Genomic DNA, 101,342 nt, shown 5'->3' on the forward strand with positions numbered 1-101,342 from the left:
CCCCCCCCGGCTGGGTCCCACCCTTGTCAAGCCCCGCCAGGCGGGGGGCACAGCCTCAGGTCCCCTGGCCCAGTGCCAGGGCAAGGGGCACGGCCTCAGGTCCCCCAGCCTGGTGCCAGGGTGGAGGGTGTGGCCTGAGGTCACCTATCAAGTCCCACCAGGCTGAGCGTATGGCCTGAGGTCCCCAGCCTGGCGCTGGGGCGGGGGGAGCAGCCTGAGGTCCCCCATCAAGTCCCACTGGGCGGGGGGCATGGCTTGAGGTCCCCCGTCAAGCCCTGCCGGGTGGGGGGCTCGGCCTGAGGTGCCCTGTCAAGCCCCACTGGTCGGGGGAGGCGCAGCCTCAGGTCCCTGCTGATTGCTCGTTAAGGCTCGTTACAGGAACTCGGCCTCCGCTGTGGTGCAGCCATCTTGTGTTACGGAAAACCCCGCCTCCACTGTGGGCGCCGCCATCTTTGTGCTGAAGTGATGGTCAATTTGCATATTCCCTCTTTATTATATAGGATAAGGTTTTTTTTAAATGTAAATGAAAGGACACATTAGAAGATACTCAGATTTGCTCGGTCTCGGCACCGGTGACATCTCGGCTTGGCCCAGGCCCTTTTGTGTGGGGGGCTGCCCTAGGCCTTGTAGGATGTTCAGCAACAACCCCGGTCCCTATCCACAAGCATCGGCCCCGTCTGTGACAACCAGAAATGCTTTCAGCCTTGGCCAGGTCATTGCACATTCGCCTGCGTCGGGCCCCACGTCCTGACGTGGGAATGTGGGTACTCTGGCATCCACCAAGGGAAGAAAGGAGAGGCGAACTCGGAGCCTGGCGGGGAGGGCATTCAGCTCCCGGTCCTGGCCCTGGAAAAGCCGTCCAAGGGGCCCACGCCATGCTGAGGATCACCACAGAGCCCAGCGCCGATGTGTGCAAAGCGCTCCCTCCATCCACAGCACCCCCCGCCCATGCCCCTGTGACACACTGACTCGGGCCCAGCATACTCTGTGCCTTTCGGGACAGCGGGTCCAGCCGTGGGAGGCGTTGCTACAGAGACCTCCCCGAGCCGCTGCCCCCACAAGCTCGACCTATTCAGTGCTCTGATTCCTTCTGAAACGCGCTTCCACCTGGAAGATGCAGGCAACCAGGGAGATGGCTTCTGGAACGGGAAGAGGCCCCGTGACAGCAAACGCTGCTGCTCTGGGGCCTCGCGTGGCCGCTGCTGCCTCATGCACCTGTGGCACTCGCTGCAGCAAGGAAGCCGTGGCCTCCCTGTCTCGGACCAGGCCAGGCCCTGGAGGTCACGGGACGGGGACTCTAACAGGCTTAAAAAAAAAAAAAACACGGGAACGTCTAGCCGCAGGGGCTGCAGGCACGGCTGCACCCAGGGCTTCCCGTGGCGTCCCGCCGGAGGACCGCCTCCACCCTCCAGCCCTGCGTTCCTCCCCGGCGGCTCTGGCGGCTCCAGGCCCGCACCTGCCGCTGCTCACGGTCTCCGTGGGAATAGGGTCTCCTCCACAGTCCTTCAGTAAGAAGAAACGACACCCCACAATGCTGTTTTCTTTGCAGGAAGGCACGTGGCTCCCGCCGTTTCCCACGGCGTGTCTGCGTCTTCTGAGGACAGCACCGGACCTTGGGAAGACCAGCTGGAGTGTGAGCCGCTTCGTGAACTTCCCCCCCGACTCACATCCCGAAGGTAAGAGAAGCAAAGGCCACCGTGGGGTGGCTTAGATCCCACTTCTTTCCCTGCAGCCTGCACCTTGGAGGAGTTTAAAAATACATATACTAGAGGCCCGGTGCATGAAATTTGTGCACTGCGGGGCCGGGGGGGTGGGAGGGATTCCTCAGCCCGGCCTGCGCCCTCTCGCAGTCCGGGAGCAGCCTAGTCCTCCCCACCTGTACGGCAGAGCATTCATCTGCCCTGTGGAAGGAAGGCATGCATTCTTTTTAAAAACTAACTTAGGGCGTGTGCGGAGGCATTGTGAGTTTTTTTTTTTTTTTTTAATATATTTTATTGATATTTCACAGAGAGGAAAGGAGAGGGACAGAGAGCCAGAAACATCGATGAGAGAGAAACATCGATCAGCTGCCTCCCGCACACTCCCCACTGGGGATGCGCCCGCAACCAAGGCACATGCCCCTGACCGGAATCGAACCCGGGACCCTTCAGTCCGCAGGCCGACGCTCTATCCACTGAGCCAAACCGGTTTCGGCAGCATTGTGAGTTTTTGGAAAGCCAGGCCTGGAACCCCTTTGAGCTTGAAGGGTATTGGCACGAAGTCTGCAATTCACGTGCGTGGCCACTAGATGGCGGCAGGAAGTGCAGCGGTGGGGTTCAGCCCACAGTGCCAGAGGTGTCCCCTGTGGCTACAGGTCAGAGGGTGTATTTTTTTTTCCTCTGGGGAAAGAGGTGACAGATCTCAGAGGGGCCTGTTACTCTCCAAAGCGTTAAGAACCAGGGTTAAGAGTGACCGTTCAACAATTTTGCCCGGGGATGGGTAGCACGTGTTTCAAATGACGGCGTACGAGCACGTGTCTGCTCACACCTCTTCCCTTGTGGTTTTACACCCGTGTTGGCGCATGGCACACATCGTCTCTTCGTTCTCTCACGAGCAGTGCGTCCTCGAGAACGTTCCACGTTAATCCGTCGCGTGGTCCCTCTGTGTATGCGGGAAGTTCACTGCTGCTGATGTGAGTTGCACATCTCTCCTTCCTCGTTTGTTGTTGACTTTGCTGTGGTGGAGGCTGCCATACAGGAGTTTTTTGGAAGTCACGTTTGGGAATCTTTTACGTTAACGGCTTTCTAGTTTTGTGGAATACCGAGAAACGCTTGTGCCACTCCAAGGGTCTTTAAAAAGTCACCGGACAGTGACGGTGTAAGCCCGCCCCGTTTAGGGGTCCCGAGGGTGCTGCCTGCGCCTGGTGGCCCGTGGGAGCAGCACAGTTGCTCCTGGGTGCGGGAGGCTAACCTCAGCGGGTGGCCCGGACCTGGCCCCGGGGAAGGGCTCTCGCCAGGCGCTTGGGGGAAGGAGCTCCCAGCTTGCCCACGCCCAGGACACGCAGGGCCGCGCGTCATCGCACACACAGGCGTCTGGTTCCCCTTCGCGATCTGACCACATTGGAAGGAGGCCAGAAGAGGAGGGCGCGGGGACCCCATCCTTAACGATTAAGGCCGTGGAGTCATTTCTTCCCAGTTTTTTTTTTTTTAAATATATTTTACAGAGAAGAAGGGAGAGGGATAGAGAGCTAGAAACATTGATGAGAGAGAAACATGGATCAGCTGCCTCCTGCACACCTCCCGACTGGGGATGTGCCCGCAACCAAGGTACATGCCCTTGACCGGAATCGAACCCGGGACCCCTCAGTCCGCAGGCCGACGCTCTATCCACTGATCCACACCTGTTTCGGCTCTTCCCAGTTTTTGCTGCCCAGTCACTGGCGTTTGGGGAAAAGCGTGGTCCAGAGCAGCCGATGAAGCTGAGCTTTTGGTGGGCGGGGCGACCAGATGTCTGGTAGGTGAGGCCTTTGGGTTAGTGGTCCTACTGGTGAGGTGAGGGGGTGGGGCGGTGCGGGGGCTTCTCTCCTCTGCCGGGCAGTCCCCCAGGCCGGGGACAAGGCCTGGTGTCCTCCTCCGGAGCTGCTAGGGCTCCCCGCCCTGTGCCCTCACTCCTGGGGCTGGCTCTGCAGCCCCCATCGGTAGCTGGGCCGGACAGGGTCTCCCGGGCGGAGAGCCACACAGACCCGTGTCCAGGGCATTTTGTTACAAAGCTGCCCCACCAGGACCAGCCCCCCAACTGGAGGGTCTGGCTCTCTGGGTCCACGTGTTTTGTTTGGAGGGGGGAGAGGGGTTGCAGAGCGAGCGAGCGGGAGGGAGCCAAGGGCTCGGGGCCACGGGAATCCACACCACGTCGGGCTTAGCCCAGAGCGGGACTCAGCTTCCTCAGCCCCTCTCCTCGGGGGTCGCCCCACTCAGACCTCCCCTTCCTCCTGCGGCCTTCGGTTCTGCTTCAGGGGTCCCCCACACCCCGCCCAACCCAGCAGACGAGGAAACAGAAGGCAAACGGCCAGGCCTCCGGGGAGGAGGCACCTGAGCGGGCACCCCGGGCAGGTCTCCAGGCAGAACCTCAGGTGACCACGTGGTCCTGGGACTGAATGAAAGGGCAAGGGGGGTCAAAGGTGACAGCAGCGTCTCCAGCACAACAGAAGGGCTTCCGGGAGTGGGGGTTGCTCGGGCTGTGGGGGTGGACCGCCCACTCCTTGGGGGGGGGGGTGTGAGTCTCTGGAAGTGGACGGGGTTAGGGTCCTCTCCCTTCAGGATGGAAGGAGAGGCCTGGGTGAGGCCGTGCGGTGGGGGGGCCGGCAGTCCAGGCACAGGCAGCGGGGGTGATGGGTGGTGACCAGAGACCTGGGATGCGGCTCGCGCCGAGCGGATCGGCAGGGGGACCAGCCCTCGCTGATGCGCTTTCCGGAGCTGCAATCCCCGAGGGCTTCTCGCTGGACGCCCACTGCCCTCCCAGCACCGAGCAGGGCGCGGTCGCCAGGGCCCCTGCGCGCCGCACAAAGACGCTCCCGAACCACCAGGGGGCAGCACGGCGGCGCGGGGCGGGTGCGGGCGCCGCGGAGCCTCCATCGCCCGCTCTGCTCCGGAGGACCAGACCCCAGGATCCCGATCTGGCAGGTCTGGGGCGCGCCCGGGGATCTGCGCGCTCCCCAGGCCCGGACGCTTGGGGCGTAGCTGCTGCCAGGGTCCCCGAGATCAGCCCCGCAGGACCCGGCCCCAGGTGCGCCCTCCCGTGCGCCCGCCCCGCCGACTGTCCCGGCGAGGGCTCGGGGGGAGGGGCTGGGCACGACCGCATCTTTGTCCTCCTTTCTTACCGCCGCGCGCGCGCGGGTGGCCCGCCGGCGTTTTCCGAGCCACGTCCCGGGCGGGGGCGGGGGCGGGGGCAGGGGTGGGGGGGAGGCCGGTGCGGGGCGCGCGGCAGAGGCGGCCCTGCGTGCTCACGCCGCGTCCGGGGCGCGTCCGCCGCCATCCAGCTTCCCGGGCGGCGTGCGGCGCGGCACGGCGCGGGCTCACAAAGACCTGCGGTGGCGGCGGGGGTGGCCTTGCGGCCGCGCAGCTCCGCGCCCGAGCCAGGTAAGTGGGGGCCCCGGCTGCAGCCTGGGGCGCGGGCCGGCGAGGGAGCTGGGTGAGGGGCGCGGTGGCTGGGGCCCGTGGTCGGGGCCCCAGCTCTGTCCCTCGGACCCGGCGGGGCGGTCGGGCGTCCTGGCGGGTGAGGGTGCGGATTGGCGCCCCCTGGACCCGCGGAGCCGAGCGGCTTTTCGCGCATCCTGGGCGGGGGGCTCCGTGGCCAGGGGCGACCGGCGCGGACGCGGGGCGCTGGCCGGCGGGGCCTGTCTGCACGGGCTCCGCAGGGCTGGGGTCTCTATGCGCCTGGCAGCCCCGCTGGGCGCTGGCACTAAGTCCCTGCTCCCGGCGGCAACTCCCGAGTTTGGGGGCGCCTCGGGGTTCCCTGGCTCCCGGGAAGCCGAGCCCGGGTCTTCGCCCCCTCCTCTTTTTCGCTGTCTAATGAGACCATGCGGGAGAAAGTCCTCAATTAAAATTCCGCACACCTGGGCCTCTGGGCCTCCAGCGCGGCGCTGGGGCTGGGGCAGAGCGAGCGGGTCCTGTCTGGTTGGCCCGGCTCCTTCCCGCTGCTGCCGGGAGGTGGGAGCACTGACTGGTGGTCACAGCCGACACTGAGCCTCCCCCCAACACTGAGCCCCCACGGGGCACGCTGGGCTTTGCGCCAGGGCCTGTGTGCGGAGACTGGGCTGGGGACGCGTTGCCCGGGACCCCGCGCCCAGGCGTTCCGGAGCAGCGGGAGGCCACCCTGCCCCGGTTTCACAGAGAATGGACCCTCCTTGTCTTAACTTAGGTGCCACCAGAAAGACGGCATTTTTCCCGTATCCGTTCACATTGGGCCCGTGGGGGCCAGACACAAATCTGTGGCTGAGCCGTCTCACCACTGGCTTTGCAGAGCGTGAGGTTCCATTCCAGGGCCTGGTCCCGTGGGCTGAGCCCGTCTCTGGCGTCTTCCACCTCTGCCCCCTTTCTGGAATTTTCCCCCCTTTTCTTTGGTAAAGAACAGTTGTTTCAGAAAGGTTCTTGGGTGCAAGGGAACAACTTTCCCGAGGGGCACGTTGCGGGTGCCCAGAGCCTGTGGGTGGCCAGCGGCTCAGGCCTCTGGGTTAGGGGTCCTACTGGTGAGGTGAGGGGGCGGGGCGGGGGCTTCTCCCCTCTGCCGGGCAGTCCCCCAGGCCGGGGACAAGGCCTGGTGTCCTCCTCCGGAGCTGCTAGGGCTCCCCGCCCTGTGCCCTCACTCCTGGGGGCTGGCTCTGCAGCCCCCATCGGTAGCTGGGCGGGAGAGGGTCTCCTGGGTGGAGAGCCACACAGACCTGTGTCCAGGGCATCAGAGACCGAGCTGGAGCTTGTGGGGGTCCGCTTGCTGAGCTGGCCGCCTCCTGGTGGGGGCCACCAGCACTGGACGGGAGACCCTGGGGGTGGCCTCCGGAGCTGGGCCGGATGGGGCACCCCGACAGTCCTCTGTGGGGTCTGTCTCTGCAGACCTCGGGCATTTGTTGGGGAGCACGGCCGTGCACCTCCCCCCGTTCCATCTCCTGGGTCCGGGCTTCGGTGCCTGGGAGGAGTGTGGGCTGCACCAGATGCACGCGTGTGCGTGTGCATGCATGCATGCGTGCATGTGTGTGTGTGTGTGTGTGAGGGGCGAGGTGGGTGCTGGCAGGAGGGCCCAGTAGGTGACAGTCAACTCCCTGCTCCCTTCTACCTCTGCCCACCTGTTCGCGTGTCTGCGTAGCTGTCCCTTGAGTACTTAACCCCTTTTCTTAAAAAAGGAAAATAGTTTCACAGGAATAACTGGTGGGGACGGGTTGTGAAGCGGAGGCACATAAATAAGCCACTTAGCCAAGGCCGCTAAGCAGTGCTAACGAGCAGCGAGCTGATTGTCAGACACCAGCCGTACCTGCGGGCCGAGAGAGCCGGCGCGCTCAGACACCGGGGTGGTTCCCGGACACCGTGGCGGCTCGGGAGAGGCACTCGGCGGGGAGCTGGCACGGAGGCCCTCTGGTCCCGCCCTGGGCTTTGCCTCTTCACCTGACGGCTGCACAGGTGAGGGCTCTGGTGGCACCGCGGTCTGAACAGGTGGAGAGGCCTTTCTCGTCTGGGCGAGTGCTCGAGGGCAGGTGGGCGCAGAGGCCCCGAACACGGACACGCCGCCAGCTGGCCCCAAGGGCCTTCCGGAACAAGGGCCAACCTGGCCGTAGAGCAGGGTGGGGAACCTTGGTCTCCGCCTGGGCCATCTGGGTGTTGATAACGTCATCCGTGCGCCGTACAAAATCACCGCGTTAAAATCGGCCTGCTCTTTTTGGCCAAATGGCTAATTAACTCACCCCTCGTGCCTGGGCGGGGCCAGACCGAATGATTTCTCGGGCCATGCACACCCACGGGCTGGACGTTCCCCACCCCTGCTTTAGAGAAACGACGAGAGAGCGCCCTTGCCCTTGCTGGGTGGCCGTGAGGCACGGGGACGTGTGGGGAGCGACGTGGCCACGCAGCTCGGTCCCAGTGTGGGTCACCTTTGAGGCAACGGCTCACCAAAAGGTGGCCCAGGTGGCCGGGCCGCGTGCCCGCGGGGAGGACTTCTGGCTCCGTCCCCCTCCCCGAGGCCCCGCCCTCCACCTGGGTTGGGTCCAGCTGGTGTCTCAGAGCCGCCTGCTGGCACAGGCTGAGTCAGCCGCCGTGGGCGAGTCTCCTCTCCTCTCCTCTCCTGCCGCCCGTCCCCAGCTCCGTCCCGTCCTCTCTCCAGGCACAGGGAGCGCGGGGAGGACAGGGACCTCAAGGTCACACAGCTTGTGAGGTTCCAGACTCCCCCAGGGGCTCGGGAGCCGCACGCGTCGGTGGGGAGCTATTGCCGCGTGATGTGGGGTTTCCGTACCGGCTGTGGGGTTGCCCCTTGGCGGGTTGGGCCCCGGCCGGGCCTGGTGTCCCTCGCTCGAGCCCTCAGTGGCTCTCCAGTGCCCACTCCACGCCCACATTCCATGCCTGATTTTCCCCAGCTCCCTCCCTTGCTCCCAGCTGTGGTCCCTCCAAGCCGTCCAGGTTCCCAGCAGACAGCCACACGTTGTCCCCACCCCATCCCGCCCTGCCACCTTGACCCGGGACCCTCACGTCCCTCCTCGATGGCCCAGCTGACTGTGGCTCTGTCCCGCATCTCCCCTGGTCCTCAGATGACCAAGCTCATGCTTACCTCAGGGCCTTTGCACCTGCTGTTCCTCACCCGCATGCGCCTGGTCCAGACGTCCACCTGGCTGCTCCCTCACGGACCTGGAGTCTCTGTTTCTGTGCCGGCTTCCCGACCAGCCTGCGTCAGTCAGCATCGCCCCCCCTTTCTCAGAACCCCACTTCACGTTTCTCCTGCACACCCAACGTGCAGGGTGAGCGACGTGCAGGACTTGTTGGTTTCTGTCTGTCTCTTCCCACGCCCACGTGACGGCTTGGTTCACCTCTGTGTCCCTGGCCGTGCGCCCGGCCCGACCCCTCCAGGCCCTTTGAGGCTGCTTGCTGGGTGAACGAGCGAATGGAGCCCCAGGCGTGCGGTTCTTCCGTTCAGCGCGAGCTTGGCTCCCGTGTCTCCTCTCCCATACCGGGCCCGGCCCCGAGTTGTGTTCCATCGGGAATCCTGGAGCCGAGCGCTCGGGGCACAGAGCCGGCAACTGTGGCCGCAGCCAGGAGACAGCCTGGCGGGGGCGGGAGGCGGGCCGCCCCAACGAGGAGCATTCGGATCCTTTAGAGAAATTCCCTCGGGGACATTTGGACGGCAGTCGGGCTGTCCCCGCCGTCAGAGCCGTCTCCACGTCACCCCTGCAGCCACCTGGGAGCCGAGTGCGCCGGGAACGAGGCCCCTTCTTGCCCAGGTTCCCTTCCTCCGCCATCTGGACGTTTCTAAACTCGTACCTTATGGCAGGCCCGGCGTCCTATGGCTCCCAGCCGCTCTGCCCGCCTGCGGGCCAGCCCTCCCCTCCGGAGCCTCCCCGCCTGCCTCTCCCTGCCTGGGCCCCGGCCTTGCCGGGAAGACGCGATGCTTTGATAAGGAGAAGGACGGCATTAGGGAAGGAGGGCAGCATTCAGGGTACCGAGCGCTCCATTCGAACCCGCTCTGCCCCTGTCCCCTGTCCCCTGTCCCGGGGGCCCTGGGCGAGTCCGGTCGCTGGCTTTGGAGAGTCTTTCTCAGCGTCTGCCATCCCACATTGTCCCTTCTGCCACGGTCATTGCGAGCCACAAACGGCGCAGGATCGAGCAGCTGGGAGGTGTTCTGGTGGCCGGGATGGGCGTCCCGCACGGCCTCTCCCATCTCGTGCGGAGTCTGACGGGTCACGTTTGCCGATTTCAACCACAGCCCAGTAAGAGACGGTGGCGTCGGTACTTTATAAGCTCAGCACGATCCTTGTGTTGGAGGAATCGAAATGGAGAAAGAAAGCGCGTGGTGGGGGTTCCTGGGTGTGGGCTGCGGAAACGCGGCATCCTGTGGTTTTCCTGAGCATTGAAGCGCCAGCATCCGAAGGAGGGTTTGCGTGGAGGCACCCCCCCCCCCATGAGGGCGCCCCTGTGTGTGGAGCTCTGTTCCTCTCGGCTTTCCCGCCCAGCCCGGAGGCTGCGCAGACCGGGGCCAGGCAGCTGGTGACCTGTCCCTGAGCACAGAGCACGCTGGGACTTCAAGAAGAGTTGGGGTTCCGGTCCGTGCTGGACACGTGCAAGGCCCTCATTCTCTAATTCCCTCCCAGTACCCCGTCTGCCCTGTGGGACACGGGGAGACGTGTCAGACCCGCACAGCTCCCTCACCTGACCATGCTGGCGCCTGATCGTGGGCTTCCGTCAGAACTAGGAGACGTAAGTGTCTGTTGTTTGCTCATCAGCCGCCAGACCGGGCGGTCTTGGGGCCGCAGCCCACGCAGACGCGGATGCTCGGTGAGGGATGCGTGTTGCTCTTGTTGGTTGGACGGTGCTGCTGACGTCGGTCGGATCCGGTTGATGGAGCGTGCTGTCCAGGTGACCCGGCTCCGATGGGGCTGCTGGTCTCCGATGATGACAGTCATTTGTCATCTCCCCTCTCGGCTGTATCGGGTTTTGCCCCATAGACTTGGAGACTTGTGGTCTCTGCTTGGAGAACGGGATGATCTCACTCCGTCAGCGGCCGGAAGAGGTGACTGACGAAGCCAAGCTCCCGTCCGGAGGCTGCTGCTGGGCGGTGTCCTGCGTGCGTCGTGGCGTTGGTGGCTCGGAAGCAAGGTGAGTGGCTGTGCATGTGGGCTCTCAGACGTCCTCCCGAGAGAGGAGACGGGCCACGGCTGACTCTTGACACGCAGGATGGCGGTGCCCGCTCGCCTCTCCCGGGGCCCGCGGAGGCGCTGGGGCCCCGGCCTCCGGGTCGGGGCTGGCAGCCTTTCCTGTGGCCACTTCTAAATCGCCCGCTGTTTTGCTCTCTCACTGTGGACGACCTTTCACCCCACCCCCGCCTACACTCCCAATACTTGGTGGCTGGGATCACGCTAGTGGGCCGTCCGCGCATCGGGACCGTCTTGTTGACGGTCCCCCGCCGGCAGCCTCGATGCTCATGATGCTCATGAACAGGTTTCTAAATCGCCGCCATCCGTCCTGCTCTTAGTGACAGTGTCACAGATGTTATTTGGCTGGGTCTATGTGTGTGGGGGTGGTTTCCTAAAGACGGTAGTTCTTGTATGAGGAAGTGTGGACCGGCCACTCACTCGCTACACTTAACGTCGCTCCTGCCCCCCATGGAAGCATTTGTAGCAGCTATTTTACTTACGGGGGGGCTGGCCCGCTTACATCTATATAAAGGGAAGTTGGGAGGCCCAGGCCGGTGTGGCTCAGGGGTTGAGCATTGACCTGTGAACCAGGAGGTCATGGTTCGATTCCCGGTCAGGGCACAGGCCCCGAGAGGTGGCCAGTTCCGGGGCCTCCAGGAGGGAGAGCCCAAGAACGGGTGGTTACGGGGTGGGGGGGGGGGCAGCCAGCAGAAGGCCACCGTGAATTCGTGAATGTCACGCCTCCACCGTGGAAAACAGGGCTGACTGGGGGGACCTTGCGCCCTGTCCCCTGGCCTGTGCTGGCGCCGCGGGCTCAGCCATGGCCGCACGCCCACGGGCAGCGCTGCTGCTTCAGGGTGCGCCGGAGGAACTCTGGTTTTGCAAAGCGGGAGAGACGGTGGTGTGTCTTGTGTGTGTTTCAGGAGCTGCGTCTGGGGTGCAGAGGGGTCGTTTGCAGGAGGCCTCTGAGGGTTAATTGGGATCTGTTGTTTGCATTCGGCTTGGCGTTGGGAATGCGTTCCGTTCACTCAAATGAGCAGTAATTTAAAATTACAGTTTTCGTCTTAATTGTACGTACCTGGGGGATCCCACTTCAGTCTCCGGAAGTAACTGCAGAGTGGTGTTTTGGGAAGTGATATGAAGATGCACAGACGCTGGAGTGGAGGAAGGTCCTGGGGTCAGCCTCAGCCCCGATGGGAGGGCGTCTAGGAGAGCAGGTGCCCGCCCCAGCCTGGCTCCGGGCAAGGCTGCAGGCGCAGCCCCTGTAAACACCGCCCCCCCCTCCCAGATCTGGGCCCCAGTAAACAAAGTGGCACCGTCCCCGCGGCACTGCCTGAGCCAGTGCGGCATCTGTGGGCAGGGCGGGGAATAGCGAGGGGCAGAGCAGACTCACAGAGCATCAGGAAATGCTACGAACAGCTAGGTATGTGCCTACCGGCCGGACGATGTGAGGAAAATGGATAAATTCCTAGAAAAACACAATCTCCCAAAACTGAATCAGAAAACCCGAATAGACTGATAACAGCTGATGAAATAGCAGTAATAGAAAGAAACTCCCAGCAAACAGAAATCCTGGTCCCGACAGCTTCACAGGGGAGTTTTACCAAACCTTCAAAGAACAGCTAACCCTCTCCTCCTCCAACTATTCCAGAACATCCCAGAGGAAGGCACACTCCAAGCTCTTTTTATGAGGCCAGCAGTATCCTAATTCCAAAACCAGGTAAAGACACTACAAAGGAAGAGAATGGTAGGCCAGTATCCCTGATGAACACAGAGGCTGAGACCCTCAACAAAATATTAGCGTGTGCCCCGATCGGGGGCGGGGAGCGAACCGGCAACCCAGGTACATGCCCTGGACCAGAATCGAACCTGGGACCCTTCAGTCCCCAGGTGTCACTCTACCCACAGAGCCACACCGGCCAGGGCTTCTCCGGGATTTTTTTTTAAATATATTTTATTGATTTTTTACAGAGAGGAAGGGAGAGGGAGAGTTAGAAACATCGATGAGAGAGAAACATCGATCAGCTGCCTCCTGTACACCCCTACTGGGGATGTGCCCGCAACCAAGGTACATGCCCTGGACCAGAATCGAACCTGGGACCCTTCAGTCTGCAGGCCGACGCTCAATCCACTGAGCCAAATCGGCCAGGGCTTCTCCGGGATTTTTGGTGAAGCACAACTCATGCAGTGGGCTCAGACCCCACCCCATCACACTGCTGCCTGCCAGCATCTGTGCACACATCCTTCCCGCTGTTACCGAGATGGGAAACCACGCCTCTTCTCAGAGCCACCCTCCTCCATTCAGCACCAGATGCCCCTGGCACGGCTCTCGGCCCCCAGCACCACGTCCTGCTCTCATTTCCCGCACAGTCACGGACACACTGTCCTCTCGTCTGAAAAAAGAGAAGCAAGTTCCTACTCCCATCTCCTTTGGTACTCTCCTATTTTCATTCACCACCATCATCATCATCACCATCACCACCATCATCATCATCATCATCACCATCATCATCATCATCATCATCACCATCATCATTTATCATCATCATCACCACCATCATCATCATCACCACCACCACCATCACCATCATCATCATCACCATCATCATTTATCATCATCACCATCATCATTTATCATCACCATCACCATCATCACCATCATCATCATCATCATCACCATCATCATTTATCATCATCACCATCATCATTTATCATCACCATCACCACCACCACCATCATCATCATCATCATCACCATCATCATTTATCATCATCATCACCATCATCATCATCACCACACCATCATTTATCATCATGATCATCACCATTATCACTATCATCATTTATCATCATCACCATCATCATCATCACCATCACCATCACCATCATCATCATCATTTATCATCACCATCATCATTATCATCACCATCATCATTATCATCACCATCATCATCATCACCATCATCATTTATCATCATCATCATCATTTATCATCACCATCATCATCACCATCATCATTTATCATCATCACCATCACCATCATCATCACCATCATCATCACCATCATTTATCACCATCACCATCACCATCATCATCATCACCATCACCATCATCACCATCACCACCACCACCATCACCATCATCACCATCATCATTTATCATCATCATCACCATCATCATCATCATCACCATCATCATTTATCATCATCATCATCACCATCATCATTTATCATCATCATCATCACCATCATCATCATCACCATCATCACCATCACCACCACCACCACCACCATCACCATCATCATCATCATCATCACCATCATCATTTATCATCATCATCATTTATCATCACCATCATCATCATCACCATCACCATCATCATTTATCATCATCATCATTTATCATCACCATCATCATTATCATCACCATCATCATTATCATCACCATCATCATCATCACCATCATCATTTATCATCATCATCATCATTTATCATCACCATCATCATCACCATCATCTGCATCATCACCATCATCATTTATCATCATCACCATCACCATCATCATCACCACCATCACATCACCATCATTTATCATCAACACCATCATCATCACCATCACCATCATCACCATCATCATTTATCATCATCATCACCATCATCATTTATCATCATTATCACCATCACCATCATCATTTATCATCATCATCATCATCATCATCACCATCATCATCATTACCATCATCATCACCACCATCATCATCACCATCATTACCATAATCACCATCATCATCATCATCACCATCATCATCATCATTTTTGTGCCTTGTTTGCTGTGCATCTCCTGTCTCTGCTGGCTTCCTCCAGTCCCTCCCCTCCTGTCCTCTCTTCCACCCGCTTCAGTCACACTTCCATCCCTTCTACTGACACTTCCACCCATCCAGGTCCCTAAGCACCGCCAAGACCTCCTATCCAGTGGTCACTTCTTCTTCTTTTTTTTAATGTTTTATTGATGTCATAGAGGAAGGGAGAGGGAGAGGGAGATAGAAACATCAGTGATGAGAGAGAATGACGGATCGGCTGCCTCCTACATGCCCCCACACTGGGGATCGAGCCTGCAACCCGGGCATGTGCCCTGCCCGGGAATCAAACCGTGACCTCCTGGTTCTCCGTAGGTTGACTGAAAATTCCAAGCTTCTGATCATGCCATGCACTTTCTGGTGACCCAGTCCCCATCCTGGAGCCTAGACAGAATCGCCTCAGTAGGGCACAGACCCTTGTGCCACCCGATAAATTACCAGGGTTTCAGGAGCTCTGTCAGGGACCAGGCCCAAGACCAAATATCGGAGCAAAGACGCTCCAAGTTCTTTCACCCCCAGGACATTGTACGGTTTCAGGCGCTCTGTGCCAGGGACTGGGGCAGAGACCAACACGTTATTTTCATCACTTCACAGTGGCCACTTGGGTTAAGATAAAAGCTTAATTGATATCATTGATCATCTCCCAGCCTAGATTTCAAAGGGGTCTTGATAGCTAGTAGCTATCACAAGTACAGGAGGAAATGCAGATGGGTTCTTTTATAGTCCGTAGTGGGAAATGACCCAAAACGCAAAGCATCGTAAGAAAAGACTGATGAATCCAGTTGCATTAGGAGAAATAACACCTTCCCATGAAGGGGGGGAGGGGACATCGTAAGAAGGGTGAAAGACCAAATGATAAACCAGGAACAATACCGGTAAGTGCAGCTAGAATCACAGACAAAGCTCATTTCCTTAAAACATAAGAGACATAAAAATTAAAAGGGCCTGGCCGGCGTGGCTCAGTAGTTGAGCAACAACCCATGAACCGGGAGGTCACTGGTTGGATTCCCGGTCAGGGCACAGGCCCAGGTTGCAGGCTTGATCCCCAGGAGGGGGCGTGCAGGAGGCAGCCGAACCATGCTTTTCCTTCATCCTTGATGTTTCTGTCTCTCCCTTTCTCCCTTCCTCTCTGAAATAAAAAAATATTTTTTTAAAAATTAAAAGGAAAAGACGAACACCCAGAAGGAGATGGCTAAAAGATCTAAACATTTAGTTACAGAGAAATAAATGCAAATGGTCTTGTAAGTGAATGAAAAGCTGTTCAACACCTTATGTAAGAGCATGGAGGTAAAAATGACGCCGAGAGACAGAAACCCAAGCTCGACGGCAGCCTCCATCCTGTTGGTGACGTCGTGGAGCCGTACGAAGCGCTCCAGGTAGGGACTCAGCAGCCATCCCACCTTCAGGAAGCTACTCGGAAGTCAAAACGTCCTCAGAAAACCACCCCCCAAATAAAACCGCGCTCAGAGCCCGTGGAGACCTCATTCTCCCAGGTTCCCTCATGTCTTTGAGCAGAGGAGCAGGTGTGTTTTTGTGCCGGCCTGGTGTGTGTGTGTGTGTGTGTGTGTGTGTGTGTGTGTGTGTGTGTGTGTACATACGTATATATTTACGTTAGATGGATTCCTAGGTTTTTATTTGTGGCTCCTGTCTAGGGGGCGTCTCTTTGGAAATGACCTTGGTGGTGGTGGTTGAGTTGGGGTGTAGGTCTGCCCTCCAGCAGCCTCACGTAGAGTCCGTCGGGTTTTCTCTGGCCGCACGTTTCCTGCAGGTGATGTGGCCACGGTCCCCTCCATTGCAATCTCCTCTGGTTCTGACGCAGCGCCTGAGGCTCAGTGCAGAGGCGGGATCTGGAGTCGGGTCTTGGACTCAGAAGCCCCGTCTTGTTGCCCCTGGCTGCCTGGGGGGTGGGGGGCGGGGAGGGGCGGGAAGAAGGGATCCTGGGACCTGAGGGGGTGATGGCAGGGGGCTTGAGGGGCATCATGACTTTAGGGTGGTATCTGAGCCGGGCCTTGACCGGCTAGGAAAAGAGAAGGAGGCAGAGGGAGGCCCCTGGGCCTCCTGGCACCGAGTGACTGAGCATGGCCTGTCCGGTCTGCGTCCCGCCCTGCAAGGTGGCAGCCGAGCATTGCTGGGCACGGGGACTTTGAAGTCACCCGCCCCGTCTTTTGCCATCCCAGGCGTCTCCGACAGTGAGCACGCTTCCCTTCCCCATCCACGTCTGTCGCCATCCTCCTGCTCCCATCCACAAGGGCCGGCGGAGCTGTTAGTGACTGATGAGAACAGAGTCGGTCCAGACCAGCCGTGGGCAAACTACGGCCCGCGGGCTGGATCCGGCTGGTCTATCCGGTTCTCTTGCTCTCCCCTCCGCTCCTTTACTTTGAATTTATATTAGTTCACACAAACACTCCATCCATGCTTTTGATCCGGCCCTCCAGTCCAGTTTAAGAACCCATTGTGGCCCTCGAGTCAAAAAGTTTGCCCACCCCTGGTCCAGACGCTCAGCAGTCATTTTCCCCAAAGAGCCAGGTCCAAAAGAGAACGCTGAAAGGGTGCTTAAACCCTCTCTGTGCCACACCAGCACGGCCACGGGTGAACCGGAGGGGCGGGAGGGGGGGGCGAGGGGGGTGAAGGATGAGAAAAGACAGACAAGAGAATGAAAGCTGGGTCTCGGAGGGACGCTGCTTCTCTGGTGGAGAGACAGAGACAGCATCCGCAAGCCGAGTCTTTATTTTATAGCAGACTAGTGGCCCGGTGCACGAAATCCGTGCACATTAAAAGGGGATTAGTTAGAGGAAATAACTTAATATTGCTATTTGCCCTTTCTCTATAATAGAAGTGTCAGAGATGAAAGAAAATTAGTAAAACGTATATGAAAACCTGCCTCCTGTCAGAGTCTGGGGCACACCACGGGACCCAGAGTCAAGTCCCCACCCACCCACATGCGCCTCAAAATCGTGTGAGACGCAGACCCGGCCAGCCCCCGCCCCCATTGGGCTAGGTCCAGACCTGGCCAGTCCCACCCTTGTCAAGCCCCATCGGGCAGGGGATGTAGCCTCAGGTCCCCTGGCCCAATGCCAGGACAGGGGACGTGGCCTGAGGTCCCCTGTCAAGCCCCGTTGGGTGGGGGGCATGGCCTGAGGTCCCCCATCAAGCCCTGCCGGGCAGGGGGGCACAGCGTCAAGTCCCCCGTCAAGCCCTGCTGGGCAGGGGGCACGGCCAGAGTTCCCCCGACCCAGCACTGGGGGTGCACCTTGAGGTCCCCTGTCAAGCCCCACCAGGCAAGGGGGCACAGCCTCAGGTCCCCTGGCCCGGTGCTGGGGCGGGGGTTGCAGCCTGAGGTCCCCCATCAAGCCCTGCTGGGCTGGGGTTGCGGTCTGAGGTTCCCCAGCCTGGTGCTGGGGTGGGGGGCGCAGCCAGAGTTCCCCGACCCAGCACTGGGGGAGCACCCTGAGGTCCTCTCTCAAGCCTCACCTGGTGGGGGGCGTGGCCTGAGGTCCCCTGTCAAGCCCTACTGGGGCGGGGGAGGGCGTAGCCTCAGGTCCCTGCTGATTGCTCATTAAGGCTCCTTATGGGAACTTGGCTTCAGCTGTGGATGCAGCCATCTTTGTGATGGAGTGATGGTCAATTAGTATATTCCCTCTTTATTAGATAGGATTCCATGAGGTAAAGTAAGGGCGTGGTCAAGATGTTATCAATGTTCTCATCTCCTCAGTTACAGGCACCTGAACTCTTTCAAGCCCACATCACTCAGACACGTGGGACCGTGTGTTCAGACCATAGGTTCAAGCTTACAACTATATAGCCTTTGGCTATAAATGTGCTGGGAGGGCTCTCCCCTCCAAGCTGGGACTTGCACGTGACTTTGCCACGAGAGGGCTGTGCCCTCTGATTAGTCCGAGGCTTGAACCTGTCCAAACACTGTAGCAGCTGCTCTCCACACTCTGTCACTTCAGCCGAGGGATTGTTTTTTATTTTTAAAGGAAAGCAAGCTCAGACTCTATTAGGCATCATTGTTGCTTCGGTTGTCACTTCTCGGCGAGAAAAGGGATTGTTGCAATTAAAATGGATTTGGGACATCGCCCTTCTCCGAACGAGTGCATCGAGGCCAGTCGCCCATGTGGTGATGTTTTGGATTCAGGCCCTTAAAGAGGATTGAACATAGTGGCCTTGAACGGTTCGGCGTTGGTTCTTGTGGGTTGATACCGGCCGGGTCTGCCAGCCTTCCCTGGTTCCGGCTGCTGTTACTGGGTCAGTTGACTTGGACCAGCTCAGCCGCTTCTAAGGAATGGAATGCACTTCTGCTTCTCCTGGAACCTGAAGGAGAGACACAGGCAGGCAGGCAGGCACACACACACACACACACACACACACACACACCCCTCAAGGCCTGCCAGGGGACACACAGCCTGCCTCTCAGACCCAGGCTCCCGCTGTCTTAGCCTACAGAGTCTCCCCATCTTATGATGCTAATAGAGCTAATCCTCTGCACCTCCTTGCCAGTGACAGCTCCCCCCGACTCCCCACCCCTTAGACGGGGCTTCCCTAAGTCCTTTATGTCCCTGATCACCCACAAGGGTGGTGTGCGTGCCTATCGTGTGTCTCCCTCCCCCCCCCCCCGCCTTTTAGGATCCGCCACTTGGGACTGCAAACCAGAGTGTTGACCTAACCCAAGCTTTTGGATTAAATTCTTATAAAATATTCACCACACCAAAAGGTAAAAAAGAGAGAGAGAGAAGAATGTGTAGCCACAACCTGCTTGAGATAGAGACTGTTATCGTACAGGTTCTCTATTTCTATGCAACCAATTACGGCCAAAACTTAGTGGTGCAAAACAGCCAACATGTGTGATCTTGGGCATCGAATCGGTGAGTGAGGAGTCTGGGAGCAGCTCGGCGGGTTGGTTCCGGCTCAGGGTTGAGATGTGCGCCAGGGAGACCATCATCTGAAGGCTGGACTGGGGCTGGGGGAGCCGCTTGGAAAAGGACTTCACAGGCTGTGGGCAGGAGGCCTCAGGTGTGGCCCAGGGGAGCTCTCCGTGGTGCTGACAGAGCACCCTTACATGTGGTCCCTGAGGGTCTCTCCATAGTGCCTATCCAGGGGTCCCCACAACATCTGGTCTGTTTGTGGGGGGAGCTCTCCACGGTGCTGATTGAGGTGCACAGTCTGGTCCACAGGGGGGAGCTCTCCGTGGTGCTGACCGAGTGTCCGCACATCATTTGGTCCCGCTGGGGGAGCTCTTCGTGGTGCTGATTTCCTCACAACATGGCAGCCGCTTCCCTCCGAGGGTAGAGAGAGGACGGGGACCTGTGCTGGGCAGAAGGAGGTATGGCCAGGCCCTTGTGGCTGAGAAAAGCCCAGCGCCCCAGTCCTGTTTGCTTCCTCGTGTTCATTTCGGCTGCAGACGGAGCACACCCTCCCAGCTGTGCCTGGCTGGGTGCTGGACTCAGAGGCGACAGCCGACCCCCAGGGCCTGCCCAGGTCTCTGCGTCCACGGCACGTCTTCCAGGTGGACTGTCCGTGCAGAGGGCAGGTCGTCAGGATAACACGCCCCTGCTTTAGCCACTGCACGCGAGGGGTCCCCAGGGTGGGGGGAGGCGCTGCAGCTGAGCAAAGGAAATGCATCCTTTTCTTTGGGGAGAATGGAAAGTGGTGCTGGGCCCGTGGTGGTGAGCTCGCCCTGCAGCTAGCCTGCCGCCGGGGAGATGAGAGCAGACGGGCACGGGAAGAATGCTAATGAATCGTGGTGGACGGGAGCCCAGGGTCCGGTACCTCCCCCGGCCACCAGGGGGCTTGCGTGATGCCTATAAATAAACACTTAAAACCCGATTCTCAATCAGGTCCTGATGCGGGCCTGGCTCTGCGGGTGGAAGAGCGTGTTATGTAAGCAATGCTCTGACGTCATTCCAGAGCTGGCTGAGGATTCGGGCTTTGGGGGGGTCTGAAGGATGGGGGGTGCTCAGGCTGCTATGAATGAGACCTACAGGCTGAGGGCCGGCAGAGGAAAAGCTGTCTCCTCCCTCCAGGTGTGGGCAGCCCCGGATGGCAGCAGGCAGGCTTCACCAGGGCAGGGACGCCCGGCCCAGCCCGCAGACGGCTCCGAGTTTCTGGAGGAAGAGGGAGAAGCTGGGTTCCTGGGCACACGGCATCTTGTAGGCCCGCGGTGCTCGGGCCGGCGCTGCTCCGTGGCTGAGCGTCGACCTAGGAACCAGGCGGTCACAGTCCGATTCCCGGTCAGGGCACAGGCCCGGGTTGTGGGCTCCACCCCCATTAGGGGGCGTGCAGGAGGCAGCCGGTCCATGTTTCACTCTCACGTCGATGTTTCTCTGTCTCCCTTCCTCTTCCTTTAAAAACCAGGAAACATATATATATATATTTTTTAATAAAGACTAATAAGTCCCCGTCTTCTTGCGCGACTCCAGGCTTCCTGCTCATCTGCTCCCCCCCCCCCCCCCCCCCGCCCAAGGAATCCCGCTCCAACCCAGGGCCCGGCCTCCGAGCCCGTCACTCTGAGGGCCGTTCCCGGCGTTTGCACCTGCAAAGCTCTCCGTGTCTGAGGGCGGTCACTCTGAGGGCCGTTCCCTGCGTTTGCACCTGCAAAGCTCTCCATGTCTGAGGGCGGCTGAGGCCCCCGGCCTCTCTTCTCTTTGCTCTAGGAAACCACGCGTCCCAGGGGCAGGGTGGGCTGTGAACCCGGGCAGGGGAGACGAGAGGGGCCTGCCTTTCCCTCTCCTCTCATCTGCCCCAGCCCCAGCCCCAGCCCCCACGGGCACACCCTCCTGGTCTGAAAGTGTCCCCAAACACTGTAAATCCTTAGCGTCCAGCTTGGTGGTGGGGAAATGCATATTCATGGGGGCGTGAGGCGCCTCATTGGAATGCGGGCAGTCCCTCCTTCCTGAGTGAACATGAGCCGTCCCTTCTTAAGGCGGCGATTACCGACCAAAGGCTGAAGCGACATTTTTTTTTTTTCCCCTTTGTTTCCGGTCATTTCTGACCCTCTCCGGCACACTTTGACAACACCGTTTGCTCACTCACATTTCTGCACGTGAAGGAGCACGCTTCACGCACCGCATTGTTTCCGAAGTCAAAGTAATTCCCTCTTTTTATTCTGTTTCATTCCAGGAAGATCTCACCGCCTGGAGGGTCTCCCCGGCCTTGCCAGACCCCCCGTTTCCGGTAAGAGATAGGGGCCCCGCGTGGAGTGAGGTCTTGCTTCCGCCATGGGATTGTTTTGCTGGAGGGAGGCCCCTTCGGGGGGGATGGACGCGGTGGCTCCTGGTTCGGGGAGGTTGTGAGAACGAGCCGCATCCTGGGTGGGGTGCGCATCGCACTCGGGGGCTCCCCATGATCTCCATCTCCTGCCCTGGAGGAAGACAAGAAAGGACGGGGGGCCGGCCGTGACGATTTGCTTCTAGACTCGCTGTGCGCGTTTTCAAAGACCCGACAAATCCCTGCTCCGACACCCAACTTACTGTCCCCCCTCTTTTAAGTTGCACGTCGGGAGAGAGAGAAAAAAGATCCGCGGACACTTTTTTCTAAAAGACGAAAAACGTGTTCAGAACGAGCCCTAGGAGCTGCGCCGAGGCCGAGGCTGGGCCCAACATCGTTCGTGTGATTAAGACGAGGGAAGCGAGTCCTCTCTGGATGTAGTTTTTTATTAACGATGCCCCGGTCTAATTAACGGCGTCTCGTTCTCATTAATGACACGAGTGTGTCGGCTGGTACTCTCCAAGGGCGCTCTGCGGAGTCCCGATAGGGCCCGAGCAGACGGCGACGGGCACTCAGATCAGGCCGGGGCCCCCGTCTGTTCTGTTCGCGTCCCCGCGCACAGGGTTGAAGGCCTTGAAGAGTCCTGCACGGGAGTAACTCTTCGTTTTCCAAAGTGACTTCGACCACACGCGCTCCTGGGTGCACAAGGCGCTGCTGCTCGAGGCCAGGGTGGTGCTCGGGCCGGTGACAGCAGCATCTGTGACACCCCCAGTCCTCCGGGGCCGCGCTGGGGCCCCTCCGTGTCCTTCCAGACGGCCTGGGCTGCGGCAGACGCACCTCCTTCCCTGGGTGACACGTCACTCAGTGTCCTTCCGTCCCTTGGCACGTTTTCAGGGGAGGTGGTGCCGGCGGGAGGCAGCCCGAGGCCCAGCCCTGCTCGGAGGGGAGGTGGCTTCCCAGCCTGCGGCCTCAGGTGTGTGTGTACCTGTGTGTGTGTTTAAACGTGTTCTCACTGATTTTAGACAGAGAGGAAGGGAGGGGCAGAGAGACAGAGAAACCTCAGTGATGAGAGAATCATGGATCGGCTGCCTCCTGCACGCCCCCTACTGGGGATCGAGCCTGCAAACCGGGCATGTGCCCTGACCGGGAATCGAACCCGGGACCCTTCCATTTGCGGGCCGACGCTCTATCCACTGGGCCACACCAGCCAGGGCTTCTCTCTGTTTGAGAGCAAACAACCAGGTCCTTTGACCTCGGCCTGGGTCACCTGCGTTTTCAGGACGCAGACGTCCGGGGGATGGTTGGAGCCATGCCAGTCCTCCTCCTCTCTGGCCCGGCTGCGCCTGGCTTCTGACAGACGTGCCAGCCGGGGTGGGAGGGCACGCTCTTCGAACAGATGTGCGTCAACAGGGGCAGCACCCGGGAGGGTCCCCGTTGCCCCGAGGGGTGCTGACTGCTCTCTCTGACCTTCCTCCTGCAGCGCCGGCCTCCCGGTGACGATGGCGGCGTGAGCACCTGCCATGGCCCACCGCACGCGCCAGAGCACCGCGAGCAGCATGCTGGACCACCGAGCCCGGCCGGGCCCCACGCCCCCCGGCCAGGAGCCCGAGGGCCGGGACGCCGAGCTGCCCCTGGAGGGGTACGTGGCCCCGGGCCTGGTACGGCCCGAGAGCCCCACGCCCCCCGAGCGGGGCTGCCCCGACCACAGCCCCGACCACAGCCCCGACGGGGACTCCAGCTCCGACTATGTGAACAACACGTCGGAGGAGGAGGACTACGACGAGGGCCTCCCCGAGGAGGAGGGCGTCACCTACTACATCCGCTACTGCCCCGAGGACGACAGCTACCTGGAGGGCGCGGACTGCCACGGCGAGGGCTACCTGGCCCACGGCGCGCGCCTCCTGGAGACGGACGAGTGCCAGGAGGCCGTGGAGGACTGGACGGACTCGGCAGGCCGCGGGCACGAGGGCAGCCCCGGTTACCCCGACGGCCACCTCCCCGTCCCGGAGGATGAGGCGTCGGTGCTGGAGGCCCCGGACCGGGAGGAGGGCCTTCACTACTGCCCCGACGAGGAGGAGAGCTACCGGGACTACTACCCCCCGGAGGCCAACGGGAACGCGGGCGGCGCGTCTCCCTACCGCCCCCGGCGCCGGGGCGGGGACCTGGAGGACCAGGAGGAGGACATCGACCAGATCGTGGCCGAGATCAAGATGAGCTTGAGTATGACCAGCATCGCCAGTGCCGAAGAGGCCAGCCCCGAGCACGCGCCGGTGCGGGGGCCCGAGCCGGGGCCGGCGGGCCCCACGGAGGCGGGCCTGCCCAGCGAGGCCGGCCACGGCCCCAGCAGACACGAGGGCAGGCCCACGTCGCTCAGCCTCCCTCCCCAGGCCAGGCTCCCCGGAGACCCCCCGAGAGGCCTCAAGACCAAGGGCAGGACCCCCGAGGAGAGGCCCACATGGCCCCAAGAGCAGGTAGGACTCGGCTTACCAGGGACGGGAACGTGGGACCCCAAGAGCCCAGGGTCCATTCAGAACACGGCCTTTGTTCTGCCCCATCACTCACGTTCACCTGTCACTCACGCTCACCTGCCACTCATGCTCACCTGTCACTCACATTCACCTGCCACGCTCACCTGTCACTCACATTCACCTGTCACGCTCACCTGTCACTCACGCTCACCTGCCACTCACGCTCACCTGCCACTCATGCTCACCTGTCACTCACATTCACCTGCCACGCTCACCTGTCACTCACATTCACCTGTCACGCTCACCTGTCACTCACGCTCACCTGCCACTCACGCTCACCTGCCACTCACGCTCACCTGCCACTCACGCTCACCTGCCACTCATGCTCACCTGTCACTCACATTCACCTGCCACGCTCACCTGTCACTCACATTCACCTGCCATGCTCACCTGTCACTCACATTCACCTGTCACGCTCACCTGTCACTCACGCTCACCTGTCACTCACGCTCACCTGTCACTCACGCTCACCTGTCACTCACGCTCACCTGTCACTCACATTCACCTGTCACTCATGCTCACCTGTCACTCACACTCACCTGTCACTCACGCTCCCCTGTCACTCACGCTCACCTGCCACTCACGCTCCCCTGTCACTCATGCTCACCTGCCACTCACGCTCCCCTGTCACGCACGCTCACCCCTCAGGGGCGTTAGGAAATGCTGATGGGCAACCCGTGCTCTCCAGAGACACCCGCCCACCCGCAGAGATGGGGTCCCGCCTGCTGGCCCTGGCCCTGCTCCGGGTGGGGTGCTCCTGGGCGGTCACCCCCAGGCCGCAGGACACAGGCGAGGGCGTGGCCGCTGTGGCCGGTGTTGGGGTGACATTGCGCCGAGATCCCGGGCCGTGGTGCCGGGCGGTTTGCTGTAAGGAACCACCTTGAAAATAACCGTGTGAAGGTTTGACCAAGTCTCGGGGAGAAGCCGTGCTCATGAGGCCTGTGGGTTCCAGCCTCACGCGTTTTCCGTAATCACAGCAACGCGAGCACGGGTTCGAGGAACGCCGGGGGACGCTGCCTTGAAAGCCCATCTGAGTCCTCAGACGGGAGCACGAGATTTGTGACGAGAGGCTTCTGCTTGGCTGGTTCTGTGGACAGAACGCGAATGAACTGCTTTAACCTTTTTAAAGCCTTAATCGTTATTTCCCCAGCAGCGTTCAGGCGTTTGAATACGTGTAGAAAGAGCAGCGTTTGGGAGACAAGGAGCATCATCGGTGCCTTTTTTTGTTGTTTTTATTTTAAAGTTTTTTTCATTGATTTTTAGAGAGAGACAGAGGGAAACATCAGTCGGCTGCCTCCTGCACGCCCCTAATGGGGACGGAGCCCGCAACCCGGGCATGTGCCCTGACCGGGAGTTGAACCATGACCTCTTGGTTCATAGGTTGACACTCAACCATTGAGCCACGCCGGCCGGGGCCCTTTTGTTCTTTTTATTTATTTATTTTTAAATATATTTTATTGATTTTTTTACAGAGAGGAAGGGAGAGGGATAGAGAGTTAGAAACATCGATGTGAGAGAAGCATCAATCAGCTGCCTCCTGCACACCTCCCACTGGGGATGTGCCCGCAACCAAGGTACATGCCCTTGACCGGAATCGAACCCAGGACCCTTGAGTCCGCAGGCCGACGTTCTATCCACTGAGCCAAACTGGCTAGGGCGCTTTTGTTCTTTTTTTAAAAAAATATTTTGTTTTTAAATTTTTTTAAATTTAATTTTATTGTTTAAAGTATTACAAGTAGTAGTACATATGTCTCCTTTATTTCCCCGTTGTTTTTAAATTTTTAAAAAAATACTTTTTATTGATATCAGAGAGGAAGGGAGAAGGAGAGAGAAACATCCGTGATGAGAGAGAATCATTGACCGGTGCCTCCTGCACGCCCCCTACTGGGGATCGAGCCACAACCTGGGCATGGGCCCTGACGGGGATTAGAACCTGGGACCCTGCAGCCTGTAGGCCGACGCTCTGTCCACTGAGCCACACCCGCCGGGGCCTTGCTGTTCTCTTTAGAGATTACCAAGCAGATGCTGACTTGCCCTTCGGGGTGTTGCATTGTGTGTGGCGATTCTGCATGTGCTGTGGGCTCTGCGATGTTGGGGTGCTCCCCATAGGGCAAGCATCTCAGGCCCGAGGTCTGGGCTCCGCAGCCCCCGTGCCACGTGACGGTCGGGGCTCCCTGGCCTCTGGCTGTTCGGCTCAGGCACACACCGTGTGGTTTGTGCCATTCGCCCGCGCGTCCCTCCCGTGAGCACGTGGGTGCGCTTGTCCATGTGCGTGTGGAACGTCTGGATCCAGTGGCCCTGACACGCGCCCACCCTTTTGGCCTCTGCTCTCCCCCAGCCAGGTGGTGAGTGGGGGTGAGGACCCCGGCGTAGCCTCGCAGCTCCAGGCGTGCGTGTGGGGGACCGGGCTGGTCACCGGGGCCCCTTGCCGGGGGTTTGCTGACCAACAAGAGTGTGTTAGTCCAGCACCAGACATCGCAGCTCCGCGGCGTGGCCAGGACGGCAGCTTCTCGGCATGTCTGGGTGGTCTGCTACGTGCCGGCTTTGGCGGGGACGGGGCTGGTCCTCCCGGAGGGCCACCTTCCTCGCCTCACCGCGTGGCATCTGTCCTGAGACCAGGGCCCCTGAAACCTCCTCCTTGGGGCCGTGGCGACGTCTGGTGTTGGAAGCCGTAGGCGTCCCGTTGGGTCCGAGCACGTTTATTGTTTAGGACCCGTAACACTGACGGACAGGGAGACGCTCCCCAGGACAGAGCGCGGCCCGGCCATGGGAGGGCGCCGTGTGGACGAGTGGGCGTTGCACAGGAGACGCCCCGGAGGTGGGGTTCTCCTGCCAGGCCTGGCGTCCTGTTGCCGCGTGCGCCGTGGTCTCACGCCGTTCCCCACGTCAGGCTAGTTCTCTCGGACGTGTGTGCAGGGCTAGGGGGACACGGGGTACGCTGGCCCGAGCCTGCAGCTTCTGCCTCGTGGGATGGGGCGCCGTCGTTCCAGCGCTCACACGGGGCTTCTCGCCTCTGAATTAGCAGGGCGATCGCGGGGAGCCCACAGCATTTGCAGCAAAGCTGTGGAATCCGGGGTGCAGCGACCCGGCCGGCCGCACCCACAGATTTAGGAGGGGTCGTGCCCATTTCTGTAGTGGAGACTGGACACCAGCAAACGCAGGGCGCTCCGGTCTGCTGCGCTTTGCTCGCCGTGGAAGCCCGCGGCCTGGCTGCACGGCCTGACCTCTGAGCCATCGCAAGCCCCCTTCCAGCGTCCGAGCAACGTTGGTCCCGTCGGCAGTGCCGAGGGCTCTGGTCACGCTCAAGTAAGGAAGCTTTGCAGCCTGGAGCCTGGGAGGGCTGGCCCTGGGCTCCCCTCTTTGGCCCTCAGGCCTGATGGGCAGGGACTGCCTTTGTCACACGTGTGTGTCTGTGTCCGAGCTGGCCCCACAGCAGGTGCGAGGCTGGCAGGACCACGGCCCCGCCCCCACGCTGGGTGGGGAGCCGTGGGAGTGGAAACCTTGGTCGCGTGTGCATCTTCCCATCCTGGATGGTGGACCCGGAGCGACTCGGGACACGCGGGTGTGGCTTGGCCGCCACGTGCACTGGCCTTTGTTTGATGGCGCTTCCCAAGGGCTGGACCCCGAGCTGGGAGGAGGGCATGTGGGCCTGCTCTGAGGCGCTGGGCTGGGCACCCGGTGCCGCCCGCCCTTCCGGGGCTCTGCAGAGGGCGAAGGACACAGGACGTGCCAGGCGGTCCCGGGGTCGAGGTGGCGGGGGTTTCAGCAGACAGGGCACCTCGAACAGCGCCAGGTCCGACCGTGCCCAGGGGGCTTCCGCAGAGGCGTGGCCAGACTGAGCCGGTAACGCCAAGATGTGCGGCTCCACGTGGATTTCAGGGAGATGGTGTGGGTGTGCCATGTTTCACCTGGATGTGGGGGATGGGGCCCCCCAGAGATATAAAGACAGACCTGCTGGCCCGGCCGGTGTGGCTCAGTGGTTGAGCATCAACCTATGAACCAGGAGGTCACGGTTTGATTCCCAGTCAGGGCACATGCTGGGGTTGTGGGCTCGATCCCCAGTAGGGGGCGTGCAGGAGGCAGCCGATCCATGATTCTCTCTCATCACGGATGTTTCTCTCTCTCTCGCTCCCTCTCCCTTCCTCTCTGAAGTCAATAAAAACATATATTTTTTAAAAAGACCCACTGGCTCGTTTCCCCGGTGGGTCTCCCCACAATGCTGTAAACCACAGGGCGGCTCTGATAAGGCCCATCGCCCCGAGGGGACCACTGTTGGGAGGATACGTTCTCCGTCCGGCTCCCATCCTCCTGCAGATGAGGGTCCCGGCAGTGACCTGAGGAAGGAAAGGAAAAGAACAGTTTGTGGTTTTCTTTTCTTTCTTTATCGCCAGCACCGTTACAGAGCCCCCGCCCCCGCCCCCACCCCACCTCGGGGGCTGTGCAGCCAAGCTCTGGGCGCATCTCTTCACCTTCCGTCCCTGAGCATCTCCAGGTCAGGGAGGGTTGCTGGGCGGGGAGCTGTCCAGGGTCCTGTGACCCTGCGGGACCTTGGCTGGGTGCCCGTGGAGCATCCGTCGCCCAGAGGGTCCCAGCTGACCGCCCCCCTCCCAGCTCCCAGAGTTGGAGGAAGGAGGGCGTCTTTGTGGGAACAGTCGATGAGTCGCGGTGACGGATGCCCTTGGAAACAGGGAACGTGGAAGGATTTCCAGAGAGGCTGTCACCTCACGGATCACGCCTTTACCCCCGGGGGGTGGGGGGGGGTCTCTGACACGGAGTCACGTGTGAGGGCAGATGGGCCGGCCACTGGGGATCATGCTGGGCGTGCGCCAAGCTGCTGCCACATGTACTGACACGCCTGTCACTCAGGAGGAGCTGGGAGGTGGGAGGCCTGTGCCGTGACGGTGTGAGCGCCAGAGGGCGTGTGCTGGTCGCTGTTCCATGCACGGCGTGGGGCGACCGTGCCGTATCGTCGGTGAAATCAAGTGACGGAGTCAGCATCGACACGCTAAAGGTTCTGTCCTCCTTTCCCACTGGAGCCGGGTGTCCAAGAGCAGCTCCTTCCGTGGAGGAGATGCCTGTTACAGGCACGCGTCGGCCCCGAGCAGCTGGCCCTGGTCCTGGCGGGTGGGCCGGGCCCAGCCACCTGGTCTCGTTCTGTTTTCAGAGCTCCATGGGGGGCCTGGGAGGGGTCCCGCCACATTAGCACATGGCACTTCCCGTGTTTCACGCGCCACCTGCCCTGGGGGTGGCCGAGGCGGGCTCCAGCTGAAGGTGCTGAGGTTGTCGGGAGGGCGTGGCCCTGCCTTCCCTGTGGGCTGCAGGGACCAGAGGACCCCGGGCCGGCCTCTGATTTTTATCTTTTAAAAACGTGTGTGTGTGTGTTTATTGATTCCAGAGAGAGGGAGAGAGAGAGAGAAACATCCACGATGAGAGGGTCATAGGTCGGCTGCCTCCTGCACGCCCCACACTGGGGATCGAGTCCACACCCCGGGCCTGTGCCCTGACCGGGAACCGAACCCTGACCTCCTCGTGCAGGGGACGATGCTCAGCCTGTCGTAGGGGTGCTGGCTGCTGCGTCTCGGGGGAGCATCTTCATCCCAGGCGCCAGCAGCCCTGGGCCCACCACGTCCGTTCTGGATGCTGCGTCCAGGCTGCCAGGCCCCCTCCCTGGAGCTGGAAGCCGGGGAGCAGACGGCCCCCCTCCCTGGAGCTGGGAGCCGGAGAGCAGACGGGATCTCCTGAGGCAACAAGCCCACCCGCTGCCTCTGCCAACAACCCTGGTTCTTCGGTAGCAGCTGTGGTTGTCATGGCGACAAGTGGTGGGGAGGAAGTTGGAGAAAATGCGGACTCCTGGGGGGGCGGGGGGGAGGAGGGCTGGCCTGCGGACTTTGGGGAGAGTTATACGACCTTGTACTGCCCTAGAGGGGACACCTCTCCCCTTGGCCACGGGCCCCAGCGCCAGGCGGCGGCAGGCCGGGTCGCCTCTTCCCCGGGGTGTCCGTGTCCTGGGGAGACGGTCGCTCTGCATGCCTGGCGCTCCCTCCGCCGGGACAGTCAGACTCCGGCCCGGGCCGGACGCTCCCGGGGGGGTGGGCTCTTAGTCCGTTCAGGCTGCTGCAGCACAGGGCGGCCGCGGACAAACCACCAACGTTCAGCTTCACGTCTGGAGGCTGGACGTCCCCGGTCACGGCGCAGGCAGGTCCCGTGCCCGTGAGGAGCGGGTGCACAGGTGGCCGCCCTCCTGTGTCCTCGTGTGGGAGGCTCCGAGGCCGCCCTGCAGGGCACCAGTCCCCTCAGGGCCCCCCCTCCTCACCCTACCCTCCTGACCACCTGGCCAAGCCCCACCTCCTGCTGCCATCACCTCAGGTTACCATGTGCATCATTACCCGCTCGCCAAATCCGCATCACTAACCATACACAAAATCCACATCATTAACCACACGCCAAATCCACATTAACCATACACCAAATCCGCATCACTAACCGCATGCCAAATCCACATCATTAACCGCTCGCCAAATCCGCATTAACCGCTCGCCAAATCTACATTCACCATACACCAAATCCGCATCATTAACCACACGCCAAATCCACATCATTAACCATACACCAAATCCGTATCATTAACCATACACCAAATCCGTATCATTAACCGCACGCCAAATCCACATCATTAACCACACGCCAAATCCGCATCATTAACCGCACGCCAAATCCGTATCATTAACCGCACGCCAAATCCACATCATTAACCACACGCCAAATCCGCATCATTAACCGCACGCCAAATCCGCATCATTAACCACACGCCAAATCCACATCATTAACCGCACGCCAAATCCACATCATTAACCGCACGCCAAATCCGTATCATTAACCGCACGCCAAATCCGCATCATTAACCACACGCCAAATCCACATCATTAACCGCACGCCAAATCCGCATCATTAACCGCACGCCAAATCCGCATCATTAACCACACGCCAAATCCACATCATTAACCGCACGCCAAATCCACATCATTAACCGCACGCCAAATCCGTATCATTAACCGCACGCCAAATCCACATCATTAACCGCACGCCAAATCCGTATCATTAACCGCACGCCAAATCCGCATCATTAACCGCACGCCAAATCCACATCATTAACCGCACGCCAAATCCGCATCATTAACCACACGCCAAATCCACATCATTAACCGCACGCCAAATCCACATCATTAACCGCACGCCAAATCCGCATCATTAACCACACGCCAAATCCACATCATTAACCGCACGCCAAATCCGCATCATTAACCGCACGCCAAATCCGCATCATTAACCACACGCCAAATCCACATCATTAACCGCACGCCAAATCCACATCATTAACCGCACGCCAAATCCGTATCATTAACCGCACGCCAAATCCACATCATTAACCGCACGCCAAATCCACATCATTAACCGCACGCCAAATCCACATCATTAACCGCACGCCAAATCCGCATCATTAACCGCACGCCAAATCCGCATCATTAACCGCACGCCAAATCCGCATCATTAACCGCACGCCAAATCCGCATCATTAACCATACACCAAATCCGCATCATTAACCATACACCAAATCCGCATCATTAACCATACACCAAATCCGCATCATTAACCGTACACCAAATCCGCATCACTAACCACACGCCAAATCCGCATTCACCATATGCCAAATCCGCATCATTAACCGCACGCCAAATCCACATCATTAACCGCTCGCCAAATCCGCATCATTAACCATACACCAAATCCGCATCATTAACCGCACGCCAAATCCGCATTCACCATACACCAAATCTGCATCATTAACCGCACGCCAAATCCGCATCATTAACCGCTCGCCAAATCCACATTAACCGCTCGCCAAATCCACATCACTAACCATACACCAAATCCACATCATTAACCATACACCAAATCCACATCATTAACCATACACCAAATCCGCATCATTAACCGCACGCCAAATCCGCATCATTAACCGCACGCCAAATCCGCATTCACCATACACCAAATCTGCATCATTAACCGCACGCCAAATCCGCATTCACCATACGCCAAATCCGCATTCACCATACACCAAATCTGCATCATTAACCGCACGCCAAATCTGCATTCACCATACGCCAAATCTGCATTCACCATACGCCAAATCCGCATCATCAACCGGTACACCCAGTACTTTCAACCTGTGAATCTGGAGGGGGTACCGACATTCACTGTCCAGCAGGTGCCGTTGGCGTGGCTGTTGGCATTTCGGGCGTCTGGAGGTTCCTACGCCTGTCGGCTCCTAGTGAGACAGCAAGGCCCTCGGCAGCTGTCCGTGAACTCAGCCCAGGGAAGGCAGAGCTCTTAGAATCAAGACGGTTCGGCATCGTCAGGGTCTGTGTGAACTGACCTGACAAGGGTGCAGGACCGCGGAGGGAGTCCGGGGCGCGTCCTGAACTTGCTTTCCGTAAAGGGGATGCCGGCATGGGCGGGAGCCCTGTCCCGCGCTGTGGGAGACGGCCGGGTGCACCTTGGCAAGCGTGGCAAGTGCAGGCAGTGGCCCTGGGAAGTTACCTCGGAGCTCAGGAAGGAACCGGCTCCAGCGGGACCCGTGTAGGATGGTCCTGGGCCAGGCGCCCCGGCAGAAGGCGCCCTGCAGCTCACCCAGGGCACACGTATGCACAACACTGCATATACATGCAGCTTACATGCACACACGACACACATGTGCAGTTTATCTGTGCCATTTATAGCACACATGCTACACACAGCGGTTTAGATGCACATGTGCTACATACACATGAAGTTTGTGTGTGCACATACTGCACATGCATGCAGTTTTTATGTACACATACTGTATACGTGTGCATCTTGTATGTGCACATGCTGCATACATGTGTGGTTTGCACGCGTTACACACGTGTGCTGTTGGTGTTCACACTGTACACACGTTTATACACACACTACATACACATGCCATTTACGTGCACGCACACTGCAAACACCTGCCGTTGACGTGCACGCGTGCTGCATACGCTTGCTGTTTGCACACCTGTACCCAGTTGCATCTCCAGCTTTGGTTTCCTTTTCTCTCCCCCGTGTCCAGGTGTGCAACGGTCTGGAGCCACGGAAGCAGCAGCGCTCCGATCTCAACGGGCCCGTGGACAACAACAACGCCCCGGAGGTAAGGCCCGAGTCCGCAGGGCGCGCTCACACTCCACAGGGCCCCTGTCCCCCCAGAGCCTTCGGGGGGAGCCGGCCACGCAGAGCTGGGGTCCCCGCCACGGGAGGAGGTGAGGGCGGCTGGCCCTGCGGCCCGGGCTCACGCCACGTGTGTTCATGCGTTGGCGATGGCATGTGGGGCTGGCTGGTGCTCCCAGGTCTGACCGAAGCTCCCGCTGCCCACAACCTGGCATGTCCTGACCCTGGGCTTTCGACAGTGGCCCCGCTGGCACTCGGGGCAGATGGTTCTCTGTTGGGCTGTCCTGGGCCCTGGAGGGTGTTGGGAAGCGCCCCCAGTCTCTGCCCGCTCGGGGCCAGCAGCCACCCCTCCCCAGGCATCGCCCGATGGCCCCTGGGGAGAGAAGTCAGCCGGGTGAGAGCCACGGTCCTTACCACAGCGCAAGCAGGCCGCAGCCCCTGTACAGCACCCCCGGGTGGAGGGTAGGACCACGAGGCCGAGAGCAGTGCCTCCCCTTGTCTGAGTGACGGGGTGTGTGTGAGAGTCCGTGACGGTGATGGGGTGCCGGGGGCCAGGCTGGGGCTGTGCAGCCCCCTTTATCTGTCTGTTGTTGTTGATCCTCACCGGAGGGTATGTTTTACATTGGTTTTTAGAGATAGTGGGAGGGAGGGAGAGACACACACACATCGACGTGAGAGAGACACACCGATTGGTTGCCTCCCGCACTCACCCCGACGGGCCCGGGGACCGAACCCGCAACCCGGTGCGCGCCCTTGACCGGGAATCCAACCCGAGACCCTTTGGTGTGCAGGTGGCGCTCTAACCACTGAGCCACCGGCCGGCCCGCCCCTTCGTCCTGCTCACAGCTGCCCGGTCGTTCTCTCGCCCGCTCGTCAGAGAACAGAGGGTCGTGAGGCCTCCCGGTTCCCTTCCAGCAGTGCCCTGCTCCTCTGAGGGTCCCCGGTGTTAGCCGACGGCCTCTTGCACCCCGTCGTTCCTTTCCGAGGATAACACGGGAGCAGGGTTTCCCTTGGGAGTCGATTAGACGTGCCCTCCCGCCATCACGGTGCCTGAGCGAGACCCGCTCGCTCCCGGAGCCGACGCCTTGGGGCCGGGCCGGGGTTCGGCCTCTCGCTTTGTGCTGCCCCCCCCCCCGCCCCGAGCCTGGGTTTGGGGGGCACCTGCTCACAGCTGTCACTGTCTTTTCCCGACAGACCAAGAAGGCGGCATCCTTCCCAAGCTTCGTGGCCGGTAAGCGACTCTGAATCTCCTCGGGGGGGGCCGGGTGTGCGACGGCAAAGCAAGGGGTGCTGTGGCTTTGGGGTCCCCCTGCAGCGCCCGTGGAGAAAGCTCCCCGTGGAGGTGCGATGGCGCTGGGCCAGGCAAGGTCCCTGTGCGTCTGGTCACTCGAGGCTGCAGAGCCCGTGGGGGGACGGTGACCATCACCCCTTCTCTATCCTCCCGTCCATTGATGACGCCTCGGTTGCTTCCGTGTCCCGGCTGTCACAGCTCTGCGATGAACGTAGGGGTGCATGTACCTTTGGAGTTCGTGGTGGTTTTTTTTGGTGTGTGTATGTGTTTTTCTAAAGTAACATATTTTGCTCAATAGCTTTTATTGTATTTGTTTTATATGTTTTTATTGATGTCAGAGAGGAAGGGAGAGGAGATAGAACCATCAATGATGAGAGAGAATCATGGATCAGCTGCCTCCTGCACACCCCCTCCCGGGGATCGAGCCCGCATCCCAGGCATGTGCCCTGACCGGAATCGAACCCGGGACCCTTCAGTCCGCAGGCCAGCGCTCTGTCCACTGAGCCACACCGGCTAGGGCCTGTGTGTGTGTTTTTGATATGTGCCCAGAAATGGAATTGCTGGGTCCTGTGGTAATTCTACCTTCAGGTATTTTTTTTTTGAGGAAACTCCACACTGTTTCCCATAGTGGCCGCACCAGCGTGCCTCTCTGCAGCCAGTTACTGTCTAAAGGCAGCCTGGACGGGGGCCCCCCGGCCGCTTCCCATACCCTGCAGTGAGTCCTGGGTGTGGCCCCCCTGACCGCTTCCCCATTCCCTGCAGCGAGTCCTGGGTGTGGCCCCCCTGACCGCTTCCCCATTCCCTGCAGCGAGTCCTGGGTGTGGGCCCCCCCCCCCCCCCGCTTCCCATACCCTGCAGCGAGTCCTGGGTGTGGGCCCCCCCCCCCCCCCCCCGCTTCCCATTCCCTGCAGCGAGTCCTGGGTGTGGGCCCCCCCCCCCCTCCCCGCTTCCCATTCCCTGCAGCGAGTCCTGGGTGTGGGCCCCCCCCCCCCCCCGCTTCCCATTCCCTGCAGCGAGTCCTGGGTGTGGGCCCCCCCCCCTCCCCGCTTCCCATTCCCTGCAGCGAGTCCTGGGTGTGGGCCCCCCCCCCTCCCCGCTTCCCATTCCCTGCAGCGAGTCCTGGGTGTGGCCCCCCCCCCCCCCCCCCGCTTCCCATTCCCTGCAGCGAGTCCTGGGTGTGGGCCCCCCCCCCCCTCCCCGCTTCCCATTCCCTGCAGCGAGTCCTGGGTGTGGCCCTGGGCCCTCCGTCTGGCTGGAGCTGTCTCCGTAGCCTCGGCTTGTTCCAGTCCCCCCCCTACTCCCACCCCCAACCCCAACGCCCCCTACTCCCACCCCCACCCCCCACCCCACGCCCAGGTGGTTTGCACTTTGGCTGTTCTAAGTGCTACCCCAGGGCCTCTGCACCCGCTCCTGCCTCAGCCCCGAGAGCGCTCTCCTCGTGGCTGGTCCCGGTTCACCCTTCGGCCCTCAGCTCCCAGGGCTCTCCCGGGTCCTCCCTTCACCGCGTTCACCCACGCCGTCCGGGTGCCTTCGTTGGTGACCGTGGGGCTGCGTCGGCCCGGGAGCTCCGTGTGCTCAGGCCTGCGCGGGTGGTGGCGGTCTCAGGCGAAGTCACTTGATGTGACGTGGACCGTTCTTGGTGTAACACGGGGCGTCTGGGGTCTGCCTCCAGGACTGCACCTCGAGGCCTACGCTCCAGCCGCCTCCTCGCAGACCCGGGGGCGGGGGCGGGGGCAGGCTCAGGGCTCAGGAGTCCCTGGGAGCCCCTGTGCACACCCAGCTTCCCACAGCCCCTGCAGGAGCAGGCCGGGGTCCAGGGCATGGCCGGGACCTCCCCCTCCCCGGTTGCGAGGTGGGCAGGCCTGGGCTTCGTCCAGCAGGGCGGGGCCTGCTGTGCAGACACGTTCGTCCAAGGACCACGGAGGGACAGGGGTCTCCCAGCCCCCAGGCCCCGCCCCGGCCTGTCTCCCTCCCGTGGCCTCAGCTCAGGGCGGACGCGGTGCGTGCTGCTTCGGGGCTGGGAGACCCCTCCTCTGCTGCCCCCGTTCTCCCTGCTGGTGCCAGGGCAGCGGGCGGGCCGGCGGGCGGGCTGTGCGCCCCTCGCGTGAAGGAGCAGCAGCCGGGGAGGACCGGGGAGGACCGGGGAGGACCGGCGGCGTCTTCCCGGGAGCAGGCGCCTCGGGTGCAGGTGGTGCCCACGGCCCCGCCCGGGTGGCCCCTCTGCAGCGGGAGCCCGCCCCTGTCCCCAGGTGGCCCCCAGGCGTTGGGGCTCCTTCGGGGGCGGTGGGGCCAGTCTTGAGTGAAGCTCCTCGGGGGCCTGGTTGCCACGGGGATGGGGACCCCAGAAAGGCCGGGGAGCTGACCACGCCCTGCCGAGGCCAGGTGCACAGGCAGCAGCCTTCACAGGTGGAATTCGATTCAGAAGGGACTCCCCATCCGCCCCCCGGGGATGGGGCCCTGGGGTGCCATGCAGCCCCGCACCCCACAGATAGGGTTCTGTGCCGCCGAGGGCGGGGCGCGGGGACCCCAGGCCTTTCCTGCAGCGCAGAGCGGCGCCACCTGGTGGTCAGTAGCCGCTCTGCAGGGAGGTGGGAGGCTGGCCCCGCTGGGGTGACTTGGCAGACGTCACCCTGGACCACGGCTGCTGCTGGTGGGCAGGGAGGGTTCCCGCTGGGGGCCCCCCTTCTGCGGCCTCCCCTCCTCACTTAAGGTCATGCAGGCTCGCTGAGACAAACGAGAGGCCCCCCCGCATCCGCTCACCTTGTAACCAAAGGGCCTTGAGGGAAGCTGTGGCCCCGGGCCCTGCCATGGCGGGGGGGGGGGGGGGCGGGGGGGGGCAGGCAGGTCCTCCTGAGCCGGGGCTGACCGGGGTGACGTGCGGCCTGAACCTTCAGAACCCCGCGGGCTCCCAGGCCCCGTTGCCGGCTGAGCGCAGGCCCCGTGGGGCACGAGGCGGGCGTGGCTGCGGGCGGCCCGGGGGTGCGGACAGCCGTGGGCTCAGGGGCGCTCGTGACGGGCGTTGTGGCCAGGACGCCCTCTGCGCCCCCCGGAGAGCTGACTGACGGGGCCCTTCAGTTCCAGGGCCCTGCGAGCCCGAGGACCTCATCGACGGCATCATCTTTGCTGCCAACTACCTGGGCTCCACCCAGCTGCTGTCCGAGCGGAACCCGTCCAAGAACATCCGGATGATGCAGGCCCAGGAGGCCGTCAGCCGCGTCAAGGTAGGGGGGCGGGCGCAGGGCCGGCGGGAGGGAGCAGCTCCCACCCCCCACCCCCCACCCCCACCCCGCAGGGGCCGCCCGAGGAGCCGGTGGCGGGGACACTGGCCTTGGAGGGCGGGGCTGGCCGGGCACAGGCAGGGCTCCTCCGTGATGAGAGAACCGGTGCCCGTGGGAGGGGAGCCGGCCTCACGGCTAATCCACCTCGTGGCCTCGAGGAAAACCGGGCTGACCACCGGCGCGCTGGGCAGGCCGAGGCCGAGGCCTGGAGCTGATGGTTGGGGAGGGTGGGTGGCCTGTGGGGGCGCTGCCCTGGGGCGAGCCCCTCCCCTGTCCTCAGAGGGAACGGGCCCTGCCTGCTGTGCCCCTCAGCCTCACCCTCGCGCCCGCGGTCAGGACCCTCCGGCCCTGGGGGGCCCTGTGCCCACCGAGGGAGGGGGTGGCCGCTCCGTCCCCTGGGCAGGAGGTCCGAGCGCTAGGGTGTGGACACGACACGGAAATAACTCTGCGGCCTCCCTTCTCTGTCTCCCCTCCCACACGCTGGCAGAGGATGCAGAAGGCGGCTAAGATTAAGAAGAAGGCGGTGGGTAGCCGTAGCCGCGGGGTCGCTGTTTGTGCTGGCAGGTCGGCGGGGGGTGAGGGGGGGAGTCCCACCGGAAACACAGATGACACGCAAATGGCCCTTCCTCTTCCTCGGTAGACAAGGGCTTTTGAATGAACCCGTGGGTGCTGATTGTGCCCGCCCCCGATGGGAGAACTGAACCCCAGACTTTGCCTTTTCAGGCTCCGAGTGTCAGGGTGCTGGGATGTGGCTGACGCTGGGCTGTGCTGGGCCTCACACAGGCGTGTTGAAGGGGGGCATCGAGCGGCCACGTGACGTGGCTCATGCGGGCCTCCTGTGGAGAATTAATTAAACTGTTCCGATAGTTACAGACTCATTAAGCTTCATTTACTCGGCCCCGGTAATGGAAGTTCCCGCTCGCCGCCCCAGAGACGCCTCCTCCCTGCAGACTCTCTGGGGTGTGACAGGCGTGCGGGCCGGGAGAGTCTTTGTTCTTTGTTTGCAAACCCGGCCGTTTAGTCGGTGCCTGCCCTTCGCACACCTCCCGGCGCACGGACAGCCAGTGCCGGTGCCCGAAGGCTCGGCTCGGCACCGCCTGAGCTTACACGGCGTGAGGTTCAGGCTTCCCTCCCCAGCCTGGAGCCTCTTTAAAAAAATTTTTTTTTTTTAAAATTGACTTCAGAGAGAGGGAGAGCGAGAGGGAGGGTGGGAGGGAGAGACAGAAACATCTGTGATGAGAGAGAATCATCCATCGGCTGCCTCCTGCACGCCCCACACTGGGGATCGAGCCCGCAACCCGGGCCTTTGCCCTGACCGGGATCGAACCTGGGACCCTTCAGCCCGCAGGCCAGCGCTCTGTCCACTGAGCCGCTTTTTAGCAAAAATCCTAGAACACAAGCTTGAAAGGCACCTGGATGGGAAGGGACCGATTTTACAGACGGGAGAGCAGCTCCTCCGTCCCGCAGGCTGTCGTCAGCGAGTCGTTGGCCTTTCTCGTCTTTGTGGTCTTTGAAAGCCGTGCGACGTGGCGGCCGAGCGCCCAGGGGGCCCCTCCCTTGAGCGCTGGGCCCGGGGGCAGGTGGCCTCACGCACATGCCCGAAGCTGGTGGCCGTGACGCGTGCTCCAGGTGACAGAACGGGCGCGTGTGACAGCGTCCCCGCCTGTCCCAGGTCACGGCGAGGGCCGTCCGCTCGGCTCGGGTTGTGCCGCCCTCGGGGTCTTTGGAAGACGGCCCAGCTGCCAGGGTTGAATGACGGTGACGTTTCCATCGGAAGGAAACGCTGACGTTTCAGCCCAGGTCTTTGGAGGTTCCTTCCGGGGTCCAGAGGGCACTTAGGGCGCGGACCGTGCCCTGCGGGGGGCCGGGTGTGGCTGAGACTGGGACCGCGTGTGGGGGCGGAGGGACTCCGGATGCTGAGCCGGTAACCAGGGCGGCCTCCCTCTGCGCTCAGCCGCCTCGAAGCGCCGCCTCCCCCTGCCGCTCGCTCGCTCGCTCGCTCAGCAGAGCTCACTCGGCAGCTCGCGCTCTGGGCTCCGTCAGCTCTCCCTCCGACGGCTGCTCCACGCTCGGCAGGCGGCGTCCCCCGGGTGTCCCCTGGGCCGGGGGTGACAGGCGGGCTCCCCCAGCAGCTCCCGGCCTAACGGTGCCCCCGCCGCCCGCAGCACTCCGAGGGGGACGCGCAGACGCTGACGGAGGTGGACCTCTTCATCTCCACCCAGAGGATCAAGGTGCTCAATGCGGACACCCAGGTGAGCGGGCGCGGGCGCGGGCGTGCCACGGGGCGCGGGCTGGCTGCAGCGGGCACCCGGGTCCCAGGCCGGAGTGGCAGGCGGAGATGGCGCCAGGAGGCCGGGCCAGGCGGTCCTGTGAGCTGGGGTCTGGCTGCCCGGAGGGTCTGGGGTGACAGGTCTGGGTGTGGGCGGCCACGGGGTTCCAGGTGCCGGTGAGGGTGACTGCAGGGTTGCGGCAGGAAATTGTCTGACGGAGAAATGTAACGTGCTGGCCGGGGCTCGAGAGGAGCAACCGGGAGGGGCTGGGGAGGCGCACGTGGACGGTCGGCGGGAGGGGCTGGCCGTGCTGGGGCCCCGCCCCGGGGAAGGCAGCCCTGCCATTGCCATTGCCATGAGCTGGGAAGTGGGGGGACCACATCTCTGACACCGAGAGGCTGACCAGGCGGCTCTGACAGGGGCCAGAATGGGGAGGTGGGGGGAGCCCCCCGTCCCTTCCCGTGTCCCTCCCGGAAACGTGGCCCCTGTGGGTACACCCCACCCCCAGCCGAGGGGGACACACCGCTGGGAAGTGTCCTGGCAGGAGGGGAGGCTGGGAGGCTGAGAAACACACTTTCTTTTGTGGGGAGAGGACAAAGGGCCTTTGTGTGCGGCCTCCTTGGGGTGACAGGCCCTCCAAGGGCCCATCCGTGGGGTCAGGGAGCTGCTGTGTCCCCGACGTGGCCCAGGGGTGTGGGCTTCCCCCAGGGATGAGAGCCCCCAGCACCTGCTCCAAGAGTGTCCTTTTGGGGTGAATGAAGGCAGGTTGGCCCTGGCCGTGAGTCACTGCTCTCCCGCTCTGTTACCTGACGCTGTGATCCGCCATGGCGGGGGGCCCTGTTGGCTGTCACAACCTGCTCAGGTGGTGGGTGCTGCTGGCTGCCAGGGGGCGCGGCCAAGAGGGGTCCGGCCCTGGCATCACGTGTGTCGGGTTCAAGGAACCACGGGCTGGAGCGTTCTTTTTTTTAAACAAAACCCACTTATTTGTTTTTTAAACATGTTTTTATTGATTTCAGAGAGGAAGGGAGAGGGAGAGAGACAAACACCAGTGATGACAGAGAATCGTGGATCGGCTGCCTCCCGCAGGCCCCCCCACTGGGGATCGAGCCCACAACCCGGGCCTGTGCCCTGACCAGGAATGGAACCCAGGGCCCTTCAGCCTACAGGCCGGGGCTCTATCCACTGAGCCACACAGGCCGGGCTGGAGCGTGCTTTCCTGGCGTGTCCGAGCGCTCCCTGACCCACCCTCCCTGCAGGAAACCATGATGGACCACGCCCTGCGCACCATCTCCTACATCGCGGACATCGGGAACATCGTGGTGCTCATGGCGCGGCGGCGCATGCCCCGGGCGGCCTCCCAGGACTGCATCGAGACCACGCCGGGCGCGCCCGAGGGGAAGAAGCAGTACAAGATGATCTGCCACGTGTTCGAGTCCGAGGACGTGAGTGAGCGCCGCGCGGCCCCAACACGGCAGGGCCCGCAGGCTCCGGGGGGACACGCGGCAGGTGGGGGGCCACCTGGCTGCTGCTCGAGGGCCTCGGGGCCCTGGAGCCACGGGGAGGTCCGACGGCTTCCTGTCGAGGACGGGGTGGGCCGGCCCGTTTCCAGGAGGAGACGTTGAACGTGCCCCCGTGCCGCCTCCTTCCACCGCACGCAGGGCCGGGCAGGAGGGCGCTTGTGTGGGGCTCGGGCCTGGGGACGGCAGGGCCTGGGGACGGCAGGGCCTGGGGACGGCAGGGCCTGGGAGGAGGCTCCGGTGCCGGCCCGCAGGGGCACGGGCACGGGCTTGCCGGGAGCTGCCGTGTGGTCCGCCCTGAAGGAGGGGTGAGGGGACACCCTGCAGCTGCCCAGAGGGTGGCCCACCAGGTGGCCGCTGGGTGAGGCCGGGCGGAGGCTCTGAGCAGAGGAGCCCCTGAGGCGGCGGGAGGACACCAGTGGCTCTTGGAGCCTCCGTCTCCCCGGCAGGGTAGGCGAGTTGCTCAGATGAAGGTGCTGGGCCCAAGCAGCTGCCCTGGGCCCCCTCGGAGCGGGGAGCCCCTATGTGCCGGGTCCTAAGCCCTACCCCCCCAGTCGGGGACAGGGCTCCAGAAGGGAGAGGGGAGAGGGGAGGGGGCCCGCAGCACATGCAGGGGTGGCCTCCGGGGGGCGGGGCAGCCCCTGGCTTCCGAAGGCTCTCGGGCGAGTCCAGGCCGGGGATTCCCTGGGCCCCTCGGCCGCAGGCTCTGAGCCGGGGGAAAGGACGGGGACACGCCCAGGGCTCGCGTCCCTGTTTGGGGGGCGGTGGGTGGGAAGGAAGCAGTGGTCACCATGGTGATGAGCAGGCAGCTGGGCAGGTTTGCCCTTTATTGACGCTGGGCCTGCCCTACACTGTCCGTCCGGTGGGCAGTCAGGCCCGGCCTGCAGGTTCTGGCAGCAGAAAGGGCCCCAGCTCCCCTGAGGCTTCCGTGGGCACCGTGCCCAGCGCCGCCGCGGCCCTCCAGGCGGCCCTCTGAGGTGCCCTCCCCACAGGCCCAGCTCATCGCGCAGTCCATCGGCCAGGCCTTCAGCGTGGCCTACCAGGAGTTCCTGCGCGCCAACGGCATCAACCCCGAGGACCTGAGCCAGAAGGAGTACAGCGACCTCGTCAGCTCCCAGGAGATGTACAACGACGACCTGGTCCACTTCTCCAACTCGGAGAACTGCAAGGAGGTGCGCGCCCGCCACCGCCTCCGCCTCCAGGAGCTGAGCACTTGGGGGAGGGGAGGGGCCTGGGAGCGAAGCGCTGACGACGTCCGTCCGTCCCAACGACCGTGAAGCGGGCCTTCCTGCTGCGCTGCCCACGCGCAGCCCCGGGGGTCTGAGCGGTGGGAGGCCGCTTTGCAGGGGGACCTGGGTGCTGGGTGCTCTGCCCGGGAGTTTGGAGCGACGAGGAGTGAAGACGTGGGGCTCTTGTGACAGGAGCCGGGACCCTGGGGCGCGTAGGCCCTGGCGGCCGCTGTGAGGGGATGAGTGACAGGCGGCTCCTGAGAGAGACCCTGAAGCGAGAGAAGGAAAGGGCTTTTCTAGGCAAAAGCAAACCAGGCTCAGGGCTGAGTCCAGGGTCTTTGCTCCCAGGGTGGTTGGGAGGCCAGGGGTGGGGGTGGGGGTGGCAGCCCCGGGCCCCACGTGGCCCCACTCACCCCTCCACTTCCCTCCGGCAGCTGCAGCTGGAGAAGCTCAAGGGCGAGATCCTGGGGGTGGTGGTGGTGGAGTCGGGCTGGGGCTCCATCCTGCCCACCGTGATCCTGGCCAACATGATGAACGGGGGCCCCGCCGCCCGCTCGGGGAAGCTGAGCATCGGGGACCAGATCATGTCCATCGACGGCACCAGCCTGGTGGGGCTGCCCCTCGCCACCTGCCAGGGCATCATCAAGGTAGGCGCACGGGCCTGGGCTGTGCCTCCGCTCGCGGGCTGCCCCACGCTGCCTGGAGGTGTAGGGCAACCGACCCGTCCTGGGAGGCAGGGCTCGGGTAAGGGCGGGTGGGCCTGCTGCTTGCAGCCCGAGGCCCCACAGGGGCAGGTGGATGGGTCTCTCAGGGACCCCGGACGGCGGCCCCGCTGTGGCCTGTCCCCGCCCACCGTGGTCAGGACACCTCTCCCCCCTCGTCAGCCTGACCCCAGGAGCTGGCCCAGCAGAGTGTCTACCGGGTGGGGGACCTCACAGAGACGAGGGACATGCCTGAGCCAGTGGAGCCTCCCGCCGGGGGCTGTGGGTGCCGGGCGCTGGGCCACCAGCTCTGAGGGGCTGTGTGCGGCCACCCACCCGCTCCGGGCCGAGGACTGGCCCGAGGAGCCGTCGGGAGGCTTGGCCGCCCTCCCAGAACCTGGGCACTTGCTGGGTCTCGTTCTCGGGCCCGAGCTGCCCTTGGCTCTCGGTGGCCCCGTCTCGCGTGGACCCCGGCAGACGCCCACTGAGCCAGGCACTCCTGTCTTCACCGTCCTCCCCACAGGAAGGGGCCCCCCGGCACTGCCCGGTGACTGGGGCCGGCTGGTGGCTGTACAGTGCCACCGAGCCTGGCATCTGGCTCTGCCCGGCGCAGAGGCCGCAGCACACCCTGCACCTGGGTTCCCGGCCCCCGGGTCAGGGTGGGTGACGCCTTTACCCCCCCCCCAGAGGGACACAGGCCGCCTGCTCACCCGGCTCCTGTCCCGCTCTGCAGGGTCTGAAGAACCAGACGCAGGTGAAGCTCAACATCGTCAGCTGCCCGCCCGTCACCACGGTCCTCATCAAGCGGCCGGACCTCAAGTACCAGCTGGGCTTCAGCGTGCAGAACGGCATTGTGAGTCCGCTCCCTCGGCCACGCTGGGGTCTGGGCGCAGGTCCGCCCGGGGCACAGCCCCCTCCCGGCCCCGCAGCAGCGTCGAGCTCACTCCCACCACAGCGAGCGGCCCTGGGTTCAGGGGACCCTCCTAGAAAGGCAGAGAACGTCCCCTCGCTGCCTGCTGCGGGCGGGGCCCCGAGCTGGGAGGGGCCGGGCTGGGCTCTGCCGGTTCTGCCCCTTGTGTCAGGGCCGCCTTGCTGCCCAGCACTTCCTCCCGAGTCGCGGGGGTCAGTGGCGGAGGCTGTGGCAGCACCCCTAGAACCTGCCTCACCTCTTGGCTGCTGTGACTCGCGCCGCATGAATGTGGGGTGGCCGTCTGTCTAGTCCCATCGCTGCATGTGCTGCGGGGCCCTGGTCCGTCCGTCGGTCCGGGCAGGAACCAGGAAGTGGAGCTGTGTCTGAGGCTGGGCGGGCAGGGAATGGCGTGGTCTGTCCCGTTTCAGGGGGTGCGGCCACTCGCCCCCAGGCTCCAGCTGGAAGTGGTGGCCTCTGTGGGCCGTCGGGTCTGTCTGTAGCGGGGCGTGCACGCGAGGCCCCAAAGGCCAGCCGTCTCTCGTCTTGCTGGGACGGCTGTGCCCGGCAGCCAGGTTCCCTGGAAAAGTTTGCCGACGTCGGAGTTAGTCTTGCTCAAGTGCCTTTTCCATTTTCAGCCTCAATACGCCCACAGCGCAGTGCGCCGGTGGCCGACAGGCCCTGGACGACCCAGTGTCACTTTTTCTAAATGGGTCCCCCCTCCTCTTCCCGCACCACCACCCACCAAGCGACAGTCTCCAGCTGGGAGATGCCGCCTTCTCTGAGAAGGGCAGCCTGCCCCCAAACCCCAGCAGGCGGGGTCCCTGCCTCAGGTGTGAGGACCCCTAAAAAGACGTAAAAACCTCAGAGACGATAGCCATCGAGCAGCGCCTGCAGGTGGACTCCTTCCCGTCTTGGGGGCAGCCTTCCCGTCTTGGGGGCAGGCGTGCCGGGCGGTGTGGCGGGACCCACGAGCTGATGACTGTCTGTGCTCAGATCTGCAGCCTCATGCGGGGCGGCATCGCCGAGCGAGGGGGCGTCCGCGTCGGCCACCGCATCATCGAGATCAACGGGCAGAGCGTGGTGGCCACGGCCCACGAGAAGATCGTGCAGGCTCTGTCCAACTCGGTCGGGGAGGTGAGACCCGAGGCCCCACGCGAGTGCCCCCCATCTGTCCCGCCTGCTCAGCCTGTGCGGGAGGGGCAGCACCAGGCCTGGGGGGCGGGTAGGGGGGAGGCCTCAGCCCCTCTCTCGTTGGCAGATCCATATGAAGACCATGCCCGCCGCCATGTTCCGGCTCCTCACGGGCCAGGAGACCCCGCTGTACATCTAGGAGCCGAGGCTGGACCCCACGCTCCCCTGACGAGGGCTGTCTTCCTCCAAGGAGAGCCACCACGTGTGCGCATCGATCTGTTCTCATCGCGGCGGACAAAGGTGTGTGTACCTGTGCTGTGCAGTCTGTCCTCCGAGCGCGAGCCAGTCCCGGCGACAGCAAGCTCCCGGGGCGGCAGGGATGGGGGCCTGGGAGGCCCTGCTCTCGGGACGTCCTTGTAAGTGACGCTGGGGAGACACGATTGTATGGACTCTGAGGAGGAGCCGTTGCTGAGGTAAAGGAAGGACGAGGCCACAACATCAAACTCCATCCTTAGAAACCCCACGGGGCTGACCTCACCTCCGCAGGCCCTTCAGACCGAGGGCTTCCGGTGACCCGCCTGCTGCCCGTCCTCACCTGTCCACGCTCCTCCCGGGGACGAGGCGGGCAGCCTGGGCATCGGCCCCTCTACAGTCCCCGTCTACACACACGTGCTTCCCAAAACACAGAAACCTCGCCCCGCCCCTCCTGGGGGCCAGGCGCCTCCCGGCGAGCCATCCCGGCGGGTGGAGGTGACCCCAGCCTAGCCCTGCCCCCGAGGTCCGTGCTGGCCGACGGCGCGTGTCCGGGAGATACACTGTGATAAGAAGCCTTACCCGCTAACCACTACGCTCGGATTCCCGTCGGCACGGCGTGCCATGTGCTGCATGCGCTACTTAGGAAGCCTCGCTGAACCCAATAAACCTGACGTCGTCCTCCCCGTGTGGCTGGTGTGTTAACGGAGGCGCCAGACTTGCACTCACCTCTGCACGCTGCCCCGTGGCCCCAGGACGGGACCCGGTGCCACTCGCGTCCCTCCTGGCCTCTCCCCGCCCAGGTCGGCCAGGGGCTGGGAGGGTTAGCGATGGTGACGGGCCACCTGGCTCCCCCTCTTCCCAGTGGGGAGACAGGCTGCTGACTATGGAGAGGCCACCTGGGGTCCCCTGGGAGGGGTGCACGCGTGAGTGAGTGGGACAGAGCCGGACCCCCTCAGCGTCTCCTCACCTGGGGTCTCCTGCAGCCTATCCCGGCTTCTCTCTGGGGCCACAGTCCGGTGTCACCTGGAGTGGGGAGGCCCAGCCTGTCAGCCTGGGGACCTTGAACAAGGGGACCCACCTCGGCTGTGGGGGGGCTGTCAGGGAGGCCCACACCCTCGGGAGGAGGAGAAGCCGACAGGAGGAGCTGGAGGGAAGGGACGCCTCCCCGTGGTGCCCAGGACGGGCTGAACAGCACCTGGGGAGGAAACCCACGGCTAACAGTGAGGTGCGGGGAGGGGTGCACCAAATGGCACACAAAAAAATCCAGTGCCTGGAGCCCCCCCCCCCCAGGGCCTGGCCCAGGGACACTGTGACCCCGCGACCCCAGAGACGCTGTAAAGGCCACCTCCAGAGGCTAGATGGGGGGCTGCTCTGGAGATGTTGGGGGGCCCCTTGGAAAGCCCTCACAGGAACTTGGCTGGGGGACAAGCGAAGCCCTCAGCTGAGAAAACCACATGAACGGGATTCCAGTGCCCCCCCACGTACACACGTTAACTCAAAATGGATCCAAGACCTGCAGGTAAGACCCGAAACCATGAAGGAAACAGGTACCAAACTCGGGGGCCAGTCACAGGGAGCCTCTTATGGACCGGGCCCCAAAGGCCAGGGAAGTCCCCCCAAACTGAAAAGCTGCCCATCAGAGGGCGTGACGAGGAGGCACAGCGGCAGCCGACCCGGTGGGAGGTGCTATTTGCAAACAGCAGCTCCGCCAAAGGGGCGGTTTCCAAAAGAGGAATAACTCGTCCAACGCCAAGCGAACGCCCGTCAGAAAGGGGCCGAGGGCCAGAGAGCGCCCTCTCCCAGCCGACACACGGAAACCCGCGATGCAGCTCAAAGCTGCGGCGCTCCCACCTCCCGCTGCCGGGGGGGCATTCTCAACAGGACAAGCAGCCAGTCGGGGGGCTGTGGGAAGCGGGGACCCTCGCTCCCTGCTGGTGGGAACGCGGATGGTGCAGCGACCAGGGGAAGCAGTCTGGCGATTCCTAAGAAACTGAGAACAGCTACCCCACGACGAGCAATCCCGCCCCTGGGCGTGTGCCCCCAAACTCCAAACCCCGTGTTCGCCCCTCTGTCCACGGCAGCAGCATTCACGGCGGCCGGCACGTGGAAACCACCGGCGCCCCCGTTCGAGGACTGGGCACACTCCTCGGCCCTAAGCCGGGGGAAATGGTGCCATCACAACATGGGCGGACCCGAGAACACGGTGCTGAGTGAAACACGTCCGCTTTCACTCCTGTGTGGGACACAAACCCGGTGTGGCAGCTGCCAGAGGCAAGGGGTGGGGGTCCTAATATACGGTGACGGGAGAAGATGTGACTGGGGTGCTGGGCACACGGGCCATAGACGGACCTTGTAGCGTGGAAGCACCCCCACCCCGAGCCCTGTGTGGTCCTACCTGTTAGGGCTTCAGGGCGACAGCCCTTCATGCCACGTGTAAGCTCCTCGCCACAGGAGGGCAAGCACCAGGAAGTCCCTCGGGACACCAGGGTCGTACAAGGAATGGAAACTCCTAGAACGCCTGATGGCTTACCTGCATTCCGGCCGCACTCCAGGCCACCAGCTCGGGCCCAGACCCACCGGCAGCAGGCTTCCCGCCGGTGACGGCACGTGAGGAGGGAACGCCGCCCCATGTCCCGGGCTCGGTGCCTGCAGCCCTTCCGTTCGCACGTCCCCTCCCCAGCCCCTTCCCGTAAATAAATCCCATTTTCTTCACCCACCGTCTGAGATGGCTGGTGAGCCTGTGAACCCGCACATTTAGTTAAAAAAGGAGAGAACCAGGTTTCCCGCTGCGCAGTCTGCGCGAGGTGCTCGCCCCTCACCTGCAGGGTCCCGGGGGTCCTGTCCGCGGAGGCGGGGCTGGAACCTCCGCTCGGTGGCAGGACGCAGCGGCCAGTCGATCCTGGCGCACTGCTGACCACCACACGGCTCCTTCCCCGGCCTGTTCCTGGGCTGGACACCCGGCTCCCCTTCTCAGGTCGGCCGCCGTGACCACAGAGCAGAGGGGAGCACCCCGGAGCCCGTCCAGTCCTCCTCACGCCAGGCCCGTGGGCTCCCGCGGCCTCGTCCAGTGCAGGGGCCTTGGCCGTTCAGGTGCTGGTGGCTGCGCTGTGGGTCCAGGTGTTGCCGTGGCTGCGGAGGTGCCCCAGCTGCCTGGCTGCTCCTGCAGACCCCCCACAGAGGGGTGTCCTGCAAAGATATGGTTGACAACCTGGGTCCTCCCAACGCTGACATGGCTGCCACGGCCTGGCTGGGCCAGCAGAGACGTGCTTTCTCAGGAGACACACGGATCTGGGGGACCCGGACCACCACCCTCGAGGCCAGTCCAGGAGGCGGGGGGCGGGCAGGGGGCAGATCCAAGAAAACCGGGAAGTAGTGGCTCATCCCAAGGGCTTCCTGTTACGGATTCAGTCACAGTGTCTGCTCCGTGGCACTCGCACCAGGTAGAAGTGGAGAGCGCGCTGGGGCGAGGCACCACGGGGGGAGGGCTGGGAGAGGGGGCTCGCCACAGAGCCCCTGCCACGCCTGGCCTTTGCGCGTTCGCACGGTACCCTTCAGCTGCGGGCAGAGCGGGGCCCAGGACAGGAGAAAGCAGCCTCATCCGCCATGCCACCTCTGTCCACGTCCGGGAACCAAATCGGGGGAACCTGGGCTGGGAAATACGTCGCGTCTTCATCCTCGACAGTCGCCTGCCACTGGCTTCCTGTGCGCCGGTCAGTGCGAGCCCACGTGCCTGACAAGACCAGGCTTCCCACTGGACACGAGACGACGGTCCTCCTCCGTGTGACTGGGCTGGGCAGGACGTGTGTCCCCCAAGGATTCGATGGACTGGCTCACCCTGGGAGGGGCCAGCAGCCACCCCAAGCACGGCTCCCGCCGGCCCCTCTGACGCCAGCCTGTCCGTGTCCACGCCCACAGCTGGGCGGCTCACACCCGGTCCAGCACGGCCGCGCTGAAGACGGCCCCCTCCACGGGGCGCTCTGCGGGGGAGCGGGGGCAGCTGGAGCGCCCCAGAAACTTAGCCGCCAGGCCCCCGGTGCCCGCGTGGGCCTTGCTGTCCACCACGGAGCGCGGCCGCTGTTTGGCGACCGACGGCGAGGCCTCGGGCTCCGGGTGCCGCTGCGGTTCCCAGGTGTCAGGGTGCCCGGGTGGGGACGGCTGCTGTCGGCAGGCGCAGGCAGCCATGGCAGAGCGAGACCGGGAGACTGAAAGTCGAGGGGAAAGGGGACGTGTGAAAACAGCCCAAACCCAACAACACCGGAGGCGCTGCCCCGTGCATCTCGGAAAAGCTGACACACACAGCGATCCGCGTCTGCCGGGAGCTCTGGGTCCCGGGTTGGCGACTGGGCACGTCCCTGCTTCCTGGTCCCTCCCAGCCCCTCCACTCCGAGCTAAGGTGGCACTGACCTAGCGGGGCGGCTGGGGGCTGTGGACGGGCACAAGCAAAGCGGCCGGGGAGAAGGGCCTCAGGCTGAGCTCCTTCCGTCCCCTCGGCTAGAATCAGGGCTCAGCCGGGGCAGCGGGTGGGCCCCAGGAGGGGAGGACAGAGGCCGAATCTATGTGACAAGATCCCCGGGATGCTGGCGGGGGAGTGCACAGCCCGGCCAGTCCCGGGTGGAGCCCGCAAGGCTCACGGTCAAAGCCTGGTGCTCGGCACTTCGGCCCGAGCTGGTGGGCAGCCCGGAGGCTGTGCTGGGGCCTGGCCGCCCCACCGGTGGCTCTCATCACCCCAGACTCCCGCCTCCCGTCCCGGGCAGAGCAGCGGGCCTGCTGGCGGCTCAGCTGGGGCCCCAGACTGTCCACCTCCCTCGGGGACCCAAACAGCAGACCATGTGTCCCTGTGGCCCGGGCAGGGCTCCCAGGCGGCCTTGGACCCAGGCCCCAGGCCTGAGGCAGCACGCGGGCCACAGGTGGGCGGGGCGGCCGTACCTGCTGCTCCGGACGAGCACACGGTGGGGTCGCTGGTGGAGCGGGCCAGGCGGCCAGGGCCCGGAGGTGTCCGTGTGCCCAGGCTGGGGCCCCCGGGGGATGTGAGGCTGGGGTGCCGGGCTGGCGGCAGGCTATCAGAGGACAGGGGGCTGGGGCCCGGCACAGTGCCACTGTGGGAGCCTGGGCGGCTGGTGCTCTCTGAAACCAGTAAAAACATATTTAATTAAAAAAAGGGATAAACATCTCATCTCCAATCGACGGGTGAGGTTACCTTGGGCGCAGAAGCCGGCAAAGGCGTCCGGGTCCCGGGACCTGGTCTGGGCCCCCTGCTGGTCTGTGCTCGGGACCTACAGCCAGAAACAGGCAGCGAGGGGCCGGTCAGGAGGGCGACTTGGAACCCACCTTCTCGTAGGAAATACTGCGAGGCGGGCACTGATGTTCCCCCATGCCCCCCGAAAGTCCTGGGGTGTGAGGTGGAGGGCGCCCTGGTCAAACTCAAGGCCATTTCTCTGTGACTTTTGATGTTTCTATCTCTCTCTCCCTCTCCCTTCCTCTCTGAGATCAATAGAGATACTTACATTTATAACGGCAGGAAGAGGGGAGAAAAGTACATTTGTTGGGCTCAGACACGCCTGAGGGGGGCCGAGGGGAGAGGCACAGATGCTGGGTTGGGTCCCAGGTCCTGCCCTCTGGGCCTGCTGCCTGCTCTCCACCCATGTCCCACCAGCTCACTGAAAGGCCCAGACAGAGACCCACACGGGCAGCAGGCCCCGTCCGGAGCCGGTTTACCGGGCCGGGTCTCACCTGGCTGGGCGGGGGCGGGCCCACCACGGCCTCGTAGGGCGGGGGCAGCTCCGCGGGGTAGAGCAGGCCGGGGCTGTTGATGGCCACGTTGTACAAGGTGCCGAACGGGGTGGGAGCCAAGTCCAGGTGGAGGCCCCTGAGGAGGCGAACACCGCCTGTCACCCCCGGGGGGAACACCCAAAGGCTGACATTTCGCTGTCAGCTTCCCCGGGTCGGATACTCTTCGTGTTGGTGAAGTAAGAGCCTAATTTGCTCAGCAGTTTAGCTTTTGTTTTCCGGAAAGATAACACCATTGTCAATAAACTCAATGGCTCTGTCCGTTAAAATGAAAGCCCGGCCGGTGTGGCTCAGTGGTTGAGCGTCGACCTAGGAACCAGGATGTCACGGTTAGGATTCCCGGTCAGGGCACACGCCCGGGTTGCAGGCTCCATCCCCAGCAGGGGGCGTGCAGGAGGCGGCCGATCCACGCTTCTCTCTCATCACGGATGTTCCTATCTCTCCCTCTCTTTTCCTCTCTCTCTGAAAAAGTACTTTAAAAAATTGAAATTAAAACGATCCCACAGCTGACTCCATCTTTAACCAGCAATTCCACGTTCTACCGATGGCTCCTATCAACAGTGGCTCGTTTGCTGGGTTTGGTTCTGTCCCTGGAGAGAGCCCCAGAGAACCCTCTCGCTCTGAGACCCTTCCCTCCGCCGCCCACACGCTGTTCTGACCAACCTGCTCTCATGGCCTGCCCCGCCCCCAGCTTCTCCGCTGAAGATGGGCTCGGCCTCTGCCCCTGCATCTGCCGATCTGCTGATCGTTCCCCACCTCCCCTGCGTCAGCCCGTCCCCGAGGCATCGGCGGCCGCACCCACCTGTGGGCCTCAGCTGTGGGCGTGCAGGTGTACTCAGGAGGGTAGTAGGGGGGAGGCGGCAGAGGGGGGACGAACTCATCGAAGTCCAGCGTCTGGTGGAGGATGGTGCCGTGCGGGGTCATGCAGGCAGGGCTGGTGGAATGCGCCCTGTGTGGAAGGAACTGGAAAGCAGAGAGGGTCACAGTGACGGCACAGCTGTGTGGCCTGGGTGTGGGTGAGCTAACTACACGAGCTTTGGTTTGGGACTTACGTCATTTAAACTGCTGGGCCTTGGCGGCTAAACACACATTCTATTCTATTTATCTTTTGATTTTTAAAATTGATTTTGAGAGAGAGAGGAAGGGAGGGAGAAGGTGAGCCACATCAGCTGGTTGCCTCCCACACACATACTCACCGGGACTGGGGACAAACCCACCACCCTGTGGTGTGTGGGCCGGTGCTCTAACCACTGCGCCACCAGCAGGGCCGTAACCAGCTTTTCACTCATCAGGGCCCACCCGTCCTGGTCTGTCCGATAGGTGTGCAGCACTGCCACCCACACGCATTTCCGTTGAACCCAGGCCTCGTGAAGGTCCCTGTGGGTCCCAGGAGAGCCGGCCACAGTGGCGGCTGGACCAGGCCTGGGTGAGCTGGGGAGGCCAAGGTGCTGGTGGCCTTGTGGTGCTGCGCTGCCAGGAGTGGCATTACATCTCTCCCTGACCCCTTCCCAGCACTGAGACCGGCACAGCGGCCCTAGTTACACAGCCCTTCCTGCAAGCGTCCTCCTTTGCAAAGCATCTGACCAGAGCCCGGCCAGCATGGCCCAGCGGCTGAGCATCAACCGAGGAACCAGGAGGTCACAGTTCCTGGTCAGGGCACAGGCCCGGGCTTCAGGCTCCATCCCCAGTAGGGGGCGTGCAGGAAGCGGCCGATCCATGATTCTCTCACCATTAATGTTTCTAGCTCTCTCCCTCTCCCTTCCTCTCTGACATCAATGGAAACATAACTTTTTTTAAAATCTAAGGAGCACAGGTGAGCAGTTTCTCCTGTGTGCTCAGGGAACGCGGAGCCTGAGGAGGCGCCGTGCCTGGAGGGCGGCCGGCCCAGGGGAGGTCTGGACCAGAGGCTGTGGCTCCATAGGAGCACCCCGAGGGGCAGGGCTCTGTCCACCAGAAACCCCAACAGCACGGAAGCAAACACGCCGATGGCACCACACGTGCAAGTCCTCTCTCGTCCCGAGGGCAGCACACACTGACCTCCGCGGATCCGCACGCACCAGGGACGTCAGGACATGCTGTCCCGGGGCTTCTGGCTGGAAGCCAGAATGTCCACTCTCCCACGTCCGTCCGTCCGTCAGTGTCCAGCCCCCCCCCCCCCGGCTGGAGAAGGGGCTGGGGGCCCACTCACCAGGTGCAGGATGTCGGTGGAGACCATCTGCATGCAGCACATGGCGGTGGCCAGGGCGCACACGATGGTGGAGAGGACGTTGAGGGCGCACACGCTGAAGAGCAGGTCCTGCGAGAAGAGACGCGGAGGTCAGCGCCCTGGGCAGCCCCGGGCAGGTCCTGAGCGCCTCCCAGCCCAGGACCAGCCTGCCGGCCGCCTCCACCTCACGCACGCGCTCTACTGTGATTTTTTATTTTCATAATCAACACTGGCCTTGCCTGGCTGGTGTTGCTCATTGCTGAGCGTCCATCTATGAACCAAGAGGTTGCTGGTTCGATTCCCGGTCAGGGCACAGGCCCGGGTTGGGGGCTGGATCCCCAGTGTGGGGCGTGCAGGAGGCAGCCGTCCATGATTCTCTCTCATCACGGATGTTTCTATCTCCCCCCACTCCCTTCCTCTCTGAGATCAATAGAAAAAGTATTTTTTTAAAAAAGGGAAAGTCCGCAGCCACCTGTTCCCTGATGGCGGGACAGCAAACACATTAGGAAGCAGGAGTCCGCAATTCGTCAGGACCTTCCACCCACTCCCACCCGCTTCACGTCCGTCCGAGGCAGGAGAGGGAAGAGGGAAGATGGGAGCCGAGGGGAACGGCACCTTCCAGTGGAATCTATGACCCTCGGAAAGGAGTCCCCGGGAGAGAGTCCCTCCTGCATCTAACTGACCGCGGGCGACGCGCACTGAGAGCACGCACGCACGGATGAGCCCGCCCGAAACGCCCGGGTGCTCGGACGGGACGCAGGGCAGGCCCCCGGGGCGTCACCTTGAGGGTCAGCCGCACGGCGTTGCAGTCCTCACGCAGCGGGTTCAGCTTCAGCGTCTCCCCGAGGTGGCTGCAGCCGGCCGCCTGGCGCTGCGCCTCACAGCAGATGCACACCTCCACGCTGTCAAACTTAATCTGGACGGGACACGGGCACAGCTCGCGACGAGCACGCGGCCTGGCCTGGCCTGGCGGGCGCACTGCAGCCGCACACGCACACACACACGCGCGCCAACGCCTCGGTTCAAAGCATCCCGTTTAGTCTCAGTCATGAAGCCAAAAATGATTCTTTTGTTTTGTTGGCAAAAGCCATGGAGAACATGGGAGGAATTGCTTCAGATGGATGTTTCTCTCTCTCCCGCCCTTTTCCTCTCTGAAATTACAAATATTTACTTATTTTTAAAGTGGGCTGCAACCCCTTTAAGACGTTTTAAAAACCGCGCCAGGAATGACTGCGTATGGAGCTGTCTGGGCCCTGGGAGTCACCGGTCAATGTAAACGGCCGCACAGCGTCCCCGGGGACGAGGGAGGGAGCTGGGCGTCCAATACCCGCTCAGCGACCCAGGGACAGGCACGGACATACACCTTCCGCGTTTCACTGAAGGGGCGATTAATTCTCAGAAAGTCTCCGGGACCTCCTGATGAGCTCCCTGACCCCGACGTCCCGGCGCGGGGCTGACGGGTTTGTGGCCGGGGTGGCCCTGGGGGTCGGGCGACAGCAGAGTTCTGCAGATGACGTCGCTGTGATTCCTCATGAATCTCTTCGGAGCGCTGAGCGGCTGGTCTACGCGCCTGGCCGGGAGCGGAAAGGGCTGATACAACAGAAAGAGGGGGTGCCCGCGGGCAGCCTGCGAATCTCGGGGATGCCCAGTGGGCAGCCCATCCCTGAGGGCAATGAACCGGCCAAGACACAGAGACCAAAGCATGAGGGACAGACTCGGACCCACTCACTTAGGGGGTGACCGGGGACAAGCCACAGAACCTCTTCGAGCTGCGGGGTCCTGGGGTCGGGGTGTGCAGCAGACGAGGTTAAGGGGGTCAACATTCAAAGTGCAAATGTGGTTCGTTGTTGGTGTTTTTTGTGTGTGTGTTTTGTTTTTGTTTTTTTCAGTATTTTCATTGATTTTTAGAGAGAGAGGAAGGGAGACAGAGAAACATCGATGTGAGACCGGAACATCGATTGGCTGCCTCCTGCGCGCCCCCTACTGGGGAGCCAGCCTGCAACCCGGGCATGTGCCCTGGCCGGGAAACAAACCAGCAACCTTCTGGTGCCGGAGATAGCGCCCAGCACACAAAGCCACACCAGCCGGGCGGTGGGCGGTGTTATTTTTTTTTAAATATGTTTTTATTGATCTAAGAGAGGAAGGGAGAGGGAAAGAGGGACAGAAACATCAATGATGAGAGGGAATCACTGATAAGCTAACCCCCCCCCCCCCCACACACACACACACTAGGGACTGAGCCCGCAACCCGGGCACATGCACCCACCTGGAATCAAACCGTGACCTCCCGGTTCATAGGTCAGCGCTCAACCACTGAGCCATGTGGCCAGGCCAAAAACGTATTTTTTAAAAGCTACCTCCTTCGGCAGGTCCGGGAGCTGTGAAGGAGACCGGACCATGACAGACACGCCTCAGAGGGGGCTGACAGCCACGTTTTCCTGCATCTTTCAAGCCCGACCTTTCCGAACCTGCCGCCTACGGCGTGTCCTCTCGTAATTCACGATTCATCAGGACGCAGCTCAATCAGGGTTGCCCTGGTTACTGTGGGGCTCTTCCCAGGGCTGTGGCTACATAATTAGTGTTGCCTTGGTTACCGGACGCTTTCCATTTTGAGACTGGAGTGCTGGCACTAAATGCCTCGGGAAAAACCCGACAGCCTTCGGATGGAAGGAGATGGTCCCAAGTCTACACGTGGACGTTCACACGGCCTTCCGCATGACAGCCAAACCCGGGGAGCACAGACGGCCCTCACAGGGAAACGGCACGCGACTGTCCTATCTACAGATCGTGGGTACTACCCCCCCCCCCGTGAAGAGGGACAGCCCGGTGGCCACACCGGAGGAGGCTCCAGGAATCACCCTGAGTGGAGAAAGCCCATCCAAAGGGTTACGGACCGTGTAGTAGTCCTCACAGAATACTTCGGAGGTGACAAAATTTTAAAATGCTTTTTAAAACCCAGTACTGTACTTCCACATAAGGATACAGTAGACGTAAATAACCTCAGGATCACGGAAATAGCCGAAACCGGTTTGGCTCAGTGGATAGAGCGTGGCCTGTGGACTGAAGGGTCCCGGGTTCGATTCCGGTCAAGGGCATGTACCTGGGTTGTGGGCACATCCCCAGTGGGGGGTGTGCAGGAGGCAGCTGATGGATGTTTCTCTCTCATCGATGTTTCTAGCTCTCTATCCCTCTCCCTTCCTCTCTGTAAAATACCAATAAAATATATTTAAAAAAAAAAAAAGATCATGAAAATAGCCCTGGCTGGTGTGGCTCAGTGGACAGAGCGTCGGACTGCAGACTGAAGGGTCCCGGGTTTGATTCCAGCCAAGGGCACATGCCTGGGTTGCGGGCTCGATCCCCAGTTGGGGGTGGGCAGGAGGCAGCCCATCAATGGTTCTCTCTCATTGTTGATGTTTCTAGCTCTCTCTCCCTCTCCTTTTCTGAAATCAATGAAAAATATATTTAAATAAATAAATAAATAAATAAGATCATGAAAATAGTCAATTCTCTTTTTTTTTTTTTTTTTTTTTTTAAGAATGAAAAGGGAGCCCACTGTATGGGAGGATATATTTGCCAAGGATAAGAGGGTAATTTCCAGAACATATAAGAAACTCATACAACCTAACAAAAGGAAGACAATCCAATTTAAAAAACGGGCGAAGGACCTAACTAAACTCTTCTCCAAAGTGGACATACCGACGGCCAAGAGACGCATGAAAAAATGCCTAAAGTCACTGATCACCAGAGAGATACAAACTGAAACAAGGAGGTACCACCTCACACCTGTCAGAGTGGCTGCCATCACCAAATCAATAAACAGCAAGTGCTGGCGAGGATGTGGGGAAAAGGGAACCCTCGTGCACTGCTGGGGGGAATGCGGACAGTGCAGCCACTGTGGAGGACAGTATGGACTTCCTTGAAAAAATTAACAATGGTACGCTGTTTGACCCAGCAAGCCCAGTTCTAGGGATCTACCCTAAAAAATCAGGAACACCAACGTGAGAGAATATACGCACCCTGTGTCCACAGCAGCGCTAGTTACAACGACCAAAATCTGCAAAGAGCCCAGTGCCTATCGGTAGACGAGTGGATGAAAACGCCGTGGGACGCCCTAGCCGGTGTGGCTCAGTGGATAGAGCGTCAACGTGTGGACTCAGGGGTCTCAGGTTCGATTCAGGTCAAGGGCACATGCCCAGGTTGCGGGCTCGATCCCCAGTGGGGAGCATGCAAGAGGCAGCCGATCCATGATTCTCTCTCATCATTGATGTTTCTGTCTCTCTCTCCCTCTTCCTTCCTCCCTAAAATTAACAAAAATATATATATATTTTTAAAAAGCATGCTGTGGGACATTTACACCAGGGAATACTATGCAGCAGTGAAAAGGAGGGATCCCTGACCCTTTGAGACAGCATGGAGGGACCTGGAGAGTATTATGCTAAGTGCAATAAGCCAATCAGAGAAAGATAGTATCACATGATCTCACTCACATGCGGAATCTAATGAACAAAATATGCATAAGCCATGGACACAGACAACAGTGGGGTGAAGGCCTGGGCTGCCACGTGGCCTCCCTGGCACCAAGCTGAGGCCAAATGACTTTGTTCTGGTCAAAAGTGCTGTCAGCCTAGCCGGTGTGGCTCAGTGGTTGAGCCTCAGCCCATGAACCAGGCAGTCATGGTTCGATTCCAGGTCAGGGCACACGCCTGGTTGCCGGCTCGATCCCCAGTGTGGGGCGTGCAGGAGGCAGCGGATGGATGATTCTCTCTCATCATGGATGTTTCTCTCTCTCTCCCTCTCCCTCTCCTCTCTGAAATCAATAAAAATATATTTAAAAAAGAAACCAATGCTAATGCCCCCATACCCAGCAGCCAAGGTCATATGAGAAGTTCCAGCACACACTTACTCAGTGTGACTGGTCAGACTTCACTTTCTGCCCCAGCCACATGCGTGTATCACTGTGCCTGGAACTAAATCATGATATGCAGTCATCACTCCATGCAACAAACACCTGATTGATCCCCTCCAATGTTCGCAGCACACGGTCTACCGTTTTCCTAAATCTAAAAGCTAATTCTCTTTTTTAACTGAAAAATGAGAACTAAGTTGTTTTGATGCACTCACCACATACATACACACACACACACACACACACAGTCACTTAAAATCAGCTTACCAAATTGATTTTTCAAAATTCAGGAGAGAAAAATCAGTGCAACAAATGCTAAAATATGATCGTTACTAAAGAGATTCATTCTGAAACAGCACTCGCTGTGACCCGTAGGAATATTCTATTAGTACCTGATTTACAGCGTGGTACACGCGTTCGTTCGTCTGGGAGAATTTTGAGAAACGAATCACCTTAAATTCAATTCCCGAGACAACCATGAAATACCCGAAGAAATGCACGGAGGTGATGCAGCGGTCTTTACAGTGACCCCACGCAGCCACCGCCTCGGGGAAGGCGTGCGGTTTCCGTGCTCACCAGCTGGCAGGCTCCCAGGGCGCTGACGAGCTGAGCGTTCTGGCAGGAGAGGATGGAGCCGGCCAAGTTCAGCATCACGCACACGGCGGACAGCAGCATGAAAAAGGTGACCTGCAAGAGACCCGCGCAAAGCTGATGACTCACGTGGAGAGGCGCAGCGAAGACGGTTTGGCTGCAAAAGAGCTTTCCGTCGCTCCCATCATTACACGCGTCGCTCCCATCATTACACGCGTGGCTCCCATCATTACACGTGTGGCTCCCATCATTACACGCGTGGCTCCCATCATTACACGTGTGGCTCCCATCATTACACGCGTGGCTCCCATCATTACACGTGTGGCTCCCATCATTACACGCGTAGCGTGTTTTAAAGGAAAAGTCTTGTTTCTCAGAATTGCAAGTGCGGCTTCCCTTACCTCAAACAGAAAAGGTGCGCTCTGAAAAGCCATTGTCCGGACCACGACTTCATTGGAAATACCTGCTAAAGTGCTCAGGAGGCTAAACTTGAAAACACTATACAATAGATAGTCTCAAAAGAGTTTTCTAGAGCCTCAAAAAGAACAACCGGTCCCTAAAGAAAATCCAATGAAAGACGTTTACTTCTTGGAAGACCCTTCTTTTATTTGTTGTTATTTTTCCAGTCCTCACCGGAATGTTTCTAGGGATCACAGTGGGTGCTGTGGCAGGCTGAATCTCTTTAGTAACGATCACATTTATTATATTTTATCATTTGTTGCATTGATTTTTCTCTCCCGACTTTTTAGAAATCAATTTGGTAAGTCGATTTTAAGTGAATATGTGTGTGTGTTTATATGTATATGTGTGTGTATATATATATATACATATACACATATACGTGCGTGTATATATATATGGTGAATGCATCAAAACAACTTTGTTCTCATTTTTCAATTAAAAAAATTAGCTTTCGGATCCAGGAAAACAGTAGGCCGTGTGCTACGTACAGGGGAGGGGATCAATACACTGTCGCACAGTGAGGACTCCCTAAGGGACTTCCCTCCAGGAACAGTGATATGTACACCTGGCTGGGGCGGACGCAGGAGCGAGGATCGGCACCAAGGAACTCTAAAGTGCTGGTAGTGTAACCACACACCAGCCCTCACACAGGTGCCTAAGGAAGCGCCGTGTCTACTGCCTGCAAATAGCAAAAAACCGGAAATAACCTGAGCATTAGGGAATGGACAAAAAAACTTACTTTCCCTCGATTGGAAGAACAAATAGTGATGAATCAGGTCTAACTGGCAAAAGCTCAAAACCAACGTCAAATGAAACAGCAAGTAGCACAAGCTACACTCTAACACCAAGTTTTAAGGTGGAAAAGTTCACAGAACACTACCGCACAGTGCTCGTGTACACGTACATTCAAGTACTGAATCCTGCAACAGCATGAGACCCAGACTTCTGAGCCCTCTGGGAAGGGTGAGAAGAAAAGATCTGGTCTGTACCGCTTTCTATTTTAAAACTGAAATCACCTGGCGATTCGCTGATGGTAAATTGTTAACATCTCTATGAGAAAAGTGGGGGGCGGGGGGCGGGGATGTGCCTCAGAGAGAACTGATAATGGGCCCTGGGTTATGACCATTTTCACCCAAAGGATGAAGATGCAGTATGACAACACACCGGAGGGGAAGGCACGCGGCCCGTCAGCAGGATGCTTCGCCGGAAATAAAACGCAAACCAGGAGGGATGTCTGCAAGGGCCAATGACATTCCACTGATGAAGTAAATGCAAATTCCCTTCAACAGAATGGAAGCCCAGGAGCCTGTCCCATTCCTCCTTGCCACCACCTGCCCACCGGACTCTTGTAGGTATTTCCAGGTGGGTGTTGATCCAGTTCCCTTTTTCAACTGTTTACCTCATTTCATGGTTAATTTGCAGTTTCTTCCCCCAAAACAATTCTCCTGTTCACCCCCTGGAAGTTCCTGGCTGAGCCTCTGAAAGCAGCATTTTGCAGAAGCTATGGCGGAGGACTGGAGACCCAGCTCTTTTCTTCAGGTTCATTTAATCCATACAAGAAACTACAGCCCTGGCCGGCGTGGCTCAGTGGATAGAGCGCCAGCCTGCGGACTGAAGGGTCCCGGGTTCCAGTCCAGGGAAGGGCATGTACTTTGGCTGCAGCGGTTGCAGGCTTGACCCCTGGCCCTGGTCGGGACGTGTGTGAACCAGCCCATGTCTCTCTCACATCCATTTTTCTCTCACTCTCTCCCCCTTTCACTCTAAAAATCAATGGAAAAATATCCACAGGTGAGGATTAGGGGGGAAAAAAAACCCTATAATTATAGTTACTATTTTCCCCTTTTTGCAGATAAATTGAGACTCAGAGAGTTGAAAACCTACCCCAAATCACCATGCTGACATAACATGAGCCATAATTCAAAGTCAGTTTGGCCGCCTCAAAACCTATACCCTTTTCACTATCCTACAAGAGCCAGGGGAGATCTTAACATCTAATTTCCCTGCTTTTACTATTTTATCCGTATACCATGAATTATGTTTTTTCATAAAACCGTAGTCAGACTAGAAAATTGTCGTAACTTTCGAACCAGTGATTCGAATTCTAGGAATGATTTCGAGCAAGATAATGAAAGGAAACCTTAAAAGTAATTTTTTAACTGCTCCAGACCAAAGGAAATAAAAAACATGTTTTTAAAAAATGTGAGGAACAAAGTACTAAACCCCAGGCATGGTGCCAAGAACTTTACATACACTCCCACATCTAACGGTCACATTACCACCCCTATCGGCGGCGGCGGCCCATCTGACAGGTGAGGAAACGGCTGTAAGCAAGCTAAGAAACCTGCCTCAATGTACGTGGTCAGGTGGAGCCAGGCAGGTGCAGTTCATCACTAAAGGGTTTATTGACTTTTTTGGTGTGACCTGTCACAGTGAGAGAAATGTATTTCACATCATGATGCAATCTGCACACGCACATCTGGAAGTAAGGCAACTTCTACAAAACACTACTTACTGTAATATGTAGCAAAAACTGTCTTTTTAAAAATGTTGGTTCTGAGTCACGAAATTTCTCAGGACTCACGACTTAAAAAATGCACAACGCTTAACTGCTTCAAAGATATAGTATTTATTATAACGAGGGTAGGAAAAAAGCTAAATGGTTAGCCACAGAGCTAAATAATAATCATGAATGTAAAAAAGTTGCCGAGAAAATACAATTTTCTTATACGTAGAAAACATACAATAGCTGTGCTGAGGCAAAAAAAGAGGATATAGGCAATTATATTTTTATTTTTAATTTATAAAGGCTTTTATTTTTCCTTACAAACTGGGGCAGTTTGGAGGCCATATAACAGCCGCTTATACTGACTTGGCACCAACACAAATGACTGATGTTCTTTGTTCCAAATCACAGTACAAAGTTTTCCAATTAGTTTTATAAAGCTAACCAAATTCATATATATATATACACACACACACAAAATACAGACACTAAAACAAAATAAATCCTCTCCTCATATTTTTATAAATGAAAACTTGGAACCAAATACTTTATAATAGTAAAAGAACAAAAGTTTGCAAACACATCCTAAAGCTACACACGTTTCAGCTTTACAGAAATATGCCCGCTGCCCCACTGACACCCCTCTCAGGCCTGTGCCTTTGACCCTCGCCCCCAGGAGTCCCCCGGAACCTATGACTTCAAGAGGAGGGGGCTGGGGCGCTGGTCTGAGGTCGGGCGCTGGTCTGAGGTCGAGCGCTAGTCTGAGGTCGGGCGCTGGTCTGAGATGGGGCGCTGGTCTGAGGTCGGGCGCTGGTCTGAGATGGGGCGCTGGTCTGAGGTCGGGCCCTGTCCTCCTCCTCCGCCAGAGCCTCGCAGTACTGGGCCGGCCAGTCCTTGGGGTCCTGATTGTGGACTTTGGCCACAAACTTCAGGACTTTCATCTTGCTGGTTTCCAGGTGGGTTCGCGGGCCCCATTGCAACTCATAGTCCACGGGGTCCGTGTGCGGGATCCGCCGGTACTCCAGGTACCGCTGCCGCACAAAGTCCTCGGTAATGAGCTTCTTCGGGTCGCCGAAGATCAGATGCTTCTTGGTGGGGTACACCCCTAGGCGACGCAGGAAGTCCCAGACCTCCGTCTCCTTGACGGTGTTGCCCTTCATGAAGATGAGCCCCAGGACGATCATGAGCAGGCCGGTGGTGGGCGTGCCCTGGTCGCCCCGCAGCTCGGCGTCCTCCTCCACGGGCTCCAGGCTGTTGATGAGGATGTAGGCGTTGCTCTTGGGCTCCAGCTCCACCAGCCGGTACCCGAACACGTACTGCAGGCGCTCGGCGGCGCGGTGCAGGAGGTCGGGGAACATGTCCTTGTAGTCGCCCAGGACGTGCTTCACGATGTCGGTCCGCTTGATGGGGATCTTCCTCTGGTCTTTAATCAGCAGGAACTGCACCAGCTCGGCCACCTTCAGCTCCAGCTGCTTCTGGGACCTGGGCCCCACGGCCAGGGGAGCGTCGGCCCGGCGACCGCCCTGCGACGAGGAGCGGCGGGGGTCCTGCGAGCCGCCCCCCCCGCGGGAAGTGCTCGGGGCCTCCTCGGCGACAGTATTTCTCGGGGCCCGGCTGTCTCCGCCGCGGCCCCAGTCCCTGTCGGCCTGGGAGCTGGGGCGGCCCCGGCTCCGCGGCTTCGGCAGCATGTCCCCGGCGGCGGAAGCCCGGCACCGGCGGGAACTTCGGCGGCGCGGTACGGGAGGCGGCGGCTGGAAAGCGGCGCGCGCAGTGGGAATTGTGGGTAAATCGGCGGGCCGGGCACCTGGGCGGGGCCAGGGGACGTGCGTATTGCGTCACAGACACTGCGCGGTGCGTCGGTGGAGGCTGCGCGCATTGCGTCACGAAGGCGACGCAATGCGTGAGATCTCAGCCGCCGGCCGGCGCGCAGGTTACGGCACTGGCGATTGGTGAAGACCGAAGGGGTCGTCCTTACCAAACCCCGAAAGGAGAGCCCAGGACAGGGATGCAGGAAGTCAGGGTCAAGCCCGTGGTTGAGCCCTGTCCCATGAAGCAAGAGGTCGCGGGTTCGATTCCCGGTCAGGGCACATGCCCGTGTTTCGGGCTCGATCCCTGGTGAGGGGTGTGCAGGAGGCAGCCAATCGATGTTCTCTCTCATCGATATTTCTCTCCCTTTTTTTTTTCCCCCTGCCCCTCTCTCTAAAAAGAAAATCAATAGCCCTGACCAGTGTGGGTCAGTGGTTAGCGCACCTGCCGGCGCACCTGAGGGTCGCGGGTTTGATTCCCCGTCAAAGGGCAAATACCTGGGGTTGCAGGTTTGCTCCCTGCTCCCAGGGGGGTCCGCGCGGGAGGCAACCAATCCATGTTGCTCTCCCACATACATCTCCCCCCGCCCCATCTCTAAAAATCATTGGAAAAAATATCCTCCCGTGAGGATTAACCAACGAATTTTTGTTTTATAAAAAAGCAAATATCAAGAGTCAAGGCTGGGAATGTTTTTAGCCGGAGGGAACTCAATGAATGTGGGAGCAAAAGAAGGTGGACAGGAAGGCAAGGGCCTGCACCGTGAGTGAACGCATTCGCTTCTATGCAAACCTGGGCGGAAATGAACCGAGGCCCCAGAGGACGCCCGTTGGCTTGGCCTTCGCCACCCCTCCCCTTGCCCAGTTTAAGGCCTCCTAACCGTTTCCCACCAGTTACCTTCCCCCAGTTACCAGGCCCCCGAGAGTCTACTGAGAAGGAAGGAGTGGTAAGGGCAGGCTTGCCTCAGCCTTTCACTGTGCCAGCATCAAACTCCATCCGTTAGACAACTACGACCAAACGACCCCATAAAGCACGTCTCGTTTCAGCGAAGTGTTTTTGCTTGGTCGAGCAAGGTTATCTTTTGGAAAGCACCTGGGCACGTAAACAACCACAATTTTGGCAGAAATGAGTAAGAAGGGCGCTACAAGCAAATGCACTCTCTCAAGAGATCACCATTTAATTTAGGGCATCACTGATCAAGAATTGGGATAATGTGAGTCTCTTAAATTTAATTCCTACTATATCAGCCTGAGGGTTTGATGAGAAAGAACAGAGAACCCAGGGTATCATCTCTCATAGTCTATGGTGTGTACACTCTGTATATATATATTTAAACGTGCAACTCTAATAGCCACCATGAGTCATTTCATTAACTCGGTCTATCTGTAATCTTCTGCCTTTACTTCTATGGATCTTAACAAATGTGCTCCTTTTCTATTTATTGACTTGCAAAGAAGAAACTGCCTCCTGCATGCCCCCTACTGGGGACTGAGTCCGCAACTCGGGCATGTGCCCTGACCGGGAACAGAACCCTGACCTCCTGGTTCATAGGTCCACGCTCAACCACTGAGCCACACCAGCTGGGCGAATTTACCTGTGTTTTTTTTTAAAGCTACCCAGGAAATGGGTAAACTCTTTTTTTTTTTTTAATATATTTTACAGAGGAAGGGAGAGGGATAGAGAGCTAGAAACATCGATGAGAGAGAAACATCGATCAGCTGCCTCCTGCACACCTCTCCCACTGGGGATGTGCCCACAACCAAGGTACATGCTCTTGACCGGAATCGAACCTGGGACCCTTCAGTCCGCAGGCTGACGCTCTATCCACTGAGCCACACCAGCTGGGTGAATTTACCTGTTGTTGTTTTTTTAAGCTACCCAGGAAATGGGTAAACTCTTTAAAGAACCAAATCAAACTCAGTTCCTCTTTAGTGCAAATATATTCAAAGGAAAGCAATTCAGAACACATTATTTGAAGAATAGCATCAAAACACCATCTTATTACAAATATCATTAAGTGTTAGTGGCATAAAATTTTTGTTTGTAATTCAGCATGAAAATGCAATCTGATAATGGCACTAGAACTGCAATATTCAACGCAAAATGATATTCCCTGTTCTGATGCAAGTTTGCCAGCTGAAATCGGGTAAACTCTCAGTGATAACTTTCTGGGCCACACAAGATCTAATAAAATACCCTCAAACATCAATCCTGCTGACAGAAGCCTGCTAAGAAAAGCAAATACATAATCGAGGCATTCATTTTGTTTTTACAATGAGAAAATTCATCTGCTTCTATGTCCTTGCAAATTAAAGTTAGGTCTCAAGTCCCAAAGAAACCTCCTGCAGCTGAGAATTCTGCGAAAAACTCCCCCAGATAGATCAGTTGTACCCCGAGTTAAAAATACTCAGCAACCAAGAGACAACAGAGAAATGGGAAATAAGATGAAAGCACTGCCAACAACTGAACTGATACTTCAGTGGGTTTTTTTCTTTTGTGTGTTGTTTTTTTTTCTTGCCAAGGTGTTCACTTAAATTACCAAGTAGCACCACAGGTTAAGCTACCCCCTGCGACTGTGAAAATCATCAGTGGCCCTCAATGGCATCTTTACCCAGACAGCAGACTATCGTACTCAAACGGGTGAGAAAAGATAACAGGTTTTTGTATTTGTTTTTGGTTAATCCTCACTGGCGCTATTTTTTCCATTGATTTTTTTTTTTTTTCAGAGTAGAAGGGAGGGGCAGAGAGGAGACAGAGACAAACATAGATGTGAGAGAGCCACATCAATTGGTTGCCTCCCACACGTCCACTAATGGGGATCGAGCCTGCAACCCGGGCATGTGCCCCGACCGGGAATCAAACCGTGACCTCCTGGTTCATAGGTTGATGCTCAACCACTGGGCAACACTGGCCAGGGAGATATTTTCTTTTAAAAGTGAACTTCAATGTTTATTTTCTTGCTTCAGGAGATGAATGAAAAATACATTTTCATCAATTTTAACATCAGAGGTACAGCATGCCATAGCAGTTACCCACATGCAAATTTTCAGGAAATTCAGTGTGATCTGAATATGACATTTGTGGCTTTTTTGTTCAGCATGTGAAGTAATAAAGACAAAGTGGTTAAAAAAAGAAAAACATTTTCAAACACTTTATGTTAATGACCTTAATACTTTTATTACTAGACCCAATCGAAAAAATTAAAAATTATTTGAGGCCAACACTAAGCCAGCTAAGATTTCCAATGCATCGAACAAAGAAATGCCTCTACCCATCACTCTTTCGATGGCTCTCAGTAATTACTTGCTTATTTCATCTCCTCGATTGCAAATGCCTGCCCAGGCGCTCTCATCTTTACTGTCCACTGGATTCTCTGCATCCCCGGGTATTTCTTGCAGAACCAGTGAAAGGCGTTCAAGTTTCTGACAGGGACCTGGTGCACAAGCAAGGGCTTCTGGGGAAGAAAATCAGTGACGAACCTATGCAGCCACCATGTGTAAACTGAATTGCTTTGCTGCCTGTTCCTGCGGGGCACAGAGCAACAGGCTGCAGCAGGGAGCAGAGGCTGGGACTGGCGGGGGGGGGGGGGGGAGGTGGGGGAGGGGGCAGGTACTACTTTGGTGGGTAGACAGGAAAAGCAACCCGGATATTTCAATGGTTACAATACAATCCCTTGGGTCCGCTCCTTGGTAACAAAGATCCATCCTAGTTAAATCGCAGATAAAGGGCTACCCAATAATGACACGTAATAATGACACGTGTCTGCCCAGTGTGGCTCAGTGGACTCATGAACTAGGGAGGTCACGGTTGGAATCCCGGTCAGGGCACACGCCCAGGTTGTGGGCTCGATCCCCATTAGGGGGCGTGCAGGAGGCAGCAGATCGATGATTCTCTCTCATCATGGATGTTCTCTTATCATGGATGTTTCCATCCCTCTCTCTGGGAATCGAACTGTGACCACCTGCTTCATGGGTCAATCCTCAACCACTCACTGAGCCGCACTGGAGCTGATTGTACTAGAGGATTCCTGCTCCTCGAAGCTGGCAGCATCATCCCCTAATCTGGTTGGAAAAACCAGGGCATCCTTTCTTTTTTTTAAATATATTTTTATTGATTTCAGAGAGGAAGGGAGAGGGAGAGATAGAAACATCAATGATGAGAGAGAATCACTGATCGGCTGCCTCCTGCACGCCCCCTACTGGGGATCGTGTGCCCTTGGCCGGAATTGAACCTGGGACCCTTCAGTCAGAAGACCAATGCTCTACCCACTGAGCCAAACCAGCTAGGGCAGGGCATCCTTTCTTGAGAAGCATGACTTGGTTTTTACCTCCCCCACCCCTATTTTCTGAATCCTACAAGTCAGAGAGAGGCGGTGTGGGAAAAAGCAAGTCTTAGCTAACGATCTGCCTCCTAGGAGCCAATCAGCCATTAAGGACGTGCTGATGACATTTTCCTGGCCTGCTGAATTGTTAATAACCATCCGAGTGGCTCCCCCTGCTCATACAGGCTTTCTATGCCTCTCCCATTTACCTCTAAGCAAGTGACCGAGTTCACTGTGGTTATTCTGGCCATTTAAAGGCCGTACTTTGGGAAAATTCACAGAGACATTAATGCGGGTGCGCCTGTTAGGCTTAACGCTGTGGGCCCAGGCGTGATTATTACAATTTACAGAAACCAAGCACCACTCACTGCCATTTAATCTTAAAATCCGCACATTGTTACTTGGTTAATCTTATGCCAGGACGACATCTCTACATTTTTTAAATGTTTTTACTGATTTTAGACAGAGGGGAAGGGAAAAGGGATAGAGAGATAGAAACATGGATCGGCTGCCTCCTGCATGCCCCCTACTGGGGATGGAGCCTGAAGCTCGGGCATGTGCCCTGACCGGGAATCGAACCTGTGACATCTTGGTTCACCAGGCGCAGCAAACCATGTGCCTCCTCAGAAGTGCCGTGGTTTGAAGGACGGAGACAGCCAAATTCCAGAACAGATGGCTACGATGGAGCAGAACCGAGGGAGGAGGCATAAATAGAGCGTTATGATAAAACATAATGAGAGCAGAAGGAGATGGGAGTACAGCAAACAAAAAAACAAAATACGTCCAGAGCAAAATCATGCTTTTTTTTCTCTCTTCATTTAAAATGTTCACAGAGCCTTCCGCCGCGGCACCACTGAGGAGCAGCAGCCATGGCTCTGCGCTCCCCCATGGCCGTGGGCCTCGACAAGGGCCACAAGGTGACCAAGAACGTGAGCAAGCCGAGGCACAGCCGCCGCCGCGGGCACCAAGTTCGTGCGGGACACGATCCGAGAGGTGTGTGGCTTTGCCCCCAGGAGCGTCGTGCCATGGAGCTGCTCAAGGTCGCTAAGGACAAGAGGGCCCTGAAATTCATCAAGAAAAGGGTGGGGACACACATTCGAGCCAAGAGGAAGAGAGAGGAGCTGAGCAATGTCCTTGCAGCCATGAGGAAGGCAGCAGCCAAGAAGGACTGAGCCCCACCCCCTGTCTGTATAATAAAACCTGCTCAGAAAAAATAAAATAAAATAAAATAAAATGTTCACAGAGCATGGTCCCTACTAAAAACCAAATATATTTTCGGAGGCTCCGCGGAAAGCTGTGTCACTCAATGTAGGACCGAAAGTTCATGACATAAAAGCCACGAGGGAAGAATCAACATATGCAGGGCAGAAGCAGGAGGCTGAAAACGTACATGATACAGACAAGCTGGGGGGGGAGGGAACAAAACATCTGACAGAGAAAAGCAAAGAAACCACATCAGAGAAAAAGCACTCAGCCCTGGCCTGGTGGATCAGTTGGTTAGAGCATCGTCCCGCTACGCCAAGGTTTCAGGTTCGATCCCTGGTTAGGGTCGATGCTCAACCACTAAGCCACACCCGCTGGGCTACTGAGCATTTAAAGAAGGAACACTGGTCTCAGATTAATGCCTCCAGGAACGAATAAAAGGGATCATTCCCCTGGTGTGTTATGAAGAAGACCTAACCTTAATATAAAAATGTGACAAGGACATTTTCCAAACGAGGATGCAATAAAAAATCCTGAGCCACAAACACACCAAACCGAGATGCGGCATGAGAAAGGTGAGGTGAATCTGGGAGAGCAAGTTGGCTGAACATTCAAGGTCAATGGAGGCAATTCACCATATTAACAGGATAAAGGACATCTCTCCCACCATCATCTCACAACAGAAAGAAAGGTCCTAAGAGACAATTCACTGTCGATCCGTGATTTTAAAAAACCCTAACAAGCCAGGCCTGTGTGGCTCAGTGGTTGAGTGTCAACCCATGAACCAGGGGGGCATGATTCAATTCCTGGTCCATGCAAGCTCAGTCCCCAGTGCGGGGTGTGCAGGAGGCAGCCGATTATGATGCTCTCTCATCGTTGATGTTTCTCTCTCTCTCTCCCTCTCCCTTCCTCTCTAAAGTCAACAGAAACATATTCTAAAAAAAAAAAAAAATTAAAAACCAATGGAAACAATATCCTCTGGTGAAAAAAAATAAGTGAATCTGTCAAAGGAGTTGAGGGTAAGGGGCCATCTTCAGCTCACGCACCAAACTCAAGGTGCTCAGCGGACAAGCGCGCACCGTGGGGACCGATCCCGAGCGCGATGCCCGTCTCTCCTCACGGTGCCATTTGGAAACCAACGTTGTGTAATTGACTTGGAGAATAACTGATATGCAAGCAAATAAACATAAAAACAGGGAACACTCCAAGGCGGAATGTTCCAGAACTGACAAAGCTCACAAACTGCTCAAAGATTCCAAAACCTGTCTTTCTGGTGGGAAACACCCTATTTGCACCAACCCCCTTGTCCCATTTTCTGTGACAGGAGCTGAAACGGTTGGCAGGGAAAAATGAGGCGGGCTTATTTTTGGCAAGCAGAAGAGGGTTATGAATATGCCCATTCCGAGGCGACGGTGAGAGCTCTTCATTCATTTCTCATTATGTGAAAATCTAATATAAAGGAGCCTGGCTATTTAATGGACTTAAGCTTTATCAGCTTCCAGGAGAGTTCTTATTTGCCTTCAGTGTAACGGAACTGCATGTGTCTATTTTCTTAATCATCACTTGTGGGTAAGTTTTTATTACTTTCACAGGGAGTGGAAGGGAGGGGAGAGTCAGAGAGAAACATAATGTGAGAGAGACACATCGATTTGTTGCCTCCCACACCCACGCCCCGACTGGGGCTGGGAATTGAACCTGCAACCGAGGTAGGTAGGTGCCCTGGATTGGGAATTGAACCCAAGACCCTTCAGTCCGGGTGCTGATCCTCTAACCACTTAGCAACACTGGCCAGACGAGAAGGATGATCTTTTCAAAAAAATGGTGCTGCTCGCCCTGGCTGGTTTGGCTCAGGGGATAGAGCATCGGCCTGCAGACCGAAGGGTCCCAGGTTTGATTCCGGTCAGGGCACATGCCTGGGGTGCGGGCTCCATCCCCAGTGGGGGGCGTGCAGGAGGCAGCTGATCCATGATTCTCTCTCATCGTTGATGTTTCTCTCTCTCTCTCCCTCTACCTTCATCTCTGAAATCAATAAAAATATATATTTTAAATGGTGCTGGAAAAATTCAAGTTATCAACCTCAAGGTACACGTCACATCATATGCAAAAACTAACTCAAAATGGCTCACAGGCTTAAATGTAATATAGAAAACAAACAAAAAAACAAAAACTCTCAACATGCAGCGAGGGCAGGAACCTGGAGTCAGGGTGACGAGGAAAACCTTCAAGACCAGGCCCGGCAGTCTTGGGGATGGAGGGCAGGAGTGGAGCATGCTGGGTTTCCCAAATATGGGCCAAGGTGCAAGCCTGTTCACCTGAATCTTAAAGGAGAACCATGATCCTGTGTGGCTGGCAGATTTAAGAAACCAAGGGAGTTACATTTACAGAGAAGAGGTAACTTCTTCTTAAGGAAAAAGCTAAATATAACACGTTCGGAATATCACGTGACGTCTTGGTTTTAATTAACTCAGAATTCAGCACATTTCTAAAAAAAAAAAAAAAAAAAAACCACACAGACTTTTCTTCCGATCACACTGAGCCCATTTTTTATACTTGTCTCATATTTTTTTCCACAAGAGCAAGTTATATCAAGGGATCTAGGACCTACAGAAAAAAATTTGCCAACCTCTTTTTATTTTTAAGTTCATTTGCCAAGAACCCAACTGTTTAAAGCAGTCACTAAATGGGACATTGCATTTCCAATGTGTCTCTCTATTCAAACCATCTAGGACACTCTAGCCCTTCTTTTATACAAAGAATACAGGATGATTACCTGCTCAGGTGGAATGAAAATGTGAACAGCTGCCATTTGAATGCTGATCATATTATTTTTTAAATAGATTTTTGTTGATTTCAGAGAGGAAAGGAGGGGGAGAGAGAAATAAAAACATCCATGATGAGAGAGAATCACTGATGGGCTGCCTCCTGAGCGCCCCCTACTGGGGACCGAGCCTGCAACCTGGGCATGTGCCCTGACTGGGAATCAAACTGTGACCTTCTGGTTCACAGGTCCACGCTCAGCCCCTGAGCCACGCGCGGGGCCGTACGTTGTATTTAGTTTGCTTACACATACTCCAAGTCAGGAGCGTAGGGCCTTGCAAGGGCGCAGGCTGCCTGGACTCTCCCCATGCTTTGCTGGGCGGTGCGGGGGGGGGGTGGGGGGGGCGGGGGAACAAGGCTGGCAGGTGGCATTGCCTCTAACAGGGAATGGCAAACTAGCTGAAGGTCATCAGGGAGGAGTGACAGGGACACACACCACAGAGTCATGCATCACGTGCGAGCGAGACAGAGCGCGGCAGGGAGTGTGGCAAACATACCACCCCCGCAGGCAGGGAAACAAACCACCACAGGGACCACGGAAACAGCCTGACAACAGGGAAGAAAACGGGCGGCCCCCTAGCACCTCGCGGACCCGGAGACCCTGACACCAACACACCTCCCACCCCGGCAGGGCTGCAGGCGATAATCGGAGATGCTGATTCCAAGGGACCAGAGACAGAAGCGAGGAATCCAATTACAAAGTGAGAATTAAACCCTCGCCCGGCACCGCTAATGCATGATTTGGAAACGGCAAGGAGCAGAGTGGACAGGAGTGAAAATTCACCCTCTGGGGGGAAGCGTGTGATCGCCGCAGGGACTCTACGGAGGAAGAGAGAGAGAGAGAAATTGCAATCAAGCCGATCTGGAGGGGAGGGGCGGATGGCAGCTTTCCCCTTAACTCCGGGAACCACTGTCTTAGCATGAAAGGGCAGCAAGCTGAAGTTTGGACTTCAGTTCACTTTCCCTTCTGTGCTGTTCCGTGATTTTCAAATACAAACAGTCCTTTAAACGTACATTGCGTAGCTCGTGTCTTTTATCATCGCCTGCATTGAGAGATTTCTGAATTCACGGCCACATCATGTGGAAAACGTCTCATTTATTATTTTTTGAATATGTTTTCTTGACTTTCAGAGAGAGAGAGAAAAGGAGAAGAGGGAGAGAGACAGACACATCAGGGATGAAAGAGAAACACGGATTGGCGGCCGCCTCCTGCACGCCCCCTACTGGATGGGGATGGAGCTCACAACCCGGGCCTGTGCCCCGACTGGGAACCGAACCGTGACCTCCTGGTTCCGAGGTCGATGCTCAAGCACGGAGCCACGCCGGCCGGGGCAGGCTGTTTTCTATGGGTTGGTTTTAGCGCCTGAGCTGCAAACTAGTAATTATTAGGTGGAAACCAACCTGCAAATGGGACATGCTTTCCCCGTGGACACCCACCTTCCCGTAGCCCCTGCCTCTAAACACCGACACCAAAGCGAGGCCCATTTGCTAGAACTCACACGTGAAATTAAACCCTAAACTCGAAGGGCATGCCACCAAAAATACCTCTCCTGGTTTTTTTAACTCTGCAAAGTAAGAACACTTCTGCATCTGCCCGCATGTTCCTCAGAGGTTCTGGAGCCAGCGAGCGAGGCCCCGCTACCCGTGATACGGAGACGCCGGAACCTTGGGGCGCAGCCGCCTGTTCCTCCGTGGCAGATGACTGGAAATAGGAGATGGTGTGGGTTTTTCCACACCAACAACAATTAGCATATAAAAGGCACGCTCAGCATTCCGGAAATTGGAACGGTTTCAGAGACTCTGTGCCAGGAACCCGGGAAAAAAAAAAAAAAAAGAACAAAAGCATCTATTTATTACACTGTCTTCCAAATTGTATCCACTCTCGCTTTTCTAGGTTTTCCCACTAGGGACTGGGGACAGGGGCGGGGGGGCCAAGTCAGACCACTGCGCAGAGCCCCAACTAGTTATTTGGGACCAGAAACTCAGCCAGCCCTACTCTCTGCTACAGCAGCACAAGGATGTTTAGATCGAATGAGCTATAAGATCACCAACTGAGTCCGGCCCGCATGGCTCAGTGGTTGAATGTAGACCTATGAACCAGGAGGTCATGGTTCGATTCTCGGTCAGGGCACATGCCCGGGTCCTGGGCTCGATCCCTAACAGGGGGTGTACAGGAGGCAACTGATTAATAATTCTCTCTCATCACTGATGTTTCTACCTCTCCCTCTCCCTTCCTCTCTGAAATCAATAAAAATATATATTAGAAATTGTTTAAAAAATAAATAAAATCCCTTCCTTACATTATTACATTTTTTTATTTCTCTATTCATGTTCTCTATTTTATCTTAATCTGTAATAACAGAGGTTAATGTACTTATAACTCATCTCAAAGAATTTTTGTGGATTTTTTTTTTTTACTGACTCGTTTCTTGGATTTTAATTTCATTACTTTCCTTTTAATCTTACTTAAATTATTATTTTTTGTGAATCAGTTACAAACAGGAATTTAAATTTAACTCTTGTTTCTCAAGTTTGAAAACTAAACTCTGAAAAGTGGGGGAAAAAAAAATACCCTAGACACCCTCCCTTCCCAAAAATGTTTGCAATACTCATTACCGTTGGGGAAGAGATAAGGGAACTCGTCAGTATTTCCTCTACTCAACCAAGATGAAGTCTTGGGGAGGACCCTTGTGTAGACACCGAGGATGTGTAAGATGTTTTTTTTTAACTCTGCAAAGTAAGAACACCTCGCTCTGCATCTGCCCCGCATGTTCCTCAGCGGTTCTGGAGCCAGCGAGCGAGGCCCTGCTACCCGTGATACGGAGACACCGAGGACGTGCAAGGTGGAACGCACACTCGGAGACAGGAACCAAAGCAGAACACCATCAACAGCGGCTAACAGTCGTTCTTCATTGCTTATACTGTGCCAGGTGCTGGTCTAAGTTTTCCGTACGGACTTTAGTCCTCAAGTGACCTCATACTGAAGGAGGAAAGGCCCTCCTATCAGGATTCCCATTGTATAGGTGAAAATCCCCAGGAATGAAGACGCTAACAGCTAGCAGGTAGTAGGCGTAGAATGCAAAGCAGTACGCACAGCCGTGAGCACATTGTGTGCAATCTGTTTTTAATGGAAGTGTCGGTAGGTATGTGGTTCATAGCTGCCAAAGCAGATCAAATACTGTGATTGGCTACATGACCCTATTGTGTGCTTATAAAATTGCATTTAAAAAAAAATTTGTTGTTAATCCTCACCTGAGGATATTTTTCCCATTGATTTTTAGACAGAGTGGAAGGGAGAGGGGGAGGGAGAGGGAGAGAGAGAGATGTGAGAGAGACACACTGATTGGTTGCATCCCACGTGTGCCTTGATTGGGGCTGGGGATCGATCCTGCCTTTGACTGGAATCAAACCCGGGACCCTTTGGTCCGCAGGCCGATGCTCTATCCACTAAGCCAAACCTGCTAGGGTGCATTTACATTTTTAAAACTGATTTGAGAGAGAGACAGAGAGAGAGAGAGAGAGAGAGAGAGAGAGAGAGAGAGAGAGAAAGGGGGAGGAATGGAGAAAAGGAGGGGAGGAGAGAGGGAGAGAGAGAAACACATGGTTTTGTTGTCCCAGTTATTTCTGCATTCGCTGGTTGACTCCTTGGCATACAGGGGCAATGCTGCAGCAACCAACTGATCCACCGGCCAGGGCGGAACTGCATTTGCAAGTCCCCGGGTTGTGGGTATGCAGGCTTTCTGCTTCCCCGCTGGCTGCGCTGACTGCCTTTTCACTCGGCCCCTCTCTGTCATCTGTCCGATGGGGATCGTCAGCTCATTCATCACCTGACAGATTTACTAACTCACTCATCATTTTGCCATTTACGAGCCCGTCCTTCCCACTCATCCTCCACACCCCAGCTGCCGCTCATTCTGACATGCCAGCTGCCTGCCCACGTCTGCCAGCCAGCCCGGCGCTCTCCTCGGTGGGCCGCTGTCATTATCTCATTTGTCGGGACGTTTTAGTCCTTTTTCCTTATTAACTTGCCTTTGGGTATTTCCTCGGCTTTTTTCTTTCCATTCTTGTTCCCCTGGGCCAATCATTTGGTTCATTTGTTTATTATCACACGATATTATCCATCCCTCGTCATTTGACAGCTTTTCAGATTCCATTAACCAAGAGGCATAAGCATGTAAATTCTCTCTCTTGTTCCCATTAGATGAAACCCATCCAGGTTTTGCCCTGTGTTCAGCCGACTGAGAATTTGCAGGGGAATGACATTTAAATGAGCGTGTATTGCCCGGCCGGCCTGGCTCAGTGGCTGAGCTTCAATCTATGAACCAGAAGGTCACGGTTCGATTCCCAGTCAAGGCATACGCCCGGGATGGCAGGCTCGGCCCCAATAGGGGGCGTGCAGGAGGCAGCCGATCAATGATTCTCTTTCATCATTGATGTTTTTCTCTCGTCTCCCTTCCTCTCTGAAATCAATAAAAACATATATATTTTAAAAAGCCCCTGTATTTGTTAACAATATCACATATATTATACGAAAAGCAGGCCGTTTCTTTCTCCCTCCTCAAGTCAGTGTGCAAATAATCAGTAACTGATTTTTTAAAATTCTCTTTGTAACAAAAATAAGAAAAAAATAATAAATTTCTCTTCATCGTTAGATCATATGGCCTACATATCACTATGCTTAAATCAATTTCAATCCATTTTTCTATCTTTCAGGGAATCAAAGCAAACATAGCAAACAATCAAATTTGATACCTTTGAGCCCTAACTGGTGTGGCTCAGTGGATAGAGCATCGGCCTGCGGACTCAAGAGTCCCAGGTTCGATTCCGGTCAAGGGCATGTACCTTGGTTGCGGGCACATCCCCCGTGGGAGGTGTGCAGGAGGCAGCTGATGGATGTCTCTCTCTCATCGATGTTTCTAACTCTTTATCCCTCTCCCTTCCTCTCTGTAAAAAAATCAATAAAATATAAAAAAAAATTTGATACCTTTGAGTCTTCTTTTCATTCCCAATCAGCATTGTTATGTTTTGATAAAAATGCAACAATTTGATTTAATGCCCATACAATCAGGGTGGAATATGGATGTTCCAATATTACCGTTCCTTACTGTACCGCGTGAAACTATTCAGAGATGAAAGATAAGGTCCTTGAGTAATACCCTTCATTAAAGGAGGTTGGACATTTGGAAGAAAATCTGGTAACTAATGGCCTCTAAGTTACCATTTTTTAAAAGCCGGGTAAGGACAGACAGTCCCTCAGAGTAGCATATTAAATTCACTTTCAAATTAGTATAGTTCAGCATTTCAGTCTTATGATTTGTATGCTTGGTAATACTTTTAAAATTAACTGTGCCGCGGACGGACACAGCACACACTTCTCGGCCATAATAATTTTTATAAGGCTGTGTCTTTGTAACAGTAATTGCCTTCTTAGTGAAAGAAGACGCATTTAGAACCGAGGGACACTTTATTACTTTTCTTATATGAGAGCTACCTCAGCGTCTGAGATTTTGGTTTTTCTTAACGACTTTTTTCTAGTAGGAGAACGTGAAGGCTCCAGGGCAAAGCAAGTCCATTAGGAAGGGAGGCATTCTAGAGGAGGCAGGGCTTCCCAAGGTGGACACAAGATGACTCTTGTCAAGAACCAACGATGCAGCCCGGCTGGTGTGGCTCGGTGGTTGGGCATCGACCTATGAACCAGGAGGTCACGGTTCCATTCCCAGTCAGGGCACATGCCCGGGTTGTGGGCTGGATCCCAAGTAGGGGGCGTGCAGGAGGCAGCCGACCAGGAATCAAATCGGCGATCTCCTGGTTCATAGGTCGACGCTCAACCACTGAGCCACATTAGCTGGGTGGTCCACGTTCCTTTCTATCTCCGTTACCACCCGGTCCATGTCATCATCTCCAAGTCCAGTCACTTAAAGAAGAGATGTAAATAATTCATGACTACAAAAAAAGAAAAAAGCCACGCCGTCTCTTCCATTATCCACCAGAACCGGGAAAACCTCCTGCCCTGGCACAGACGTGGACACATAAACATATTCATGTGTGTGTGGAGAAGAACATGCCTATAGAGTGGTGGGCAAACTTTTTGACTCGAGGGCCACAATGGGTTCTTAAACTGGACCGGAGGGCCGGAACAAAAGCATGGATGGAGTGTTTGTGTGAACTAATATAAATTCAAAGTAAAGGTGCGGAGGGGAGAACAAGAGAACCCTCCGCTCTTTCGGCTCCACGGGCCGGATAGAACAGCCGAACGGGCCGGATCCGGCCCACGGGCCGTAGTTTGCCCACGGCTGCTATAGACCAACAGACACAAATTTGCTTGGGGTGCTTTTGAGATGGAGAAACCAACATCCTCTTTCCATGTCTCCCCAGGGCCATCCCAAAGCAACGTGAGGAACCATTCACTTATATACATGTAAATATATACACGTATACATAAATGTATGCATTGATTTTTAGAGGGAGAGGGAGAGGGAGAGAGAAACATCAATCGGCTGCCTCTTGCACGCCTCCTACTGGGGATCGAGCCCGTAACCCAGGCATGTGCTCTGACCAGGAATCGAACCGGTGACCTTCCGGTGCACGGATGACATCCAAACAGATGGGCCACACGGGCCAGGATGAGCGATACTCCTTTCTTCACTCTTCTACTCCGATAAACATCCCTTCGCAGAGGTGCGCAGGCCCCAAAACACAGAGAGCTGACATTCCTTGCACTCCGCTAAAACACGTCCTACCTGTGTGGTCATACGTGAGCAAACCTATATGCACGCGCGTGTTTCCCCGTCTAGACAAAATGCATCTACACTTACTAGATCGTCTTGGTTCACGGCATGTCCTCGTAGGAGGGCACCAGAAGGGAGCAAACAGAGAGAGGAAGGCACCTGAGCATCTTAGCCAACACCTGAGGGCACTCTCGGAAGTGGAGCAGGCCACATGCGCTTGGTCACCACTTACGGCGCTTCCAGCAAAGTCTGCTTTCCCCTTCGGGCAAAAGAGCCAGAACTCTGCGCCAATCGCCCTGAAAGCGCTCGCACCACAGAGGCCACAGCCCTGTTCCAAGGCCACCACGGAGAGCAGGTGCGACTTACCACGAGGGAGAGGGGCCTTTTCCAGGAGACGACACCAATGAGTCCTGACAGCAGCACCTGGAAAGACAAACGGCGCAGGAAGGTGAGATGCTTCGGGACCTTTAACGCACCATCGAAACAGTACGGACAGTTGCAACCTGAAGGATCACTTCTAGAACGCACATGCGCGCGCACACACACACACACACACACACACACACACACACACACAGGTTAGTCTCCAGCACAGAGCCCCAGGTCTCCCTCCCCAGCTCCTGTCCAAAAATGCACCCGCACTCCCTCTCCCCATCCCAGTCTCCCGCTTGGCACCCCTCCTCCTGGTTACTCAAATCCTGAGGACGGTCCCCTCTCCCTCACCCCAACATCCCAGCAGGCACAGTGAAGAGAGGAGGTGTGGCTCCCCCTTCCGCAGGGCCTCATTCCGGAGGCCGCATTGTAAGTAGGTCCTAGTGTTTTCCCACAGGTCTCCTATGAAGATGAGTCACCCAGGCAGTCAGGGCCCAGGCAGGAGGGGGCGCTTCAGATTTAAGACATAAATGCAGGCCTGCTGGCTGGCTTGGCTCAGTGACTGAGCATCCAACTAGGAACCAGGAGGTCACGGTTCGATTCCCGGTCAGGGCACGTGCCCGTGTTGTGGGCTTGATCTCCAGTAGGGGGCGTGCAGGAGGCAGCGGGTCCATGATTTCTCTCATCATTGATGTTTCTCTCTTTCTCAAATCAATAAAAAACTATTTTTAAAAAAGACATAAAATGCAAGGTTCCAAGATGAAATCCAACCAGCGAGCGCCCAAGGGCATGCGAGAGCCTCCCGCCCCCTCCTCCTCCGGAGCCAGCGGGGGAAAGGAACAACGAAGTGGGCAGGTGTATCACCCCGTCTGGGGAAGCAAGTTACGTAAACCAGTGGTCGGCAAACTGCGGCTCCCAAGCCACATGCGGCTCACGAGCCACGGTTTGCCGCTCTGTTGACTAACGAGTTTGCCGACCACTGACGTAAACCATTTGCAAGTCGTTTTGAGCCTCTCCTTTCAGAAGTGTCCTCTTTGCGCAATAAAAACAATGTATTTGTTGGCACAGTACATTAATCCCATTAAAACCACATTAAGTGTAATGAAAAGCTCTCAGAGTCTAATTACGCCGCGAACTCACGGACCCGCATCAACTTCTAAACCCACTGCGATTACAACAGGAGGTGAACCTGTCTGGTCGACAAACCGTTGCTCCATTTCCAGGTGATTATGACCGAAGGCCCACTGTCCTAACGCCATAAGCCACACACTACGTACCTAGGCAGGCTCCAAAATCGGTCCCCTAAAGGGCCTGAGCCTGGGTTTTCCGGGAGCCGGCCTGTTCTCAGGGCCAGACCCGCACTGTGCTCCTCCGTTCTGAGCCCTCTGAGTCCCTCTCCCCAGAGCACACTCCATTCTTGGAATTCCTGCCCTGAAGCGTCCCCTAAGTTCCCCAACATTCACAGTGGCACCTCGGAGCGCCCTCTGCAGTCCAGACCGGGCCATGGCGGGGCCCGCAGGCTGCCAGCCTCCCTCCCTGGGCCTTGCAGCCCCCAGGTAGCCCTCTCTCCTGCCCTCTGCCCTCTGCCCTCTGCCCTGCCCGGTCCTCTAGGCTGCCCAGGCAGAGACGTGTATGCCAAGCGAGTCTGTGTCCTGGCTCTCAGTGGGGCCCCGGGAGGAGGCAGAGCGTCCGGAGGACAGAGGAGGAGGGGCAGGGGGATGGCCCGCACTGCTGACCATCCCATGGGCGTGAGGACCAGGCCGCTGCCGACTGTCTGGAGCAGGGTGGGGAACCCGTTCTCTGCCAAGGGCCACCTGGACATTTATAACGTCACTCTCGGGTCATGCAAAATCACCACTTAGAAATCAGCCTGCTCTATCTGCTCAAACATTCCATCGACTCCCCTAATGCCTTGGCAGAGCCAGACCACATGACTCCGCGGGCCCTCACTCCTGGCCCATGTCCACCTACTGGTTCAGACACTCCTACGCCCCCAAACAGAGGCTGGGGGGCCTGGACAACCAGTGCTGTGCTGCATGAAGGGATCGTCCCCCTCTGGCCATGTGGCCCTGGACAGATGCAGTGACCTCCCCAGCAGCTCAGCTGTTGGGCGTCATGCCATGCAATGAAAGGTCGCCGGTTCGATTCCCCGTCAGAGCACATACCCAGGTTGTGGGCTCGATCCCCAGTAGGGGGCAAGCAGGAGGCAGCCGATCCATGATTCTCTCTCATCATGGATGTTTCTCTCTCTCTCCCTCTCCCTTCCTGTCTCTCTAAAAATAAATTAAAACATTTTTTTTTAAATCCACACTGAAGAAAGGCTGTTTTAAGTCTCCAGGCCTATGCGCAATAATGAGTTAAAAAAGAAAAAGGAACTTTCATGTGAGTAACATATTAGTGTATATGATCTTGCAAATATAATTCAAATACATTTTCCATGTAAATCACCTCAAATCAAGATCTGATTTCCTCTAATAGCTCTAGTCTGAAAAGAAGTTAGGAACAGGAGTGAAGAGACACACACGTCCACGGCTTCTTTAATTGCATTTTCTGCAAAACTCTGCAGTTCTATTTTTAATATTTGATTACACCATCCACAGAGCTATGTTCCACAAAAGCAATTACGTCTTGCTCAGTGGAAAAGTCAGAATGGAATAATATGCGGCACACTACCAACGGTAAGCAGCAGCAGCAATTTAGAACATTTTAGGATGATGATGGAGATCACGGATTCGGAAGTTACAGCAAACACGTTTTAAAGACATCTTATCACGGAGTTGACTGCAAGTTATGCACGACACAGACGGGGGGGGGGGTACCGCCCAGGGAGCCCAGCATTTTATCAAACCATTGGCGGAGGCCATCTGAGCACCTAAGCCAGCCGTGGGCAAACTACGGCCCGCGGGCCGGATCCGGCTGTTCTATCCGGTTCTCTTGCTCTCCCCTCCGCTCCTTTACTTTGAATTTATATTCGTTCACACAAACACTCCATCCATGCTTTTGTTCCGGCCCTCCGGTCCAGTTTAAGAACCCATTGTGGCCCTCGAGTCAAAAAGTTTGCCCACCCCTGATCCTAAGCCCTTACCAAGCCCTCCTCCTCGCCAGCTCTCTCCAAGTCCAAGAGCAGCACTGGACCCACGGTGCTTTCCTTGTCTTCAAGGGCTTCTGCCCGAATGTCCCTCGGGCGCTCACACAGCCGATGACAGCTGTCCCCGGCTGTGTTTATGCTTGTTTACGATATTTTCTTGTCTTTGTGTTTCTGATATCCCTGTGTTTTGCTATTTTGGTCAACTTTTCTACTGGTTTGCTGTTTCCTTTTTCGAGGCATGTGGAAATCATACGTCTCTTTTCTATACAATTTTTAAACACCTATTTGAAATTACATATCCAACACGTGAACAGTGGTACGCACACGCCCACAGGTTTTGTAGGTACATGTGTAGTCCACGCCACCTCACCTCCCAGATGTTCTGAACAACCACACTGGTATCAACCAGCCAAACTTTGCACATTTTCTTATTTTAGTTGCTCACTGCTGCATTGTTTATGCCAGTTCATCTCTTGATTTATTGTTATTAATAATATTTTGCATATGGCTTATGCATGTCCATTCTTTCTTTTTTTCAGAAATGAAATGCAGAGGCGTTCTGTTATTTTTCTGAAGATATCATTTGCTCATTTACATGAACGAGCTTAGAAATCTCACCTACAGAAAGCCTGGAGAAATTTGCTCAACACCCTTTCTCCTTCTAAAATAAACACAGGTTGCTGCATTATCTTCTAGCATTTTGCTTTGAGGAGATTCTCTAAGACCTCTTCACCTTGAACGTGCAAAACTGACACAGAGATGAACAAATCCATCACCACCGGAGCACAATACTCCCTGGCTCTTTCTGGCGATGGGGTACTGTGATGCGCACCTAACCTACTTTTATACAAATTATCTTTCAAACGGAATATCGAGTGAGAAAACAGACATGTTTAAGAGTCCGTGGAGTAAAATAATGATCAAAGCACAAACTGGGATGGGATGTTCCTAGAATCACTGGAAGTCTGAAATTGATTTGAGAACAGCCCTGTGGTTAGCCTTTAACATTCCTAATCAATTCTCTCAGGGGAAGCTTTTGGACAGCTACCCTCTCACACACTCAACAAATATATTTCCATTTTTGAAAGCATCACTTTTCCATTTTTCTTGAGCTGTCATACCAAAAGGAAAAAGTAAATTTTCTGAATTGTTTAAATATGCATGACGAGGACACAGAATATAAGATGGCCAGTGTCCTCCGTCCATGCCCACATTGCCAAATGCGTCACTGTATCACAGAGAGCACCCAGAACTGACAGGTTTGATAACGTGGGGGGTTCCTGTGCTGCCATTCACCAGCTCACATCGACGTTAGTATAATGAAAATGTCAGGAAACAGCGTCACGTTTAGAAACCACAAAACACGAAGATGGAGCTGTCAGTCACCCCTGACGCTTGCCAAATGAAAAGTTTAAATATAGTCATGGGTGAGCAGAACTGCCGGCAGCCACGTAAGCTCATCAGGCAAGACCTGGTCTGTCTTGTCTAACACTACATAACCCCAGCTCCAAACACAGGACCGGGCACACAGCAGGCACTCAGATCATTACGCACGAATGGTAGGTGACTGGGTGGGTGGATGGATGGATGGAAGGGTAGGTGGGTGGGTGGGTGGGTGGATGGATCGATGAATGAACGGACAGATGAGTGGAGGGGTGGCTGGGTGGGTGGATGGATGGATGAAGAAATGGGTAGAAGGATAAATAGATGAATGGATGGGTGAGTGGGTGGGTAGATGGATGGGTAGGTGGGTAGAGAGATGGGTGAGTGGATGGGGTGAGTGGGTGTGTGAGTGGGTGGATGGATGGATGGATGAGTGAGTAGATGGATGGGTGGATAGTGGGTGGATGGATGGATGGATGAGTGAGTAGATGGATGGGTGGACAGTGGGTGGATGGATGGATGGGACAATGAATGGAGGAAGAGGGAGAGGGGGAGGGAGGTTGGGAAGAATAACCCCACACAACCAGCTCTGATCTGACCTATCTTTAATGGTCCTGGAGACCACCACCTCCCCCAAAGAGCCAAGGATCCACTGAGTCTCGGGTGGACTGACAAAAGGACATCAGGGAAAACAAAATGGAACTGTGCTAGAGGTCTGTCTCCCTCTGTCCCTCCCTTCCTCTCTCCCTCCCGCCCACTCTCCCTGAAAAGCAATGGGAAAAACATCCTTGGGTGAGGATTAACAAGAAAGCCACAGTGAGTATCTTCACACGTAGGTTGCATTGCCACCGCTGATTGTAGTCTGGACCCTCTGAAATAGGACGGGTGAGTCCCCAGGCATAAAGGTTGCACGGTCCTCATTCCCTCCAGTGGGTATGAGAGTAGTCACCCCTACACGCTCACGCACACTGAGAGCCTGTGTAAAAGGCTCTTGACTAGCTTGGGGGACCTCCCCTCCCCCCGCCCCCCCCCCCCCACACACACACAGAAAAGAGCTATTTTCATTTGCATCTAAGTTCAACACTCTTCCGGTTACTTGCCTTCGGTATCTCTTCAGCGACGTGCCTAGTGACTCGACTAGAGTCTGCTGCAGACGTTGCCACGGGACTTTAATGCCTCCCTATTGATTTATGGCTGCTTTTAGTGGAATAGGGATGGATGGGGAGGGAGACCGCGCTATGTCCTGACTCGCCAGTCCCGGGGGTGGGTGTTTGACACACACAGGATGCTAATGGAGTTGTGGTCCATTTTATCAGTCTTCCCCCTTATTAGGCCTTCCACTGCAGGTAGGGTGTCTCAGTCCTTCAGCCGGGGATCTAACTATCTGAGCGACATTTTCTTTGCCCCATTTCCTTGATTGAAAATGGAAGATACAGAGAATGACTTTGCAGCTGCCCCCCCCGCCTTATCCACGGGGGATATGTTCCAAGACCCCCATGGATGCCTGAAACCTCCCTACTACCAAACCCTATGAATACTGTATTTTTTCCCATTCATACATACATATCCATATAAATTAAGTTTAATTTATATATTAGGAACAGTGAGAGATAAAAATAACTAATAAAGTATAATTATAGCAATACACTATAATAAAAGTTATATGAATGTGCCATTGATTTTTAGAGAGAGTGGAAAGGAGGGAGGGGGAGAGAGAGAGAAACATCCATCGGCTGCCTCCTGCACGCCCTCTACCGGGATCAAGCGGGAAACCTGGGCATGTGCCCTGACCAAGAATCAAACCGGCGACCTTTAGGTGCACGAGACAACGCCCAACCAATGGAGCCACACTGCCCAGGGCTGTCCCAGTGCTTAAAGGACCATGATCAGCTGGGGTCGAGTCACTACCATACTTTGAGAAATTGAGCGATTACAAACAGATTGCTAGGAATCCTCTAAGCTCAGGACTGTAAATGCTCCCTGGGAGACTAAGCCGTCCGGGCCTGCCTGACCACCACCAAAGAAAAGTAACATCCACGTTGGCGTCCCTTGCTTTCCAATTCATATGGCGAATAATCACAGAAGCCGTTCTCCTGTCACTGCTAAATTGACAAGGGGGGAAAAAGCTTGCCAGCTTTCCCGCTATCTTCTGGTCGCTTTCTAGTTTTCATTTAATGGAAAACTTGTCAAGTCACAACTTTTTTACGTGCCTCGCTGCAGAGCGTTTTTCCACCAACGAGATTTTTCTCAGTAACGATCCTGACAACAGGAGTCTGAGAAGAAGATGGGGTCAGTTATAAAAAAGGAGAAATGGTAAGAAATCTATTTCTACCTGTTTTCCTGGAAGTTGGGCATGCCTGACACTGTCCTACTTTGTAAATGTATTGCCTTCTTCCCTGTGATCTTTATGATAAATATGTTGTCACAGAACCTGGCTGACTAGCTTTCCTCTTCGTTTTATAAGTGCCGAGTATATTTAACCCTCCTGTCACTTTCGTTTGTCAAACAAAGACAATAGTAAAGACTGTATTCTACCCTGGCCAGTGTGGCCCAGTGGTTGAGCATCGACCGATGACCCAGGAGGTCACATTCAATTCCCAGTCAGGGCACACGCCCAGGTTGCGGGCTCGATCCCCAGTGGGGGGCGTGGAGGAGGCAGCTGATCCATGATTCTCTCTCATCATTGATGTCTCTCTCTCTCTCTCTCTCTCTCTCTCTAACCCTTCCTCTCTCTGAAATCAAGAAAAACGTTTGTTTTTTTTAAAAAAATAAGGGCTATCTGTTTGTTTTTCCCCACACAAAAAAGGAATAAAAGCAACCAAGCCCGACTGACTGGGAAGTGGGTGTCCCTGGGGTGGGGTGCGCACGCCCAGGGCAGAGCCGGGACGGCTGCCTGCATTATCAGCCACTTGATGCTCTGACTTTAACTTTGTTATACGCTAGATGGATTTTTAAATATTCATTTTAAAACATAATGGGGATTCCTGGAGATGAAAAGAAAAGCCAGTGGGAAGCCAACAATATAGATTTTTTTAAAAAGCCAGTGGAGGAAGCCGCACATCAATAAACCCAACGTCAATCACGGCCAGACCCAGATCATGGAGGGGGGGGGGTGTTATCTGAGCAGAAGGCTGGCGAGCACCCAGGAAGGAAGTGCCAGGCCATCTCGTCTCCTCTTCTAATAAGGTTATGACACTGGCATATTGGAGGAATGCTAAGCAGACGAGGGCCTTTATTTCCACAAGATGTTAACACAGCGGCAGGTGCAGCCACCCCCTGTGTGGCCTGGGAGAGACGTGGGTGGGGGTCCCGGGCACAGAGGCCTGGACTGTTCCAAGGACGGGGACTTGTTTAAAAACAGGGGGGACTATAACCTGGGGCCTGCGCCCTCCAAAGCCAAACACCCAATTGAGATGAGATCATCGCACCAGGCTGGAACGCTAACTTAAAAAGCGAGCAGATGAATTCATCGCTGTTACAAGTGTTCTGCATTTTGGCACAGAAATTCATCCAATTTCATGGATGGTGTGGCTCAGTGGTGGAGGGTTGACCCATGAACCAGGAGGTCACGGCTCGACTCCAGGGCTCTCACACGGCAGTCACAGGTACACAGTTTCTATAGTATTTGGGGGATAACCTCATGTTTTTCTTGAGAGCTAGGATAGAATCCATTTTTAAGATGGTTCATGAATACTTGAAATAAATGGGTGTCTGTCTGCCGGTGGTACATAGCTGTTCAACTGTCCTCTGATATTATAAATCGTGTCTTATCTTTATTCATTGTGTCTATCTGTGAAGGGCAGACATGAGCACCTTTTAGACCGCAACTGTGCTTTGGTCAATTTCTCGCTATGTTTTATTTTATGGACTTTGAGGTGGTATTTTGGTAAAGGATCGGGACAATTCTATCTCCGGTGCAGAATTTACTTTTTGCCATTCTAAAATAACCTTCCTCACTCTTTTTGATGCCTCCTGCCTGGATGTATTGCTGCTCTGTCCACCGGGTACCTATCTTGTGTATCTTTGCCCATTACTTCTAACTTCTCTGCGTCCCTCTGCTTTACCCACGGCACTGTGCAGGGGTCCTCAAACTTTTTAAACAGGGGGCCAGTTCACTGTCCCTCAGACCGTTGGAGGGCTGGACTATAGTTTAAAAAAACAACAACTATGAACAGCCCTAACCGGTTTGGCTCAGTGGATAGAGCGTCGGCCTGCGGACTGAGGGGTCCCAGGTTCAATTCCGGTCAAGGGCATGGACCTTGGTTGCGGGCACATCCCCAGTAGGAGTTGTGCAGAAGGCAGCTGATCGATGTTTCTCTCTCATCGATGTTTCTAGCTCTCTATCCCTCTCCCTTCCTCTCTGTAAAAAATCAATAAAATATATTAAAAAAAACAACAACAAACAAAAAAAAAAACTATGAACAAATTCCTATGCGCACTGCGGGCCCGGGACGAGTCGGCTGCTAAGCAGGACAGGCAGCGGCACCCGGCGGGCCGGATCCATGTCCTCGGCGGGCCGCATGTGGCCCGCGGGCCGTAGTTTGAGGACCCCTGGAAAGCTTATGGCTCAATTTTACTGTCTGACTTCCTCTAGCAGAGAGTTTAAGCCATTAGCTACAGGCACACCTACTGTATGCCATACATTCCTCGTCGGAAATCCAAGGAGCTTCAGCGTCCAGCCATCTTACACGCCCCGGACTGGACAACCTCACTTCCCACCCTGACCTGAAACGAGCACAGACAGAGGTAGGGAACGAGACCGCAGCTGGGGCCACAAGAAGGAGCATGATGCCGGAAGCCCCTCCCAAGCAAAGCCTGCTTGCTACTCAGTCTGTGCCTGAGTGGAGACGCTTACAGCCAGCAGAGGTGGAAATGCCACCTGGGGGCAAACGGCAGGCGAGTGGCTCTTCCTTCCTTGGGGCAAAAGCCACACGAGGACCACCAAAACGGCCACATGAGGACCCCCAAAACGGCCACACAAGGACCCCCAAAACGGCCACACGAGGACCACCAAAACGGCCACACAAGGACCCCCAAAACGGCCACATGAGGACCACCAAAACGGCCACACGAGGACCACCACAACGGCCACGCGAGGACCACCACAACGGCCACGCGAGGACCACCATAACGGCCACACGAGGACCACCAAGGGCCATCAGGAGCAATCAGAACCCTCACACAGCGCTGAAGGGAGAGGCCATCGAGACAACACTTTGGAAAACTATCAGTAACCATGACGGGTGACCGCATGTGTACCCTATGCCCAGAGATTCCACTCCCGTGCACACGCCATCCAAACGGGGGCACCGGTTCCCCCAAGTCCACATACAAGCATGCATCGGGCAGCACCGACCCTAACAGCCCCACGTGGAAGCCACCCAGATGCCCATCAACAGCAGACTGGTAAGTAAACCTGATAGATTCATCCAATGGCAACGGACACCAATGAACCGCAGCTACACTCAACGGCATGGATGGCATGTCACAAACATGCTGCTTCGTGTAAGAAATCCAATACTAAACAATGCATACGCTGTGCTTCCGTTTGTGTAAATTCCAAGATCAGGCAAAAATTAATACAGGCTGCTAAAACTCAGAAGACGGGTTGACTTTGGGGTGCTAGTAACAGGAAGGGGGCACAAGGGGCTCTTGGGGTGCAGGGGAGGTTCTGCTTCTTGATCTGGGTGCTGCCTCTGCAGAGATGTTCATTTTGCAAAAAAAAAAAAACAACACATGGAGCTGACAGAGCACCCGACAATTTGTGCAATTCTCTGTGTGTATGTTAGACTTCAACAAAAAGTTCAAAAAAAGAAAAAAAAGGGCTAGGAGAGAATCGGTTGCTAGGAGACCAAGAAGCCAGGATTCTGGCTTTGGTTATTAGCCCTTAGAGCTCAGAGAACGGATACACACTGCTGTCTATGAAATGTCTCAGGGATTTTTTTTTTTTATACCAGAAAAAAACACCAAGCCTGGCAAATAATGGCCTCCGACTACCCAACACCTGCCCATCGCCAACGTGAGGGCCACAGGATGTGGTTGTGAAAGACACCCGGCAGGGACACCTGCTCATCTCGGATGGGGCCGGTACGGTGGTTCAGAGAGACCCACGCAGATGCCTGAGAACCATGCCCACACCCAGAGCTGGGAGACCCAAGGCTGCACCCTCTTGGGGCGGAGGTGGGTGCACTTCATGCAGGTACAGACGTTCCTTTTTTTTGTTTGTTAATATCAATTTCTCTCTCTCTCTCTCTCTCATCAATGAAAAACATATCCTTGGGTGAGAATTAAAAAACAACAACAACATGAAGGCCAGAAGGCAGTGGAATGAGATTTTTAAAGTGCTGAAAGAAAAAAGTGTCAACAAAAACCTGTATATCCTATAAAAAAACAAGGAGAAATTAAGAACCACATCACAACCTGGCCCATGTGGCTCAGTGGTTGAGCATTTACCTATGAACCAGAAGATCACAGTCTGATTCCTGGTCAGGGCACATGCCCAGGTTGCAGGCTCGATCCCCAGTAGGGGGCATGCAGGAGGCGGCCGATCCATGATTCTCTCTCCTCATTGATGTTTCTATCTCTGCCTGTCCCTCAGTCTATGTCTCTCTGCCTGTCCCTCAATGAAAAATACATATTTTTTTAAAGTTCAATTTTATGTTATGTGAATTTCATGTCAAAAAAAAAATAAGAACTGAAAATAACAAAAAACTCTGGCTTCTGGAAACTGACAGAAGCAGCAGAGGCAGCATCTTCCTTAGTTACCTGTCTGGCCCCATAAGCATCCATGAAAGGGGAAACTGGTTTAGGAAAATAGGCTAATTGGGTGTTTTTAGAAACAGCACAAAACAACACAATATAAATTACACTTCCTGGAGCCAAGAACAGTCAAGGATAATTAGTGGAAGTTTTTTTTTTTTTTTTTTTTTTTTTGGAAACTTTACAATCATCTTAAATATGCTGAAATAAACTTTTCTAGATTATTAGAAGGTGGGGGGGGGGACCCCACTAAAGAGCTGCAAAATTCTACCCCTCAATAAAAGCTATGGGAAAACTGCAAGAACGGTCAGAATCAACTTGTTAGGAACGCTAAAAGGTATCAGAGGCGCACGGCAACACAGGGAGGGCTTGCTCAACAAAAACGACGGAATCTCAGTAAGCACACTGGGCTTCGTGGTTCTTCACTCCGGTTCCAGCCCTCACGCCCCAGCGGTGGCCTTGCAGGGAGCAGCCCACAATCATCACATCAGAGGAAACAGAAAGGAGCTCTTTCGCTAGAAAATGCCATTGTTTCTGTGGACGTGTCTGGTGGCTCCCTGGAACACCAGATCAAAAGGCTTATTTTTAGTCATTTGACTGGGAACTCTCCCACAGCTGAAGCTCCTACCCAGGGATGTGTTGGTCAAAACATTTCCAGGTAAACACTTTAATCTCTACTTCCTGGGGTAATGCTAACAGTTTGGGCAAACAATACACTAACCAGAAAGCAACCTGGCCACGTGCCTTGACCAGGAATCGAACCACTGACCTCCTGGTACATGGGTCAGTGCTCAACACTGGCCGGGCTGTCTGGCTGACTATTAAAGGTGTGCCCCAACATGCACACAGAGCCCTTTGGCAAATACAGGGAGACTTTTGTGGATCCAGGTATTTAAGAAAACTTCTAGCTAATCATTAGCAAACCATAGGCTAATGAAGCAGATACCTCAGTGGCCACACACAATAAGAAATGCAGGCTTCACAATCAGAGAAAGGTAAGTATCACATGATCTCACTCACTTGTGGAATATAATGAACAACATAAACTGATGAACAAAAACAGTTCCAGAAGAAGAGAAACATCAATCAGACCATCAAACCTCGGAGGGAAGGTAGGGGAGGGTGGGGGTAAGGGGGAGAGATCAACCAAAGGACTTGTATGCATGCATATGGGCCTAACCAATGGACACAGACAACAGGGGGGTGAGGGTATGAGTGGGGGAGATGGGGGAAGAAGGACACATATGTAACACCTTAATCAATAAAGAAATTACACAACAACAAAAAAAAAGAAATGCAGGCTTCACAAAATTCCTTCAGAGAAATTACAAAACCAATGGGAGGGGAGAATACGATTTACTGAGTTATGACATGACAATGTGAAACATGTGCACTCTTCGAGGAAAATATAGGAGGCATGGAAAGAAACAAATAAGTATGGTCCAACACAGAAGAAAAGGCAATAAAGAATAAACTGCCTGTGAGAAAGTACAGACGATGGACTTACTAGACAAATACTTTAAATAAGCTTTTTTAAATGTTAAAGAACTAAAGGAAACTGTAACTAAGGAACTAAAGGAAAGTGGTAGAACAACATCTCACCACATGGATAATATAATAAAAGTAGAGAAATTAACAGAAATTCTGGAACTGAAATGTACACTAATGTTCATAGTAGCATTATTCAGACTAGTCAAAAAAGGGAGACAACCCAAATGTCCACCAACTGATAGATGGTTAAACAAAATGTGGTATATCCATATAATGGAATATCATTTGCCATTAAAAGGAAGTATTGTTTCATGCTACAACATGGATGAACTTTGAAAACATTGTGCTAAGTAATAAGCTAGACACAGAAGGTACACATTTATATGAAACTAGAGGCCCGGTGCATGAAAATTCGTGCACTCAGGGGGGTCCCTCAACCCAACCTGTGCCCTCTCACAGTGTGGGAGCCCTTGGGGGATGTCCAACTGACAGCTTAGGCCCGTTCCCCTAAGCTGCAGACTGGCCTTCCTCTGCGGGAGGCGACCAGTGGGCAAATCGGGGGATGGCACTGGCCGGCCCCACCCCCCATCACCCCAGCACCAGTGGCCTCCCTCTGCAGGAGGCAACTGGAGGGCCAATCACCGCCGCCCCCAGTGGCCCCCCTCTGTGGGAGGTGACTGGCCTGGCGGGCCAATGGGGGACAGCGCTTGCTGGCAAGCAGCAGGCCCTGGCCCCCATCGCCGCCCCACCACCGCCGGTTGCCGTCCCCTCCCTCTGCCTGCTGGCACGGATGAACTTTGAAAACACTGTGCTAAGTAACAAGCCAGACACAGAAGGTACATATTTATAGGAAATGTTTAGAACAGGGAAAGCCATAGGGATAGAATGCAGGGAAATTAGATGAACAATTTGGCAATTTTAATGACATTAAGTGCCCATTCCAGGAATCCTACTTCTAGGTATGGGCTCTGCTGATCCTGGTCCTCCATCACAGCACACCCTTCAGGCCCATAAAACCATGATCTGTTTTGGAACCAAAAAATATGGAGCATCTAACAGGTCTGTGCTTACTGCTTTACAAGGGAGAGTAATGGAAACATTTTCAACTTAGCTGAGGACAAAAGCAAGCCTAGGTAATCACAGGCAAGAACACCAATATTCTCCCTCCGCCTTTCATAACTATCACCCCTGCTGCTCTGGACTGAATTGTGTCTCCCTCCTCCGCCCCAATAATACTCATATGTTGAAGCCCCTAGTCCTCAATGTGATGGTATTAGAGGGTGGTTGGCGTTAGATGAGGTCATAAGGGTGGGGCCCCGTGATGGGATTAGTGCCCTTATCAGAAAAAGAAGAGAGCAGATCTCTTTCTCTCCTTCTCTCTTCCCCCCACCCCCCAATCATGTGGCCATAAGCAAGCCAGGAAGAGAGCTCTCACCAGGAACTGGTTGCTGGCACCCTTACCTTGGACTTCCTGCCCCCCAGGACAGTGAGAGATAAACACGTGTAGCTTAAGCCCCCCAGTTTGTGGTACTTTGTGTGGTCACCCAAGCTGACTACTGCACCTGCCCGCCCTCTGTAATGTCTGTACCATCCATGGGTGAAGTCTCCGCTCTTTAAGCCACTGCCCATCTCCGTGGTGCTGAAGTTTCACACATACTAGTAAACAGTGAGCCCCAGGGCTTCCTAAATGCTATAGGAAATAATCACTCAAGGGTTCTCTTTTCTCTGAAATCTGAAGTCAGGTTCTTTCAGAAGCCAGCCTCTTTTCATCCGCAGCGAGATTTTCTTTTCAAATCCCTCTTTAAACATTTCCTTCTGGGGGATGTCTTAGCCTTAAGTACTGAACCTGAAAGAAAAGCTGTTTTCCATTCACTGCCTGGTTTCAGATCAGCTCTCCCTGACCTTTGAAAAGGGCAAAAGAAAGACTCGGGGGCCACCTGCTTTGAACTACCCAGCAGTACAGGGGCCGACTGACAAACCCCGTTAGAATACCCAGCCCCCAGGGCCCTGCAGGCAGATTTTTCTGCCAAGCTTAGGCTGAACATCAAAACACCCAGCCACCAACACTGAAGCGCTCTGTTTAAAAAGGGATAGAGCCTGGCCCTTGTGGCTCAGTGGTAGAGCGTCGGGTGACCTATGAACCAGGAGGTCAGGGTTCGATTCCCGGTCAGGACACATGCCCAGGTGGTGGGCTCCATCCCCAGTGTGGGGGGCGTGCAGGCGGCAGCCGATCCATGATTCTCCCTCATCGTGGATGTTTCTCTCTCTCTCTCTCTCCCCCTCTTCCTTCCTCTCTGAAACCAATAATATATATATATATATATATATATATATATATATATATTTTTTTTTTTTAAAGGCAGCTCTGGTACGCCCTTTGGGAGTCCCAAAGTCATGGCTAAGGCACAATGGGGAAAGCGGGTATTCGGAGAGGGCTGATGAAGGGAAACTAAAGTTACCAGTCTGCCACCTGTAGGCGGGTGCCAGCACCCGTAAACCTCAGCGCCCACTAGACAGCCGACACGAAAACAATGCATATTAAATAACACCAAAAAAACCCTGAGCAACAGATGTGCAGGGACTATATATAGTGGCCCATCTGAACCACGGCTCCCGGGTCCCCGCCTCCAGCCTCCTCCCTCTGATTCCAGCACTCACAGCTGTGGCGCTCCCTGTTTCTCCTAATCAGCCCTCCACGCCTCAGCCCTGGGTCTGAAACACGCCTTTTGAACAGATGCCCCCATTCGGATGAACGACCACACCTGGGCCGATCCCCGTTCCGGCTGCTGGGATCTCATTTGAAAAGCCACGCCGAGGACTCAGACAACAGAGGCCGAAGACACGCACACCAGCCCACGAGGCGGGGCAGAAATGTTGAAAATGCAGAGCTCCAGAACACACACCACACAGCCATCCATCCATCCCCACGGCTTGCTCTTGGATTTCCCCCAGGTGGAAGCAAAAACATACTGCGTGGCCCTCGCTGGTGTGGTTCAGTGGGTAGAGCGTCGGCCTGCGGACTGAAGGGTCCTGGGTTCGATTCCGGTCAAGGGCACATGCCCGGGTTGCAGGCTCCATCCCCGGTGTGGGGCGAGCAGGAGGCAGCTGATCCATGATACTCTCTCACTGATGTTTCTCTCTCCCTCTCCCATCCTCTCTGAAATCAACAAAAATATATTAAAAAAAAAAAAACATATACTGAGCGGATCCTTACGCCTCAACCCCAAGGCGGCCACAGATGCCAAGAGTTCTCAGAAGTGCCTGCCTCTCTTTACAAATAAATATACAGGGGCTGCGAATATCTGTCCTGTTTCCATGGGTCCACTCTTTTTTAAAAAATTAATTTATGTTTTAAATTTTTTTTTATTATTATTTCAGAGAGGAAGGGAGAGAGAGAGAGAGAGAGAGAGAAACATCCGCGATGAGAGAGAATCATGGACCGGCTGCCTCCTGCACCCCCCCCACTGGGGATGGAGCCCACAACCCGGACGTGTGCCCTTGACCGGGAATTGAACCCTGACCTCCTGGGTCATAGGTCAACGCTCAACCCCTGAGCCCCGCCAGCTGGGCGGTCCACTCTTTTTCTTTAATTAGGGGACGGGGATGGGGGCAGGGGGGCAGGGAGGAAGCAACTTTCACCAAAAGGCTATAAAATGGCCAAACAACCAACTCTTGGCGACAAACCCTGAAGAGAGATGTCCTGGCGGCTTTCCCCTATGGAGGCTTCGTTCATGGGGAATCAACCACCTGAACACCGGTCTCACAAAACGTGGCCCCGGACGCCCGGCTGCGGGGCGCCTGCGGACGCGGGAAACGCCGAGTCCCCGCCGCCGAGTCCCCGCGCCCTGAACCTCCCCGGGCGAGACGCAGCCCCTGACCCGGTTCACCCCCACCCCACCCCACACCCCGTCCCCGGCCGGGTCGCAGCCGCTTGTCTGCCGAGGGGGGCGGGGGGGCGTGTAGTGGGGGGAGGCGGGGGCCCTGTCCACGGCGCACAGGCCGGCGAAGGGCGGGCAATCCGGCTGGTTCCGCTCCGAAAAGTAACTGCGGCTCCGCGGCAGGGAAGGGAAGGGAACGGACGCTCGGACACAGGCGAAGTGTGGGGTGGGAGGGTCCCCGGAGTTGCGCGCCCGGAGTTGGGAAGTCAGTCCCCCGCCCGCCCGGCCGCCGACACTCACCGAGAAGCCGGCCCAGAACGGGCAGGAGTGGCGGACGCGGGCCGAGGTGGTGAGCGCCAGCGCGGCGAAGCTCACGGCCACGATGAGGCAGCCGAGCGCCATCTGCGTGGCCCCGAGCGCCAGCACCACGCGGGAGCGGCCGGGGCACGGGCGCAGGCGGGACAGGCTGCGGGGCAGCGCGCGGGCACCGCCGGCCGGAGGCATCGCGCCGCCGCTGCCGCCGCCGCCGCCCGCACGTCTCGCGCGCCCCCCTGCCCGGCCCGGCGCCGCCGCCGCCTCACCTCACAGCGGGTCTGAGGCGGCAAGTTGCGCCGGGCGCGGGGGCGGCCTCGCTGCGGGCCGCGGGGAGTACGGCGGCCGCGGGCGGGGAGCCGGGCGCCCGCAACCCCAGCCGGTGCCCGCGTCCATGCCGCCGCCGCCGCCGCCGCCACCACCGCCGCTCCGCAGGGCCGCCCGGCGCGCCGCGCTGCGCCCTCTCCCGCTGTCTCCCGCGCGTTCCCCGTGCGCGTGCGCTCCCCGGCCCGAGCGCGTGCGCGTGCGTGTGCGCGTGCGCGAGCCGGTCTGTCCTGGGAGCCGCGCGCTGGGCCGGGAGCGCGCAGGCGCAGGTGCGGCCGCGGCGGCTTCGGGTCGCAAGGATGGAAGTGGGCACCTCGGGCGGCGTGTCAAGGGCGAGGGCAGCCGCCTCCCGGGCTGGGGCGCTGGAGTGGCCTCTGAGCCGGGCCCGCGGGCAGAGCCTGGGTGCGCGCCTTTTGGGGGTGAGGGTCCGGGAGCCATAGAGACCGCCGGGCCGGTGGGGAGCGCAGGTGTGATCGATATTTCCAAACGCTCTGCCCCAGGCGTGGCGGCAGCAAGCAGCCTCGCAAAGCGCAATTGCGAGATCCCAGGCGCCGCTTTGCCGCAGTGGCAGAACGTCCCTGGCCAAGCCCCTGAGGACCCGGCCCCGAAGGAATTGCATGGAAAACATCCCCAGCCCGCAACGGAGATCTGAGACCCACCTTTCCTTTGCAAGGCTTTGGATCCAAGTGGAAAGTTTGGGGGTAACACAAACCACCCAAAACGAATTTAAGGACCTATGAAGCCCGACCCCGAGTGGCTCGGTGGTTGAGCGTGGACCTAGGAACCAGGAGGAGGTCAAGGTTGGATTCCCGGTCAGGGCACAGGGCCAAAGGTTGCAGGCTCCATCCCCAGTAGGGGGCGTGCAGGAGGCAGCCGATCCATGATTGTCTCTCATCATTGATGTTTCTCTCTCCCTCTCCCTCTCTGAAATCAATGCAAAAATACATTGTTTTTTAAAAAGGACCTATTAAATCATCTCCACTCCCTTTTGCCAGGTTTAAGGTTGTAAATATACCCGATTATCGCCGCCTTCCTCGGAATACCAAGAAATGGCAAGGTTTTTGTTTCTTGGGTTTTTTAAATATATTTTATTGATTTTTTACAGAGAGGAAGGGAGAGGGAGAGAGAGAGTTAGAAACATCGATGAGAGAGAAACATCTGAGAGAGAAACATCGATCAGCTGCCTCCTGCACACCTCCCACTGGGGATGTGCCCGCAACCAAGGTACATGCCCTTGACTGGAAACGAACCCGGGGCCTTTCAGTCCGCAGGCCGATGCTCTACCCACTGAGCCAAACCGGTTAGGGCAAGAAATGGCAAGTTTTGAAGGTCATATTTCGCCTTGTGGCCGGGTGGGGTGACGATTTAAAGACCACCCTGCGTGGGAAAAGACTGTATTGACATGTTAAGAGACCCAGGAGTGTTAAGAAGTCTGAAGGGAGGGGGCATAAAAAGGCAACGTTCATGGTATGTTCTAATGGGAAATGGTGGGTTATGCCCCCACAGCCTGTGGGAGATTGGAGAGAGCCCCCCAGTTGGATAAGAAACGCTGCAGGGCCTCCCGGATGCTTGAAATTTCACCGTTAGAGATATCGATTCCTTTGGGGTTTGCTGAGCCTCTATTAAAATGCAAATTCCCCTTGAAGGGGCAATAGCTCAAGCCTTTATCAGCCAACACCTTAGCAGGGATCGGATCCATTTTCCAATTTAATGGGATGGCCTAGGGACGCACGGGGGGGGGGGGGGGGGGGGGAATTCCGCAGATAAAGTGGCTGACCTCAAAAACGCTGGCCTGCGGCCCATGCTGCTTTCTCCTCCTCCGGTTCTTATCTCTCGCAGGACGGAGCCCCTTCAGGCATCCTTGAGAGCGGCCGGCGTATAAATTCACATTTCCTGGAGACGTTGTCTAGAAATGCGCAGGGCTTGGAACAGTGCCAGAGCAAGATCCCCCGACTGCCTGGAAGTTTCCGTCACCTTATTCATTCATTTAGTCACACCTCCAACAAAAGGCTCTCTAAGCACCCGTGTAGCCACTTTGGAAAACAATATGTGTTTCAAAAAAAAAAAAAAAAAAGACACAGAGAATTATCATAGGATCCTTACGGATCCAGCAATTCCACTTCTGAGTCTATGCCCCCCCCAGGACTGAAAGCAGGCACTCCCATGGGTATAGCCGCATCACTCACAATAGCCAATCGGTGGAAATAAGCCACACGGGTCCCATCCATGGACGAGTGGAGAAGCAAAATGTGGTGTCGTAAAAAGGTAGGAAATGCGGACCTGTGCTGAGGGAGATGAGCCGGGCACAGGTCAGATCCTGTAGGAGTCCACTATAGTAGTCCTGTTCATAGACACAGAAAATACAAGGGTGGGTGCCAGGGGCCACAGGAAGGGAGGTTGTGGGGTGGGGGGAGTGACTGTTTGACAGGGGCAGTCTCAGTTGGGGAAGATGAGGGTTCTGTGGATGGATGGTGCTGAGGATGGCTGCACAACAATGGGAATGTCCTCAATGTCACCCAATTGCACCCGACATAAGGGTCCAACGGTAATTTTTATCCTACGTATAGTTTACCACAATAAGAAAATTATACAATGAAATACCTCTTGGCTAGTACTCAAGATGACTACATTAAAACCTACTAGCCCTAGCCCGGTGGTCGGCAAACTCATTAGTCAACGGAGCCAAATATCAACAGGACAATGATTGAAATTTCTTTTGAGAGCCAGTTTTTTTAAACTTAAACTTCTTCTAACGCCACTTCTTCAAAAGAGACTCGCCCAGTACGTGGTATTTTGTGGAAGAGCCACACTCAAGGTGCCAAAGAACCACATGTGGCTCGCAAGCCGCAGTTTGCCGACCGCTGCCCTAGCCTGTTTGGTTCAGTGGATAGAGCGTCGGCCTGCAAATTGAAGGGTCCCAGGTTCGATTCCCGGTCAGGGCACATGCACAGGTTGTGGGCTCGATCTCCAGTGGGGGGCGTGCAGGAGGCAGCCGATTCATGATTTGCTCATCATTGATGTGTCTCTCTCTCTCCCTGAAATCGATAAAAAGATACTAAAAAGCAAACACCTGTGAATGACGAGTGAAGGCATGGATGTAGAGACATTGGACCCCTGTTCATTGCTGGCGGGAATGGAAAAGGCGGGGGGGCAGATGGAAAGCAATCTGGCTGCTCCTCAAAACAAAATACAGAATTACTGCCTGGCTGGTGTGGCTCAGTGGTTGAGCGTGGACCCATGAACCAGGTCACGGGTTCCATTCGTTCAGGGCACATGCCAGGGTTGTGGGTTCAGTTCCTGGTCTGGGCACATAACTGGGTTGCAGGTTCCATCCCGAGTCGGGGCACATATGGGAGACAACCAATCAATGTTCTCTTATCAACGAACATAATGAAAATAAGATTGTGACTATAGAGAAGTATTTTTGCAACGATGAAGGCACTCTATGAATGCTGGGTGACAGTCTTCGGTTAATAAGGACCCCTGTAATGCACCTGACAAGTCCTTTGCAGATAGCGGTCCACTACTATCTATTCATTTGAATTCTATATCCTAAGCTCGATGTGAAAACTGAAGTTCCTGAAACTTCTGAGCTACTGATGAGAATTCTGTGAGGAGCCCCTGAGAAATAATAATTTTTCCGGGAGGGCAATGAGGCTAAGAAGTAAGTTCCACTTAAATCTACTAAACTGGCATCACTATTAAATCGGGTTATAAGAAACACTATTGGGCCGGTGCACGAAATTCGTGCACATTGAAAGGGGATTAATAAGAGGAAATAATTTAATATTGCTATTGCCCTTTATAATAGAAGTGTCAGAGATGAAAGAAAATTAGTAAAATGTATATGAAAACCTTCCTCCTGTCAGAGTCTGGGGCTCACCACGGGACCCAGAGTCAAGTCCCTGCCCACCCACATGCACCTCAAAATCGCGTGAGACCCAGACCCACACCCAGCCGGCCCCCGCCCCCATTGGGCTAGATCCAGACCTGGCCAGTCCCACCCTTGTCAAGCCCTGCCGGGTAGGGGACGTAGCCTCAGGTTCCCTGGCCCGGTGCCAGGACAGGGGGCATGGCCTGAGGTTCCCCCAGCCCAGACCAGGGTGGGGGGTGTGCCTTGAGGTCCCCCATCAAGCCCCGCTGGGTGGGGAGCATGGCCTGAGGTCCCCTGTCAAGCCCCACCAGGCAGGGGGGCGCAGCCTCAGGTCCCCCGGCCTGGCGCTGGGGCGGGGGGAGCAGCCTAAGGTCCCCTACCAAACACCAGGATGGGGAGTGCATCTTGATGTCCCCCATCAAGCCCCGCTGGGTGGGGGGATGTGGCCTCAGGTCCCCTGGCCTGGCGCCGGAGTGGGGGTTGTGGCCTGAGGTCCCCTGTCAAGCCCCACCTGGTGGGGGGCGTGGCCTGAGGTCCCCTAGCCCAGCACCAGGACGGGAAGCGCACCTTGAGGTCTCCCATCAAGCCCCGCTGGCAGGGGGGCACAGCCTCAGGTCCCGTCAAGCCCCACTGGGCGGGAGGCGCGGCCTGAGTTCCCCTGACCCAGCACTGGGGGTGCACCTTGAGGTCCCCTGTCAAGCCCCGCCAGGCAGGGGGGTGCAGCCTCAGGTCCCCTGGCCTGGTGCTGGGGTGGGGGGTGTGGCCTGAGGTCCCCCC

The 101,342-nt window shown here is 56.7% G+C and overlaps 3 protein-coding genes, 1 long non-coding RNA gene and 1 pseudogene across 13 annotated transcripts; 2 read left to right on the top strand and 3 right to left on the bottom strand.

The window, feature by feature from the left end:
• Positions 1-1,549: 1,549 nt before the first annotated feature.
• APBA2 (amyloid beta precursor protein binding family A member 2) lies at positions 1,550-46,436 on the top strand. Of its 8 annotated transcripts, XM_080651614.1 has the most exons (14): positions 4,990-5,114; positions 21,335-21,388; positions 22,902-23,892; positions 33,081-33,158; positions 34,370-34,406; positions 37,542-37,687; positions 38,232-38,267; positions 39,910-39,996; positions 41,271-41,456; positions 42,524-42,703; positions 43,195-43,407; positions 44,195-44,314; positions 45,365-45,505; positions 45,630-46,436. In XM_080651614.1, the coding sequence occupies exons 3-14, from the start codon at positions 22,942-22,944 to the stop codon at positions 45,699-45,701; spliced, it is 2,247 nt and encodes a 748-aa protein (XP_080507740.1). In that variant the 5' UTR covers positions 4,990-5,114; positions 21,335-21,388; positions 22,902-22,941; the 3' UTR covers positions 45,702-46,436. The 8 variants fall into 8 exon arrangements, with proteins under 8 accessions (XP_080507736.1, XP_080507735.1, XP_080507740.1 ...); XM_080651610.1 differs by lacking the exon at positions 4,990-5,114 and adding an exon at positions 1,550-1,676 and having other exon boundaries at positions 45,365-46,436; XM_080651609.1 differs by lacking the exon at positions 4,990-5,114 and adding an exon at positions 4,572-4,761 and having other exon boundaries at positions 45,365-46,436.
• LOC308239060 lies at positions 41,596-45,371 on the bottom strand. Its single transcript, XR_013959679.1, has 6 exons — positions 45,232-45,371; positions 44,628-44,948; positions 44,172-44,444; positions 43,174-43,388; positions 41,740-43,029; positions 41,596-41,707 (listed from the first exon to the last, which is right to left on the bottom strand). It is a non-coding gene; the product is annotated as an uncharacterized lncRNA (long non-coding RNA).
• Positions 46,437-49,681: 3,245 nt separating the features above from the next.
• Positions 49,682-96,777, bottom strand: ENTREP2 (endosomal transmembrane epsin interactor 2; the record flags this gene model as incomplete). Of its 2 annotated transcripts, XM_080651617.1 has the most annotated exons (10): positions 96,356-96,777; positions 79,451-79,507; positions 59,233-59,343; positions 54,532-54,666; positions 53,733-53,840; positions 52,347-52,507; positions 51,488-51,623; positions 50,955-51,030; positions 50,684-50,881; positions 49,682-49,959 (listed from the first exon to the last, which is right to left on the bottom strand). In XM_080651617.1, exons 1-10 carry the CDS (start codon positions 96,557-96,559, stop codon positions 49,682-49,684), a joined length of 1,464 nt encoding a protein of 487 aa, XP_080507743.1. In that variant the 5' UTR covers positions 96,560-96,777. The 2 variants fall into 2 exon arrangements, with proteins under 2 accessions (XP_080507743.1, XP_080507744.1); XM_080651618.1 differs by lacking the exons at positions 79,451-79,507; positions 96,356-96,777 and having other exon boundaries at positions 59,049-59,253.
• NSMCE3 (NSE3 homolog, SMC5-SMC6 complex component) lies at positions 62,320-63,996 on the bottom strand. Its single transcript, XM_080651475.1, has one exon. It carries the CDS (start codon positions 63,898-63,900, stop codon positions 62,911-62,913), a length of 990 nt encoding a protein of 329 aa, XP_080507601.1. The 5' UTR covers positions 63,901-63,996; the 3' UTR covers positions 62,320-62,910.
• LOC308239093 (large ribosomal subunit protein eL36-like) lies at positions 69,206-69,508 on the top strand (annotated as a pseudogene). The gene has a single exon. The product of its transcript is annotated as a large ribosomal subunit protein eL36-like (transcript).
• Positions 96,778-101,342: the final 4,565 nt, after the last annotated feature.

Source organism: Plecotus auritus, assembly GCF_963455305.1.
Source record: "Plecotus auritus genome assembly, chromosome: 15".
NCBI classification, from domain to species: Eukaryota; Metazoa; Chordata; class Mammalia; order Chiroptera; family Vespertilionidae; genus Plecotus; species Plecotus auritus.

What these genes read in the sequence shown, in the direction of transcription:
- APBA2 (XM_080651610.1), top strand. Translation starts at nt 22,942, where the DNA reads ATGGCCCACCGCACGCGCCAGAGCACCGCGAGCAGCATGCTGGACCAC. An exon ending in ACTCGGAGAACTGCAAGGAG is followed by an intron (nt 42,704 to 43,194) that starts GTGCGCGCCCGC and finishes TCCCTCCGGCAG; the next exon opens with CTGCAGCTGGAGAAGCTCAA. An exon ending in CCTGCCAGGGCATCATCAAG is followed by an intron (nt 43,408 to 44,194) that starts GTAGGCGCACGG and finishes CCCGCTCTGCAG; the next exon opens with GGTCTGAAGAACCAGACGCA.
- NSMCE3 (XM_080651475.1), bottom strand. Translation starts at nt 63,900, where the DNA reads ATGCTGCCGAAGCCGCGGAGCCGGGGCCGCCCCAGCTCCCAGGCCGAC.